This window comes from Lagenorhynchus albirostris, chromosome 3 (assembly GCF_949774975.1).
Source record: "Lagenorhynchus albirostris chromosome 3, mLagAlb1.1, whole genome shotgun sequence".
Classification (NCBI taxonomy): Eukaryota; Metazoa; Chordata; class Mammalia; order Artiodactyla; family Delphinidae; genus Lagenorhynchus; species Lagenorhynchus albirostris.
Genome location: NC_083097.1, coordinates 163,300,169 through 163,434,754, shown reverse-complemented (window position 1 = coordinate 163,434,754; position 134,586 = coordinate 163,300,169). Strand labels below are relative to the sequence as shown.

At 54.0% G+C, this 134,586-nt stretch overlaps 9 protein-coding genes, 1 non-coding gene and 1 pseudogene across 35 annotated transcripts in view; 2 read left to right on the top strand and 9 right to left on the bottom strand.

Moving 5' to 3' along the window:
* RGL3 (ral guanine nucleotide dissociation stimulator like 3) overlaps positions 1-4,969 on the bottom strand; it is a 13,301-nt gene extending 8,332 nt beyond the window's left edge. For all 8 annotated transcript variants that reach the window (XM_060145076.1, XM_060145078.1, XM_060145081.1 and 5 more), the window contains exons 1-5: positions 4,897-4,969; positions 4,302-4,415; positions 3,467-3,690; positions 3,240-3,293; positions 2,907-3,121 (exon numbers count right to left, since the gene is read on the bottom strand). In XM_060145076.1, coding sequence (XP_060001059.1) covers positions 2,907-3,121; positions 3,240-3,293; positions 3,467-3,690; positions 4,302-4,415; positions 4,897-4,929 — 640 coding nt within the window. In that variant the 5' untranslated portion in view covers positions 4,930-4,969. The remainder of the gene's footprint in view (positions 1-2,906; positions 3,122-3,239; positions 3,294-3,466; positions 3,691-4,301; positions 4,416-4,896) is intronic.
* Positions 4,970-5,478: 509 nt separating this feature from the next.
* On the bottom strand, positions 5,479-13,588 carry ODAD3 (outer dynein arm docking complex subunit 3). Of its 4 annotated transcripts, none has more exons than XM_060145066.1 (13): positions 13,239-13,588; positions 12,134-12,255; positions 11,946-12,023; positions 10,101-10,271; positions 9,912-10,013; positions 9,688-9,813; positions 9,336-9,458; positions 8,668-8,820; positions 7,601-7,761; positions 7,305-7,518; positions 6,550-6,705; positions 6,002-6,086; positions 5,479-5,838 (listed from the first exon to the last, which is right to left on the bottom strand). In XM_060145066.1, the coding sequence occupies exons 1-13, from the start codon at positions 13,477-13,479 to the stop codon at positions 5,720-5,722; spliced, it is 1,851 nt and encodes a 616-aa protein (XP_060001049.1). In that variant the 5' UTR covers positions 13,480-13,588; the 3' UTR covers positions 5,479-5,719. The 4 variants fall into 4 exon arrangements, with proteins under 4 accessions (XP_060001049.1, XP_060001048.1, XP_060001051.1 ...); XM_060145065.1 differs by having other exon boundaries at positions 8,668-8,823; positions 13,239-13,587; XM_060145068.1 differs by having other exon boundaries at positions 8,668-8,823; positions 12,134-12,308; positions 13,239-13,367.
* A 436-nt stretch (positions 13,589-14,024) lies between these two features.
* PRKCSH (protein kinase C substrate 80K-H) lies at positions 14,025-28,313 on the top strand. 5 transcript variants are annotated; one of them, XM_060145073.1, is made up of 18 exons: positions 14,026-14,151; positions 14,472-14,627; positions 14,832-14,948; positions 15,371-15,466; positions 15,563-15,620; positions 16,533-16,650; positions 18,156-18,285; positions 23,299-23,383; positions 24,283-24,361; positions 25,079-25,165; positions 25,442-25,624; positions 25,701-25,797; positions 26,275-26,344; positions 26,613-26,702; positions 26,895-26,969; positions 27,058-27,157; positions 27,243-27,421; positions 27,544-28,313. In XM_060145073.1, exons 2-17 carry the CDS (start codon positions 14,549-14,551, stop codon positions 27,387-27,389), a joined length of 1,611 nt encoding a protein of 536 aa, XP_060001056.1. In that variant the 5' UTR covers positions 14,026-14,151; positions 14,472-14,548; the 3' UTR covers positions 27,390-27,421; positions 27,544-28,313. The 5 variants fall into 5 exon arrangements, with proteins under 5 accessions (XP_060001058.1, XP_060001056.1, XP_060001054.1 ...); XM_060145071.1 differs by having other exon boundaries at positions 27,243-27,433; XM_060145074.1 differs by having other exon boundaries at positions 25,442-25,603; positions 27,243-28,311.
* Positions 28,314-29,504: 1,191 nt separating this feature from the next.
* On the bottom strand, positions 29,505-30,893 carry LOC132518686 (uncharacterized; annotated as a pseudogene).
* Positions 30,894-31,480: 587 nt separating this feature from the next.
* ELAVL3 (ELAV like RNA binding protein 3) lies at positions 31,481-39,173 on the bottom strand. 3 transcript variants are annotated; one of them, XM_060146673.1, is made up of 6 exons: positions 38,960-39,173; positions 38,568-38,671; positions 34,856-35,009; positions 34,433-34,658; positions 33,640-33,678; positions 31,481-31,926 (listed from the first exon to the last, which is right to left on the bottom strand). In XM_060146673.1, the coding sequence occupies exons 1-6, from the start codon at positions 39,162-39,164 to the stop codon at positions 31,575-31,577; spliced, it is 1,080 nt and encodes a 359-aa protein (XP_060002656.1). In that variant the 5' UTR covers positions 39,165-39,173; the 3' UTR covers positions 31,481-31,574. The 3 variants fall into 3 exon arrangements, with proteins under 3 accessions (XP_060002656.1, XP_060002657.1, XP_060002659.1); XM_060146674.1 differs by having other exon boundaries at positions 31,481-31,905; XM_060146676.1 differs by lacking the exon at positions 33,640-33,678 and having other exon boundaries at positions 31,481-31,905.
* A 10,050-nt stretch (positions 39,174-49,223) lies between these two features.
* Positions 49,224-63,988, bottom strand: ZNF653 (zinc finger protein 653). Of its 3 annotated transcripts, none has more exons than XM_060145057.1 (9): positions 63,690-63,988; positions 60,350-60,393; positions 58,315-58,530; positions 52,675-53,280; positions 52,358-52,535; positions 52,142-52,253; positions 50,894-51,008; positions 49,921-50,037; positions 49,224-49,649 (listed from the first exon to the last, which is right to left on the bottom strand). In XM_060145057.1, the coding sequence occupies exons 1-9, from the start codon at positions 63,986-63,988 to the stop codon at positions 49,594-49,596; spliced, it is 1,743 nt and encodes a 580-aa protein (XP_060001040.1). In that variant the 3' UTR covers positions 49,224-49,593. The 3 variants fall into 3 exon arrangements, with proteins under 3 accessions (XP_060001040.1, XP_060001039.1, XP_060001041.1); XM_060145056.1 differs by having other exon boundaries at positions 49,921-50,020; XM_060145058.1 differs by lacking the exons at positions 49,224-49,649; positions 49,921-50,037 and having other exon boundaries at positions 50,918-51,928.
* A 110-nt stretch (positions 63,989-64,098) lies between these two features.
* Positions 64,099-80,502, bottom strand: ECSIT (ECSIT signaling integrator). Of its 5 annotated transcripts, none has more exons than XM_060145059.1 (9): positions 80,403-80,493; positions 80,055-80,197; positions 75,016-75,134; positions 70,435-70,869; positions 69,989-70,212; positions 66,033-66,090; positions 65,752-65,900; positions 65,477-65,582; positions 64,099-64,821 (listed from the first exon to the last, which is right to left on the bottom strand). In XM_060145059.1, the coding sequence occupies exons 2-9, from the start codon at positions 80,195-80,197 to the stop codon at positions 64,571-64,573; spliced, it is 1,485 nt and encodes a 494-aa protein (XP_060001042.1). In that variant the 5' UTR covers positions 80,403-80,493; the 3' UTR covers positions 64,099-64,570. The 5 variants fall into 5 exon arrangements, with proteins under 5 accessions (XP_060001042.1, XP_060001045.1, XP_060001043.1 ...); XM_060145062.1 differs by having other exon boundaries at positions 65,477-65,534; XM_060145060.1 differs by having other exon boundaries at positions 70,435-70,852; positions 80,059-80,197.
* TRNAG-CCC (transfer RNA glycine (anticodon CCC)) lies at positions 73,466-73,538 on the bottom strand. The gene has a single exon. It is a non-coding gene; the product is annotated as a tRNA-Gly (tRNA).
* A 12,761-nt stretch (positions 80,503-93,263) lies between the features above and the next one.
* CNN1 (calponin 1) lies at positions 93,264-100,006 on the top strand. Its single transcript, XM_060145054.1, has 7 exons — positions 93,264-93,425; positions 95,449-95,570; positions 97,946-98,012; positions 98,122-98,259; positions 98,453-98,563; positions 99,047-99,193; positions 99,274-100,006. Exons 1-7 carry the CDS (start codon positions 93,363-93,365, stop codon positions 99,517-99,519), a joined length of 894 nt encoding a protein of 297 aa, XP_060001037.1. The 5' UTR covers positions 93,264-93,362; the 3' UTR covers positions 99,520-100,006.
* On the bottom strand, positions 96,631-107,082 carry ELOF1 (elongation factor 1). 3 transcript variants are annotated; one of them, XR_009539775.1, is made up of 11 exons: positions 106,944-107,082; positions 104,345-104,478; positions 104,094-104,164; positions 103,727-103,832; positions 102,358-102,767; positions 101,344-101,650; positions 100,927-101,043; positions 100,383-100,430; positions 98,818-98,931; positions 97,726-97,817; positions 96,631-97,163 (listed from the first exon to the last, which is right to left on the bottom strand). XR_009539775.1 is itself a non-coding variant. In XM_060145055.1 (4 exons), the coding sequence occupies exons 2-4, from the start codon at positions 104,458-104,460 to the stop codon at positions 103,768-103,770; spliced, it is 252 nt and encodes an 83-aa protein (XP_060001038.1). In that variant the 5' UTR covers positions 104,461-104,478; positions 106,944-107,082; the 3' UTR covers positions 103,169-103,767. The 3 variants fall into 3 exon arrangements, 1 of the variants encoding a protein (XP_060001038.1); XR_009539774.1 differs by lacking the exons at positions 96,631-97,163; positions 97,726-97,817; positions 98,818-98,931; ... (1 more) ...; positions 100,927-101,043; positions 101,344-101,650 and having other exon boundaries at positions 102,043-102,767; positions 103,321-103,832; XM_060145055.1 differs by lacking the exons at positions 96,631-97,163; positions 97,726-97,817; positions 98,818-98,931; ... (2 more) ...; positions 101,344-101,650; positions 102,358-102,767 and having other exon boundaries at positions 103,169-103,832.
* Positions 107,083-113,399: 6,317 nt separating this feature from the next.
* ACP5 (acid phosphatase 5, tartrate resistant) lies at positions 113,400-115,890 on the bottom strand. 2 transcript variants are annotated; one of them, XM_060146671.1, is made up of 5 exons: positions 115,736-115,890; positions 115,218-115,514; positions 114,880-115,007; positions 114,402-114,747; positions 113,400-114,009 (listed from the first exon to the last, which is right to left on the bottom strand). In XM_060146671.1, exons 2-5 carry the CDS (start codon positions 115,512-115,514, stop codon positions 113,731-113,733), a joined length of 1,050 nt encoding a protein of 349 aa, XP_060002654.1. In that variant the 5' UTR covers positions 115,736-115,890; the 3' UTR covers positions 113,400-113,730. The 2 variants fall into 2 exon arrangements, with proteins under 2 accessions (XP_060002654.1, XP_060002655.1); XM_060146672.1 differs by having other exon boundaries at positions 115,218-115,345; positions 115,736-115,823.
* Between the last annotated feature and the right edge of the window lie 18,696 nt (positions 115,891-134,586).

Genomic DNA, 134,586 nt, shown 5'->3' with positions numbered 1-134,586 from the left:
GAAATTGGGTCATTTGTAGAGATGTGGATGGACCTAGAGACTGTCACACAGAGTGAAGTAAATCAGAAAGAGAAAAATAAGTATTGTATATTAACGCATATATGTGGAATCTAGAAAAATGGTACAGATGAACCTGTTTGCAAGGCAGAAATGGAGACACAGATGTAGAGAACAAACACCAAGGAGGGCAAGTATGGACACCAAGGAGGGAAAGAGTGGGGTGGGATGAATTGGGATTGACATATATATACTAATATGTATAAAATAGACAACTAATAAGAACCTGCTGTATAAAAATTAAATAAAATAAAAATTTTAAAAAATCCCATAACTTGAGCACCAAAAAAAAAAAAAAGTGAGCATAGGGGAAAAAAATTGCACGTAAATCTAATCAAACCTTTAGCTCTTACAGCAAGTATGGTGAATAGAGGAACGTGCTTCATGTCACCATGAGAAAGCTAACAGGTAAATGGAGAAGAATGTGAGACATTCCTCAGGACAAATGACCCATTATTTTCTCCTAATGCCATTAATCAAAAGGCAAAGAGGAACAGTCATAGAAAAAAAGAGATCTAAGAAATGAACACTTGGGACTTCCCTGGTGGCATAGTGGTAAAGAATCCGCCTGCCAATGCAGGGGACACGGGTTTCAGCCCTGGTCCAAGAAGATCTCACATGCCGCGGAGCAACTAAGCCCGTGCGCCACAACTACTGAGCCTGTGCTCTAGAGCCACAACTACTGAGCCCGTGTGCCACAACTACTGAAGCCCGCACACCTAGAGCCCGTGCTCTGCAACAAGAGAAGCCACCGCAATGAGAAGCCCGAGCATCGCAACGAAGAGTAGGCCCCGCTCGCCGCAATTAGAGAAAGCCTGCGTGCAGCAACGAAGACCCAACACAGCCAAAAGTAAATAAATAAAATATATAAATTTATTTTTTAAAAAAAGAACACTTTAAATGGATCTTTGGTTTTGGAAGAAACAACTATAAAGAAGACAACTTAGGAACAATAGGGGAATTTGAATATGAGTATTTTTTGATATTGAGTAATTATTGCTGATTTTGTTGGAAAAGATTGTGGGCATGAAGGTTATATATATTTTAAAGTCCTTGTCAATTACCAGTGAGAACCAAAGTATTTGTGTGTGAAGGGACGTAAGTCTGGGATTTGCCTTCAAATCATCCTGAAAAGAAATTTTTTTTTTTGGTCAAATTGATAATTGTTGAAGATGAGTGATGGGTGTTTCAGTGTTCTTTACATTACTTCTCTCTACTTTTCTATATGTCTGAAATTTTCCATGGTAAAAAGTAACCCCCAAACAAGGATACTAAGGTTCCCAGATCCTGGCATAAAGTCAGTGTTCAATAAATGTTCATTTTCTCCTCTTACCTCAAGAACTCATAGCTTAGGGCAGCACTTTCAATAGAATTTTCTGCAGTGGTGGAAATATTTTCTACCTGTGCTGCCCGATGTGGTTACTGAGCACTAGAAATGTGGCCATTGTGACCAAAGAACTGATTTTAATTTTTATTTAATGTTAATTAAGTTCAATTTTAATAGCCACATGGGGCTAGTGGCTACCCCACTGCCCTGTGCAGCTCTGATGACTTGGAATCAGCTGGTGAAATCTTGAAGGCAGAGGAAGAAAGATACTTGGCAACCAGCAGGGAAGATGAAGGGATAAAATGTATATAAATAACTCTCACCAGGGGAGAGAAGTGGTTGCTACTTTGTAAAGCAGAGAGGAATGTGGCCAGTTTAAGGATTAAAGAATGGATTAGGGATATAAAGCTCTTGTGACAGGGATCAGATCAAACACAGATGGGTGAAAGATGATACTTTATAAGCAGGATGCAATTACTCAGTAGACAAATCCGTGTTGTAACTGACCCTGGGGATAGCGTTGGGGACAAGACCAATAGGTTCTATGCAGAAAAATAAGGCAGGTAATAGGACTCAGAGTGGGAGGCTGTATTTGTTGGGAGGGGATCTGAGAAGGCATGTCTGAGGAGATGACAACTGAAAAAAGATCTGCGTGAAGTATGTGGCTATACTTCCTTCCCCCCAAAGCTCTCTACAGCAGAGGTTGTAGACCTCTGCTGTAGAGAGCAACAAACGTGGCATGTGGGATCTTAGTTCTCTGACCAGGGATTGAACCCATGCCCTCTGCAATGGAAACGCAGAGTCTTAACCACTGGACCACCACGCAAGTCCCAGCAAACTTTTCCATAAAAGGCTAGATAGTTTGCTGACACCCACTTCACTAGAAAACATCAGTATGATTTATTGTATCGATTTCATTATAAGTGGTAGATTCTAATAAGTAAGAATCTGTGATAACAACAGTAATGAAAATAATGCTATTTGCCAAGCTCTCATTACTTGTTTATTTACTTGTCCACTAATTGTCTTCCCCAGGGAACAGGGAGCTCCTGTCCACTGTTACGTGCCCAGAGCCAGTGGCTAAATATCTGTTGAATGAATGAAGAAGCCAATGAGGTAAGTACTGTCATTGCCCCCATTTTGCAGATAAGGAAACTGAGGCTCAGAGAGGTGATTTATCCAAGGTCGCACAGTCAGCAAATGGCAGAACTAGGATTTGAACCCAGGTCTCTGTAGCTCCTAAGGCAAGTAGTAATAGATGATTGGTAGCCAAAAACACAGGGTATCCTGACCCAATGATGGACTATCTTTGTAGTTGGGATGTGTTGTGTGGGGGAGGTGATAGACAAATGCCAATACTTTAAACAAAGGGCTATTATCCCCATTTTACAGGTGGTGAAACTGAGGCTCAGACAGGGTTAAGAACCTTGCCCAAGATCTGTAGCTCCTCCGTGAGGGGAGAAGACCCCTGGGGGAGGGAGAATGCCTGTTCCGGACACTATCGGTTCCCCAACCCGCTCACCTGCCCATGTCTGGGACCGCTCCTCTTCTTCCTGCTGTGGCTCAGCATTCTTCAGGAAATCTCCCAGCAGCTTTTCTGCCTCCCGGGCCTCAGCCCCTGATGGGGCTGCCCAGCCCAGAAAGGTGCAAACACTGCCTAGGTCCGAGTGGGCAGGGGGATCCCAGAAATCCTGAGGGTAGTCCCGCAGCCAGGAGCCCAGCACTGACACCACAGCCCTGGCCAGAGGGGTGGGGCCTCAGAGCCCAGCCCAGAGCTCTGGACCTCTGGAGCCCCTACACTTCAGATCCTTTTGACCTCTATGCCCCCCTGCCCACACCCGACGGGAGGACAAACCTCAGGTTGTTGTTGAAGGTCAGATCTCTTCCCTCTGTCTTCTTGATCTCTACCCTGGAAAGACATCCCCCCTCCGCCATCAGGTGAGGAAGAGGGCGGCTGGAGGGGACTCAGGAGGAAGATTCTGGGGTTGGAGGGGGGGGTCCTGGTTCTAAACCGGAGGGAGCAGAGGAGTATCCAGGTGAAGGTCTGGGGAGGGAACATGAGAGTCCCCCGTTGGTACTGACCCCGGCGGCAGGGGCGGCGGCGGCGGTGGCAGGAGAAGGTCCAGCACGCGGGCAGTGGGCACAAAGGCCCGGTGGGTGGCCAGGAAGGCAGGCACGAAGCCTGGGTCCTGCTCGCGGTCTCCAGACACCAACTCCCGCACCAGCCGCTCCAGCCGCGCTGCCCTCAGCGCCCGCACCTTGCTGGTGCGGTAATGGAGGAAGGTGTCGGCACCGGGGCTGGGGGCCTGCGGGGCAGGGTGACCGCAGTGAGACACAGAGGAGTGGGCCCCAGCATCCCATTCCAATCGTGTCTTTGGGAAGCACCGATCTTGCATCTGATCCTGTCCATTCTTCTGAATCCTGCTCCCTGAGTTCATCATTCTTCCCCATTGCACAATCGACCCCCGAAACCCGCCTGGAACCTCCTCATCCGCCCAGGCCCCGCCCTGCCCTCTGCCCCATTTACAAGCCACCCCTACCTCACCCCCACCTCCGCCCCCAGGCTGCTCCCAGCTCTCCTGCCGCGCTTCACTGGCCCGTTCCCAGGCTCTCTGCCCCACCTCGCTCTCGCCTGGTCTCTTCTAAAGACCACTCCTTCAGTTCCGCCCCACTAAACCTGGCTTACCTAGGCCCTGCCGTCCAGTTCCGTCCCCAAGTCCTGCAAGTCACCTCGGCCTCACCTGGCCCCGCCTCCTCATCTACCCCACTCACCTGGCCGCCCCCGGGCCCCACTCCATCCTTACCTGGTCGCCTCTAAGCCCCGCCCCTCCTTCGGGCCCTAGTTCCTCCCCTCCACTCAGCCCCACCCTCACCTGGTCACCTTCCGCTCGGCCCCAGCCTCCTACCCGTTCCTCACCTGGGTGGCCCGAGGCCCTGCTCCCGGACTCAAGCGCTGACTGCGCTGCCGCCGCAGGGAGACACTGTACACCGCGCCGTCCTCGGTCTCCTCGCCCCAGTCCTGCAGCGGCGCCTGGACGCGGAGGCGAGCTCAGGACGCCGCAGGGGGAAGGCTCCCGGGACCACGGCCCCGCCTCTTCCGCGGACTCAAGCCTGATCCCTCCAGTTTTATCCCCCTTTGCCGGCCAGAGTCAGTGAGACTCGGGGCAGGGGTCCAGGCTCGGGAAGTCCCCTCGGCGCCGCGGGTACCCTCCTACCTAGCCCTTGGGAGGATCGGGTGGCATTTGGGGACGTCCCAGGGTCCAGTCTTAGCAAGTCTGTCTCTAGTCCCTCCCGCAGATGCGTTCAGAGACACTCCCGCCACCAACCATCCCTAAAAGGAGCCAGCCACTTCACTGGGTCAGGGGCCGGGAGGCCAGAGGTAGGGACTCCCAGGCTGTTCCGAAGGGTCCGATTTGAGGGGAGAGAGGATCCAAGGGGCGGTCGGGGACCTGGAGTTTCTGGACTTGAGGGTCGCCAGGGATGTGGGGTCCTGGGACCCCAGGTCCCCTTACCAGGGCGAGCTCCTTGCTCGTCGTCCGCTCCATGGTCCGCTCCCGTCCCGCTCTGCCGCGCGGCTGAGTGAGGCGGAAGGGCCGGTCGGGGAGCAGTGGCCGGGAGTCGGGCCGGCGGGGCGGGGCGGCCGGGCAGCGCGGGGGCGGGGCGGGGTGGACCCACTGCTCGCGGTTGCCCCTGCCAGACCCCAGCGCCCAGCCCAGGGCCCTGGGGAAGAGGTCCGAGCTCTCCGGATAAATGTGTATCAATCTGAGCCCGGGAGACAGGACGCCCCTCTCTCTCTCCCAGGGGAGGGCTCTTTTTTGTGTCCCCAGGTGTGGAGGAGCTAATGTGTATAGCTAAGTGGGGTACAGGTCTGCGTCCTCAGAAGGAGTCCGCTTGCTCAGACGGGGAGGGCTGGTCCGCCCCAGGTGTGGAGGTATTTCTCATTTCTCTGGAGGGACGGAGGGAGCTCAATCTGCGTCCCTAGCTTATGGGAGTCATCACTCCCCAGGTCGGAGGGGGCTGAATCTGTGGCCCTGGTTTGAGGGGCAGCCATCTATGGGGTGGTGCAGGATCAAGGAGAGGCGAATACTCAGGGAGCTGGTGGTTGACCTTTAATGCGCGATTCCGAGGCCGGCGCGGACCAGCCTGGGGAGATTTACTGTGGGAACGTCCGGCAGCCCAGCCCCCTTCTCTACTTCGGGCATCGCCCGCCCGCTCCGCTCCCTCGTCCGGGCCGCGTTCAGCCCTTGAAGGGGCCCCGTGGGCCCGCCGCTGGGCCCAGAGGGGTTTGGGGGCTCCGCAGGGGCCCGCAAACGCCAGATGGGCGCGAGGGCGAGTCTAGGACCTCCGCGAACGACCGCGCCTCTTGCTGCGGGATTCGATTAATTTCTGGGAACGCATCTTGAGCTCCGCGCGGGTCACCACGTTGTTGTCTTCGTCCTCACTCTCCTCTTCGTCTGCAAAGGGCGATGAGGGGATCAAGTTCCCATTCCCGGCTCAGATGTTCCTTCCCAGCCTTTACCATCCCACCACCACCTTGGCCCTAGGTCTGGCCCCTGACCACCTCCCGATGCTCTGCTTGGGCCCCCGGCCCCGCCCCCTTTCCTTGCCCGTACTGACCGAAGAACCTGTCCTTGAGACCGGCAACAGGCAGGGCGATGCGGGTGTTGTACATCGGCAGCTTTCCCTCTAGGGTGGAGTAGAACTGGGGGAGGGGGGAGCGGGAAAGAAGAGTGTGAGTGGGCAGAGGCTGCAGCGAAGTCCGTTCCCCCTCCTCCCCAGCCCACTCTGAGACATAACCTGATTCCATTCAGCACCTCTGCCCACTGCTGTAAAGTTTTCTTTGGTCGCTGCCGCGTCATTTGTTCTCAGCGTGCATCCTGATACCCCTCCCCCTCCCCCTCCCAGGCCCGCCCGTGGTCTCTAGGTCCCACCTCTGGTCCTCTCGAGGCCCCACCCTTGATCCCCCCAGCCTTGACCTCTGGCCCGCCAGGGCCCTCTGGACACTCTCGTGGTGCATCCCTAGTTCCTTAAACCTCACGCCTTGTCCCTAAGGCCCATTCCCGGCCCATGGGCCTCCTCTCAGGTCTCCTGGGGGATGCCCCGACCTCCTGGTATTCCGCCCCAGCCCCGGCACCCTCAGCCCCACCGCCCGGCTGAAGGGGTACCTCGCGGTCGGCGATGTGGCGCAGCAACTCTGGCACGTTTTGGTTCTGGAGTTGCGCCTGTAGCTTCAACAGTTTTTCCTCCACGAGGCCCAGTAGGTTGGGCAGATAGTCACCTGCCTTGGGATCCAGCTCCTTTCTGGCGAAGTGGCCGGCCTCCTGCGGCCGGGGGCGGAACCAGGTGAGTTGGAAGGGGGCGGGGTCTCTGGGGCAGGTTCCACCCAGGGGCGGGGCTTTTCCTCAGGGACCAGGCCTTTGAAGTTAGGGGCCACCAACCCGAGTGGTGCTATCCTCTGTGGGGTGGGGATTCTGTGGTCAAGGGCCACGCGTATAGGGCAATTGCCTCTGAATTCCAGACACCCAAGCCAAGGGATGGGGGCAGGGGGAGTCTTTTAGTGGGAGGGCAGGGATACTAACTGGAGAGAGGCCATTGCCGGATGACCTTAAGAAATGGGATTCTGCTGCGGGCAGGGTGGGGCTTCTCTCATCTGTGGTCGCTCCAGGATTGGAGCGGGGTCTCTGAAGTTTTGGGTGTGTGTGTGTGTGGGGGGGCTAAGTGGGACTTTCCCATGGGGGCGGTTGAAATGGGACAGGGTCTCTAAAGTCCTGGGCCTCTTGAGGAGTAAGGGGGTGCCCCCTGAGACGTGGGGTGGAGACTCAGAAGTGGGTTGAGGTTTCCCCTGTGTCTAGGCCTCTCATGTCCTGGACAGGGCCTGCGGTGGGATCTCTCGAGTCGGCTACGGGGCAGAACCCCACACCTGCGCGCCGGCACCGCCTCTCACGTCTTGCGGGGATTCCTCGTGGGCGGGGCCTGCCACTAGGATGTGGTTCAGTTTGCCAGCCAGGTGTTCCAGGCCCTCTTTGGTCATTTGCATTGCCCACATGGCGAGCTGCAGCTGATCCTGTGTGTCAGCGCGCCGCTGCTCCTCCGCCTTGATGCGCCCCTGCAACTCGACTTGCAGCTTCTGCTCGCTGCGGGGAGCAGGGAGGCCACCACTGGAGCTCCACCGACCCCGCAGGCCCCACTCTCGCCCTCGGGCACCCGGGACCTCACCTCACGAGCGTGGTCTCCCCTGAGTACTTGAGGTCTTCGAGCTCCCGCTGCAGCCGCTGCTTCTCTTGATTCAGCCTCATCAGCGTCTGCTCGTTCTGGCTTTTGAGCGTCTCCAACTGCGTGAAGGTGTCGCCCTGTGCCAGGAACCGCTGCACCACCGCCTGGGGGCCGCCCAGCCCGAGTCAGAGCCAGGGCTGGGGCAGGCAGGGGTGCACTCCTCCTTCTTTCCCCCGCTTCTTTCCCCCGGGGCACGCAGGACAAGTGGCTGAGCTGATGGCTTCTGCATAATGGTGTTTAGACACTCTGTGAGTCCGACCCAGGGCTGCCTCGAGGGTGTGCAGCCCCGAAGAAATGATTTTTGCGGGCCCTTCCTTGTCTATATAGGGAAATTGAATCAGCCACAATCGGCTTGCGGGGCAGTGATAGCAGTGAGCACAGCTGCTTTCCAAACTCAACATGCCAGCAACGTTCTGGCAGTGAATCTTGCCCACTTCCATGAGGAAATATGGCTGGGAAAGGCGCCTGGCCACAGTGCTCCAGATGACCCCATATGTCCAAGTCCTGGAACTCCTTGGAGGCTACCCCATAGGAGTAGTGGGTTGGAGAGCGCCGTAAGTGGAGAAACCCAACAGGGATCCAGGGGAATTAGTGTTCGCCAGCTGGGGGCATAAATAAAGTCTTAGGAAATTTCAAGGAAGACGCTGCCTCGCGTGGGCCCCAGCTTCTCTGGGGCTGAGGCTGGCACTGGGCATTTTACTGCGCCCAGACCCTGCTACAGGTGCTGGAGGCACAGCAGAGAGAAAACACTCATAGTTCTCCTAGAGCTGATATGTCAAAGACGTCAGCACCAGTGTAAGCCGGAACATTAGAGGATGATGGCCAGTGTAGATAACTCGTGTGGGTTTTGCTGAGAGAGGTAGCGGATTAATGAGGCAGTAGCTGGAGGAAGAAGGGGTGTCTTTTGTGTGCTGAAGAATTGACCCGGCAAAAAGGGGAGGCTGGGTGTGTTGGCTTCCCAGGCTCAGCTCGGGCGTCTGGGAGCTGGGAGGGCCGAGGGCAGCACTCACGTGCGTTTCTGCCACGCCGGTGGCGTCCTTGACCTTGCCGAAGAGCACCTCCATCTGGTACATGTTCCAGCGCCGCCGCAGATCCTCCTCTTTGGAGTGCATGCTGTCCTGGAGCCTGTCGTTGGACTGCAGCAGCACCTGCTCGCGCTGGGTCTGCTGGTGGGTTGAGGTCAGGGCCGGGGTCAGCTCGCAGACAAGGGCTTAGGGCAGAGGCCGCGGGGGTTGGGGAAGTATCCGCACTGGGGTAAGGGAGGGGGTGGGGCCCAGGCGTGGGTAAGGGCACCCAGAAGGGGTCAGGAGTGCTTGGCAGGGCCTCAGAAGCAGCGCAGAGGGACGGGGTCCAGGGGGCGGGGCCTGTCGGGTAAGGGGTGGGCCCTGTCGGGTAAGGGGCGGGTTAGAGGCAGGATCAAATTTCCGACACAGGCAAGTCTTGTGGGGAAGGATGAGGATAGACCTGAGAGTAAGGGGAGGGCTGGAGGGCGGGGTCAGGGATGTGAGAGGAGCCCTGGCATCTAGTGGAGATGGGGGCGGAGTCAGGAGAAATGTCAGAACTGCCGAAGGGTCTAGGGCCTGGGCCAAGGTAGTGGCGCGGCCCCGGACGCAGCAGGGCCGCATCTAAGCAGGAGCAGGCTGGGGTCGTCGCAGCCCCGTACCCCTGGTGCGCCCACCTTGCGCTCCATGCGTTCGTTCTGCAGTTTCCTCTCCTCCGCGCGCTTCTTGCACTCTGTTAGGTAGCGTTCACGCTTTTTGCGCTCTCGGAACACTGTCTCTTCCAGATGCTGCAGCTGGTTCTAGAGGGCGGGAAAGGGGGACAGCAGGACCTGCGGGCTCTGGGCCAGAGCTGCAGGCCCAACTCTACACAGCTGGGTCAGGCTGTGGGGTCCTGGGAGAGAGATGGGACGGGTTCCGGGACAGCTGAGGTTCAGATGCTGGGGCCAGAACAGAAGACCATGGCGGCATCGGGGGTCGGGGGGCAGGACCCCCACCCCCCACCCCGCCCAGGACCTGACGGGCTGGCACCTTGGCGATGTCCCTCGCATTAAGCGCCTCCTGATTCACTAGGTTCAGTTCCTCCAGCTCCTGTTTTGTTCTCAGCACCTCAGCCTCCATGAAGTCCAGCCGGTTCTCCAAGCGAAGGCTCTCCTCCTGGGGCGTGAGGGATGAGGCAGGCCTGTGACCGCTGTCCCTAACAAGGCTGGCTCTCCCACTTGCCGCCTCCCACCCCCAGTCGCCCTGGTCCCTACCTGTAGATAGGCCTTGAGCTGCAGGTACACATTGGTGATGTGTTCGGCCTCCTCCACCTTCATCTGGGCCTTCTCCAGGCGGTTCTCCAGGTTCCGCATAGTCTAGAGAGAAGCAAGCCTGGGCTGGGTCCCTTCCCCCCTCAATTCCTCCCCCAGGATCAAGGCCTCTGCAGACCTCACTGGCCCCACCTTGGCCACCTCTGTGTTGCTATCTTTCGCCTCTGCCATCTCCAGCTCACGCAGACTGTGCTGCAGCTGGAGCTCCTCCAGCCACTTCTGTCGCAGCCCCAGCTGGTACCGAAGAGCATTCAGCTGCTTCACCTTCTCACTCAGCCGGTGGTCCAGGTGCTCCAGGGCCTGCTGAGGGAGGGGGGCAAGAGCAGGGGCCTGAACCCCTCACCTAGTCCTTCCTTCCTTCTCCCATATCTTTTTTTTTTGTTTTAATTTTATTTATTTTTTGGCTGTGTTGGGTCTTTGTTGCGATGCGCGGCCTTCTCATTGCAGTGGCTTCTCTTGCTGTGGAGCATGTGCTCTAGGCACACGGGCTTCAGTAGTTGTGGTGCGCGGGCTCAGTAGTTGTGGCCCGCGGGCTTAGGTGCTCCGTGGCATGTGCGATCTTCCTGGAGTAGGGATCGAACCCGTGTCCCCTGCATTGGCAGGCGGATTCTTAACCACTGCGCCACCAGGGAAGTCCCCCTTCTCCTATATCTTGGTTCTCACCTCCCCTGACCCTTAGTAGTGTCTGACCTGGTTGATCCCCCTCCTCCTGCAGATTCTCTTTTTTGGGGGCTTCCAGGACCCCCATTTCTTGGTTTTCCACCCACCTCCCTGGCTGCCCCTTCTCCATCTCCTTTGCCTTTGAAGAGGTTCTTCTCTCCTCTGACCAACCTTACCCCCTTGGTGATCCTATCCAGTCTCAGGGTTTCAAAACTCACATATACACTGAAGACACCCCAATTTTGCCTCCCTCCTGAACTGCAGGCTTGTATATGCATATCTACACTGCCTTCCAGATGTTTCCACAGGCAGCTGAAAACCATCGTGTCCAAAACTATGTCCTTGATCTTTCCCCAAACCTGCCCTTCTCGAATCTTCCCCATCTCAGCTCATGGCAGCTCCACCCTTCCAGGTGCTCAAGTCCCAAACCTTGATGTCATCCTCACCTTCTCTTTTTCTCTCTCACCTGCATCCAGTTTGTTAGCAATTCTCTGTTCTATTTCAGAGGTTCCTCCAGAGAGAGCTCTTTCTTCCTATTTCTACCCCTTTTGTCCTAGTGCAGCCAACACCATCTTTCACCCGGTTGACCTCCTCCTGGCTTCTATTCCTGCCTCCTCACAGCCCATCTTCCGTTTCTCTGATTCTTAGTATAAAATCTGCACTCTTGCAGTGAAGGCTGCTGCAAAGTTCTGCCCCTGCTGACCTCCCTGACCTCACCTCCTGCAGAACCCCCCCGTCACTCACTACCATCCCGCCACACTTACCTCCTTTGTGTCTCCAACACTCTACTTTTGTTCCTACCCTAGGCACTTTGCACTTCCTATTCCATCTGCCTGGAATGCTTTTCCCCAGATCATTACCTGCCTGTCCCATTCTCAGCTCAAATATCACCTTCTTAGAGAAAGCAAAGACCCCCATCCTGCAGTCTAAAAGGCAAACCCCTGCCCCCATCCATCTCGAGTAAGTCAGTCTGTTTTATTTTATTTGTTTCTCTTCTCACCACTGGGAATTACTTTGTTTCTATATTTGTTGTTCTTGTTTTTTTTGGGTGTGTGTGTGGGGGGGTCTGTTCTCTCCACCAAGATATGAGATTTTGGGGAGTGGGGACATGGTCTGTTTCTTTCACCTCACGGTGACCAACACCTAAAACCATGCCAGGCACATGGTAGGTGCGTGATAAAGGTTTAGAAATAAATGAGTGGCGCCAGGTGTGGAGAAGGGATTGGAGAGGCGAGATAGTGGGCAGGGAGGCCAGTTGGGTGGGGACCCAGGCTGGAAATGAAGGGAGATGGTCAGTGGAACGGGAGTGGGGCAAACCTGGCCTGTCCTGTTCTTCAGGTATGGCTTCTCTGATTTCCATTCCCGAATCACTGCCTGGATCACTTTCTCATCTCCCTGCAGAGAGAAGAGCCCAGTCACACTACTGATTCAGGCCACTTCTACTTGAGGTGGTGCTCTGCCCCTGGGGATGCTGCTCCCGCCCCCTGGCACCTCTTCAACCTCACCTGGAGCAGGTCTGTCAACTGTAATTGCAGCGCCCTGGTCTCCTCATGGAGCTGGTTGATGGTCTCCTGATTCTTTTTGATGTTCCACTGGCTGGTCTCATAAAAGGCCTTCCGGTCACCCTCTGGGGTCATGTGAGGTGGGCAGGCAGAAGCAGAGGATCATGGGAAGGGGGGACTTCCCAGAGGGAAGACCTTTCAGTAATTGTCAACCTAACACTGTAACGATATTTCACTTTGAGCATTTGTTATGTGTTGGATGCTGGACTAATAATTTTCTAGGTATCAAATAGCGTGTGCCAATAGGTACATGTCCATATACATATTATACCCATTTTACACATGTGAAGACTCAGGCTTATTATATTGTTCCAAGTCACAAGCAGTTGGACTCCCCAGCCCATACCTTCAACCACTATGCAAAATTATCTCCTAATAATAAAACAATAATGGTTTATACCAGGATTTCCCAATCTTGGCACAACTGCCATTTGGGATGGATAATTATTTGCTGTGGCGAGCTGTCCTGTGCACTGTCAGATGTTGAGCAGCATCCCTGGCCTCTACCCACTAGATGCCAGTAACCACCCCACCCCCCCCAGCAATGTGACAAACCAAAATGTCTCCAGACATTGCAGAATAGCCCTATTCCATTGAGAACTACCGGTTCACACTTTATAATGTTACTATGTGCTAGGCACTGTCCTAAGCACCTTACGCATTTCAACCACCTATGAGGTTGTACTGTTACTATCCCCATTTCATGGCTGGACAGACTGAGAGCAATGAGGTTACTCTTGGTCCCTGAAAGTCAAACAATTAGTATATGTAGAGCCAGGATTTGAACCCAGAAAATCCAGCTCTAGAAATCTATATTCTTTACCACTCCATGCATGATAGAAGAGTTGAAATTACATAAAAGTATGAAATGCAGTCCAGTCAGTTCTGAGCTCAGGAAAAGTTTTACAAGAAAGATGAGGAAAAACATGAACCAGTATGAGTTTTTGCCTTCAGAAACTGGCCACTGGATGAACGCCAGTGAAACGCTCCTGCCAGCTCAGAGGACTGTTGACTCTTGACCCTTCTGTGCCCTGTGGAGCCATCTTACCTAACAGTTGTAGCTTCCTTTGTAACTCAGCCACCTGCGTGTGCACAGCGGACTTCCCCTCGCTGGCGTGGAAAGGTGCTGCCTTGGAATGGAGTGAGTGCCAGGCCTGCACTGACCCCTTGCCTCGAGGGTGGTAGGGCCTGATCTGAGCCTGACCGCCCTTGACTTTGGAAGGAGCTGAAATCTGGACCTGAAAAGGCATGGCGTTGGCGGAGGCCGCCCAACTCAGGGGAGACGTCATAATTGGGTTGAGGCCAAGGATCCCTGGTGGTTAGGGGATCCGCTAGGAATTGCCTCTGTCCGGCATCCGTCAGCTCCTGTTCCTCGGGCTCTGGGAATGCACTTGTCTACAGCTTGGCGGGGCCTCGCAGCATCTACGGTTGCTAGGTAACCTTCCCCGCCTCCCTCCAGCGCTCCCAAGGAAATCGCCTGCATTCCAATCTACGGCTCTCATTGGCTGACGCTGAACTGAGGGGCGGTCCCAATAGGGGACAGACCGGACCAGCTCCGCAGAAAGATGGGGGAGGGTACTTTGGAGTCACGTGCTCATCCCTTTTCCTCCCCACCCCTCCACCCTAACCCCGCCGAGGCGGTTCGCGGGCGTTTTTCAGGAACTTTCTGTTCCGGCTGCAGAACCCGACACTCCCAAGATGGAGGCACCTTGCGCCGCCATTAAGCGCTAACCTTCAGAACTATTCCCTTTAAGGCGTCACAGTCCTATCCAAGATGGCCGTCTCGGTTCCGGCCCCGCCACTTGCCACTCGCAACATGGCGGCCACGAACCGCCGTTCAGGGAGCGCAGCGTGATACCGGAAGTGATGCTTCCACACATTTCCGCTTTCTTTCTGCGGGAGGAACAGTTGGCTGCTGGGACGGGGGGCGCGGTGGATATTGACCTTTGCCCCAACCTCGTGTAGGTGGTGAACTAGTGGGCGGGAGGGCACCCCAATTTCCTCTTGGGGGCAGTCGAAGGTGGGAATTGGATAGCTAACCACCCCCTACTCATGGGGAGCGGAGGTTTTGAGATCTCCCCACCGTTGATTTGGGCCAAGTGAGATTCCCCTCCACTGGGCAGGATTGGGGAGACCCCCCCCCCGCCCCCAGTATGGGAAGCAAAGTGAGCCCTCATTGCCCGGAAGCGATGGAGGAATCCAGTTGGCTGGAGGGAGAGGTGCCTTCCTTCGGCTGGAAGTAGCCCTCTCCCGCTGACCTGCCACCCCTTTCTTGCTGCAGCGCGAGGGCACAGCGCATCTCCCAGCAGCCTCCTTCCTCTGACAGAACCCGTTTCCGGCTTCCGAGGCTCCAGCGAGATGTTACTAGTGCTGCTGCTGCTGCTGCCCATGTGTTGGGCCGTGGAGGTCAAGCGACCCCGGGGCGTCTCCCTCACCAGTGAGTCGGCCACTGGAGGTGGTCAGAGGTGGGGGTGGGGTGTGGGAGGCTCCTGGGAGAGGCACTTAACAGCCTTCGGTCTCAGTGTTCTGGTCTCTGGGCAGGAAAGGTGGCAATGCTCAACTGGTGGGTGGGGGGAGAGGAGCCATTGGGTGGAAAGGGCCTCTTCCTGCCCTGGGCTGAGCCCCTTGCCCCCCTCCCCAGACCATCACTTCTACGACGAGTCCAAGCCTTTCACTTGCCTGGATGGCTCTGCCAGTGTCCCTTTTGATCAGGTCAATGACGACTACTGTGACTGCAAAGATGGCTCAGATGAACCAGGTGAGCTCTTTCGTCATTCGTTCATTCATCATGCATTTATTGAGCAGCTGGTGGGTGCCAGGTCCTGTGCTGTGAGCAAAACAGACCCAGTCCTGTCCTCAGAGAGCTCGCTGTTGAGTGGGGGGAAGTGGGCACAGAAGCGAGTGGTCAGTGGTTTGGTGAGGAGAGTGGGAGGTGCTGTGGGAGCCCAGAGGGGGAGGGGGAGGGGGTTTGGCAGGGTCCTGTTCTGAGGGCCTCAGGGAGGAGAGGCAGGAGGGAGCACTGAAGAGTTTTGTTTCAGGCCCCGAGCGTGCAGCTGTCTTTCCTCCTCTTACTTGGGATCAGTTACTCTCACATTCCTTGTTCGTTCTGTGTACGCGGTGGGTGTGACACACTGGATTCTGAGCACACTCCACAAACCCTCCCTCCCTTCGTCCCCCCAGGCACAGCCGCCTGTCCCAACGGCAGCTTCCACTGCACCAACACTGGCTACAAGCCCCTGTACATCTCCTCCAGATGGGTCAACGATGGAGTTTGTGGTGAATGAGATCTCCCTGGGGTTGGGAACAGCGTGCTGGGTGGAGGGAGGGAAGAGGCGCTGCCGGGTCCGATGGTGCCCACACCTCTTCCCTCAGACTGCTGCGACGGGACGGACGAATACAACAGCGGGATCGTCTGTGAGAACACCTGCAAGTACGTAGGTGACACCCCCCCATCCCCCCCCACCCCTCCAGACCTTGCCTTGCCCCACTGGGTGAATCAGGGTTCCCTCTCTTTTCTGTTTTTGTGTACTGAGTGCTCACCCCGTGCCAGGTGCCTTGGGAATGCTCCATCAGCAATTTCCTCTCTGGCCTGGAAGCAGGTGCAGTTTGCCTAAGAACAGATGAGAAAGCTCAAGGTTAGAAAGGAGAATGACTTCCTCAGGGTCACATAGCTAGGAGATAGCAGAGCCGAGACTCGAACCCAGGTCGGTCTAACTTGAGACTGCATGCTTTTAACTGCTGTGCTCTGCAGCAGGACCTGAAAACTGAAATGCCCACAGGTAGGTAATCTAAACAGCACAAGCAGGCTGAGTATAAGGCAGTAGGGAGTGGTGGGCTTGTGACATCTAAAGGCACAGCTGTTCTCCACTCCTGTGAGTTGAGGGCAGGTGGCAGGGCTGGATTTGTTTTTCAAAGAAGCTGAGAGTCCCAATACTTCTGTAAACTCTTTTGATGGAAGGTCTTTGAAACAGAGAGTGGATTAAGCAGAACAGTGCTTACCGGCCAGATTGCCCTTTGTGTCTGGGGGGTCTGTGACTTCTGTGCTTTTCTCTCCTCCCTCTCTTGGGAGCCACCTCCCAGCCCCACATCCCAGCACCCCCCAGTCCCTCCCCTGACCCTGAGGGTGGACGAACCCTGCCCATTGTCCTTCCCCTCAAGGACAGGGATGAGGGACTCTGAGGCCAAGAGAGCCTGGGGAGGTGGGGAGAGGAGGGTTTGTTCTCCTGTCTTTGCCCACATAGAGGGTGTGAAGGCATGGGTGTTGAACGCTTTTGGAAGGAGCAGACCTGGTGGATGCTAAGTGCCCCCGACCCCATCGTGCCTATGTGTCCCCTCTCCCCAGAGAGAAGGGCCGTAAGGAGAGAGAGACTCTACAGCAGATGGCGGAGGTGACCCGCGAGGGGTTCCGCCTGAAAAAGATCCTAATTGAGGACTGGAAGAGGGCCCGAGAGGAGAAGCAGGTGAGGGGCCCGGTGGGGCTGACCCAGGACAACCTGGAGGTATAGGCTGAGGAGTTCGGCTGGGGTTGATGTCTGCTCCTGACTCGTGGTGTCCTGGGGCCAGTTACTGTCTCTCTGCGCCTTGATTCACTCGTTTGTCCACTTGGCGCTTAGTCGTCGCTTAAGCGGGTACCAAGTGGGTGGCAGCCAGTACAGGCATCGACCTGGGCCTTGGGTGCAGACTGAAGTGGGCTCAGAGGAGCTCTGCCGCCCCTAGGACAGGAGGGACACGTCTGCATCCCGGTCCCAGGGTTCTCTCATCTGTAAGTTAGGGTTAATGGCTATGTGACTTCCCAGTCTGGGGGAGGACTCGAGACGGGGGTCAGTCAGTCGCAGTCACGTTAGTTCAATAGGGTGGGTGCTTGGGGGGGCAGAAGAGGGTGTACCCCCAGGGGTGTGTCTCTCCCTCCCGTCTACCACCCCCTTGGCTGTTAGATGGGTCAGAGTCCTCAACACTCCTCCTGGGCTCTTGCCCGACCCACTGAGTAAGGGCTCCAGCTCTGTTTCTCTGCCCTGGGCATCTTCCAGGTTTTTCTCTCCCACCCCCATGGCCTGGCTAGAGTGGTACCTCCCGAATTTATGGGGCAGTGAATTCAGAGCCAGTGTGATACCTCCCGAGTTTAGAGGATGCTGGGGAGCCACATGGTGAGGTTGGCTCCGGGTGATCTTTGCCCTCCTGGGCAGGTGGGAGGATCCTGGCAGCAGACCAGGCTGAGGTCTTGGGAGGAAAGTGATCCCGTGTGGGCTTGGGCTAAGACCCTACAGCTTGGGACCCCCATCCCTAGGCTGGAGTCCACCCAGCACACACATTCGTTTTTGAAATAGCCACAGAAGCCCAGGATGCACTGGGCTCATGCATCATGGCTAGAAGCAAACGTGGAACTAGATGTGGAACTGCCTCAAGAGTGCATCAACTAGTGGGAGGGACACACAGACAAAGTGATAGCCAGGTCTGAGGGGAGAAGGGATGTTCGGGGCTGTAAGGCATAGAGAAGACTCTTGCCCGGTCCCTCTGTTCCCCGAACTCGTCTTGGGGGTAGGAAGTAGGGAAGACTTCCTGGAGGAGGAGGCTTCCATCTAAACTGAAATCTGTTGGGTAATTCAGAGTTAGCCAGGCAGAGTGTTCCAGACAGAAGGAAAGCATGTGTGAAGAACTGGAGGCAGAGAGTGGGGCTCTGAATGTTGTCAGGGCAGTTGGATCTTAGAGTTTAAGATAGCAGTGGGGTGGATGGGGCTGGAGAGGTGGGCAGGGGCCTGGTCATGCAGGGCCTCGGGGGCTACATTGACGTCTTTGGGTTTCTCTCCAGTGGGCTGCAGGGAACCATAGCAAGGGGGAGACCCAGAGAGGGGTGTGTATTTTGAAAAGATCCTGTGGCCACCCTGTGAAATAGAGTCAGGGAGATGGCAGTCTGTGAGGAAGAGGGTGGAACAGGAAGAGAGCTGGCCCCTGTCTTCTGCCTACCCAGAAAAAGCTCACTGAGCTGCAGGCTGGAAAGAAGTCACTGGAGGACCAGGTGGAGTTGCTGCGGACACTGAAGGAAGAAGCTGAGAAGCCAGAGAAGGAGGCCAAGGACCAGCACCGGAAGCTGTGGGAAGGTACATCACTACGTCCCAGGGTGGCCGTGACTTGCCCTTGGCTCCTGGCTGGGAAGAGTCTGGGCCCAGGAGCCTCTTGCTGGTTATCTCTCATCTGTGGTTTTGCTGATTTTTTAAATCATGGCACTTTAGTTCCCTGCGTGCCCAGTTATCTTTGACTGTGTGTTGGTCGCTGTGTTTAAAAGTCATTAGTAGGAGTAACTTGCAGTCTAGGCTGAGAGGTTCCTCTCCAGAGAGGAGGGGCTTTGCTTCCTGCCGTCTCTGAGCACTACCATTCAGGGATCCCTTGAATCCAAATTCAAGGCTGGAGATTGTTCCGGCCTCACAGGCCGTGTGAGCCGAGGTCTAAGCATAGGCTGGGTAATTCCTGGCCCAGCTTATCCCTGAGGGGAGCCCCGTGGGGTCACAGTTATGCTGCGGGGGGCAGTTCACCTTGGACTTTGATTTTCATTTCTCTTCCCTCACAAGTTATCAAAATGGACATCCACATTTGCCAGGATTGGCAACATCCCTTAGGGTGAAAGCGGCTTCCATATTCTCTTACCTTCTTGATTTCTTCTTGGTCCTGGAAACTCCTACTGTCTTGGTTGGTTTTAAGATGATTTTCTTAGGCTTTGTCCAGCATTTCGTTGCTGTTGGTAGATTGTGTTGCCATTATGGGAAATCTGAAGCCTTGGCATTTGTTCTCAGTCTGCTCTGTGCAGGGGCACCTGGTGGAAGGAGGATAGAAGGGAGAGGGGGGACAGAAACCCATTCCAGGCTAGTTAAAAGACCAAGCATCGCTGGGAGGATTTGGAGGTGCGGCTCCAGCTGGCCACCGGGCTGGTGACCGGGAACCGGCAGTCTTCTCTCGGAGGCCATTCTGTGATCTCATCCATCTCTTTGAGCATCTGCTGCGTTCTCCCTTCCTTTCCTATCTCTGCTCTGATTTCTCGTAATCGGTAATTCAGTCATTCATCTAACAAGCATTTGCTGTGTACCTGTCATGTGCCAGGTGCACCCCAGGTGCCAGCAATACAGGCTTGAACAAGACAGAGAAAGCCCTCTGACCACGGAGGGAGGGAGGGAGTGCCGGCAGAGGGAACAGGTGCAAAGGTTCCAAGGCAGCATCTTGTCTAGTTTTTAAGGAGCAGTGAGGAGGCCACGTGGGCGAGTGAGAGGAGACTCTCCCCTTTATTTACGTAACATCAGCTGCTTTTGTGATACAGCTACAGAGCCGAGTGGTTGCCAACAGAGACCTTATGGGTTGCCAAACCTAAAATAGTTTAGCATCAGGCTCTTTACAGTAAAGTTTTCCGACCCCTGACAAAGACACTGATATTCTCTCCCACACTGATGATAGCTGGACCAGAGCACCCAGTGCTTGTTTCATAAGGATCATCGTGTCGCTCCTGCCTCCCTGCCCTATGAACTGCACCCACACGTAGCCCTGTTTCACAGATGAGGAAGCTGAGGCCTTGCCCAGCTAGGTTGATGCCCAAATCTCTCTGATTGCAGGCCCTGTCCCTTAACTGGAGGCTTGAGTCATCTGCCTGTTCTGCCTGGCTCAGGGCCCAGCATTGCCCTGGCCTCCTGATGGCCCCCCTCCATCAGGCCAAGCCATTCTTCTGCCCAGCAGTCTTCCCGGCTCCCCAGTGCCTCGGGTGGGACAGCGTTTGGGCCACCACTGCCTGGTTATGGTGCCCCCTGCCTCGAGGAGTCGAGCACTTTTCCCTGCACTGCGCCCTGTGCACTCACCACATTGGTCTGATTGCCTCTCCCCTGAAACTGCTGCCCTTTATTGCTCCCAGGCCTCTGCTCCAGCCACTCCCACTGCAAATACAGAGGTGTCTAGTGGGCTCTAGGCCCCGTGCTCAGCAGCGACACATGAGGCCCCATCCTGCAGCCCTGCTCACCTTGAAATGGGAGCAGCAGATCAGTGAGTCTGTCCCACTGTGCCCCAAGCCCTCAGATGGCGCTGCCTCCACAGAGACTTTCCAGCTTCCTTCCTGAGATCAGCCCTTCTGACCACATGTGACAGAAACCCAACTTGAACCCACTTCATAAAAAGTGGAAGCTTTAGGCCCAGTGGGACCCTAGGCTCCCTGGATGGCGGGAGTCCTCCCTCCACCTCTGGGCTCTGCCGCCTCCTCTGTGGGCTTCCTTCCCAGGCAGGCTCTGCCCTCCCGTGCCAGCACAACCACAGGCAGCACTAGGTTTATTTCCTTCTGGCTCAGCAGCCCCAGCCAGTAGAGAATACCACTTTCCCACGAGTCCCAACACAGATCCCAGGGCAAGCTCCTATTGGCTTGTCCCAGGTCCCGTGGCTGCCCATGAGCCGATCCCTGGAGCCAGGAGGTGCAGCACAGGTTCTGATTGGTCAGGCCTGAGTGTCGGGTGGGTAGTTGCCCACAGGGAAATGGAGGAGGGGTAGTGTAAGCAGGTGGGGTTGTTTGCTGGAAAGGTAAAGCTGAGGGTTGGAATTACCCTCCTTTGCTGGGGTCTTATTGCTTCTACTGTTCTCTGCCGTCTTGGGTTTTGGAGTGAGTAGGTGGTGACCAAGTCAGACCTGTCAAGGGCCAGCACAACATGGGGTCACCCAGCTTGGACTTTTAAGGGTGGTATGAGTTCCAAGGCCAGATCATTGGAGGTGGGGTGTGTGAGTGTGTGTGAGAGACGTGGGATGTGACTGGGGCCTTGAAAGAAGGCTGGGAGTTCCCTGCTCTATTTCTTCCTAGTTTCCATGTGATTTAAAATATCCCATCTGACTTCCATATTCTCTGTTAAAAAGATTTTTGGGGGTAACAATCCTGAAAGTAGTAAAGTAGAAAGGGAGAGAGTTTTCCTCCAGGTTAATCTCTACCAGGAGGCGTGAAACCTTCCAGACCTTTTTTTTTTTTTTTTTTTTTGTGGTATGAGGGCCTCTCACTGTTGTGGCCTCTCCCGTTGCGGAGCACAGGCTCCGGATGCACAGGCTCAGCGGCCATGGCTCACGGGCCCAGCCGCTCCACAGCATGTGGGATCCTCCCGGACCAGGGCACGAACCCGTGTCCCCTGCATCGGCAGGCGGACTCTCAACCACTGCGCCACCAGGGAAGCCCTTTCCAGACCTTTCTTGTCCATCCCAGGCAGAGATGCAATTCTTCAGAGGGTAGTAACTCTGGGTGTCGACCCCAAAGCCACACTTCAAGTGCCCAGTGGCCACGTGTAGCTGGTGGCTGTCATTTTGGCCAGCAGATGTAGACCATGTCCATCTTTGTAGAAAGTTCTGTTGGACAGCACTGGTCTACATGGTGTATGGGTGTTGTGCTATGTCTATGTGTACCTCATTTCCTTTTTTTTCACTCAGACCCTTCACTTTTTTTTTTATTGTGGTAAAATCCACAAAATGTATAATTTACCATTTCAACCAATTTGAAGAGTACAGTTCAGTGGCATCAAGTACATGCACCACGTGCACCCATCTCCGCTATCTAGTTCCAGAGCATTCCCGTCTCCCCAAAAGGGGACTTCCATGTCCATCAAGCAGTCCCTCCCCATCCCCCCGCCCCCCAGCCCCTGGCAACTACTCATCTGCTCTCTGTTTCTATGGGTTTGCCAGTTCTGGACGTTTCATATCAACAAAACCAGGCAGTGTGTGGCCTTTGTGACCGACTTCTTTTCCCGAACATCGTGTTGTCACGGGTCATCCACACTGTAGCCTTGTGTCTGGACCCTACTTCCTTTTAACAGTTGTGTCTATTCCGGTGTATGACCCTGGCAGGATTTATTTAATCCAGGTGCCGTTTTTTTCTATCAGGTTCGCAGTGCTGGTTTTCATCATTTGTAGACGCCTGTTGTGTATTAGGGTGTTGGCCCTTTGTGACCGAAGTTGCCGGTGTTTTCTTATCATTCATCTTTGGTGCCAGGTTCCTGGTGTTTTCTTGCTGGGCCATGTGTTAGAAAGTGAATTCAGGGACTTCCCTGGTGGTCCAGTGGTTAAAACTGCGCTTCCACTGTAGGGGGTCGTGGGTTCGATCCCTGGTTGGGGAACTAAGATCCCACATGCCGCAGAGTGGCCAAAAAAAAAAAAGAAAAGAAAGTGAATTCACTCTTGTCTTCTCTTTGCTTCTGTTTCCACTGTTTTGCACCACGGCGAGCGTCCTTTTACACAAGGCTGGGCGTACTCGTGCCCCGTTTCCCTTAGCCCGAGTTCTCAGCATGGAGTTGCCAACTCAGGTTCAGGGGTAGTAACATGCCAGGGCTTGACCCAGATTCGCAGAGGGTGGTGGGGATGAGCACGGGCTCTGGAGGCAGACGGCCCGGCTTGGGCCCCCGGCTCTGCCCCTCGCCAACTGGGTGACCATGGGCGGGTCCCTTCATCCACCTGAGCGTCAGGCCCTCGTCTGTGAGGACGGTGTCGGCTGAGCCTGCTGGGGTCTCGTGGGGTCTCCTGGGACACAGGCCGCTTGTCCTGCTGCAGAGGGCTGAGCTTCCTAATGGAGCTGCCCCTGTGGCTGCTTTCCGGAACCCCACCTGAGCCGGCTAGTGATGAGACAGACAGGCAGAGGAGGGACCATCAGAGCAGATATGGGGCTAAGGCCCTGTGTCCACTGGCCACTCCCAGTTCCCTTTTTCCGTGCAGGTGGCCTCTCCCCTCTCTCCTGGGCCCCCAGGACATCTCCCTCGCCTGGCTGCCCCCCAACCCCAGTCTCCGTCCCCTGATCTTTTTCCTGCTTGGCCTCTTCCCGCGGGGGCCTCCCGGACATGGCAAACCTAGTGCGTGGTCCCCCGCCTGCCTCTCACAGCCACCGATTGTTCAGACCATCTGCAGAGCCCTCAGGATCTCCCCCCAATCTGGCGCTTCCTGCCTCCTTGGCCCCCTTGCCCCTGCACCGGCCAGCCCTTGTCATCTCCTTGCTCCCACCCCCATAGCGGCCTGACTCAGGGCCCCAGCACTCAGTGGAGGGCCCCCCTGGGGCGTTGGGGAGGGCAGATTTTGGGGTGGCGGGAGCTGTAGACGGTGCAGAGGATGATGGGCTGGTCCCTCCACAGAGCAGCTGGCCGCCTCCAAGGCCCAGCGAGAGCAGGAGCTGGCGACCAGTGCCTTCCAGGAGCTGGACGATGACATGGACGGGGCGTGAGTGTGTGGCATTGCCTGCCCTGGGCTCCCTCCTCCCATCCCCGCCTTCAGAAACCAGCCAGAGCCCACCTCCTCGCCCTGGGGCCCCCAGGGCCCGAGCCAGTCCCAAGCCCTCTCTAAAGGAGCCTCTGCTTGCTCATGTATAAGATGGGTTTAGAGCAACCCCGGAGGAGGAGATGAGGGAAACCACCCCCTCAAGGAGCTGGGCCCCCGAGGGGACTAGGGATCCCATTACTTTTCACAAGCCTACTCTGTGGCCTGGGACACTTTGGTGAAAGTCAGAATCCCCCCTGCGCCCCTGAACTTGCTGGCTGACCCCAGGCAAAGGGCTCGGTGGAGGGTGGGCTGTCGGGAACGAGGAGGCTGGGCAGCCCCCGGTGGGAGGCTTCGGAGGGACCAAGGGGGCAGAATGGGCAGGGGCAGTCCACGCCCTGGTTGGCGATGGTGCGGGTGGAGGGACAGAATGTGGTGCTGGGGCCGTTGTGGGTATTGGGGCTTGGCTGCGGGGAGGGCGCCAGGCCAAGGGCAGTTTCGATGTGCTGGGCTCTAAGGGTGGAAGGACGTGGAAGCTGGGTCTTGGGGGACACAGGGTTGTCCAGGTATCTCCTCCTCCCACCCCTGTGTCCTTCCCTCCCTTGAGCCCCTCAGGGTTGTGGAGCCTCAGGAGAGGGTAGGAGGGTGGGGACTGGGTGGCTGCTTCTCCTGGGGGGTGGGGGCCAGAGGGGTCCGAACCCCAGACTTCATCTTTTCTCAGCTTCCTGCTGCTCTCCCCTCCCTGCCCCAAGGTTCTGAAGCAAGTTCTCGGGGCGGGGGGGGGGCCTGGCAGGGGGAGGCAGGCAGCTGGCCAGCAGCCAGTGGGCTCACCCCTCCATTGGCTTCTGCCTGTGCCCCTGCAGGGTCTCTGTGGCTGAGCTGCAGACCCATCCGGAGCTGGACACAGATGGGGACGGGGCATTATCAGAAGGGGAAGCCCAGGTACCCAACCGGCCCCTTCACTTGGGACTCCTGGAGGGGATTGCCCCAGGGGGACCTCAGGGCCAGGGGGCCCAAGACAGGCTGGCCGTGGGCTCCTCCCGTGGATGGTTCCCGGCTGGCTCCAGGCCAGGGCTGCTGGGGTGCCCACCGTGGCCGACGCGGCCAGGCCAGGGCCGCCACCCAGGGCCGCTTCTCCCTGCCCTTTGGGACCTGGTGGGGTCGCGCAGGTGCCCAGGGTGTCTGATCGGGACGGAGCCAGGTTCCGCACACGCGTGCCCCACCTGCTTCGCCTACCCCGCCAAGTGCACGTACCTGATTCACCTTCCTCACGGCTGGGCCTGTAGCTCTTTGTCTTTGCTGGTTTGGTCCCCCGTCCGTCGCTGTCCTGCTGGTCCCCACTGCGCCCCCCTGCCCCTCTGCCTCTGTCTCCGGGGGCCTGGGCACCTCTGGTGCCCCTGCCTCTCAGTTTCCGTCCCTGGTCTCTCCAGTCCCCACCCGACACCTCTCTGGCCCCGCTCCTTTCCCACAGGCCTGTGCTGCCCCCTTCTGGCTGCCGCGCCTCACCCAGCCTGGCCCCGGCCTGGCTACGGGAGGTCAGAGCGTGCTGTGCCTGGCACCACGGCCTGAGGGGCCCCCCACCCCCTCCGAGAGTGCCTGGGGTGCAGGGAGGCACATGGAGGTCCTGCTCCTGACACCACCCCAACATAACGCACACAGACCCTTCTCGGGGGAGACACGCAGACAGATGCCGCTTCCTTCTCTGACCGCATCTGGGCTGCCATCCGGGACAAGTACCGGTCCGAGGTCAGTGGGGGGAGGGAAAGGGATGTGGTCCTGCCCCCCCCCGCCCCGCCCCTCAATGCCTCACGAAGGAACGGCCTCCGTTTTCTGGCGCCGGGCCACCCTGGCCAGCTGGGCAACCCCACCCCCTCCACAGAGGCCTCCCCGCTCCCAGCTGACTGTCCCTCCCTCCCGCCAGGCTCCTGGGACGGGCTAGAGACGCGAGGCCTGGACCCAAGCCCTGGGGGTGGGAGGTGGAGTCCCGAGTCCACAGCACCGACTGCTCCGCACGTCTGCCAGGTGCTGCCCACCGACCTGCCGTCGCCTCCTGCACCCGCCTTGACGGAGCCCAGGGAGGAGCAGCCCCCGGTGCCCTCACAGCCCGCAGAGGAGGAGGACGAGGAAGAAGAGGAGACGGAGGAGGAGGAGGGCGGGGAGGAGGGGGAGGAGGAGGATTCCCAGGTGCCAGGGGAGCAGCCCAAGGTGTGTGTTCAGGGGAGAGGCGGGTGATGGGGGCAGGGTGGGGTCACTCGCTGACTCTGTCCCCCCCACCCCCCAGGAGACCCCACCCCCAGTCGTGCCCCCCCAGACAGCCAGCCCCACAGAGGAGGACAAAATGCCGCCCTACGATGAGCAGACACAGGCCTTCATCAATGGTGAGGGTGGAGCCTGGGAGGGGTGAGTGCCTCCTCATCGCCTGCACCTGCAGGGGCCCAAGAAAGAGGCCTTACCTGCTCCCAGAGGCGGGCTGAGGCTGGCCCCGAGCAAGCCCAGGGGACTTCGGGTGGCCTGGAGGGGGCTTCTGGGGCCTGGGGAGGGCTAGCACCGCCTCCACCGGCCCCAGGGGCCCTCCTGCCTCCTCATGGGCTGTTGCTTGTTTGTTTCACCTCTGGCAGGTGAGGAGCTGGCTGGGCCCCGGGAGCCCTGGCCCTGCTCCTGCGGGAGCTGAGAGCCCAGGCAGTGGGGTGGGGTCTGCCCTGGGGCTGGCGAGGCCCACAGAATCTTCGTGGGCCCAGTCCTCGTCCAGAGCAGGCCCGGGGGCTGGGGGAAGCCGGCGTGGCTGCGGCATCCCCTTCCCTCTCTTCCCGGCTGGGAGTCGGGGCACCTCTGACCTCCTTCCCTACCCCCACCAGCTGCCCAGGAGGCCCGCAACAAGTTTGAAGAGGCCGAGCGGTCCCTGAAGGACGTGGAGGAGTCCATCAGGTATGGGTGGCTGTGTGGCCGCGGTGCCGTCTGCACCGGCCCCACAGCTGCCTGCTGCTGGGCTCCCCAGGGGAGGTGGTGATGGGGAGTCGCCCGGGCGACCTCGGGCAAGGTGGCAGTGGCTCCTGCAGGGAGGGTCCCCAGGTGATGGGGAGCAGAGCCCAGCCCCCAAGAGGCCCTCTGCCACCGGAGCGGGCCTTCCTGTGCTGTCCTGAGTCGGCCTGCGGCGGCCCCAGCTGCCGCTTAAGCTCCCGGCCTCCCCTTTTAGGAACCTGGAGCAGGAGATTTCCTTTGATTTTGGTCCCAACGGCGAGTTTGCCTACCTGTACAGCCAGTGCTACGAGCTCACCACCAATGAGTGCGTCCCCCACGGACAGGCGGGGTGGGTGGGCTGGGAGGTCCTGGGCCTGAGCAAGGATGGGGGGAGTGAGGAGCGGGGCTTAGGAGCAGTCACTGGAGTTTGAGGTACTTGTGTGCCCCCTGCAGGGGGGGGATGTCATGTAGGTTGGGGCCCGGGTCTCCCCTACCCACGCACCCCATCCCGTGATAGGTACGTCTACCGGCTCTGCCCCTTCAAGCTCGTCTCGCAGAAACCCAAACTCGGTGGTTCCCCCACCAGCCTCGGGTGAGTGGGCTCAGGCTGGGCCCCCCTCTCAGCCCCTGGTCCCCCCGGCCACGCGGCCGGCCCCACTCAGCACCCCACTCTCCCGCAGCACCTGGGGCTCGTGGGCTGGCCCCGACCACGACAAGTTCAGCGCCATGAAGTATGAGCAGGGCACAGGCTGCTGGCAGGGTCCCAACCGCGCCACTACTGTGAGTGCCCGGTGGGTTGGGCCGGTACGGGGGACCCAGGCCCACCGAGCCTGCCTGAGCCCCGCCTGCCTGCCACCCGCCCCAGGTGCGCCTGCTGTGTGGGAAGGAGACAGTGGTGACTAGCACCACGGAGCCCAGCCGCTGCGAGTACCTCATGGAGCTGATGACACCGGCCGCCTGCCCAGAACCACCACCGGAACCGCCTGCCTCAGGCAACCACGATGAGCTCTAGCCCTGCCCTGCCCCACCCGGCCCGGCCCAGAGGTGGGTGGGGAGGTGAGACCCCTACCGCCTCGGCTGGGGGATGCAGGGGGTGGTCTAGGTCGCATTGATGCTCCCCCCACCCATCTCCATCTGTGTCTCATTTGGTTTCTCTGCGGCCCCAGAACCTCAAGATGTGGAACCAGCCCCCAGCGGTGCTGCCCACCTGCCCCTCAGTCTGTAGACCAAGGCTTGCCCCTCTGGGTCTCCTTGCCCTCCCCAGCGGGCAGGAACCGGGTGGGGCTCCATGCCCTGCTCTGGGGGCAGGCGGGGCAGAGCCACGGTCCCGGCCCCAGGTGCCTCTACAGGTGGAATAAAGGAGGCTGCCCTCCCTGGACCCCCGCCCTGGTGCCCCCCCCCACCCAACCCTGTCCCCCACCCAGGGCATCTGCCTCCCCTCCTGGCGCGGAAGAGTGACTTGACCTGTGACCTCCAAACAATAAACGTGATCTCCCCAACTCATCTGTCTGTCTTTGCTCGGGTGTGGAATCAGCCAGGGGTGCGAGAGGGCTAAGTGCAAGGGGAAGCAGCTCTGCAGATTCTGTGCGGGCCTCCTTCCCCGTCAGGCTGGCACCACAGTTGGGGGTCTCACCTGAGATGCCCCGTGGACAGCACAGCCTGGCGCCACTGGACAGACGGCCCCTGGGCCACTTCTGTCTGGGCTTCCACCTGGACTTGTCTCCCACCTGCTAATCACAAGAGTGCTGTGGGAAGGCCGAGAGGCTCCAGATGAGATTCAGGCCCAGAGAGGGACAGCAGCTTGCACTCAGCCACACAGCGGGGCTGTTGACACGTGTTCCAACACTCCCCGCACGCCGTTGTACATATATCTGAGGCCATAAGATTCTGAACTTTTATTTTCTGGCATGAAAAGTACAAATAATTAAACAATTCCATGTAAAAGTCTGTTACCGCGGCCAGGCCTGTAATCCCGGTAATAAATAGTGTCTAAACTCAACGCAAAGTGTTCTTGTTGTTGGGTTTTGGGTTTGGTTTTTTTTTTTTTTGTCTTTTTTTTTTTTTAAACAGTTCTTTATCACCTCCAACATGGACTCTGTCTTGATTTGAAACCATCCAAATAAATAACAGGATGAAGGGAGGGCTGGAGGGGCTGAGCCCCTTCCCCATGGGCCCCGCCCCTGCCTCCCAGGGATGTGGAAGACCCCAGGCCCCCTCCCCTGGGGTGAGGGGCTGGCCTCTAGGAAGGGGGCCTGGCTGGCTGGGCTGAGTTCTGTGTTTTAGAAAAAGGAGTCCCCTCCCAGTCTTGGGGGTGGCAGGGGCTCAGGCCTCTGTGAGGGGGTATGGGGAGGTGCCCCCTCTCCAGAGCCCGGCCCCCCCCAGGGTGAGGGACAAACCCAGCCCTTATTGCTCACAGATGCCTCCGCCACGCTGCCCACGTGTGGACACGTGTCACCGCACGGAGTGCAGAGGGGAGAAAGCCCCAAGAAAACAGAGGGAGAGGGATGGACCCGCTGCGGGGCCTGCCCTGCTGGAGGGGAGCGGGGAGGTTGGGGAGGACTTAAAAACCACAAGAATAAATAGGTTTGTGTATCAAGAACAAGCTAGGGTTTCACCAGCTAAATAGGACTGAAAAAATTCTCAAGACGAGCAAAAATAATCCCATTAAGACCCCGGACGTCGCTGGCCGTGGGGACCGCCCTGCAGAGCACAGGTCCCCCAGGGCGCCGCTCGGCTACCATTACTGTTATTAATAATTATTATTACTTTAATGATTCCACTTCCCCTTTTATAAATAAATTAGGCATAACCACGTCTCGGCAAAACTTAAAGAAACAAAGAGAACATCGTGGTTCCTTTAAACTTGCAAACTGGATGAAGGAACAGAAATATACACAAATGTCCTTACAGGGCAACAAGGAGGATAAATAGTTAACATAGCAATAAGTTAAAACTACAAGAAGCTCAATTCGGCAAAAAAGTACAAGAAAGTTAACTGGTGCCAGTTTATGTCTGTTTTGTTTTTTTTTTTTTCTTTTTTTTTTTTTTTAAATCTCTTCTGTGTGTGTGGTTTTGTTTTGTTTTGTTTTCTCTTCCTTTTTTTGTCGCTTTTTTCTCTTCTGTTTGTGTTTTTTTGTCGCTTTTTTGATTTTTTTTTTTCTTTTTGTTCCTTGCAGCAGAAGCTCCACAGACGTTTAATAACAACACCGGGAGGGGTGGGGGAGAGAGAGCTGGGCAGTCAGATGGGGCCATGGCCAGACACCAAATGCAGGGACACCACAGAAAGGGCACTGAGGCTAAAATCGGGGTTTGCCATTCTCAGTTCTGACTGGGCCCTCTGCGGGGGTTGGGGGCTTCAAGGGCTCCCAGGGGGCTCCGGCTTTTGGCTTCTATTGGATTTTTGTTTGTTTGTTTTTTACAAAGAGTGAAAACTAGGGGGATGGAAAGTCCAGACAGAAGCCAAGGCCGGGGCTTGGGATAGGGGCTGCGTCCACTGCCCTCACTGATCTGGAAAGACGGAAAAACCCAACAAACTGAAAGGGGGTGACAAGTGGACGGAAAGGGAATGCGGGGCTGGGCCCCTGGGCCCATCCACCCTGGGCCTGGAGGGGAGTGTCGGGGCACTTGCTGCTGAGGAGGCTCTGGAGTGGAGAGGCTCAGGGCCTGGCCTCCCCCTCGGCCTCGTGGGCCAGGGCCTCAGCCCAGGGAGGCTCAGCCCCAGGGATGGGGGTCCTTTGGCCTCAAGCGTTGGGTGGGCTGCCTCCAGCCCACCATGATGCCAAAAGGACAACGAGGTATCGTGTGTCTGGATGCATGGACGCTGTGTGTTCACGCCTGTGTTCGTGGGCGGCAGGGACCATTGAGGAGCCAGGAGAGAGCTCTGCAGAGAACCTGGGGCAGGGGCGAGTGGGGCTGAGTGCCAGGAGGAGGGGTGGGCCGGCCTCGCTGGAGGAAGTGGGCTATGGACTGGGCTGGGGTCTGGGCTGTGATCTCTCGCCTGGGCCTGAGGGATGCTGTGGGCATGTCTGTGTGTCTCTGGGTATTGTGACTATGTTTCTCCATGACTGGGTGTCTAGATTTGTGTGTCCAAATGTAACTGTCTCCACTTCCATGTGGCCACAGGCACGTGTGGAAATGTTCCCATGTCCACGTGTGCACGTGTCCACATTTGTCCCCGGCCACATTCACCAGTGTCCACATCTGCCCGTGGCCGCATCTGCCCACGTCCACCATGGCCACATTTACACAGCCCCATACTTCAGTCTTCTGTTGTTTATACGTGTGTTTGTCTACGTGTCTGAATTGGGCCAGGGAGTTCCTGAGGCGTGTCTCTGGGTCCGTCTGTGCTGCTGTGTATCCCTGTGGGGTGTGTGTGTGTGTGTCCCTGTGTGTCTTCGCGTGGCTGTGTTTCTCTGTGTGGCCCCATGGACCCTCAGCTCCTAAGCCCTGCTCCCTGTGTCCCTGCCCCAGTTGGTAAACATAACCTGCCAAAATATTTTCTTTTTTTTTTTTGTCTTTTTTTGTGTTTTTTTTTTTCAAGTTCAAGAATCCCCAGTAAAAATTCTCCACGAGGTCTTTTTTCCCTTTTTACAAAAATAGAGTTTTTCTTCCCCTCCCACCCCCCCTTTTTTTCATTGTGTTTCTGTTTCCAGTCCCTCCCCCTGCCCCTCACATTCCACCAAGGGGCTCTGGGCCAGGGATGCCCACACCCCTCTCACGTTTCACTTTTTTGGGGATTTTTAAACCTGCTCCCCCCTCTCAGGCTCACCTAGGTGTTGGGGAGGCCTGGGCAAGGGGGCCTGGGAGGGCACCCCCAGCACCCCTCCCCCAAGCCATCCACGGAGGGTGGTTGAGGGTGTGCTGGGGGCACGTCTCTGCTTTCACTTTAGCCGAAAAAGGAAACAAAAACCTTCACCATGAACAAAACCAAGACGAGAGAGTGAACAGCCCAGCCTGGGGGGGAGGGGCAGGAGGACGGGGTGGGGGACCCCCAGGAGCCCTCCCATTCCCTGCAGACCCTCCCACCGAGTGCTCACCCTGTGGCTTCTGCAGGGACACGGGGCCCTCGTGCCGTCCGTGGTCTGCCTGCGCTGTCTCTCTCGGGCCCCTGTCTCTCTCTCTCTCTCAATCTCTCTCTCTTTCTCTCTCTCTCTCTCTGTCTCTGCTGCCCGGGAAGGGTGGGGAGGGCGGCGGTGGCTCAGGCCTTGTGCTGTTTGCTGGTCTTGAAGGACACCTGCAGCACGCGCTCGCCCAGGCGGTAGCCGTTGAGGCTGGCGATGGCCATGGCCGCCTCGTCATAGTTGGTCATGGTGACGAAGCCGAAGCCCTTGCACTTGTTGGTGGTAAAGTCGCGGATGACCTTGACATTGGTGACTGCCCCGAAGGGCCCGAACAGCTGCCACAGCACACTCTCATCCGCCTCCGGAGACAGGTTGTACACGAAGATGCACCAGCCAGCGCCCGCCGCGCCCCCCGACAGGCCCACGCCCGCGAGGCCGCTCATGCCGTCGATGGCGATGGGTGAGAACCTGGCGATGAGCGACAGGGGACTACTTTGGGGGTCACGCGGGCTCTGCCCTTACCCCCGGCATGCCCCCTGACCCTGTCATGACCCCTGACCGTGCGGAGACCTCGGGACTATGTGACCCCTGCCTTGGCCCCGTGACCTCCATCTGTGACCCCGCCTTAAGCCCCAGACTCTGAGCCACTCTGATACACCAGCCCCCGATCTCCATCCTACCTGGAGCCCTGTCCTGACCTCTGACCCTCCCTAAACGTTAGGTCCTCACCTGCGATCTTGCCCTGAGCCCCTATCCACCCCGACACTCCCTGACCTTGGACCCTACCTGGTCCTCAGCCCTCTTGACACTGACCCCCTCCCCACAACTGGCCACCACCCTTCCCTTGACGTTTCTTCCCACCCAACTCCTGCCCTCACCCCTACTCGGACACCACCCTGATCCCGCCCTTGGCGATGCTGCCCCTTTTGCCCCACTGGCCATCCTGCCAGGTGGAGGCCCACCCGGCAGGGCAGCGCTGGAACCAGGGTGCGAGCGAGGCCTTTAAGCGCCCCCTCTCGTTATTCAGGTCTCAGCTCAGCTGTCACTTCCCCGGGGTGGCCTCCTTTGACTCATATAGTGGCCACCTCCTCCCTCTGGCCCTCTCTGGCCTTTTCCTATGTATGTATGTATGTATTTTTTGGCCTCACCACGCGGCATGTGGGATCTTAATTCCCTGACCAGGGATCGAACCCGTGCCCCCTGTAGTGGAAGCTCAGAGCCCTAACCATTGGACCACCCGGGAAGTCCCCAGGCCTTTTTCTATTTAAATCATGTATTTATCCTTAGCTCCATCTTCCCTGCAAGGTTCTATTCCCTCGGTGTCCCGGCCCAGAACAGCTCCCAGCACCAGCAGGCCCTCGGGGGGTGGGGGTGGGGTCTGTGGAGTGAACGAATGAGTGAAGGCTCCCTGCCTTCCTGAGCCATTCCTCTGGTCACTGGGCTCACTCCCTCCTCCTGGCCTTTGCACAAGCCGTTCTTGCTGCCAGGAACTCCAGTTCTGCTCTGGCCCTGTCTCCTGAGCGATGTCTCCACTGGATCCTTATCACCCCGTCTCCTGCCCCCTTCACAGCCCAGATCACGGTTCATCTGTCTCCTTCCCCAGTGGACTGAAATAAGTAATAACAGTAACCATAATCATAAGAGACACTGCCTTTTAAACTGAGTGAGCCTGCACTCCGTGCCAAGCACCGTGCTCAGTACCATTCCAGCTCCACCAGGGGCCAAGTCTGGCCAGGCCACGCTGGGTCCCCAGCTCAGAGCCAAGCTCCTGGCCCTCAGCATGTGCTCAATAGCTCTTGATGCTATAAACATGGGGACCTTCAGAGGATCAGGGATGTGGACAATGGAGTGGGTGGGGGGCCTCAAGGTCCACCCCCAGCTATGAGGCAGAAGGGGGCATTCTGTGACCCTCAGCATAGATGATCAACAGTGGCCAGTGGGGACACAGCTGTGACCCGGGCAACACTGCCTGCCTTTCAATGGGGTGGAGGAGGCCACAGACAGGCCCCCCAGATCCAGATTCTGTAGTAGCAATTTCTAGGCATTTAGTAGGCTCAAGGACCCCCAGATCTCTTAATGGCCACACTATGCCCAGACAGGGGTGGTCCTGGGGGATGAGGTGGGGGATGGGGGCCATAAGGGCAAAAGGGTCCAAGGAGGGACGGCGAGGGGCTGGGGGCAGTGGGGCGGGGGCACTGTTACCTCTTGACTCCGTAGGCCATGTTGAGCAAATTGTCCAGCCTGTGGAGGCAGAAGGGGTGGTCACTGGTGGCTTCTGGGCACACCCCCGGCTGTGACACCGGGCAGCCAGCCTGCCCTCCCCGCCCCCACCCAGCCATCCAGCAGTGCCAGCCCTGCCCCCGCCTGCCTGCTCCCCGCCAGGCTGGACACCGCCTGGCACGGAACCGTGGTCACTCGGGCACCGCCTCTTGCCTGCCCTGCTGCTGCCCAGCCTGCACTGGCGTCCTCGTCCTCCCCCTCCCGGCCGCCCAGCCCTGCTCGCCTGCCCCCCACCCCCCAATCCGTCCGGGGCTTGGGTCCCGAGAAGGGAAGTCTCTTCTCCAAAGTGCCTGGGCCAGGCAAGTGACAACGCCTCTCTGAGCCTCAGGGTCCCCGTCCGTAAAATGAGGACAAGTTCTGTCCTCACGGGGTCGCTACGCAGAAAAAGTAAGGGTGCCTGGCCAGCAGGGAGCTGAAGCCACGTGCCCTTGGCGGGGTGGGGGAGGGGGTGGGTTGGCAGTCAGAGCTGGGCCTGGTCAGGTGATTCTAAAACTACTGACGCCAATAATGCCACCCTTAGTGGCCTGCACACATTGAGCGCCTGCTGTATACAAGGGTCTGGCCTCAGCACCTGACAGACCCCCACGTTTCCCCTTTTGTCCTGGTTTCTCTCCGCCCTGCAGGAATGGGGTTCGGCGAGGGCACCTGCAAGCCTAGGGCATCCGGCCCTGGGGGTCTGGGACGTCTGGGGGGCAGGGAGCGGCAGGGGGCTCACCGGAAGCGCTGTGTCTGATGGTGCAGGGGGCCTGCGTAGCGCCTGGCGGAGGACTGGTAGAGGTGAGTGAGCAGGGCCTGCCCGGTCTTCTGACTCGGGTTGTTGGCAAACTTGACCGTGATGGGCTCGGCCGCACCTAGCGGCTTCTGCCCGTTCAGTCCTTTGATAGCCTCCTCGGCCTCAATCCTCTTGTCAAAGCGGATGAATCCCACACCCCGAGAGACACCTGCCGGGGCGCGAGGGCGTCATGGGTCCCGCCCCCTCCTGGGGACCCGCCCCCTCCTGCGTGACCCCGCCCCCCTCCTCGCTGCTATTTCCGGTTTCTCCACTCTGGTCCCACCTGGGTGCCTTAGCCCAGTGCCCCCCACCCTCCCACCCCCCCTCCCACCCCCCCGCCAGGTGCACTCTCCCCGGCAGCCTGACCTGTGACCTGGTCCACCAGGATGCGAGAAGTGATGATGCGGCCGTACTGGGAGAAGAGCTGCTCCATCTCTTTCTGGCTCATGGTCTTAGGGAGCCCGCTGACGTACAGGTTCGCATCCCGGATGGAGGCGGAGCTGGGTCTGGCATAGGACACCTGGGGGAGGGTGTCAGGCGGACAGGGGTGAGGGCAAGACCCATTTCAAATGGGGAGGGAGAGGCCACATTCAAACCGCCACTGAGCAACAGAAATCCCTCATCCGTTTATTCAACAAATACCGCAAGTAGTCACCATGGGTGGTGGGTGGGGTCAACCAGGGCTTGGGGGAGGGGATGTGGCTGTGACCAAGACAGCGTGGCCCTGCCCGCGTAGAGCGGTGAGAGGGACCTGTCATCCGAGGAGGTCAAAGGAGCTGCGCCCTTGGGGTCACATGTCTCCCTGGGGGCCTCAGGGACCCTCACATCTCTAGCTCATGTTCTCAGGCTGGATATTCCATCAACATTGACACTTCCCACTCCCTTGGAAAGTGAACCTGGGATGCTGGCTGGCCCCTTCTCTTCCCGACTACAGTGGGCCCCTCAGATCTTTAGCGCCCAGCTCAACCCCGACGACTCCCAAATGTCCGAGCCCAGCATGCGCCTGGCCCCTGAGCTGCACACCTGCGTGACACCTGCCTTCAGGTACCCCACGAGGAGGCCTCATGGGGGATCACACTCAGCACCCCTGACTTGCCCTAACTCAGTAATGACAGTTCTGTCCTGGCTGCTCAGGTCCCGAGCCTCGGGTTGTCCTCAATGCCTGTCTGTCACACACGCATCCAACCACCATCCATCCTGTCAGCTCCACCTTCCTCATTATCTGGATAGAATTCACACACTTCTCCCCATTTCCACTGCCCTACCATTGCTCACCCTGACCAGTGCAGCAGTCTCTGCCCTGGTTCCCTGCTCCACTCTCGCCCCCACACAGGCTGTTCCCCCCACAGCAGCCAGGGGGCACCTGTGAGCATCTCAGCCAGGTCACATCCCTCCTCTGTTTAGAACCCTCCGTGGCTCCCACCTTCCTGAGTTAAAGTGCTTCTCAGGGCCACCAGGCCCTTCACGACCTGCCCCATCACCCCCCTACCCTCATCTTTGCCCACTGTCCCCCTCCACATCTCTATTCCAGGCACATGGGCCTCTTCCACATTCCCCAAACACAATAGGTGTGCTTCACCCTCAGGGCCTTTGCACTTGCTGTCCGCTGTGCTTGCAACTCTCTTCCTTATTTTTCTTCTCCAGGTCTCAGTTGAAATATCCTTCCCGTCCTTTCCCATCTGAATTCGGTCCTCCACCCTTATCCCTGTTACTCTCTGTCAAAGCCCTTCTCTCAGCTGTGAAGTAGACACGTTTTAGTATGATCCTTCGATTCATGTCATTAATTATGGTCCAGCCCAACAATGAAACTCTCTGCAGCTGTTTAAAAAATGGTGGACGTGTATATTTATTTCCCCGAAACAGTGGCGAGTATTGTAAAGTGGGGGAAAGAAAAGTCCATTTACAGAGCAGCGAGTATTGTGTGACCCCATCTCATTGTGTGTTTATCAATGTCCTGGAAACATGGTCTGGAGGGCCCACCCCTAAACGCTAGCAGGGTGACCTAGAGCTGGTGGGGGAGGCGAGGTGGGATAAGCTCCGTTCCCCCTTATTTCTGCTGATGTCTATTTTCTGTTTCTTCTAAATTAACCTCTGGGTAGATGGGGGTCATTGTAAAGGGTCTGGCTTTTGTTTGGGGTGGTGAGTTGTGAGGGCATATTACTTCATTAGAAATAGCTAATTAAAAAACGAACAAAATGAATAAATTAGGCCAAGGGCGGATGGGGGTGAGGGTGTTCATGGGGTGGGGGCAGGGGGATGCTAACTGATGCAATTGTGCACACCTGGGATCCTCCAGAAAAAAGACAAACACCACAGCTGCTATTATTTCTGTAATAATAATTAAAACTCATGGCCATGTATTGGATGGTTTCCACTCTCCCCTACCCCGTGGGGCTGTGAGTTTTGAGGGGTGAGGACTTGTTGATGGATTGGAGCTGGGGGAGAGGGGAGGGGAGTCTCAGCTCCTGGGTGGGTTTTGGGCTCAGGGGTCATCTGAGGCACAGAGTAAGTGTTCAGGGGCCTTTCCCATCCTTTCATGACATGGGCTGACCCAGGTCCCTCACGTGGTATGGGCTCCTCCCACACCCCCTCACTAGGACGGGGCCTGGCACACGATGAATGGCTGGAACTATCGTGGGCAGAATCTGCTGGAACACCTAGTCAGGACCAACCACACACTACAGCCACCCAGGCAGATGCACATGCATGCACATACACCCACACAGAGGGCCACGCTCTGGTATTCACTGCACAGCTATGGTGACTACACCAGCAGGAGGGTGACACAAGGCCACCGCCACATTCACGGTGACTCTGGGGGTCTGGGATAATTGCAGTAAGAGTCGCAGAACCACACACCTGTCACACCACCACACAAGCCCTCAATGTCACACACGTTCCATCCTGAATGGGGCACAAGTAGACACACCCACACAACTTCACTGTAACACACAAACACCCTGTCACAGCCAGACACACCTACGCAGCCCCACCAGGTCACAGCTGGAGTTGCAGTGCATCACAAAGCACCTGTCAAATAAACACCACGTCTCACAGACACAAGGTGACACACCCTCGTCTATAGCAGCCAGACCCACATGATAACAGCCACTCACATAGCCAGGGGGTCCCATAGCCACGGGGTCCCACAAACACCATGTCTTATAGCTCAGGGCCCCCCCCCAACATATGCACCACATCACACGCACACAGTGGCCCTCTGGGTCATACAGTTCATCACTAGGGTCCACTCTCACAACCTGGGGGCTTCTGGGTCTACTTGGCCATGGAGGGACCCATCAGGCCCTCGTCAGCCTCCACACCAGGGAGAGGAAGAGATTCCGGCACCTCTGTTCCCATGGCGAACTGGGGGCCAGATGGGCATCCTCCCCAGCCCAGCCTCCCCCAGGGTTCAGGAGCAGATTTGTGGGGCGGAGCCCAGACACCCACAGGCAAACCTAGAGAGGGGGTTTCCATGGTGATTCCCTGCAACCCCCACGGCCTCCCGGGAACCTGGGCTTGCAGGGTCCCAGCTGCAGCTGCTGAGAGGGGAGGTCATGGGGCGAGGGGCATTGTACAAAGGTGGGGGAAGGGCCCACCCCTAATCCCACCCTCCCAGACCCTAGTTAGGCTCCAGATGGCAGATGGGCCCCCACCTCTCCCCCATTTCCATGACAAAGGCAAGGAGAGGGCTGCCCACCAGACCCTGGTCACTCTCTCCTACTGCTGAGGGGGTGGGTACCTCCAGGGCCTGGCTGACTCCTTGAGTTGCCGGAGAATGTGGGGCTGATCATCTCCCCATTGACAAGAGAGGAAACTGAGGTTCAGAGAGGCAGAGCCATTGGCCCCGGGGCCCCAGCCAGAAAGCCTTTGGGGATTGATTTGAACCCCTTAGGGGATGAGCCATGGGGGAGGATGGGCAGCAGTGGGGGGAATGGATGTATGGGGAGGGTATGGTCGTGGGGGGCTGGGTGGCCATGAAAGGGTCAGTCCAGGTGGGCGGTAATAAAGAGGAAACGGGCAGAGCCAAGATGGGAAGTCACAGGAATGGGTGGCAGTGGGGAACGAGGGTGCTGACCTTGATGGTCTTCGTCTGCAGTTTGAGGCCGTTGAGGGTGTTGATGGCTTTGTCTGCATCGTTGGGGTCAGAGTAGTTCACAAACCCGTAGCCGAGGCTCTGCCCTGCAGGCAGGACCAGGACAATGACCTCCCTGGACCTGCCAGTGTCCTCCCAGACCCCGGCCTGAGAGACTGACCACCCCCCTCAAGGTTATGAGAACCAGGATTCCACCCTTATTTGTTACCCCCAGAGTACTACCATATCCTGAGGACAGCTCAGACCCCCCAGGGTCCCACCTGCTCCCATCACCTCCCACCTGGGGTCACACCTGTCTCTACACCACACCTGTACTCCTGTACTCCTACCACTTCTGTCCCCTATCCCCACCCCCCACCTGCCAGCAGCCACACCTGTGATCTTGTCCCGAACCAACTTGCAGGACTCAATGTCACCAATGCTGCCGAAGAGACTCTTGAACTCATCCTGGGTCATGTTCTGGGGCAGGTAGTTGACGATGAGGTTGGTCTTGCTGTCATCACTGGCTCCGTTTGTACCAAGGAGTGGCCCGTTGGGCAGGGCCGGGCCAGCCGGGCCCCCCGCCACCTGAGACTCCATGGCCCCGAGTATCTGCTGGAGACAACAGGCCGCACCCACTCACGGCCCAGTTCCCACACCAGGGACCAGTGGGAGTGAGGAGGGGCTTGGTGGTGACAGATCAATCAGGTCTGCATAGGCTTGAACATACAGAGGGGATAAGGTATTATTCTTATAGTCCCTTCCACTTCTTGAGCACTGGGCAAAATACTTTACAGGTGATTTTATTCTGAAAAAGTCCATATATTAATGCCATGTATGCCCATTTGCACGTATGCTTGCCTGTTTGTCCACAGCCAGTCTGCATTTTTAGAATAATGAAATGAATACTTTGTATTCAGAATAAGAATTACATTTTTATTAGCTTTGAAGCCCTCATAATCCCAAACCTGACCATGTACTTTGCTCTTCCCACCAAATGTAATTCCTATCCCAAATGTGTTAATATTTCTTTTGCTTCATGCATAATTTACCCCCACAGGTTTTCCACTGAGCCATTTTGGGTTTTTTATGTATATCATAATAACACCTGCAAATATAATGACAGTTTTGTTTCTTTATCTCCAATCTATACCTGTTATTTATTTTTCTTGTCTTGTTGCAGGGGCTACATTGGCTTCTTTATTCTTGACATTAAAGGAAATGTTTTAAACATTTCACAGCTAAATATGATCTTTACTATAGGTTTTTTGGCAGATGGCCTTTATCAAGTTAAGAATGTTTAATTTTATTCCTAGTATCTTAACAAGATTTTTTTTAAGGAATGGATATTGAATTTTATTGAATATCTTTTTCTGCATCTATTGAGATGATTTTTTGCTTCAATATTTTTTTTAACAGATAGGGAAGAGGGCTTTTTATTTTTATTTTTTAAAATTAATTAATTTATTTATGGCTGCATTGGGTCTTCGTTGCTGTGTGCGGCTTCCTCTAGTTGTGGCGAGCAGGGGCTACTCTTCATTGTGGTGCACGGGCTTCTTATTGTGGTGGCTTCTCTTGTTGTGGAGCACAGGCTCTAGGCACGCGGCTTCAGTAGTTGCAGCATGCCGGCTCAGTAGTTGTGGCTTGAGGACTCTAGAGCGCAGGCTCAGTAGTTGTGGTGCATGGGCTTAGTTGCTCCGCAGCATGTGGGATCTTCCCGGATCAGGGATCAAACCTGTGTCCCTTGCACTGACAGGCGGATTCTTAACCACTGCACCACCGGAGAAGCCTGCTTTAATATGTTCATGTAATAAATTACATTAATTGATTTTCCAATATTAGGTCAACTTTTCTAAGCTACACTAAACTTGGTCATGTTGCAGTTTTGTTTATATACATTGTTTGATTTGCCAACTTTTTTATGGTTCTTTGTTTAGGATTTTTAACCTCTATATTCAGGAAGATATGCTTTTTAAAAATTTAATTCACACAGAGGCTCAGGTAGAAGTTTATTATGCTATGACAAATAAGGAATTTGAGGCTCCGAGATGTTAAGGAACTTGTTGAAGTCACACAGCATATCAGTGGTGGCACTGGAATGCAAATGCAGACCTGTCTAGACCTGAAGACCACTCTACCATTCTCTATGACAGTCAACCAGGCAGGTACCAGCTCTGATAACTCTTCGCTGTGTGTCCTTGGATATGCTCCTTATCCTCCTGGGGCCTCTGGTTCACTTTGCTGAAAATTCGAAACAATTAGTAATGGCTATCTTAAGCGCCACGTAGAGAAGACTTATAAAGCCGTGTCTGGGCTCAGAACGAAAGAGGGCTGGGATTGATTGGTATTGTCTGTCATGGGCCTGGGAAGGGAAAGTAGCTAGCATTTCCTTAGGTCTTCTCCTATGTCACAGTTGGTGAATAGGTTGCCCTTACCTAGAAACCCAAATAGATTGGTAGAGTCTTCCTAGACGGATGAATTAAGAAGGATATAAAGCTATATTCAGTTTCAGCAGTAAAGATGACTGTGATTGATGAGCAATATCTGTTGTGGCCACAGAATTAGAAAGAGCCAGCAGGTACACATCATCTCAGCCATCCCTGCCCCAAAATTCAATACCATAATTGTTCCCAAATATTGCGCATACTATGTGCCAGGCACAGTGCAAGGCCCTCTGCAGGGAATGTTTCTTTTCTTTTTCACCACTCTGAAAGGAGGAGGGTTTTATTACCCCTGCTTAGGAGATGCTATGGACTGAATGCTTGTGCCCCTCCAAATTCATATCTTGAAACCCTGCTCTCCAGCGCAGTGGTATTTGGAGGTGGGGCCTTTGGAAGGTTATTAGGTCATGAGGGTGGAGCCTTATAAAGAGGGACGGGAGAGAGATGATCTCTCTCTCTCCACCCTATGAAGACAGTGATAACACAGCTGTCTACAAACCAGGAAGCCGGCCCTCACCAGGAGCCGAATCAGCCCACACCTTGATCTTGGACTTCTCAGCCTCCAGAGCTATGAGAAATACGTGTCTGTTGTTTAAGCTACCCAGTTTATGGTATTTTAGTCAGCCTGAGCTGAGTAAGACAACAGATGAAGAAAGTGAGGTTCAGAGATGTTTGAAAAATTACCAAAGATCATGCCGCCCATAAACGGTGAAACAGGGATTTGCGCATGAGCTTTTCTGATTGGGCATCTGTATTTCCAACTTCCACGGCCAACCGAGACTAGTGCTGGCTCTAACACTTCCCAGCTGCGTGTCCTCAGGTATGCTACTTAACAGTCTTTATGCTACGACCTCTGCTCCACTTTGTTGAAAACTCCAAATCACCAGCATAGTGACCAGAGAGACCCATCTAAAGCCAATTGTGGGTGCAGCTGGAAGGCATTCTGGGATCAGTTAGCTATGTCTGACACAGGCAGTCATGAGAAGTGGAAGTGGGCTTGTCTTGTCCACAAGACAAGCCCTGCCTCATAATGCTGCTATGAATAATCATCCTGCTCCATTGACACCTACCGTGTCAGGTACCAGGGAAATAACTCAGAGACGTTGGGTGATATAAATGGGGAAACTGATTTCAAACCTGGATATGTTGAACTTCAGAGCCGTTTTTAATGACTGGCCAATACACTGGGGGCAGCTCTGCCACCACATAGCTGTATGTCTTCAGCGACAATCTTAGCTCTTCCTTGGGCTTCTGTTTCCTTGTCATTTATTCTTATTTAAAGGATAGTACAGAGGGTCAACTCCCCTGCAGCTCCATTTGGCTGGGAGTGGCTGTCTGGGGGAGCTGCCTGGAGGATTCTTCTTCTTCTTCTTCTTTTTTTCTTCCATTTTTGGCCACGCCATGTGGCTTATGGGATCTTAGTTCCCAGACCAGGGATTGAACGCAGGCCCTCAGCAGTGAGAGTGCAGAATCCTAACCTCTGGACCTTCGGGGCGGGGGGGGGGGAATTCCCTGGAGGATTATTCTGAAGCCACATCCAGGCTCACCAGGAACACAAACTGGGTTGATTAGCAATGTCTGCCACAGGCGCCTGAAATATAGCAGTAATGTACCTTCCACACATCTGCATCCTGGTCTTGTAACATTAATACTTTACGAACAACATGGCCATGTATTGAGGGCCTGCTATGGGCCAGCCAAAATTCTTTATGTGAAAATTTCCAGGCAATTCTCCCCAAATTGAATGTTATGGGACTCTATTCTTATTTAACAGATGAGAAAACTGAGTCTCATTGAAGGAGGAGGGATTTGCACAAGTTTGGGTAGCATGTAAAAAGTGGACCAAGAATTCCAATTCAGGGTTTAGACTCTAGAGCCCACTCTCAATGAAAAGGCCGATTTAAAAAAAAAAAAAAAAAACAAAGCAAAGCAAAGCTGAGCACCCACTCTTTGCCAAGCCCCAGGCAACACTACATTTAAACCCACTTTGGGGGCTTCCCTGGTGGCGCCGTGATTAAGAATCCGCCTGCCAGTGCAGGGGACATGGGTTCGAGCCCTGGTCCAGGAAGATCCCTCATGCCGCGGAGCAACGAAGCCCGTGCGCCACACTACTGAAGCCCGTGCACCTAGAGCCCGTGCTCTGCAACAAGAGAAGCCACCGCAATGAGAAACCCGCGCAGCGCAACGAAGAGCAGCCCCTGCTCGCTGCAGCTAGAGAAAGCCCGCGCACAGCAATGGAGACCCAGCGCAGTCAAAAATAAATAAATTTTAAAATAAACAAACCAAAAAGAATAAACAAACAAACAAAAATAAACCCACTTTGTTGGCCGAGTCTGCTCATTCAACTCAACAAATATTTACTAGGTGCCACCATATGCCAGCTGCTGGCTCCACCCTCCTGTATATCCTCTGACGCTCATGTTGCCTCTCTAGGTCTCTGTCCCACTACTAAAGATATGGCACAGAGGTCCCCCGTGTATGGGGAGATGGAGTCTGAATTCCCGTCTGGGCTCAGCGAGCTAGAATTCTGTGATTTGTTGATAATGTCTATTATGGGAGCCCCCAAAGCAATCAGCAGTACATAAACCACTGTTTCAGGACACATCAGATCCCAGCTTTGGAAGCCCTACTATGTGCCAGGCCCTGAGCCTGTGCTGTTTTCATTGCCTTTCCACAACCACCCTGAAAGCTGGAGATCATCTCCATTTCTCAGATGGAGAAATTGAGGGTAAATGGGACCTGTGACTTGCCCAGGATGACAGAGGGAAGTAGTAGCGATGGTGTTAGGGTTTGACCCCTTGATCTGATGACCCTAGAGACTACATACAGGGTTACTGGTCCTCCACCCCCGGAAATGACCCCTTGATCTGATGACCCTAGAGACTACATACAGGGTTACTGGTCCTCCACCCCCGGAAATGCTGTCCTCAACTCGGGTGGGGTTAAGAGGTGACTGGGGGGTTCCCACTCAGGATCTTGAGGCCCAGCCCACTAATCTCACCACCACCCCATCTCCCTCCCATCTGTGCCAGAGCTTAGAGGGATCAGTGTCGCATTTCCTCCGAGGCTGAGCCGGCTGAGCTGCTAATGGGGATCGGATTGGTGGAGGCCACACCCGCCCTGCCTCAGCCCACAGTAAATGCGTGGCCTGGGATGACACAGGGATCACAGGGACCTTCGAGGGCTGTCCCAGAACAGGGGTAGAGAGGTGAAGTCAGAGGGGAGGAAGGCAGATCAAAGATGGAGCAAGGGAACCTCCCCTCCCACTCTCTCCAGCTCTTCCTCTGGGTCTCTCCCTCTTTCTGTTTCTCTTTCCCTCTTTTCCCCTCAGTTTCTCTCTCTTCTGCTCTGTCCCCATCTCTCCTCTCTGTCCATCTCTCCCCTCTGAACGCTTCTCTTTCTCCCCCTCCCTCTCTCTCTCACCCTTTCTCCAACTCTTTTGCACCATTATACAAACATCTGACATATGGATTTTGCAATGAACACACCTGAGGTTACTTGCTGTGTCAGACCCCCTTGGCCCCCAGCTGTGCCCCCTGGCCCTAGTCACAGTGACAGATGCCTGGGTACTGGCAACAATAGGGCATTGAGTGGCTATGCATGGTAAGGCTGGGCCACCACGTGGTGCTAAGTGAGCCTCCTACTTCTGAGCCCTTCTCCCTCCATGCAGGGAGAGCCCTCACTGTCTCAACTCATCCCCTCACTTCCTCCCAGCCTGTCCCCATGATGGGTCTCTGCCTGAGTACTCTCCATTGGAGTGACCAGGACTCCAAGGGCTTCAAGGCCCTTGTGTGACCTCTGACCACACCCTCTCCCCTTTGTGCATCAGCTTCCCTTTCTCAAATGAGGGCACAGATCGGAGCAATGTATGCTGGACTGCTGTGGGGGTGCTGAGGGTCCTCAGAAGGCCTCGCTCACGTTCCTAGATCAGGGTGAGCAGCGTGAGGCACAGAGAGGGGAAGGAGCTGCCTCGAGGTCACACAGCAGAAAAGGGTGGTCTCTCTCAGGCCTTTCTCAGAGCCAGGTGGGTGGGTCCCAGGGTCTAGTATGGGAGAGGCCCAGGCGTGGAGGGAGTGCTGAGCATCCCCCCACCCACTGTGCTCGTTACTACTCGAAAAAGAGATCCAGGAAGAGACACAGTGTACAGAGACACACACACAGAGACCCGAGAGACAGAAAGAGCGGAAGAAGGAGGCCCCGGCGCCAGGACCAGACAAAGGACGCTCGGCAGCGCGGGGAGCAGAGTCGCGCGGCGGGGGCGGGGGTGGAGCTGGGGTGGGTCTAGAATTGGCCAGCCCCGCCCCCGGGATACGCCCGGGCTGCCAGTGGAAATCCGAGGGCTCGGAAGAGGCAGGGCCCCTGGGGCCCCTGGGGCGGGGCTTAGATGGGCGGGGCAGGGGCGTGGTTAGTAAGGGCGTGGCCGGGCGTGGCCGGGCGCTCGGGAGCTGACCAGCTCTGTGGCTGCTGAAAGCCCCGAGCGCGGGGCGAGTGGTGCGGGCGGGCGGGCGCGCTCAAGGTCATCCCGCGGCCCAGAGCTCTGGCGGGGTGGGACGCCTGAACCTGGCCTAGGGGGCCTGTCTGAGCCCCTTACCCCATCCCCCGGGGGCGGGGGCCCAGGAGCGGCGGAGCACCCCCTACGAGCCCTCCTCTCCCCTCCCCCTCCCCGCAGCCTGAGGCGCCCGCGCGAGGCTACGGCCCGCGAAGAAGCGCCGAGAAACAAAGGGACGCGGCGGCGGTGGCGGCGGGCCCGCGGGGCCGCCGGGCGCGCCCCCTCCTCTCCCCTCCCCGCTTGCCGCAAGGTCGACGGGCTTGAGGACGAGACGCCCGGCTCCAGGGCGCGGTCGAGGCCCAGGGCGCGCGATCCGACGCCACCCCTTCCCTGGGGCTCTCGGGGACTCCTTGCCGCCTTGTCCTGGCCCAGCACCAGTGACTGGGGCCCTGCGTTTGCCTGGGAGGCCTGCTGGGTCCGGGCCTGGATGGAGGAGGCATCCTACGCCGCGGCGTCCCCTCCCCCATCAGGCCTGCTGAAGGGGGGGCAATCCCGCCCCCAGGGCGCCGTAGGATGCCCCCCGAATCGCAGCTCGATTCCCTAAGGCCTCTCAAGCCAGACTCTAAGAGCCCCCAGCACTCTGGGCGCGGCTCTGTCCACTCTCAGGCCCCGAGGCTCGGTCCTACCCCCCCCCCACCCGGGCCTAGCTAGGCCTGGTCCTACCCCCCCTCCCATCTCTTCGGAGCCTGTGCCTAACCCCTCTCCGACTAGGTTCCCTCTCAGCGACAGGGGAATACCTACAGTGACCATTCTTGTGTGCCCGGCGGGCGCGGTCCGTGTTGAGGGTGGCTCCGGGGGTCGTGCACTCCTTGGGGGGCGCTCGATGCTCACGCCGGGGTCCTGCCCGGGCGGCCTCTGGTGCGGCCGCTGCAGAGGTCTCGGTGAGGGCAGCGACTCCCTCGAGGGCCGGGGACGGGCCCGAGCCCGGGTACGCGCGCGCGGATAACCGGGCCCCGGGGTGGCCTGCGGGCGGCAGGGGATGGAAAGAGGGAGCGGGCGCGGGATTGAGAACGCCCCCTGCGCGGCCCCGCGGGGCCCGAGGAGGTTGCGCTTCCCGACAGAGATCGCTGCGCTCTGCCTTTCGCCGCCGCCCCTCGGCCCGGCCCGTCTGGTCCCCGGTGTTCAGTCCTCTCCCCTCGCCCGCCCTCCCTCCCTCCCTCCGGCCCGCGCTGCGCGCTCCGCGCTCTGGGCCGCGCCGCCGCCGCCCCCAGCCCTTTATAGCAGCAGCTGCCAGCGCCGGCGTCGCTTATTGGCTACGGCAACGGAGCCCCGCCTCCTCGCGGCGCCCGACGGCGCGGCAGGTGGAAGAGAGGGCGCGCTGGCCAGGACTTCGCACGCCCAGAAGGCACATCCTGGGGCCTCGGGTTGCCAGATTCGGGCCCTTTTGCCCTCACGGATCCTACTTCCTGCGTTGGCGCCCTTTCTTGGGCGGGCTTTCTGCCCGGAAGACAGGAAGGGTTCCCCTCTGTCCAGCACCCAGAGCTGGAGGAGCAAAGAGGGCGAGGAGATATTGATGGCTCGATTGTACTACCTTCAGGAGGTGCTGTCCACCAAGAGCACTGCAGAGGAACGAGGAACCTAGACTTCAATGAGCAGAGGCCTGGGTCCCCACGTTTGGGAGGACCATATGTAGTCCCAAGACCAAGGGAGGAAGGTGGGGGTGGCTGGGGACCTAGTCAGCCTGAAGAAGGAATTGGGACCCTGTGGATTTTGAGCAGGCTAGGCGTCTCTAAGGTTTAAAGGGGGTGGGGAATGGGCATCCCACAGTGCAGGGGCACTGCTCCAAAGGGAGTGAAGAAGTTTGGGGCTCAGGGTTCCAGGCAAACCCCTTCGGTGCCCTGAAGACCCAGTAAACCATCGGGCCGTCTCGGACCCCATAAACTTCGGGTGGACGGTTTTGCCATGTAAATGTCCTGGCTTCCCGGGCTCGTGATTGGTCCGCCTGTGAGTCCCACTCCCTCTCTGCTAAGCGGGACCTGGCCTTTCTGTCAGGCGATAGGGGGTGGCGCAGTCTCTTGTGGTGTGCGGGCGCGAGTGCACGTTTTTGTCAGGGCGGCCACCAGGCGCGAGGAGGTGTTCTCACTAGAACACTAGGGGAGCCTTTGAGTGAGGCTTCAGCACCACAGACAGCGGTCCGACGGCCCTGTCCAGGGCGCTGCGGGCTGCGTAGCCCGGGTCCCCGAACCCGAGAGTCGCTATCCAAACTCTATCCTCGTCCGTGCACGCCCTTTTAAGCTCCAGACTGTCCGAGAGTGCCATCAAACCCAGCGAGGAGAGCCTAATTTGACCAATCAGGGATGGCCCCCGAGAGGACCAATTGAGGGAAGATGCCTTCGAGATTGAGCCAATGGGAGCGCGAGCAGCAGACAGCGCTGCCACGACGATGAAAAGGGAAGGCCAATCATAATGGCCCGCGCAATCTGGGCGGTGGCGATGCGGATCCCCGGTTGGCCCTTCTTGGATTTGCCAGGGCGACCTGGCTGCCGACCCCGGGGACCCCGAGCGATGGCTTGTTCCCCATCCCGTGTTCATCCTCGCTCCTGTCGGATCGGAAACTGTGCTTGTGCCGGGAAGGAAGCTACTCCTGGGCGCGCAGACCAGGCTGCAGTTCCCATGGAAACTGCTGGCTCCCGGTTGTGCGGGGATAGCGAAAGGGGACTGAGCCTTGCGGGGAGGCTCGCGGGGGCGGCCCCAGTAGCCGGACTCGCTCATCCTCTCCAACTCATCCGTCCCCAGCTGGGGTAGCTCCCAGTCCGAAAAATAAAATGAGGCCTAGCTGCTGCCCCGCCCCCACAAGCTGGTGAGGGGCCGGCGGGGCCATTCTGCGCGTGGCGCCATAGAGCTTCCCCGGGCACGTGCCCTGGCTCGCGGCTGCGGTCCCCGGAGTCACGTGGCTGCGGCCACCAGGGCCCACGAGGTTTGCGCGCCATCTGGCGGCCGCGTGGCCTGGAATCGCTCCCCGTCCCTCTCCCAGAAGGCCCGCATAAGGAGGAGGAGGAGGCGGCCTCAGCATCATCCTCCGGGAAATGGGGCCAGTGCAGTCGCCCCGCCGCTGCCAAATCCCCTCCTCCGGCTTTCTTCTTGTTCCAGGAACACGCCGAGCCCGTCCACCTCGGGGCTTTGGCACTGGCTGTTCCTTCGACCTGGGATTTGCCTCCCCCGTCTTTCTTCAGGGATGGAACCTCTTTGTCATTCCGGTCTATGCTCAAAGGCCTCCCCAGAGAGGCCCTCCCTGACCACCAACCTGAACAGCACTCCCAGGAACTAGCGTATCACTCTATTTTCTGCACGGCGCTTGTCACAGCTGTAGATGTTTTACTGAGGGGTTTACTGGACATCTCCCCAACTGCTCCCTGAGCTCTCTGAGAACCAGGAATGAGTGTTCTATGAGGGATTAGGAGAGAGAGTCAGGATCCTGAGACCTGGGACATGTTCAGTAGCCTCCAGGGCCCCCAACCTTCCACACCTGACCCTGTCAAAGGAGGGGGTGTTTAGGATTGCCAGGCCCAGGTAGCCGAGGCAGAGCGGAGGTTGACAGGAAAGGGCAGGAGCGCTGTCTGGTGTGTAGGGGCATCTGCCCCTGCCCCCGTCTTGCTCGGGAAGGAACCAGGTTGGAGACAGAGAGGGGCCCACCTTCCCCCAATCATCCAGGCCTAGGGGAAGAGCAGCTCCTTTCTCGCTCTTTAATCTCGTTCTGCTCTCTTGACACAGTCCCAGCAGTGCAGCCCCAGGTGCCAGCTCCAAAACTCGGGCGGGGTCGGGGGGACCTGCCCTGAGGGCCCAGCCCTGGAGCGGGGCAGAGGCGCCTCCTTCTGGCCCGAGGTCCTGGCGGCTGGCCGCGGCTGTCCCGGCCCCGGCAGACTCGGGCATGGTGTCCGATGGGATGAATAAATAGGGGCGTTTAGTGGTTGGGTGGATCAGGCGGGCTTGTGGTCCGGGTGGCTTTTGAGCGTGTGGAACTTGACGCTGTCCAGCTTCTCGAAGCGCTTCCCGCAGCGCTCGCACGTGAAGTTGTACTGCACCTCGGCCGTGTGCTTCTTCATGTGCCAGTTGAGCGACGCACGCTGTCGGCACTGGTAGCCACAGATCTCGCACCTGCAGGGGAGCACGCGGGAGGCACCGGGGGGGCGGGGTCAGAGAGGGCGGGGCAAAAGGGAGCAGCACCGGGGAGGGGCCGCCTCGGGGGCGGGACACAACCACTAAGGCTGGGCAGACCACTGGAAGGGGCGGGGCACCATCTGGGGTGGGAGCACTCTGAAAACCCCACAGATGCAACACTGGGGACGTCGCCCGCCCTTGGGAGCTGCCCTGTGAGAGTCCAGGCCCGGATGCCCTCCCAGCCCCTCGCGGGAAGCCCGTCACTCACTGCAGAGGCGTCTCGCCTGTGTGCGTGCGCCGGTGCACCTCCAGGTGGTTTTTCCTCTTAAAGGACTTGCCGCAGGTTTCACAGGTGAATTCACGGACACCTGGGGGAGACGCGGGGCTGAGCAGGCCGCCGTCGAGAGAGGGGTTTGTGGGGTCACTGCGGCATTGCCGAGACCCAGTAGTGCGCAAGGCCTCTGGGCGCAGGCAGACGAAAGCCCACATCCTCTGGGCGCGAATACCGACTATAATAGCTAAGGCAGCTAGAACAAAGGACAGCTACGGCCCCGCATGAGGCTCGCAGGCTGCCCAGGAACGCGACTGGGCAGAGCAGGAATGCGTACTCGGATTCCTGAGGTACACAGGGTGCAAACTGCCAAGTTAAAGTGGGGCTCAATTTGACTCTAATGTTTCACATATTGGGGCGATCTCACATAAAAATCCAAAGTTCCAGCCTCTCGAAAAACCTGAAGCCGTGCCCTCCTACTGGGTATAGGCACCAGTGATCCCCGTGAGGCCCCCGTGTCCTGGGTTAAGGAGGCGCCTGGAGCAGACGGAACAGAAATCCTGGCCCAAGTTCACTTCCCCACCCTGCCCACCTGGGGTGGTTCACTGTCCCCCCTCAGTCCTGGAACTGAGTCCCACGTGAGAATTGCTCATGGAAGTGGGGAGGCCAAGGGCCAAGTTGGGGAAGAGATAGCCAACCCCTGCCCAGCTCCACATGCCTTAGAATAGCAGATGTCCCTGTGACCCGTGTAGTGACAGCTTACTGACTACTTGGGAGGTGCCCAGCGGGCCCTAAGTCAAGCACTTTACTTCCACCGTCTCACACCAGCCCTTGTGGTGGACACAGAGGAGGCTCAGAGAGGGGCAGTCCGTGTCTGGGTTTCAGCTCGCCTGCCCCAGCCCCGGCCCCAGCTCCCAGGCCCAGGCCCCCGTGCCTTTGGCTCAAGCTGCCAGCCCCTCCCTGGCCTGACCTGAGTGGATGATCATGTGCCGCCGAAGGTGGTTGGATAAATAGAACTTCTTGCCGCAGCCGGGGTGAGGGCACACCTTGGTCTTCCCTTTCCGATGCACAAGGTTGACGTGGTTCTGGGGGCAAGAGGGGCAGGAGTGGGGCTGCGGGTGCCATGGGCCCGCCTCTGGAGCTCTCCAGGGTGGGGACAGATGAGGGCCAGCTAGGGCTGGCCTCCCTGGAAGAGGAAGAGGAAGAGGGGTGCCCTTGCCCTTGAGCAGGGACTCCCAGATCCGAGCCGGGGTCCAGGGGCACAACTGGGATCAAAGAGCAGCTTACTGAGCACCTACTCCAGCCAGGCTCTGGGCTGGGGCATCAGTCAGCCTTGTCAGAACCATGGGAAGGGGATCAGCCATGAGCCCAGTTTGTGGATGGGGAAACTAAGGCTCTGGAGGCTTAGTGGTTTGGCCCGTGTCTCACAGGTGGGCAGTGGCAGGGCTAGGACCGGAGTCCAGGGCTGTCAGCCCCACAGCGGCACTTTGCATAGTGCTAAGCTGCCCCTAGCGCCTGGAGCAGGCAGCCCCCGAGTCATTCATTCTTTTGTTCTTTCATTCTTTAACTCACTAGCACAACTGCTCCAGCGCCCAGCACCAGGCCTGGCACCCGGTAGGTGCTCAACACGTGCTTAATGAAAACATGACTTGGCAAATCCAAAGTTCTCCTGGTGCCACATCCTGCGCCAGGAGTGGGCATGTGACGGGATCCTGTCTCTGCTCTCAGGGCACCCTGTCCAGACCTCAGAGGGCAAATGGCAGGTATGTCCTGGTAGTGCGGTGACCCGGGGCTGGGGGGACTAGGGTGGGCTTCCTGGCGGAGGGGCGTCCTCAGTTGAGCTTGGAGAGGAAGCATCGTGAGCTGACAGGGTGGCCTGGGCAAAGGCAGGAAGAGTTCAGGCGGCTGGAAGAGGGGTAGTCTGTGGGGAGCCACCAGGACCAGGCAGGCCCCCGGGGTGTGCAGAGAGAGGCTGTGGCTGGTTGAGGAGGCAGGATGGCTGGGGCTGGAGAGCAGGAGGGGAGGGCACAGAGGTGACGGCTGCCTCTCTGTGGCTGAGGCTGAGATCAGCTGGGGCTGGGTGGGTGCACGGCAGGCAGGCCAGTGGCACCTGGAGGGGCCGGGTGGGGCCCTCCACGAGCCGCACTGCCCAGACCCAGCGCGCAGGCAGCCCGACACAGAAGCAGTCCCACCCAGCCCACTTGGATGGCGGCCTCACCTGGAAGCTGCTGAGGGCTACGTAGACCTGGCTGCAGCCCTCGTAAGGGCAGTGGAACATCTCAAGCAGGCCATCGGCGTCCATCACCCGCGATCGCTTGCTTCGCCGCCTCCTGGAGGGGAAGGGCCCTTGGCGTCGGGGCTCTGACACCAGGAGGGCTGCGGGCCCGAGGGCCGCTCCTCGTCCCTCCTCTCCCCCGCCCGCCCCAGCACCCACTTCTCGGGCTCCTTGGGGATCTCATAGATGATGGCTGGCATGTCGCTGCCGTCCAGCTCCTCCCCGTCCGCCTCTGCCTCGGGCTCTGCGCTCTCAGGCACCGTCGCGGCCAGCTCTGCCAGTTCTGGGGCCACCGGCTCCTCCTCTTCCTTCTTGAGCACGTGCAGGTCCTCCTTCTCTACGGGGGTGGGCACAGGGTGAGTGTCCGTGGGGACTAAGGCTGCTGAGGAGCTTCCTCTGGGGCCATTACTCGCCCTCCCCTTCCCAGGTCCCATCACGGCCCCCCCAACCTCCCAGACTGGCACGGCCCCCCAGACCTTTCTTGGTCTCAATGCCTGTCATGGCGTCAGGGTCCACGGTGCTGGGCTGGCTGCCCTCTGGCTCCGTCTGGGTGTAGGCGGCCACACCCTCCATCATTGCGCAGGGCACCTCATCACCCAGGCCCCCTCCGGGGGCACCGTTGCCTGCTGCCACGTTGAGGTGGATGCCCTCGGCTGTGAGGGCATCGTAGCCAGGGCCGGCAATGATGATCACCTGCGAACCGGGCACCATGCCTGGCATGGGACAGCTGGCCACCACCTCACCCAGTGCCTCCTGGGGCATGTTCTCAAAGAGGGTGCTAGGGCCCGGGCCCACTTGCACGGGCACCGGCACGCACACCACTGTCTCCAGGGCTTCGGGCCCGCTGCTGGCCGGGTTGGGGCACAGTGGGGTGCCCTGCTCAGCCAGGCTCTCCACGTGGTGGACATCGAAGGGGATGTGCATGCCCTCCTGTGTGATGAGCCCGCTGCTGCCCGCTGGGCTGGTGGGGGTAACTGCCGCCATCGCCACTGTCGCCTTGGCCTGCTGGACCTCAGGGGGCTCCTCGGAGCCGGAGCTGGAGCTGGACGAGTCAGAGCTGCCGGCCACCAGGCCATTGCCCACTGTGGTGACAGAGGAGAGGGGACAGTTACGACAGTGGCGGCAGCAGCTGGTATTGCTTGAAGGCTCCCCGGGGGCTGAGCACTGTGACTCCCCTACCCCCATAAGAGCGGTCAGCTCGGTCCATATCCTCCACAGCCGGCCCTACTCCTTGAGATGCTCTCCTGACTCAGCCTCCAGACCCACACTCAGGTTCCTGGCTCCTCCCTGGTGGCCCCTGCTCAGCCTCTTCTGTTCTTATGGGCCTGGGAGGCTCTCACTGGGGCCTCTCCTCAGCGCTCCACTCATCCCAGGGTATCCACCAGGCTCATACCACCCTCATCCTTGACACCAGCTGGGTGTCCAACAATTCGATTCAGTTCTGACACTATTTGTCTGGAGACAGTGTCAGACCCTGAGGGTTAAAGAGCTCAGTCCCACAAGGCTGCCCCCACTTCAGATTTCAGTCACAAGTCCCGGGTCACCCATACTTCCGGCTATAAAGCAGAGGTTCCCACAGCGCCCTCCTCAGCTTTGGTAATTTGCTAGAACAACTCACAGAACTCAAGAAAGTGCTCTACTTCTGATCACAGTTTTATTATAAAGGATACAACTCAGCAATGGCCGGATGAACAGATATACAAGGGAAGGTAATCGGTAGGGGGGCGGGGGGAGGTTGGGGGTTGCCACGGAGCTGCCATGCTCTCTACAGACACGTAAATCTCCCAGCGCCTCAACGTGTCCACCGACCTGGAAGCTCTCGGATCACTGTTTAAGAGTTTTTATAGGGACTTCCCTGGCGGTCCAGTGGTTAAGACTCCATGCTCCCAAAACAGGGGGCACGGGTTCGATCCCTGGTCGGGGAACTAAGATCCCGCATGCCACACGGCGTGGCCAAAAAAATAAAAATAAAAAATAAATAAAAGAGTTTTTATAACCCAGTTTCTAGCCCCCATCTGCTCCTGGGGGCCGGGGGTGGGGCTGAGAGCTGCCACCCTCTAACCCTGGGTTTGGCCTTTCTGGGGACCAGCCCCCATCGTAAAGCTATCTAGGGGCCCCTCCCTGAGTCACTTCATTAGACTCAGGTGTGTTCCCAAGGGGCCTCTTGCGAAAGGGGCTCGCTCATTACAAACACTGTTTACAAACTGAAGGTCTGTGGCAACCCTGCCTCGGGCAAGTCTATTGGCGCCATTCTTCCAACAGCATTTGATCACTCTGGGTCATGTTTTGGTAACCGTTGAAACTTTTTCATTATTATTATATTTGTTATGGTGACCTGTGATCAATGATCTTTGATGTTACTATTGCAAAAGGATTGCCACTCACTGAAGGCTCAGATGATGGTGGAATTTTTTTAGCAATAAAGTATTTTTAAAAATTTTATTATCTATCTATCTATCTATCTATCTATCTATCTATCTATCTATCTATCTATCTATCATTGGCCGAGCAGCATACTCAGCAGGCAGGATCTTAGTTCCCTGACCAGGGATTGAACCCGTGCCCCCTGCAGTGGGAATGCAGAGTCCTAACCACTGGACAGCCAGGGAAGTCCCCAGCAACAAAGTATTTTTAAATTAAGGAATGTACCTTTTTTTTCCCCACAATGCTATTGCACACTTAATAGACCACAGTATAGTGTAAACATAACTTTTATATGCACTGGGAAACCAAAAAGTTCGTGAGACTCCTTTTATTTCGATATTCACTTTATTGTGGTGGTCTGGAATCAAACCTGCAATATCGCCTAGGTCTGCCTGCATCTATTTTTATTATACCGTCACCACCCATACCCCAGTGTCTCCAGTGGACAGTTCTCGCCTGGACCTCCCGCGGAGCTGCAGCCCATCACGCCCCACTGCTCCCTCTGAGGGGTCTTACAGGCATCTCAGACTCTAGGCTCCGAATCTTCCCTCAGAGAAAGGCTGCATGGCTCACAGACACCCCCGTCTCAGCGGGCGGCAGCTCTGCCCTTCCAGTTGCTCAGGCCAAAGTCCTGGGGCTCTCCTTGACTTCTCCCTTTCTCTCACACCCACTTCCAATCTGTCAGCAAAACCTGTTGGCGCTGCTTCCAAAATACATCCCCAGGCTGACGGCTTCTCCTACCTCCCCCGCACACCCTGGTCACGGCCCCGCCAGCCCTCTGCCAGGACCATGCAGCTCCTTCTTCTGGGTGCCCCCGCTCCCATCCTTGCCCACCCCCAAGTCTGTCCTCCCCTCACTGGCCAGGGGGAGCCTGTGAACACCTGCTCAGGTCACGTCCCTCTTTGACTGAGAATCTGCTCATCACTTCCTGTGGAAGAGATAGGCCAGCTGCTCACCAAACCCGTCTCTTCCTCCTGACACCTGGTGGACTACATGTCCCAGCATCCTTTGCCATTAGGTGTGCAATACAGCTGACTCTCACCGGAATGCGGGGGGAAGTGAGCTGTGTTGGGTCACAGGAGCTGGGGTGCGTCTATCTCGGCAGCTGGTCTTACCTCAGTTAACGCCCTTCCCAACTCACTTGGCATAGCAGCCAAAGCCCTCACCATGGCCACACAGCCTGAACATGTGCCCCTGTCACCTCCTCTCCAGCCCCACTGACCTCCCTTCTGTGCCCAGGGACACTAGGCAGGTTTCTGGTGTCCTCCGGCTCTCTCTCAGGCTCTGCACTGTCTCTCTGGGCCTCTGCACTCGCCACTCTCTCTGCCTGAACCCTCTTTTCTCAGACACCTGCGTGGGCTCCCTCCTTCACCTCCATCAGACCCTTCCTCAAATGGTATTTTTTCAGGGAGGCCTCTGACCACTTGGTCTCAAATAGCACCCTTTTCTCTCCTTTATTTTCCCCCCAATACTTACCGCCTTCCACTGCACTCTAGATTTTACTTGTTTATCTTGTTTACTGTCTGCTTCCCCTTTATACCGTAAACTCCACAAGGATGGGGGTCCCTGTGCACAGGCCCCAGTGCCCAGGTACACAGTGCTGCTTGGTACACATTGAGTGCACGTTTATAAAAATGAATGAACCCATGACCAAGGCTGTGATGAAGGCCAAGAGGGCTGGCATCTTACCCAGGTGTTTGGTGCTAATGTCTGCAAGCAGGGAGAAACTGGGGACAGGAAAAATGAATGCCTGCCCCTTAAGTTACACACACTCGTGACACAGTTTGGGTGTGCTGTCTGGGTACTATGTGTTCTACACTCCCAGAAGGTCACATGGAGAGTGCAGGCTGACTGCCGGGGCGGGATCCTGGTGCCCACTCCTCCAGCTGTGTGAAGGGGGGGTGCCTTATAACCTCTCTGGGCCTGGGGATAACTTGGTACCTACTCAGGGGCTGTTTGGGGTATTTAATGAGTAAATAGGACAGCAGAACTTACAGTAAGCACCCTATCAGTGTTTCCCATTATCGTTATTATCCTAACACCCCATCCCTGACTCAGCCCTGGGGCAGCAGCAGGGGCAGGGTAGGGGGATCGCCCCTCCTTCTAACACCCTGTAATCTGCAGGGTGGATTGAGCCCCGTGGCTCCGCTATGAAGGAGGGGCAGTTGCCTAGTGAGTTGGGGGCACGGCCAGGGCCTGTGCCTGGATCCCCAATTACAATGTCCGGCTGTTAAGCCGACGCTGGACTTCTTGCCAGTTGATAACGACATTAATGACAGAATTGGCAGGGCACCCACCGGCCTCCCACAGTCCTGGTGCGAGGTCTTCTTACTGAGTGCGAGGTGGCAGGGCCGCCCTCGGCAGAGAACTGATAAGGGTGCTGCGGAGGGACCAGGCTGGGACAGGGACACAGCCACTCCCTCACAGAAGATCTGGCTAATCGATTCCAGCATTCATTCCTGAGAGCCCAGATCCAGAGGGCACTGGTATCAGAGTTGGGTTGGGCTGTCAGGGGACTCCTCTGGGTGCCACCCCCATCCCAGCCAGACCCAGTGCCAGATGGGCCAGTCACATTACTCCCAGGGCCTCGGTTTCCTCGACTGCTAATGACAGGGCTGTCATTAGGCTGCGGAGGATTCAGGGTGGTTTGGGGCAGGGCCTGGAGTCGGGAGGACAAGACGGCTGAGGGGCTGGCTGCACACTGGGAGCCTGGCTGACACACAACGGGACAGCCGTTGGCTGGGGTGCCCACCTGGAACACCTCTCGCCCACGGCTTCCCCTCGGCCAGCTGGGATGCCACCTGCTCAGAGATGCCTGCCAGCGCGGGCTCAGCCCTGGTAACTGACCCCACCCTCAGCTCCGGCAGGGTGCCTGGCAGAGGGCCCCATGCTCCCCCCGATGCCAAGCCCCCGAGGCAGGCGGGCAGCCCCTCACCACCCATGGCATCTCCTCTGCTCCCCTACCAGGGCCAATTGGACCTTCATAAATGAGTCCCTCCCAGTCCTGAGAAGGACTCCAGCTCACATGTGTGTGTGACCAATGTGGGATGGCAGGGGAGGGGCTGGGCAGTGAGAGATGGGGAGGGTGGGGCCGTGGTGTGGAGGAGAGAGAAAGGGATGAAAATGGGAGTGAGAGAGTGAGATGGAGGAGAGACAGTGGGAAGAAGAGAGAAAACGAAAGGAGATGCGAGAGAGAGAGAGAGAGAGAGAGAGAGAGGATGAAACACAGAAAGGTGAAAGGGGAGGATCAGGAACAAGAGAAAGCTCAAGAGCAGAGAACGGGGTGTAGGGAGGAGAACAGGCTGGAGGGCGGGAAATAGGGTGAGGCTGCGAGAGACAGTGCAGAGCCTGAGAGAAAGCCGGAGGATGTAAAGGAGAACAAAGAGGCCAGGAGAGGCCCAGCACCTGCCTGTCCCTCCAGCCGCTGAGCCAGGTTCCTGGACCTCAGCCCTGCCTGCGACTGACCTCAGGCCCAGATGAGCAAACTGCGCCGCACCTTGGCTGTCCCTCCGCAAAATGGGGACCAGCTCTTGGGCTCTGCAAGGACTCAAAGACTGCAAGGCCATCCAGAGCCAGGGCCATGTCAGCTGCTGTGAGGTCCGCGACGCTGGCCTGAGGCTGGCAGGGCCCATGAGGGGCTGTAGAGCCCCAAACACTGGAGGCCACCGTGAGCCCTCCCCTCGCAGACCCACCTTTGTCACTCTCAGGGTCTGAGTCGCTGAGCGGCTTCAGGGGCGAGTGCAGGTCTTGGAAGTAGCGGTGCCCAGCCTCGCACTGCCACACAGCCGTGGTGTACAGGCCAAAGGTGGGGTCCAGCTCGGCGAGGTGTGGCTCGTAGGGGCAGCGGTGCTTGTGGTCCTCGTACCAGATCACCACGTTCTTCAGGCAGTTTACGTTGCGTCGCCGCCCTGCGCACGTGGGGCACGGGCAGGCATGAGGGGCACGGCTCACCCCTACCACCCTCTCTGGGCAGCACGGCCCCCAGAACCACATGGGTCTTATAGCTCTGGGGGTTGAGACACCCTCCTGAGTATTATCCAGGCCTGTCCCCAGTTTACAGATGAGGAAACTGAGGCTCAGAGATGTGAGACCTGCCCCGGAGACAACAGAGACTGGCAGGGAATGTCCTCATTGTTTGAGTCAAGTCATATACATAATAAAGCCTGGTGTATGGCAGGTGCTCACGCAACGACTGTCAGCTGTTAGTTACAGTTATAATCGTCCTCATCAACTCAGCGTCTCCCGCCTGCACCAGCTCAGTCCCTCGGCCCTAGTCTCCCAGCTCTCACCCTTGCCCCCGGCAGCTGACAGAGGGCGTCTCTGAACACTTGAGTCAGGGCCACATCCCTTCTCTACTCAAAATCCACCAGGGCAGACTTCCCTGGTGGCGCAGTGGTTAAGACTCTGCCTGCCAATGCGGGGGACACGGGTTCGAGCCCTGGTCCGGGAAGATCCCACGTGCCGTGGAGCAACTAAGCCCACGAGCCACAAATACTGAGCCTGTGCACCACAACTACTGAAGCCGTGCGCCTAGAGCCCGTTGCTCTGCAACAAGAGAAGACACTGCAATGAGAAGCCCGTGCACCGCAAGGAAGAGTAGCTCCCGCCCGCCGCAACTAGAGAAAGCCCGCACGCAGCAATGAAGACCCAATGCAGCCAAAAGAAAAAATCCACCAGGGCTCCCACCTCAATGGGGGTAAGAGCCAAAGTCCTCCCTGAGGTTCACCAGGCCCTGTGTGTTCTGCCCTGTCACCTCCTGCTGCTGCTGTCCTGGATCACTCCACTCGAGCCTCAGGGTCTCCTCCCTGTTCCTAAACTAGGCAAGTATGGCCCTGCCTCAGGACCTCTGCAAGGGCTGTGCCCTCTTCCTCTAGACACCTGCCTTGCCCCTCGCCCTTCACTCAGCTCTGAAGGTGTGCCCCTGACCTTCCGGGCTGGGAGATGACGGGGCCGGGGGGACCAAGGACACACCTCTCAGCCTGGGGGTCTCAGTCTTAGCTCGGCTTCTGCCTCTGAGCACCGTGATAAGTAGAGGGGCTCACTGCCATCAGACGGCCGTCCCTGGACCACTGGCCCTCACCCTGCTGGACATGGCCTGGGACCCACAGCCCAGGGCTCAGGGGCCGTGCTCAGGGGGTGGGAGTACGCACTCCAGCCTCTGCTCCGACTGCCCTCGCCCGGCTCCCCTTGAGCCTGGCACAGCACACGCCCTTTAGGCCTGGGCACAAGCTGCTCCCTCTGCTCTGCCTGGCTCTTCCCCGGCTGACTCCCACGCACCGGGCAGGAGAGCAGAGGAGCAAAGGGGACCCCTCGGGAGACACGTGGTCCTGGGTTTGCAGTTTGGCCCGGCCACTTTCTGGCTGTGCAGCCTGGGGCAGTGACTCAGCCTTTCTGTGTCAGATGGGGATGATGAGAGCATGGGCACAGCACAGGTTCGGGGCCCCTCCAGCCCTTCCTATCCCATCCCCACCCCCGACCCAGGCTGGGCCAGACCCCTCCTCTGGGCCCCCCCGTGCCTCTACTTCCCCACCACAGCCCTGCTCAGCCTGTCCCCTGTCTTTCCTATGAGACTGCGGGCTCTGGGAGGGCAGGGCTGGGTCTGTCCCGGACTGCATGGCTCCTGGCACACGCGGACCCTCCACAAGCGGTCCCTGAGGGAGGGAGGGAACCAACCACAAAGCAACTTACTCCCAATGCCACCTCCACCCTGGTTGCAGCGCCACTTACTTTTCTTCCGCTTTGGCTTTTTGGGGACTTGCTCCCAAGGCTTCCTGTAACAGAGAGAGGGGGCAGTGGGGAGTAAGCTTGGGGCCTGATGGATGATGACATGCCAATCCTGCTGGGGTAGAATGTGGGCTTCCGCTTCCCGGGCCAGGTCTACTTCCCCTGCCCCTTCACTTGGGCTCTCCTGCACCAACAGCAGCCCTGGCAGGGGTCTACTGTCATCAACCACCTCACGGAATGGGAAACTGAGGCCCTGAGGGTAAAGCCGCCTGCCCAGGATCCCGTGGCTGGGGAGTGGATTATCAAGAGAGAGCTTATTCGGGGAGCCTGACCTAATCAGGGGAGCCTTTAAAAGGGCCCTGCTGAAGTCAGAGACTGGGGGCTGAGAGCATGAGGGGGCCTGTGAGGGACCAGGACCTGAGAACGGCCTTGTGGAGCTGAGAGCAGTCCCAGCTGATGGTCAACAAGACCGCAGGGACCCCAGCCGTACAGCCCGGAGGAAATGGATTCTGCCAATGCTCTGAACAAGTCTAGAAGCAGATCTTTCCCTGGGCGAGCTTCTAGGTGACGTTGTGGCGTGCTGATAACTTGATTTCAGCCTCCTGGGACCCTGACTTGAGGAGCCAGCTAAAATGTGCCAGATTCCTGACCTGCAGAAATGTGAGATGATGAATCTGTGGGGTTTTAAAGCCACTAAGTCTGTGGTCATTTGTTACCCAGTAGAGCAGTCATGGAGTTGACTTTGGACTACCCCCTCCAAGGACCTGCAGATCCTGGTCCTGAGGCTGGCCCAGAGCCCTGGGGAGATGGTTGGGCCCTAACTGCCTGCTCTATGAGGGTCCTGACCCTGCAGCCAGCTCAGGCCCAAAGGCCACGCCATCATGTCCGCCTACCTCTAGGGCCTTCCCCGCTCTGCCTGGGTCCCAATACCCTGACTGTGTGTCCCAGTGAGCCATGGCCTTGGGGAGCCCAGGGCAGGGCCAGACCCTAAGGCCAGGGGCCCCCATGGCCTCCCACACCAGGATGGCCACCAGATCTGCCAAGCAGGTTCCTGACCCTACATGGCACACTCAGCTGTGACCCAGCACAGGCTCCAGGCAGGTGCTTTGGAGCCATCTCTCCTGGACCTGCTAGGGCCTCCCTTTGCCTTCCTGCCACCATGCTTCAGGGCCTGCCCACCTGACTCAGACTGCTTCCCTGCTCTTCCTCTTCTAAACCACAGCAGCAGGCTCTGTGACCCTGGGTGAGTAACCCTGCCTCCCTGTGCCTCAGTTTCCCCATGTGTAGTGTGGGCTCAAAACAGTACCTTCCTCATGGGGTTGGCGTGGGGTCACGCATTGTAAAGAGCCTGGTAATTAAGAATCACTCAGCAAATGGTAACGATGACCATTATGATTCTCAGTATTATCACAGAGCCAGGCACTGGAACACGGGTCTCCTCGCTGTGGTTGGGGCCACGCTCTTGCGCCAACGTCCTGACAACCAGTCCAGGGTCTCTCCTCAGCTCCACCTCCCACCCTAAGTGACTCTTGTCCAGCCTGATAGCAATCCTCAGCCCCAACACCCCATGTCTAGCCCAGGACAGCTCCTTGGGGCTCCTGCCCAGGCTCTGCCCTCTGCCCAGGAATCCATGTCCCCTTGTACCATCCCGGGAGCCTCTATCCCCTCCCAAGGCTCCACCTCCCCTCCAAGGGGCCAGGCTGGCTGCCTAGATCCTCACCCAAACCCAAATCCAAACACCCATGACCACCTCCACCCATTCATAGCCTCGCCACGGCTGGGGTGCGGGGAATGCCACATCGTGGTGGAGACAGACTTGGCGTCAGTCAGATCCGAGTTCAAGTCTTATCTCTGCTACTGACTGGCTGTGTGACCTCAAGCAGGATTGGTCCCCTCTGGGCCTCAGTTTTCCCATCTGTGAAGTGGGGGTAACCACAGTGCCTCCCACACAGAACTGCCATGCAGTTTGAAGGAATAAATATCCCTTAGTGTATTTTCCTGACTACTCATGTGCCCCGGGGTCAGGTTTTGCCACACACTGCCTGGGTTGTCTCAGTGCCCCTGCCCCGGTCCTGCACAGCTCCCACACACCTCCAGCTCAGCCAGACAAGCTTCTGTAAATACCACTTTCAGCTTCGGAACCTCCAGGGGCTCCCTCTGGTCAGTGGTTCTCAACTCCAGCTGTACATCAAGTCTCCCTGGAAGCTCTTCAGAAAAAAATACAGGGTCTGCAACTCCACCCAGACTAACTGAATCAGAAACTCCAATAGCTGGGACTCTGGCTTGAAGTTTTATAAGCTCCCAGCATTTCCTGCCCTGCTCTTGGGCATATAAACCAGCCTGCCACCCTGGGGAGTGGGTGGGTACAATTCAACAGGTTCTGGTTGATTCTTGGCCCTCAGAATCTCCCCTGAGAGAAACATGTGAATGTATACAAGTGAAAACCAGGGCAGAACAAGGGTTTTGTTGCAGCACTGTTTGTGACAGGAAACAAACATCATCATGACAGCTAATATCCGGACTGCTCACTATGTGCCTGGCACCGTTTGAGGCCCTCTGCTGTATTTTAACTCATTTAATCATCACATCAACCTATAAGGCAAGAAGAGAAATATTCCTTCCATTACTGCTCATTCTCGAGATTCAGATTATGCAAAGGCCTCTGCCCTCCACCTGAGCAGCTAACTCGGGGTTTCCTCTTCACCTGAGTCTCCCTGGGCAGAGGTGTTCCCCAAGAGCCAAGAGATTTAGGGGAGTGAGATCTGGATTGTGAGGGGTGCTCTGGGAGTGTGGGGCCTCCCCAGTGGCCCCATTCCAGTGTGGGAATGGGGCCACACGCAGTCCCAGGTGGGTCACCGGAACCTCATGAGGGGTAGGGCTGGGTGGCCCGGGGTGTCCAGTCACAGCCCCAGGCTACATTGTGGGAGTTTTAGGGAATGAGGCATGTGACATGCCGGGGACCAGCAGGGACCTCGGGCCCCTCAGGGCTCAGGAGGCGGGGCCGCCCTTCCAGGGACTGGGCCGTTAGAATGCTTGGAGGTGGGGCCCGTACCAGGATTGGGCAGCCAGAGCTCTAGGGGGCAGGGCCAAGCGCCCAGGAGGCGGGTCGAGAGGTTGGGCGTATCCTAGGATTGGGCAGTCGGAGCGAAGGAAGGCGGGGCCGCGAGCCAGGCGCGTCCCAGGACCAGCAGTCAGAGACCCAGGCCGGCAGTCGGGGCGCTGGGCGGGGTTCACAGGTGCCAGGGGCGGGGCCCTGAGGGCGGAGGGGGCGGGACCAGGCTCAGCGGGGGATGGGGGCGTCTCCTCCCTCGCTCCCTCCCTCCGTTGGGCCGGGCCCCCTCACCCGTGGCGGCTGCTACGTTGGCCGCGCTCCAGCGAGATGAGGTAGGCGGCGAGCTTGGCGTCGCTCCAGCCGCTGCGGCGCCGCAGGTCCACCCAGGGCCCGTGCGCCTCGCCCAGGTACACGCGCCGCACGTCGTACTTCTTCCGGGACTCGAGCCGCCGCCGGGCCCGGTCCGACTCCGTGAGCCGCGGGCGGCCCCGCGCCTTGCGGCCCGCCGCGCCCTCCTCGGCGGCCACCTCCCCGCCCGCGCCCGCCTCCGCCTCCGCCTCCGCCTCGGGCTCCGGCGCCCGCTCCGCCATCCCCCCCTCCCTGGTTACTAGCCTCCCCCGTTGTTAGGAGCCCGGCCGGAAGTGGCGCGCATGTTCCGCGCCGACGAGAAATTTCTCATGGACTCTCACTGGCTCGCGGCGCCAAAAGAAGATCGAGAGTGGAAGCTGCGCATGCGCGCAATAAGCGCCAGCAACAACCCACTCTCCCTTTACTCCCTTCTCTGTTAAACTTTCTGACAAGGCAGAGACGGAAGGGGTAGCGGAAGGTTTGAGGCTGATCCGGGAAGAGCCAGGAGAGCCCGTAGACCCTGGGGTGATGGGGGCTTCTTCCTCCGCACCTTTATCCTGAATGAATTGTGGGGATGACAAAGGAAGGGTGGGAGCTGTCCAGAAAAGGCGGACGGAAGGCCAGCGGCTCGACCCGTCAGTTCTGGATGATGTTTCCATCACTTGAAAAGACGTAACACCAGGCATTAAAGGGGCAGGGACGCTACACTGCCAGAGAGGAGGCAAGGCAGCCCCAAGCCGGAAAACTTTTATTTGCTGTACACTAAGAGGTCATCTCATGCTTTCACACCAGTCCACCGCCTGTGCTCCTGTGACTGCTTAGGCTCAGCTCTGGCTCTGCTGCTGTCGCTGCTGATTGTTTTCCTCTTCTTCCCGGCCCTCGGGTGGGGTCAGGGGTGTCTCCTCCAGCCCTGAGGAGGATGCCAGGAGCTCCCCGGAGGACGCTGACAAGCGGAAGACCACCGGGATGCGGGCCAGGGTTGGGTTGGTCTCCTGCAGGCCCTGGATCCACTTGGCCAGCGTGGCCTGGTCATGAGCACCCGCCATGCATATGGCGAAGACAGGGCCTTCCTCCACTGTCAGGAGAGACAGGCCCTCAGTTTGTGCAGTAGGGACTGGAGCAGCCCCCTCAAGCCCACATCCCTTCCAGGCCAAGGATGGGGGCTTTAAGCTCCCTTTTTCCTTTTCTGTGTTTCCAAGCCTTTGCACATGCTCTGCCTAGCCTGCCTGTCCCATGCTTCACCTAGGTGACACCTCCTGGCTCAAGTTTCCACCAGGAAATCCTCCTGACTCCCACCTGAGGCTGAGTTGTGTGCTCCTCCCCAAGAATGTAACTTGTCTGATCCACCGCTGGCCTGAGGGAAGGGACTGGGCCTGTCCTGGTCACGCCCAGTAGCCAGCACAGAGGTGCTCCATAAACGTTTGAAGGAGGATGTTTGAGGGCTGACAGGTCTGGAGCCCCTGAGTGGTGAGTTTTGTGCTTTCGTGGGGCGAGGTGGTGGGGTGGTGTGTGTGTGTGTGTGTGTGTGTGTGTGTGTGTGTGTGTGTGTGTGTGTGTGTGTGTGTGTGTGTGTGTGTGTGTGTGTGTGTGTGTGTGTGTGTGTGTGTGTGTGTGTGTGTGTGTGTGTAAGTGTAACTGGACTAGGTCTCGGCCTGGGCCCCATCCCTCGACTCCAGAGGTGGCACCCCATCCCGTGCAGTGTTCAGAATCCTACCCATCCCAGTTTTTACCTTCATCGATGTTAAACTCGTAGTCATCCCAGCTGCTCCTCCCGTAGGCCAGGTCTAGCTGCATCGGGTAGTAGAGGTTCCACTCCTCTGGAATCTCCTCTACTTCCTAACCCGGGGGTGGGGGTGGGGGCCCGCGGAGGTGCAGGCAGAGGCCCAGGATGTTGCAGCCACCTGCCGCCTCTCCCCGGGCCCCTGCCCTCCCATACCCCCACCCCCCTCCCCACCTTTGAGCCAACTCACTCTTACCACCCCCGACTCCCACTTTGGGCCCTCACCCTCTCCTCGGGGGGTAGCAAGTCAGCTCTGAGGATGTGGTAATAGACGCATTTGTCTCGAAGCCACAGGGAGAAGGGACCCTCAACGAAGATCGGGCGGGCTGGGTCGTGGTGGGCCAGCGCGGCCTGCTGATCAGGACTCTGGATTCCTGATGTGGAGACACACATTCCCGGGGCGTCCTGGCTGAGGGGCTATGCCCAGAGGCCCAGGGAGCCCACCCAGCAGGCCTGCTGAGAACCCGGCGCTCGCTCCCTCCCTCCTTCCCTCCGCAGGACCTTACCTACGATGTGGGGCTCCGTGGGATCCGTGGCATCTGTGGAGTCTTTGGACAAAGGCATCTGCAAGGAAAGTCGGAGTGGAAGCTTGCAGCCCCCACAGCCCCTACGGAGGAGCCCGGGAGAGAGAAATGGGGATTCCAGTGAATTCAGGACTCCTCTTGGGTCTGTCTACTGGGCCTCCAACAATCACTCGAGCCCACCGCCTTCTTGCTTCTATCTAATTGGGTAAGAGCCACTGACCCTGGATATACTCACATGGAGGGAACCCTGGAGCTGGCCCACCTGCGTTAAAATCCCGGCTCTGCCACTGTCTGCATGACCTTGGCTAAGTCACCGTGTGCCTCAGTTTCCCCAGTTCAAAATGGGGGCAATAACAGCACTTAGTTGAGATGGTTCTAAAATGCTGAGAACGATGCCTGGTACATGCTAAGTGCTCAGTGCATGTGAAATTTAAAAAAGGAAAAGAATTTCATGCAAACAGAATATGCCAGGAAGGAGACACAAGAAGCAAGTCACAGCATTTGCCTCTGTGGAGGGCAGGGAGGGAAAGAATAGCCTTTTGTAGCTTTCTAATTTTACACTCTGAAATGTGATTTTAAAAACTAAATGAGGGACTTCCTTGGCGGTCCAGTGGTTAAGACTTCACCTTCCAGTGCAGGGGGTGTGGGTCGATACCTGGTTGGGGAGCTAAGATCCCACATGCCTTGCGGCCAAAGAATCAAAACATAAAACAGAAGCAATATTGTAACAAATTTAATAAAGATTAAAAAAAATAATGTTACACATCAAAAAAAAAGCCTTTTAAAACAAAAAACAAAAAACTAAAGGAGGGAATTCCCTGGTGGTCCAGTGGTTAGGACTCGACACTTTCACTGCTGTGGCCCAGATTCAATCCCTGATTGGGGAACCAAGATCCTGCAAGTCAAGCAGCGTGGCTAAAAAACAAAAACCAAAACTAAATGAAGTGCATTTTTGAAAAAATGCACATACTCTGACCGAAATACCTGTGAGTGGACAACTGTTGGCACACATATCCTCCACCCTTTCAGGTTAAAAAGAATGGACTCCTTTGGGACTTCCCTGGCGGTCCAGTGGTTCAGACTTTGCCTTCCAATGCAGGGGGTGTGGGTTTGATCCCTGGTCAGGGAACTAAAATCCCACATGCCTTGCGGCCAAAACACCAAAACATAAAACAGAAGCGATACTATAAGAAATTCAATAAAGACTTTAAAAATGGTCCACATCAAGAAAAAAAAGTCCAATACTTAATTTTTCTTTTTTTTTTTGCGGTAAGTGGGCCTCTCTCGTTATTTTTAATATTAAAATAACATTTTTCCTAACATTGTATATCTTTTTCTCTCACAGTCAAAATCTTGGCTCCTATTACAAGTAATACACATGCTTATTTGACTTATCCATCAATATACATAAATGATTATGATATTACAGCTGACCATAACACTAGGGGATTAAGTTCAGGATTCTCAGAATGCAGGCCACTAAGGATGTCAGACAACAGTGACTCAGAATTTTCTTCTCTCACTGGTTATGTTGTCAATTGGATATTTAGCCACATATGTTTGTTTTCAACTTTGATGGGTTCTTTCCCCTCTTTTTTGATTTTATATATATATATATATATTTTTTTTTTTTTTTTTTTTTTTTTTTTGCGGTACGCAGGCCTCTCACTGTTGTGGCCTCTCCCGTTGCGGAGCATAGGCTCCGGACGCGCAGGCTCAGCGGCCATGGCTCACGGGCCCAGCCGCTCCATGGCACGTGGGATCTTCCCAGACCAGGGCACGAACCCGTGTCCCCTGCGTTGGCAGGCGGACTCTCAACCACTGCGCCCTATATATATTTTTGATAGACTAAACATTTCCATAGTTTAGAAGCCAACCCATATTAAATAGATGTCTCTCTCCCATTCTTTTCTCTCTATCCCTATCTCCTCTGCCCACCCAGAGATGACCATTTTTATCCATATCTGACTTATCTTTGCATTACTTATTTTTTAAATTTTTTTATTTTTTGGGCATGCCGCCTGGCTTGCGTGATCTTAGTTCCCTGACCAGGGATTGAACCTGGGCCCTTGTCAGTGAGAGCTCTAAGTCCTAACCACTGGACCGCCAGGGAATTCCCTGCATTATTTATTCTTGTGAAAATAAACAAATAGCTATATGCCTTTTTATTTCTCCTCCCTTCTCACACTTTAGGTGGCTTACTACACCACTGTGCATGCCTCACCCTTTCACTTTTTTCACCAGGCTGATTGAGGTGCCACAGTGGACATGGACAAGTCCCTCTTGATAGATACTTGGATTGTTCCCATTCTAAATCTAGGTGGTGTCAAACAACAGGGTCCTACTGTATAGCACAGGGAACTATATTCAAGATCTCGTAATAAAGTATAATGGAAAAGAATCTGAAAAAATATATATGTAAACATATATATATAACTGAATCACTTTGCTGTACACCAGAAACTAACACAACATAGTAAATCAACTATACTTCAATAAAGTTTTTTAAAAAATCTAGGTGGTGTAGGTGATCATTTTACCATGTTTTCAACCCTTCTGTATGCACTTTTAATAATGAAACAGGGGAAAAAAGGGATATTTAAGTACAAAGGATATATATGCAAAAAAAAAGTATACATCTGCATGCAAATGCATAGATCTCTTGGGAAGAAGACATGGAAGTGGTCACCTCTGGGGAAGTAGCCTGGGGGCTAAAGGGTCAGGGTAGGAGAGGGGAACTCTTCACTGTGTGTTCTTGTGTACCATTTGGCTTTTTTTTTTCCCCCGCTGTGCCGTGTGGGCTTGCAGTATCTTAGTTCCCTGACCAGGGATTGAACCCGTGCAGTTCCCTGTTTGGCTTTTTAATGCATTACTTTTTTTAGGGGGGGTGTGTGTGGTGGCATGCCGCCCGGCTTGTGGAATCTTAGTTCCCTGACCAGCAATGAAACCCAGGCCCTCAGTAGTGAAAGCGCAGAGTCCTAACCACTGGACCACCAGGGAATTCCTTTTAATGCATTACTTTAAAAAACGAAGAAATGAGTTAAAAACTGCACTTCCTCTGCAATATGTTCTCTCACTGGGACACCGCATCACCACTCTCCTAGCCCCTCTGTCCTCTTCGCCTTGCCCCCAATCCAACACCATCCACACGGCCGCCAGGGGGCGCTTTCAAAGGCGCAAATCCTTCCAGAAACTTGAGTTGCACCCCAACCCTCCTCTTCTTAAAACCTCCCCGTGGCCCTCTCATTACTAACCCGGTGTCCTACATGCCTCTTCTCTCTCACCCCAACTCCCTGCTCCGGCCAAAGGAAGCCCTTTCAGCATCTCCAGCCACTCCCAGCCACCCTCGAGCCCTGGCCCATGCTGCTCCCTCTGCCTGGAATGCTCTCCTCCCCTCTTCTGTTCTGCCTGCGCCCAGCTCACCCTCACCTCCTCCAGGAAGCCCTCCCTGCTCCCTTTTGGGCTCCCACAGCCCCCAGGATATGGGGAATATTTCATTTAGTCATTCGACAAACAGCTGTGGAACGTCCGCTTTGTGCCAGAACCTGTGCTGGGCCTTGGGAGACACAGGTGAAACTGAGTCACGGGGAACCAGGCTCAGCCAGGGTGGTCAGGAAAGAGGTCCTGACGAAAGGTCGGTGGAACTCAGACCTGAAGGAAGTGCAGTCCCGGAGGAAGGGTGTTCCTGGCAGAGGGAACAGCAAGCACAAAGGCCTCAGGGGGGAGCTGCCACAGACTGCTCAAGGAACAGAAAGCCATGCCCGGAATACAGTGAATGTGGGGAGAGGGGCCGAGGTCAGAGGTCAAGCTGTGCCAAGGGCCCTGGACTCTAGCGGAGGTTCTGCCAGCGAATCACGGCCTGTCTCACCACAATCACTTGGGCTTACTGAAGGGGGCCCTGCCCCAGAGGCGGCCGAGGATGTGGACAGGGTGGATACCTGATAGACGGTGACCCTGGCACTGAGGTCGGGCTCCATGTGCCGCAGGGCCAATCTGGCCAGGTCCACTGGGTCCTGGGGCAGGTCCCGGGGCACGGGGAAGGGGTTGATATTCTTGAAGCGGGTGAACCACAGCTTCATGCGCACAAACTTGAGCATGGGGTAGCTTTTGCGCCCAAATATCTGAGTGAGCAGGAACTCCGTCTCCTTGTTGGGCATCACCCCTGTGCCAGGCAGATGGAGGCTGAGCCTCAGGGAGGGGGCAGAAGAGGGAAGGGATGTTGGGAGAGAGAGATGAGCAAGAGATGGGGGTGGGCGCGCAGAGGAGGAAGCCAGACAGAGAGACAGAGAGGAGACGAGTCAGAGCCAAGGAGCCATGGAGGGCCCCGAGACCCTGGAGAGGGAGGTGGCCCCCGCCCCTGCCTGAGCTGGCCTGCTGGCCTCACCGTGGTTCTCCATCTGCTCCAGGACAGCAATCCCGCACTCCTGCTGCCGTGGGTAGTGGAGGAAGATGCTGTGGAAGATGTTGCGAGGCCGGAAGACCTCCTTGGGGAAGATGTCAAGCAGCAGGTTGTAGATAGCCAGGTCCCGCTCGACGCCGTACTCCCGCATCTTGCGTAGGGCCAGGTAGATGAAGTCGACGTGGCCCCGCTTGTGCACGTTGTACTGCGTAAAGTTCTGCACCGCCTGCACGAAGCTCGCCTTGTCCTGCACCCCATCTGGCGCCTGCCTAAACAGCTCCTCATGGGGTGCCAGGGCCTTGACCAGCCCCCTCTGGGGTTCGGGTGGGCGTGGGACCAGCGGCGAGTCAGGGTTGTGGGCGGCTGTGCTGCAGTGGAGGCCCCGCGGGGCCTGGGGCATCACCTGCGGATAGAGAACCACTGCTGGAATGTGGGTCTCCCAGTGCCCCTGGGGGACTGCCGCACTGGCTCTTTGCTGAGAAAGGTGCCAGCAGGCCTCCCTAAGGGCCTCTGAAGAAGTGTGCTGCGCGGGTTACAGACCCATGATCAGGCACCATCACAAAGTGTGAGAGAGCAATGGTAACGCCCCGACGGAGGCAATGTTCACCACGATGACAGACACACACCCTCTGACGCAGCAATCCTGCATCTGGTATTTAAATCGGATAGCTCTAAAAGCACCTGCACCAAATGACTTTTGTTCGTCTGCTGCGTCAGTGGAAATGGCCCAAATGTGCATCGGCAAGGAAATAATTTAGCAAATGGCCAAGCACCTGGACAAGGAGCACCTACCGCTGTAAGGCGCACTGAGGAGGTCTTGTGTGACCTGGAGTGAGCTCCAGGGTATACCATTAAATGAAAAAAAAACAAGGTGTGAAACGGTGTGTACAGTAGCTTCCCATTTGTGTAAAAAAAAGAAAACAACAACAGCTTATATATAGTTGGTCCTCATTATTTGCGAATTCCATGTTTGCAAATTTGCCTACTTGCTAAAATTCATTTATACTCCCAAAGCCAACACTCTTGGCACTTTCTGGCCATTTGCAGACACGTGCAGGGGGGTGGAAAGTTGAGTTGCCCAGCGCCTATATTCCCAGCTGAGATGGAACAAGGCAATGCTTGGCCTTCTTGTATCAGCCCCCATGCTGTCAACAAGTGTCCTTTTATTTTATATTATTTTGTTTTATTTTTTTGTCTGTGCTGCATGTCTTGCAGGAACTAGTTCCCCAACGAGGGATCGAACTTGGGTTCCCGGCAGTGAAAGCACTGAGTCCTAACCGCTCGACCGCCAGGGAATTCCCAACGAGTGTCCTTTTAGAGGTTTATTTATTATTATTTTAAAATTTTTATTTATTTATTTTTGGCTGTGTTGGGTCTTCATTGCTGTGTGCGGGCTTTCTCTAGTTGTGGTGAGCGGGTGCTACTCTTCGTTGAGGTGCGCGGGCTTCTCATTGCGGTGGCTTCTCTTGTTGCAGAGCACAGGCGCTAGGCATGTGGGCTTCAGTAGTTGTGGCTCACAGGCTCTAGAGCGCAGGCTCAGTAGTTGTGGCTCACAGGCTCTAGAATGCAGGCTCAGTAGTTGTGGCACATGGGCTTAGTTGCTCCGCAGCATGTGGGATCTTCCCAGACCAGGGCTTGAACCCGTCTCCCCTGCGTTGGCAGGTGGATTCTCAACCACTGTGCCACCAGGAAAGTCCCTAGAGGTTTATTTAGTGTATGTTTTCTGCATCTTTTTTGTTGATTTGTGGTTGAAAAGGACCCCTAAGCCTGCCTAGTGCTCCTACGTGCAAGAAGGCCCTGCTGTTCCTTAGAGAAGACACATGTGGTAGGTAAGCTCAGGCATGAGTTATAGTGCTGTTGGCCGTGGGTTCAATGTTAATGAATCAAAAAGCTATATTAAATAGGATGTCTTTAAACAGAAACACACATACAACAATGTATGATTGATTGGTTGATGAAAATGTTATGACCTGAGGCTCACAGGAACCTTATCCCGTATCTCCCCTGGCAGCAATGGTTTGGTATTCGCTAATTCAGCGTATGCAGTGACTTTCTAGAATGTTACTGTGAATAATGAGAATCGACTGTATGGATACATATTTTTTGCTTTTGTGAAAAACATCTCTGGAAGGAAATACAATAAGCAGGCAACATCTTGCCTCTAGAGAAGGGAGCTAAGCGGTGGCCAGGCAAGAGAGAGAGAGACCCTTGTCACGGTACAGCCTCAGAACTTTTTGAATTTTGAACTATATTGTCTGTTGTAATTACCTATTTAAAAGATAGATTTCAAGAACTGAGTTGAGGTAATTCCCTTGTAATTCAGTGGTTAGGACTCCATGCTTTCAATGCTGAGGGCCTGGGTTCAATCCCAGGTCAGGGAACTAAGATCCCACAAGCCACGTGGCATGGCCAAAAAAAACCAAAAAAAAATTGAGTTGAAAAAAGAAAATGCAGATTCTGGAGTCAGCAGGAGCCTCAGCGTGACTGTCCTCCACCTGGTGATACCCACAACCCACTCTAATGCTCGGGCCTCTCTCCCCATCTATTATGATGGTACCTCCCTTGGGTCAAGGAGATCTTGTTCCCCAGAGTGGGGAGTGTATGCTGCTGGGAGCAGGTCAGATCCCTCTAGAACAGAAGTTGGCAAACTACAGTCTGTGGGGCAAATCCAGTCAGCTGCCTGCTTTTGTCAATAAAGTTTTATTGGAACACAGCCATATGCTTTCATTATGTCTGGTCTGGGGCTGCTTTGTGCTGCAGTGGCAGAGTTGAGTAGTTGTGACAGAGACCACATGGCCTACAAAGCCAAAAGCATTCACTGTCTTACCCTTTACGAAAAAGTTTGCCAACCCCTGCTCTAGATGGTACCCTAATAGATTTACTTTCATTTAAATTGAATGTTTAAATTAGAATGGTTATACATAAGGCATCTTTTCAAATATATGGCTAATAAGAGCTAACATTTACAGAATTTTTTTTTTTTTTTGGCCGGGCTGTGTGGCTTGAGGGATCTCAGTTCCCCGACCAGGGATCGAACCTGGGCCCCCTGCAGTGGGAGCACAGAGTCCTAACCACTGGACCACCAGGGAAGTCCCTTATGGAATATTCTTATGTTCCAGGCATTGTTGAGCACTTTCTGAGAGTGAGGCTCATTTACTCTTCTCAACTGTCCATTGAAGGAGTGCCTCTTCGTGTACCCATTTTACAGATGAGGAAACTGAGGCCCTGGGAGATGAAACAAGATGCCTGGTGCCACACAGCAGCAAAGCAGCACAGCTGAGATTGAAGCCCTCTGTTCTGCTGCACCCAATAGCCATCCCAATATCCTGCTTAGGTAAGAAGATGTTTTTTTTTAAAAAAGGCATTCATTTAAAGTGGCACAGTGGTAAAGAATCCGCCTCCCAGGGCTTCCCTGGTGGCGCAGTGGTTGAGAATCTGCCTGTTAATGCAGGGGACACGGGTTCGAGGCCGGGTCTGGGAAGATCCCACATGCCGCGGATCAACTAGGCCTGTGAGCCACAACTACTGAGCCTGCGCGTCTGGAGCTTGTGCTCCGCAACAAGAGAGACCGCGATAGTGAGAGGCCCGCACACCGCGATGAAGAGTGGCCCCCGCTTGCCACAACTAGAGAAAGCCCTTGCGCAGAAAGGAAGACCCAACACAGCCAAAAATAAAAATAAATAAATTTATAAATAAATAAATAAATAAATACTCCTGTTCTCTATTAAAAAAAAAAAAAAGAATCCGCCTGCCAATGCAGGGGACACGGGTTCGAGCCCTGGTCCGGGAAGATCCCACATGCCGCAGAGCAACTAAGCCCATGTGACACAACTACTGAGCCTGTGTGCCACAACTACTGAAGCCCACGCACCTAGAGCTAGTGCTCCGCAACAGAGAAGCCACCGCAATGAGAAGCTTGCGCACCGCAATGAAGAGTAGCCCCCACTTGCTGCAACTAGAGAAAGCCTGTGCGCAGCAACGAAGACCCAACGCAGCCAAAAATAAATAAATAAATTTATATTTTAAAAAAATAAATAAAGTGAAAGTGTAGGAAACTAATACTACAGGTGGTATGTGCCTAGGGCAGAAAGCAGAAAAGAAGCTCTAGAATGCTCCAAAGAAGGGGAGACACCACAAATGAGATAATGCAAATGAAATGCATAGCACAGGGCCTGGCCCAGAGGAAGTGCTCAATAAGGGAGCTATTAATATTGTCACCATCATCACCATCCTTGTTATAATTTATGGCCGTTGATCAGCCTGGTCACTTAGGGTAAGGGAACGAAATTCAATTCACATCTTTACAAGTGAATACAGGAGTCACCCAGAGTCACCACCCAAATCTACTTAGCTCAGACCTTCTTGATTTCAAATTCAAGCCCCTCACTCGTGGGCGCACCAACACTTCTTAAAATGAGAAGAGACATTCAACTGGCCCTCAGAGCAGACAGGCCAGCCCAGACCCCCCCACCCCCACCCCCGCCACCCCGAGCTGGCTTCACTGGGAGGGCTTGTGAGCGAATCCCAGGCCTGCCTGCCTCTCTCCACCCCATGACTGGCAGTCACCTGAGAGAAGGGGGCTCCGGTGAGGGCAGTGCTGCAGATACCTCCCCAGCCCCGAGAGAGGCCCCGGGCCAGCAGGATGGCTTGGGCCCAGCTCATGCCTTTGCCTGTCGGACAACCACCTAGAAAGAGAGAAGAAAGAGCATCAGCCTGGTACCCCACCCGCTAAAGGCAATGAGACCCCTCTCTTGGGCAGAGGTCATGTCCCAGACTGCATGCACAAGATGGAGCAGAAGTGACTGTTACAATCAAAGGTCCCTGTTCTTCTGGGCCAAACCCTTCACTATCTTGAGGAATTTGCTCCTGCATTCGTCCCCCTCCCTACCAGATCATTCTGTTTTGTTTAACAGCTTTATTTGTGTACCATACAGTTGAACCTCAGTATAAAATCCAATGTGTTTTCAGTAGTTGACCCTTGAACAACACTGCTTTGAACTGCATGGGTCCACTTACACGCTGATTTTTTTTTCAGTAAATACGTACTACAGTACTACACGACCTGTGGTTGGTTGAATCTTAGGATGTGGAACCGTGGATATGAAGGGCGGAGTATTAAGTTATATTTGGATTTTTAACTGTGAGGAGGGTCGGCACCCCTAACCCCTACATTGTTCAAGGGTCAACTGTATATTCAGAGAATTGTGCAACCATCACTAAATCTAATTTTAGAACACTTTTGTCACCCCCCAAAAAAAAACCCACCTATACCCATTAGCAGTCCCTCTATTTCCCCTCACCCTCAACCCTAGGCAACCCCTAATCTAGTGTCTATAAATTTGCCTACTCTGGGAATTTCATATAAATGGAATCATATAATATGGGCTCTTTTGTGACTGCCTTCTTTCACTTAACATGTTTTCAAGGTTTATCCATGTTGTAATATGTATCAGACTTCATTCCTTTTAATTGCCCAAATTTTTTCATTATATGGATTTAACCATATTTTATTTACCCATTCCATTGATGAACACTTGCAGTTCTTCCCACTTTTTGACTATATGACTATTGCTGCTATGAACACTTGTGTAGCTTTTGTATGAACACATGTTTACACTTCCCTTGGGTATATACTTAGAAATCAAATTGCTGGGACATATAGTAACTCTATGTCTAATCATTTGAGAAACTGCCAAAGTGTTTTCCAAAGTGGCTGCACAACTTTACATCCCCACCAGCAATGTATAAGAGTTCCAATTTCTCTGCATTCTTGCCAATACTTGCCGTTGTCTTTCTTTTTGATTACAGACATCCTAATGGGTGTGAAGTGGTATCTCATTGTGGTTCCGATTTGCATTTCCCTAAAAGGTAATGATGATGAGCATCTTTTCATGGGTTTATTGGCCATTGTGTATCTTCTTCAGAGAAATGTCTATTTAGATCCTTTGTCCATTTAAAAATTAGGTTATCTTTTTATTATTGAGTTGTTTATATATTCTGGATACTTCAAGCTTATGATTTACAAATACTTTCTCCCATTCTTTGAATTGTCTTTCACTTTCCTGATGTTATTGTTTGCAGCACAAATGTTTAATTCCAATGAAATCCAATTTCTGTTTTACTTTTGTAGCTTTGCTTTCGATTTTTTTTTTTATGTTTTATCTAAAAAACCATTGCCTGGCCCAAGGTCATGAAGATTTACTCCTATGTTTTCTTCTAGAAGTTTTGTTTGTTTTGGCCACACCTTGTGGCTTGTGGGGATCTTAGTTGCCCCACCAGGGATGGAATCCATGCCCCCTGCAGTGGAAGCTCAGAGTCCTAACCACTGGACCACCAGGGAATTCCCCTCTGATCCATTTTGAATTAATCTTTGTGAATGGTGTGAGGAAGGGGTTCATTTCATGTAGATATCCAGTTGTCCTAGTACTATTTGTTGAAGAGACTATTTTTTCTCATTGTCACTCTTGTTGAAAATCAATTGACCATAAATGTAAGAGTTTACTTTTGGGCTCTCAATTTAATTCTGTTGATCTATATGTTGAGCCTTATGCCAATACCACACTGTTGTGATTATTGTAGCTTGTAGGTTCTGAAATTGGGAAGTGTTAAGTCCTCCTATTTTGTTCTTCTTTTACAATAATATTTGGCTATTCTAGATCCCTCACTATTACATATAAATTTTAGAATCAGCTGTCAATTTCTGGAAAAAATCCAGCTGGGATTCTGGTAGGGATTGTGTTGAATCTGTAGAACAGTTTGGGAAATACTGGTATCTTAATAATATTATCTTCTGATCCATGAACATGGGATACCTCTCCATTAATTTAGATCTTCTTTAATTTCTCTCAACGATGTTTTACAATTTACCGTGTAGAAGTCCTTTACTTCTTTTGTTAAATTTATTTGTATCTTATTCTTTATGAAGCTACTGTATAATTTCATTTTCACATTGTTCATTGCTAGCGTACAGAAACACAATTTATTTTTATGTGTTGATCTTGTATCTTGCAACCCTGCTGAACTTGCATTAGTCCTAATAGTTTTTTTTTAAAAATTGGATTCCCTGAGATTTTCTACATACAAGATCATGTCATCTGCAAACATAGACAGTTTTACCTCTTCCTGACTAATCTGGATGCCTTTTATTTCTTTTTTTTGCCCAAGTGTCCTTGCTGGACCTCCAGTACAGTGTTGAATAGAAGTGGCCAGGGTGCACATCCTTGTCTTGTTCCTGATCTTAGAGGGGAAAGCATCCAGTCTTTCATCATTAAATATGATGTCAGCTGTGGGTTTTTCACTGATGACCTATCAGGTTGAGGAAATTCCTTTCCATTGCTAGATGCTGAGTATTTTTATAAGAAAGGGCATCAGATTTTGTCAAATGCTTTTTTTTTTGCTTCTACCAAACTAATCATGTGTTTTTTGTCCTTTAGTCTATTAATATGGTGTATTACATTAACTGATTTTCAAATGTTAAACTCATATTGCATTCCTCGGGCAAATTCCACTTGGTCATGGTGTATAATTCTTTTTATATGTTGCTAAAATTGGTTTGCTAACATTTTGTTGAGGATTTTTGTATCCATGTTCATAAGAGATATTGGTCTGTAGTTTTCGTTTCTTGTCGTGTCTGTTTGGTTTAGTTTCAGGGTAATGCTGGCCTCATAAAATGAGTTGGGAAGTATTTGGATCACTTTTATCACTGTTTAAACTTTCTCTAGCATCTTCTTCCGCCTCTGCTCCACATCTCTGCTCCATTTATAGCACAGCTTCTCCCAAGAGATGTCTGCACGCTGTGTTCCCTCCTCACTCTCTCCAACTTGGCTGCTGCCCCAACCACTCCACTGACACCACTCCTGTAAAGACCCCTTGTGTCTTCTACATTTAACAAAGCCAGTGAGCCATTTCTTTGGCTCATTTTGCTCAATTTCTCAGAAGGATTTGGCATAGGTGAGGTCCTCCTCCCACCTTGACACTCTTGATTTTCTTCCTAGTAGCCAGGTCTATTTCTCAACCATTCAGTAAGACCTGCTTCCTTCTCTAAAGTTTGCAATGTTTACAAACTTGAATTTGCAGATGAATCACCAAAGATCTTGTTAAAATGCAGATTCTGATTCAGTGGGTCTGGGGTGGAGCCAAAGACCATACCTCTAACAAACTTCCAAGTGATGCTGATGCTGCTAGTCTGGAGACCACATTTTGAGTAATAAGGCTGCAAAGAGTCCCACGTTCTGAATTTATCTGTCTGCTACTCTAAGGCATCATTCAGCTTCCAAGAGAGGTTCCTCTCCTCTCTGTATTCCTGTAGGCAGCTCTAATGGTTCTTAAACTTTGTTCATATTAGAATAATCTAGGGAGCTTTAAAAATCCCCTTGTCCAGGCCATACCCCAGATATACTGAATCCAAATATCTAGAGGCATGGCCCAGGTATCAGCATTTTAAAGCACTCCAATGACTGTAACATGCAGCTGAGATTAAGACTTTAATCTAAACCTTTGCTATTCAAAGTGTGTCCCAGGGACCAGCTACATTGGTTATTATCATCTGGGAGCTTATTAGAAATGCAAAATCTCAGCCCTAACCCAGACCTGCTGAATCAGAATCTGCATTTTAACAAAAGTCCAGGTTTCTCCTCTGTGTGCTAAAGTCTGAGAAATGATGATATATGCCATGAGCTCCAGCCTCCATACCTAACTGCCACTTTGGTGTATTCCCCAGCCATCTCAAACTTATGTTGTTCCAAATTATATCCCTGCTGAAACTTGTTCTTCCTCATTCTAGCCAATGACATCACCATTCCCAGTCATTCAGACCACAAACCTGGGAATTCTGAGTCCACTGTGTCCCTCACTCCCCCATCCAATCCATCAGCTACTCCTGTTGACTGCTTCCAAATCCACCTCAGATGCATCTATTTCTCTCCATCTGCAGGCCACCACTCCAGTCCATGACCTCTTTCCACCTACCCAGCCTCACACTTCTTTCCTTACCTGCCTCCACTCAGTTCTCCCCCCAGTGGTCAGAGGGAGCTTTTTAAATGTAAAGTAAATTCAGTGTTCTCTGCTTAAAATCACTAACGTTATATCACACAAGATAAAATCAGGCAGGGTCCGCCCCTCCAAACTCAACTCTTAGTACTGGCAGCTCCAGCTACACCGTTTCTTAAACAAGCTGACTTTATTCTAGCCTCAGAGCCTTTGAACTTGCTTCTCTTTCTGTAAATTTCTCGCACCCCCCCCCCCCCGCCACACCCGCTCCCATCAGTCCAGAGCTGTCTCTGGTCATTCAGGTCTATAGTCAAATAAGAAGCCTTCCCTGACCAACGCCCCACTCCCAATCTAAAGTCCCGTCACCCTGATGAATGTATTTTTAGCAATTATTAGCATCTGAAATCACATGTTTCATTTACTTCTGATTTGTTCAATGTCTGGCTTCCCGGGGAGATTTCCCGGGGAGCTCGGGGATTTTTGTGTGCCTTATTGCTGCGTCTCCAGGACCTGGGACAGTGCCTGGTATATGGTGGGTACCCAGCAAATATCAGTTAATGGGAAGAGCTAAATTTCTACAAAACTTCTAAAAATCTTAATCCCTAGGCAGGGTGTACCTACAACAGCTGAGGCTGGCTGCCAGGATTTTGAGTCCCTTCGGAGAAAGGGACAGACGCGGGATCCAATTCCAGCCTAGCTGATGACTTGCGGCGTGACCTTGGAAGAAGGCTTTAACCTCTCTGAGCCTCAGCAGTCTCATCTGCAAAATTAGAGATTAGGGATGTGGGGAGGCGGGTACAGAGAGGGCGGCTTTTTCCAGCACATCCCCGCCCCGTACCCGGAAAGGTCACGGTGCCCTGGCCCTGCAGCCGCGGCCCTCCGGGGCCACCCTTCCGCAGTGCCAGCACAGAACTGGCCGCCCCGGGGCCCAGATATTCGCGCTTGCCTCCCCATGCGCGACCTACCTACTCACGCGGCCGGCCGCGGAATCCCTGCCGGTTCTACCTTACCGCTGGGCGCCGCCATGTTGCACTATCCGGGTCACGGGCCGCCAAGGCTACAGCAAATCAGGAACACCGGTTTCGAGAGGTCCCTCCCCCAAGAGAGGAGCACCAATAGGAAGGTAGAAAGGCCTTGGTCCCGCCTCGTAATGTGCCAGGCCCCGCCCTCAATGAGGCAAGCGGCGTCTCATACCTAGGAATTAAGGAGTTTTGGTTCGGGAAGGAGTGACTGCCCCATTTCCGGGCTGGGAGGCTGGACTTGGGGTGGGGGTGGGGGTGGGGCCTGTGAATCCTACTGGCAGCCCCAGTTTTCCCACCTGAAATGTGGGAATGAAATATTAAAGGTGGAAGTGATGTGGATTCCTTCATTTGTTCAACAAACATTTGAGCCAGGCACTGAGGATTGGACACTAACACTAGGGAAGGTGGCAGGCTCTGCTAATCTAGCTTCATGGGTCTGGGCTAGTGCTTAACCCATCTGTGCATCGATTGTCTCAACCCTGAAATGGGCCAATTATAATAACCTCATGGGTTTTTTTGTTTTTTGTTTTTGAGATTTAATTGAGTTTATGCAGAACAGCCATATAAGTGTATGCTGGGGATTTTTTGTTTGTTTTGTTTGTTTTTGTTTGTTTGTTTTGTGGTACGCGGGCCTCTCACTGCTGTGGCCTCTCCCGTTGCGGAGCACAGGCTCCGGACGCGCAGGCTCAGCGGCCATGGCTCACGGGCCCAGCTGCTCCGCGGCATGTGGAATCCTCCCGGACCGGGGCACGAACCCGTGTCCCCTGCATCAGCAGGCGGACTCTCAACCACTGTGCCACCAGGGAAGCCCTGTTTGTTTTTTGTTTTGGCCTCACCACACGACTTGTGCTATCTTAGTTCCACACGCCCCTCCCCACCCCAACCCGGGATGGAACCTGTGTACCCTGCAGTGGAAGTGAGGAATCCTAACCACTGGACCACCAGGGAATTCCCTATGCTATTGTTATTATGGGGGACTCACCCTAACACCTCCCTCCACCTCCCTCACTGGAAGGGCATGGAGGCTGGTTTGACACCTTGGGCCACCCTCATGGAGAGCTGAGGGTCCTGTAGTGTTGTCATGATTTTGTGTGTGTGTGTGTGTGTGACTGTGGTGTTGGGGTGATAGAGTGTGGAGGTTTTCATGTGTCTTTGTAATGTCTTAGAACTCAAGCAAAGGTGTGTAGGTTTGTGTGTGGCTGTGTGAGCGTAGGTCAGGTGTGGCCCCCATGTGTGTGTCAGTGTGAGCCAGGCCAGTTGGGACGTTGGTGTGTGGGTGTCTTTGTGTGTTCACGTGCTATTAGCTGCATGTGCATCTGTGATCGTGCCAGCTTCTGGGCGTTTGTGTGTGTGTAAGGCTGTGGAATTTGTCCCACAATTCTGAGGGTTGGGAGTAGGTGTGTCAACATTTCTTTGATGTTCCATGCAATAATGCAAGTGTGATTGCATGTCTGAACACCAGTGGATTGATGACTGTGTTTGTGACACCTCATGTGTTCCCATCTTGTGGATAAATGATTGTGTCCCACTGTGAAAACGCATGTGACTGTTACACCCCATATCGGTCTGTGTGTGATTGTGTCTACCAGTGTGTGTCTGTGACCGTATGAATCTCTGATTTCATGTGTGCATGGCTGTGCTCATGGCACCCTGTGTGTCTCTGACTGTGTGTGACTCTGTGTTCCAGCAATGGTATAAAGGTCTGACCATGCCAGGGATGGTCTCTGACGTTGTGGGACTCCATTGTGTAGTTGTGTCCAACCATTGGTATGTGTTTGTAACACTGTGTGTCTCTGACTTGTATAGGTGTGACTTGTATAGGTGCCCCCCACCATCGATGTGTGACAGTATATGGCACTGTGTGTCTATGACCGTGCCTCAATATTGGTCGATTATGACTGTGTTGATCTGTCTGTGTGTGTTACAATGGTGTGTCCCTATGCCTCTGTGTATGACTGTCCACCCAACCATAGTGGGGGCTGTCGCTGTATTTGTAGCTCCCCGAGTGTATCTGTGTGTGGCTGTGTGTCTGATTCCCAGGGTCTACTCACGCTGGTTGTACCCAGGAGTGTGTGTGAGAGACGCAGCGTCTGGGTCCCCAGATTTTACTTCTTCTCCCCTGTGTGCGTCAGACCTGTGATCCCCGGATAATTCCCTTGCCTCAGGGTATGGCAACACTGGAGGTGGTGCAGCAGGCACCTGCCCCGCTGGTTGTAGGAGCTGGGCCTCCGGGCAGAGGAGGTGCCCCAGGCGTGGACGTGGCCACAGCCACAGCTCAATAACCACCCCTACCCGTCTCTATGGCGGCCCTCCCCCTCCACCCACCGTGGTTCAGCCTCCTGGCTTCGTCTTGCACCAAAGGAGCTCCTAGGCGCTCAGCCAGCGCTCGTTCAGCAGCCTCCCGCCAGCCTGGGAGCAAGTTTGGACTCACGCAAACTCCTCCAGTGGGACTCCAGGTGGTGAGGGGGCGGGGCCACGCGGAAGAGAGGGGCGGGGCCTAATTTGCCTTGCCCCCTCCCCAGGTGTGTCGCCATCCTCCTCTCCCTGGCCATCAGTACCCTTTGCTGGTACAACCTGCTCTCTGTGGAGACAATCAACATCAACCTCACTCTGTAAGGGTCAGCTGGGCCCAAGTGGACATTCTCCACTTCACCCCTATTCTATGCTCCTGTAGGGGTGGGGAGTCGGCAGCATGGGGAAAGGGGTTGGACACTGCTGAGGATGTCCAGAGGAGGGAGATATCCCTCCGGGAAGGTTCTCTGAGTGAGGCTGGCCCAGCTAAGGAGCCTCATGGGCCAGCCCACTGTCTGTCTCTACCTCAGCCCAGGCAGAGCCGAGACCTGGGCCTTGACCCCTCCATACCAGACCCCCAGCTGTCCTGTCCAGAGATGTCCAGGGTGGGGGTCCAGTGGTGCCCCCACTCCTCCCGTCCCATGCACTGTGGCTGATGACTCTGTTGACCTGCTCTGTGGTAGATGGGATCCAGCTGCGTGCGACTGGGGGTCACATTCCCTCAATCCCCTGTCCACTTCTGAACCCTGCTCCCTTCAGACCTGGTGGTGATTCTCCACAACAGGGATCAGTTGTTCCCGTGTTACCATGCAGTTTCTCTCTTCGGCTTCTCCTGCTTCTATAAAGACCCTTGGAGACACCACCTCTCCCACCACCCTGCCCGCATGCTTTGAACATCTCCTGTGGGCTTGGTTACCATGAGCTCCAAGAGGACAGGGAGATTTTGGTTGTTTGTTTGGTGTGGTGTCCCCAGCATTAGAGATGGAGCCTGGAACATGGGAAGTGCTTAATAGATGTTAGCTACAAAAATGAGTAAACGAATGGGTGAATGTTCCTGAAACTCACCCGAACCTTTAAAGCCTGCAAACGGTCCCTTGTGACAGACCCATGTGACTGCCTTCGGCATGCCCGACGAATTACCCTGCCACTGCCTTCGCCCCTCTTTCTCCAGCCCCGGGACAGGCTGCATTACCTTGTAGAATTCTATGCCCATCTGTGTCTGTCACAGCCTTTTGTCAATTTTGGGCACTTGGGTCTGGGGGGCATGTGAGGGCCTTCCTGCTGCTCTCTTGCATTCACCTTCCTCTCCTTCACTCCTGATCGCCACCCTCCTGTCCACAGTTGGTTCCTGAGTATGGTGAGCTGCCCCCAAAGCTCACCAGTGGCCTTGCTGGTGTGGCCATGGCTGGAGTCTATATAGCTGGCAGCACTGTGATACGGTTCTAAAATTCGAGGGGTGATGACCTTGTCTATTGCTGGTCCTGGACATCCTTAACATTCTATGGATATACCGCATCCTGTCCAGGGCCTGAGGCTGGGGAGCCATCTCAGAGTACGCCAGAGCAGAGTGTGGGCAGGGATTGAAGCAATCGGGAAGAGCTTCCCTCAATCCTGCTGCAGCCCAGGGCCAAAAACCCAGGGCCAAAAAAAGGGAAGCTGTGCATAGGATCTTGAGGCTGTGCCCACCCCTTCACGAGAAGGCTCAGAGTCACTCAACAAGCACCTATTGAGGGAATTCCCTGGCGGTCCAGTGGTTAGGACTCCACGCTTTCACTGCCAAGGGCCCAGGCTCAATCCTTGGTCGGGGAACTTAGATTCCGCAAGCTGGGTGGTGCGGCAAAAAACAAAACAAAACAAGCAAACAAACAAAAAAACCACACACACACACAAAACAGAAGCATTTATTGAGAGCCTCCTTTGTAACAGGCACCGTTCTAAGTGTTGAGGAAAAGCAGTGAGCAAAAAAAAAAAAGATTCCTGACCTGGGGGAGCTGGCATGCTCGTGGAGGAGACGGAAAAAAGACCCATGTTCTTTTCTTTTCTTTTTTTAAAATAAATATTTATTTGTTTGTTTTTATTTTTGGCTGTGTTGGGTCTTTGTTGCTGCACGTGGGCTTTTGGCGAGCGGCGGCTACTCTTCGTTGCAGTGCGCAGGCTTCTCATTGTGGTGGCTTCTCTTGTTGCAGAGCACGGGCTCTAGGCGCGTGGGCTTCAGTAGTTGCAGCACATAGTCGCGGGCTTTAGAGCGCAGGCTCAGTAGTTGTGGCTGATGGGCTGTAGAGTGCAGGTTCAGTAGTTGTGCGTGGCGCACGGGCTTCGTTGCTCCGTGGCGTGTGGGATCTTCCTGGACCAGGGCTCGAACCCTTGTCCCCTGCATTGGCAGGCGGATTGTTAACCACTGCGCCACCAGGGAAGTCCGAAAGACCCATGTTCTATAGAAATATTTTCATAACTATATGCAGCTTGAAAAAATATTAAGTGCAACTTCAGAACTGTTTAGGATATGATTTTGTCTATCATCTTGTGAATCTTCAGTGATTTTGAACATAGAACATGTACCCTTTTGTAATTAACAGCAATTTTTAGCCCCTGTTTTGCTTGTGTGTAGAGCTTGATTCTTTGTGTTCTGTGTATTAATTTAGGTATTTAGATTTATGCCTTCTGTCATTCTGCCATCTCAAACAAAGCATCAGAATACTTTCATTAATTCAACAAATTAATTACTTAAAACAAATACGTGTTTTGTGCTAGATCCAGAAGGAAATATGAAATTAATTTGAAAAAGGAAAAGAAATGTAAGTTCTCCAAGTACTTAGAATCTGTTTCCAAGAAAGGGTATATTTTCATGAAGTAAAAATGTAAAATGCTACATGTAATTAACAAAAGGGCTGATATTAATAAACAGATTAAGAATTGTTCAAAAAGAAATATTTTATAGCTTGAGGTGTGCATGGTGATTACATGGGTGTGTATGAGAATTCACTGAGCTCTCGATTAAGATGTGTGCATTTTACTTTAAGTAATATCTCAATTAAAAATATTTTTAAAGTGATAATTGATTCATTGAGCTATAATTGTACACTTTTCTATATGTGTGATATACTTGTAAAGTCTATGTAAACACTTCACAACCATTAGGTGGCCATTATCAAAAAAATAGAATCTAACAAGTGAAGAAAGTGAAACTCTTGTACACTCCTGGTGGGAATGTAAACTGGTTCAACCACCATGGAAAACAGTATGGCAGTGCCTTAAAAAAATTAAAAATGGAATTACCATATGATTCAGTAATTCCACTTCTGGGTATATACCCCAAAGGACTGAAAGCAGGGACTTGAACAGATGGTCACACACCCATGTTCATAGCAGCATGATTCACAATAGCCAAAGCAACTCAAGTGTCCATCAGCAGATGAATGGATAAACAAAATGTAGTATGTACATACAATGGAATATTATTCAGCCTTAAGAAGGAAAGAAATTCTGACACATACTACAAATAGCTAAACCTTAAGGACTTTATGCTAAATGAAATAAACCAATCACAAAGGGACAAATACTGTATGATTCCACTTATGTGAGGTACCTAGAGAGTAATCAAATTATCACAGAGACAGAAAGTAGAATGATGGTTGCCAGGAGGTGGGGGAGGGGGAGAGTGGGGAATTACTGTTTAATGGGGGCAGAGTTTCAGTCTTGGAAGATGAAAAAAGTTCTGGAGATGGATGGTGGTGATGGCTGCACAAAACCATCAATGTACTTAATATCACAGAACTGTACACTTAAAAATAGGACATTTTATGTTCTATATTTTACCACAATTTTGAAAAAGTCTACTTAAAAATGATAAGTGACACAGAGAACAGTGAAACAGAAAAAGGAAGGAGGTGCAAGAGGGGTTTGCAGTTTGAAACTGGCTGGTTAGGAGAAGGTGTCACTGAGCAGGTGATCTTTGAGTAAAGACCTGAAGGAGGTGAGTGAACCATCTGGAGATTTGGGGAACACTTTGGGCATAAGGAGCAACTGCAAAGGCCTTTGGAGTGGAGTGAACTGAGGGAAATACGAGGAGGTCAGAGTGGAGTGGTGGGGGGGGGCTCCTGGGCTCCCCCAGAAAGCTCTGGTTTTAGGCTATTAATTACCCCAACAGATTAGCACATAAAATAGGGGGTTGGCAGTGGCAGAGTCTCCAGGCGATGATGTTTCTCCGCTCCCATAAAACCACTTCTGCAATCCCTTGGCCTCCATGACACAGGGTGCTGGCAGGGGGACAGAAAGATGCTCACAGCCACCCTTAGGATGCCTCCACGACTCTGCGCAGCCGCAGCACATCTGCCATCGAGATTCCTGTGATTGGCAGATCTAAGAGGCGCTACAGCCAATCAACTGCCGGTCCAGGAGGGCTTGCGCACCCTCCCCAGCACGTTGACAGCCACGTGGGCAGCTGCTGGGAGTGCTACTGCCCTCTGCTGGACGTGCCCAGCTATAAGTAGGCGCAGTTCGATCTGCTCAGCTGGGTCTGGGTGAAGGCACGCGTGGGTAGTGGTGGGCTCACCAACCTGGCCGCAGCCTTTAGAGCTCCCGTTGTTCCTCTTCCTAGTGAGGCATTTGCAGCTCTCATTTTCTAATTTATCCTTCCAGAAGTAGTTGATTCAAACACAGACATGTACTTTTTTTGGGGGGGGTATTTTTTTTTTTAAACACAGAGCACAATAGTATGTGTGAAGCCCTCATGTAAACCCTTTAACACGCAGTCCTCAAAACAACTCAAAGAAAATAGCAGCTTCACAGTGGAGGGTCCTGGCAGACATCACTTTATCCAAGGGACCAAGATTAACATCACCAGCAATAAGTCATAGTGACATCATAAGCCCTTGGTATGGGAAGGGAACATCACCTTTCCGGGATCCTTCTCACTAACGCAAAATCCCCACTCTAATCAAGACAAACCAAATTGAGAGACAGGCTATAAAATTACTAACCAGTACTCTTCAAAAGTGTCAAGGTCGTGAAAGACTAAGGGACTGTCACAGACCAAGGAGTCTAAGAAAACATGACAACTAAATGCCATGAGGGATCTTGGATTGGGTCCTGGAACAGAAAAAGAACATGAGTTAAAAAACTGGAGTCTGTAGTTTATTAATAGTATTGTGCCAAAGTTAATTTCTTAGTTTTGATAAGCGTACTATGGTTATGTAAGATGTCAACAGTAGGGGCAGCAGGGTGAAGGGTATTTGGGAACTCTCTGTGCTATTTTTTTTGCAACTTTTCTGTAAGCTTAAAATTATCTCCAAACAAAAAGTTAAAAAGAAACAAGCCTACTGAAGCAGACACTATTAATGTGCCCATTTTCCAGAGGAGGAAACTCAACCACAGAGACGTTAAGACACCTGCCTGAGATCACACAGCCAGGAAGCACCAGGGTATGCCCCAAACCCATGGAATATGGATCCAGAGCCCCCCCCCCAGTCTTAACCACAGCACCACAGTGCCTTTATTTAATTGAAACAAAGTGCTGCATATTCTGCTGTCATCTTTGTCTATCTCACGTGTTCCCTGTGGATAGATCTACAGGGTGACTTGTTATTAAAAGGCCACTGCAATAAATGTGATTCTTCATACCTACACTTGTACTTCTTAGGAATATTCTAAAAAAGAGATTTGCTGGTTCAGAAGGTGTATTACATAGGTAGGGTTCTCCAGAAAAACAAAAAAAAATGTATGTACACATACATATATATATTGATATATATGAGAGACATGATTTATTATAAGGAATTGACTTATGTGATTATGGAGGCTGAGAAGTCCAAGTCCAAGATCTGCAGTTGGCAAGCTGGGGACCCAGGAGCGTAGATGATGTAGTTACAGTCCAAGAACAAAGGTGTGAGAACCAGGTGCATCAATGGTATAAGTTCCAGTCCAAGAGCTGGCAGGCTTGAGACCAGAGAAAAGCTGGTGTTTCAGTTCCAGTCTGAAGGCAGGAAACGACCCATGTCCCAGCTCAAGGCAGTCAGGCAGGAGGAGTTCCTTCTTAGGGGACGGGGGAACCAGCCTTTTTGTTCTATTCAAGCCTCCAACTGATCTGATGAAGCCCATCCATAGTGGGGAGGGCAATCTGTTTTACTCAGCCTGCAAATTCAAATATTAATCTCATCCAAAAACACCCTTGAAGACATACCCAGAATAATGTTTGACCAAGTATCTGGGCACTCCCTGGCCCAGTTGACTTGACACGTAAAAGTAACCACCAGAAAAAGTAAGGACACCTATCATTTTGAAAGCTATCAACAAACTGCCCATGTCCATCAAAGATATCCCCTAAGCCTCCCCAGCATTTGTTGTTATGAGTTATTCTGATTTTTGCCCATCCGGGCCATTCTTTTATTTTTATTTTTTTCATCTTTTTTGGCCACACCATGCGGCATGCAGGATCTTAGTTCCCCGACCAGGGATCAAACCCGCGCCCCCTGCAGTGGAAGCGCGGACTTTTAACCACTGGACCACCAGGGAAGTCCTGTGGAGGGGGCTTTTTATTTTTTAAATTTTATTATTATTTTTAAAATTTTATTTATTTTTGGCCGCGTTGGGTCTTCCTTGCAGCATGTGGGCTTTCTCTGGTTGCAGCGAGCAGGGGCTACTCTTCGTTGTGGTGCACGGGCTTCTCATTGCAGTCGCTTCTCTTGTTGCAGAGCACGGGCTCTAGAGCACGCAGGCTTCAGTAGTTGTGGCACGCGGGCTCAGTAGTTGTGGCTCGCAGGCTCTAGAGCACAGGCTCAGTTGTTGTGGTGCGCGGGCTTAAGTTGCTCCGCGGCATGTGGGATCTTCCCGGACCGGGGCACGAACTCATGTCCCCTGCATCGGCAGGCAGACTCTCAACCACTGCACCACCAGGGAAGCCCCGAGGGGGCTTTTTAAAATCACTTATTCAAATGGAAGTTTTTATGGAGGCAGACGTACGTATCCACTGTCAGGTGCAAACACTTAAGTGAATAGCTCCCTCCTGCCCATCCTCTCACAGTCTGGGGGTATGGGATACATTATTTTCGGGCAGGTGGTCAGGGAGGGCCTCTCTGAAGAGGGGACATCTGAGCAGAGGAAATGAGGGAGAGGGCTCACAGGCATCTCGTGGAAATGTGTCGAGGCAGAAGGGACCACAAAGATGAGAGCGTGCTTGGGCACTCAAGAAATACATGTGGAAGGCTGTGGGAGCAGCAGAAGCAGCGTGACCCTGGGAGAGTGACTTGGTTTCTCTGAACCTTTTCTTTATCTATAAAAGGGTCTAAGGGACTTCCCTGGCAGTCCAGTGGTTAAGACTCTGTGCTTCCAAAGCAAGGGGCTCCGGTTGATCCCTGGGGAGGCAACTAAGATCCCACATGCCCCACCGTCCCGCCCCCCCAAAATAAAAAGGGGTCTAAGACTTCCCCTCTCAAGAGGGTGGTGGTGAGGATTAAGTGAGATTGTGCCTGGCACAGTGTCTGGCATGGAGTGAGCCCTCCAGAAACAGAAGCCATCTGGGGAAAGGAGAGCTAGGTAGGGGGTGGGTTTGGGGGTGCTGGCAGACACGGTCTGCCAAGATAGGCAAGTGAAGGGGGTGAGACTCTCCCAGACACAGGCACAGAGGTGTGTGTGTGTGTGTGTGTGTGTGTGTGTGTGTGTGTGTGTGTGTGTGTGTGTGTGTGTGTGTGTGTGTGTGTGTTAGTTCTGAGAGTCAGAAAGTTTCTGGGGGATCTCCTAAGATTGAGGAAAGGCAGAGCTTTTCTTTCATGACTGTCCTGGACTCTTAGAGAAAAGAAACTCTGTTTCTTACTAAAGCCCATCCTTCTCATTTAGATGGCAAACTGAGGCACAGAGGGGCTGCGGCCTGGGAAGCGCCAAACAGGAGCTGAGTGGGGGGTCTGCACACCGAGCAGCCAGTGATGGGGGAGTCCCCTGGGGCTGGGGCCTCGGGATGGGATCAGTCCCCTCTCTCCGCCTCTACCCCCATCCATCAGACAGAAACAGAGACGATACAGAGACACAGTGAAAAACGGTGACCAAGAGGCGCGGAACAGAAACTGAGACGCAGAGACGGCGAGATAAAGAGAGAGGAGACACGGGGACAGAGAGAGAGACAGAGGCAGTGAGACGGGCAGATTCATAGAGACGCAGAGAGAGACAAAGGCTGAGACAGAAAAAGGCTAGGCGACGCTGAGAGACGGGCACAGAACGACCAAAAGACATTGCAAGAGATACAGAGACACCGACCCAGAACTGGAGGGACAAATGGACCCAAAAAGGGCTGCTCCCTAGGGAGACCCCGGGTTGCCCCGTCTGGGGGCAAGCCAAGTGCTCCCCCACCCCGCCCCCGTCGTGCCTGGGCAGTGACTTCAGAGCCGGCGCGGATTCTATAAATGGCCAAGCGACCGCGGGCCGGGGGGCGGGGCCGAATGAGTCAGCGCGTTGCGTCATCGCCGCCTGGATGCCGCCAGGCCCCGCCCCCGCCCTCCTGGGCCGCCAGGGGGCGCCGGCCGAGAGCTAGCGGAGGCGCGGGTCCTCTCATGCGCAGTAGCGACCTGTGGCCCGCTGCGGGACGCTCAGTGTGGGCAGGATCCAGCAACCTACGCGTTTGAATCCTGGCTCCGCCACCCTGGAGCTGTGTGACTGCGGGCAGTCGGCTTCACCTCTCTGTACAACATTTAGACCCCACATCATAAGGCTGCTGTGAGGAATGAGTTGACAGATCCAAAGCACTCAGTACGTAGTAGGAGCTAGTTGTTTGCTCATTTTATGTATTTTAGCGTATCTTCAATATACCATTACACGCTATCAACTTGTCGGTAGTTGCCTTAGCCCAGTCGTTCTCAAATGGGAGCGATCTGCTGCCGACCCCTCACCCCCATAGCTTTCCCAGGGACTTTTTGCAACCTCTGGAGACATTCCTGTTTGTCAAGGCTAAGGTGGGGTGGGGGGAGGGGAGGAACGACTTCCCTGGCGGTCCAGTGGTTAAGACCCCCCATGGGGAACTAAGATCCCGCATGCCATGCAGTGCGGCCAAAACAAAACAAAAAAGACTAAAGTGAGGGGGGGTGTTGCTTCTGGCACTGAGTAGGTAGAGGCTGGGGATGCTGCTTCAAGTTCTGCAATGCCCAGGACAGACCCCCGCCCCCACGATGAATTATCCAGCCGGGGTGTCAACAGTAGCAAGATTGAGAAACCCTGCCTTAGCCTCATAGCATTAGGGGCAGAGGCCCGGGTTCAAATTCTGCTCTGTCACTAGTGAGCTGTGTGACACTGGGACGGGGATTCCACACCCTGGTGCCTCAGTTTCCGCATCTGTAAAGTGCATAGAATAGCAGCACCCACTTCTGAGGGTGTTGTGAGGTATGTATGAGTGGACACATGTACAGCATTTGGACCAGGGCCTAACATAAGGGCTGTTGTCATTATTAGTACATCACGGCTGTGCCCTTAGCATGTGGCCAGCAAATTGCATGTCCTTGATGTATCATTAGTGTGTGATATGGTTGCTGACATGGTATCCAAGTGTCACTAACATGGCCTAAACATACATGGCATGACGTGGGCATGTCATCCACCCCTATGGTACAGGGGTGAGATCTGGACAGGCAGGGCTGCTTGCAGGTGTTCCCTCCAGGCCAGCCTGGCTGGGACAGGAATATATGGGGATGTCCATGGCCTGGAACCCACTAACACAGCCACTCCGCGGTTCAGGCAACCCACAGGTGGATGGGGAGGGTGAGATCCAGGATCTCTGCTCCCCCAGGTCCTTATGAGGGGATGGAGGGGACAGAAGTGGGGTGCCAGATTCTCAGCAGAAATACTGCTATTCCCTGTCCTTCCCTGTGCCAGGCACTGCCCTGGGCATATTGGAGGCATTATTTTTTGGCTGCGCCACTCGGCTTGTGGAATCTTAGTTCCCTGACCAGGGACCAAACCCGTGCCTCCTGCAGTGGAAGCACAGAGTCTTAACCATTGGACCACCAGGGAGGTCCCAGGCATTATTTCTTCTGATCCTCACAACACCCTCATGAGCAGGCACTATCATTCGTCTATTTTACAGGTGAGGCAACAGAGGCTCAGAGAGGGGAAGGGGCTGGCCTACACTTATAGACTATTGGTGTCTGGACTTAAAACCAAGGTGGTGCTCCATAAACTACCAGAGGTGGTAGTCCTGCCTCAAGACAGGAGAGAAATGAAGAAAGATGACCTCAGAGATGTGGGGAGATGGCCTCAGAGACAGACACAAAGAGACTAGGAGACCCAGCCAGAGGCCTAATGAACAGTGGGGAGTGGGGAAAGGTTGGTGGTCTCTGTCTGGCCAAGCTGCCAGCTGCCCCAAAAATGAATAACCCAGGCCGCCCCCCTAGGTGGAAACAATGACACAATCAGCTCCCAATACCAAGGCCCTGACATCACGAAGGGGGGCTGGCCAAGGTGGGGGGCGCCCCGCCCCTTGGCAGGCCTCTATGGCCAATGGGACGGGCCTTGGAAGAGGCCCGGGCCGCCTCCCGAGCTTCAAAAACATGTGAGGAGGGAAGAGGGTGCAGACGGATCTTCAGCTGCTGCCGCCTTCTTCAGCGCTGCTGCCGCCGCTGTCCACCATCAGCCGGCATGTCCTCTGCTCACTTCAACCGAGGCCCCGCCTACGGGCTGTCAGCTGAGGTCAAGAACAAGGTAGGGCTGGAGGGCCTCCCCGCGACCTGGCCCACTTGCCCTGCCAGGCCAGAGGCCCCACACTTGGGGTTCCCTGGACCCCCTTCCTGCCTATCCCATATGACTTGGAACCTGAGAGAGAAAAAGGACGAGTATATGGGGAAGGGGCTGCCTTCCTCCCTGGCCTGAGCATCCCAGAGCCCTCAGCTCCTGTTGGGGTGTGAAATGGGGGGGGGGCATGCAGGCAGTCACAGGTAAACTGAGGCGGTTGGCCCATTGTGAAACCCCACTTGATTAGAGTCCCCCGTTAACCCTTTTTGTTTCTGGGGGTCTGGGGAAGGACTTGATTTTGCCCACACCCCCTAGCCCGACAAAGAATTTGCGGAGTGCTCCAGAGCTGGGGTTCCTAGGGGGTGAGGCCCCAAGGTGTTGGAGATTGTGAAGGAAACGGAGACAGCTGGGGATAGGCAGAGAGTGGGCATTCGGGACAAAGCAGGGGTCTCCTAATTCTGGGGGTGGGAGGACATGGGGACATCGCCTTCATGCTATGGATGGGTAAACTGAGGTTCAGAAAGAAGAGACAAGTAGCTGAGGTCCTATATAAGAGAGATTCAGAACTGGGCCCCTGAACTTGCGGCCCGCGTCCCCCATGGGATCAGCTTCTCCAGGGCAGCGAGCTTGAAGTCCCCAACCCACCGGAACAATCCCTTGAGCACTGCCCAGGGAGGAGTCCCAGCCCCATTTGACAGAGGGCAACACTGAGGCTCAGGGTGGCTTTTCCCAGGGTTCCACAGGCAGGAAATGGGGAGCTGGAATTGGGAACCTGGGTCGGGGGAATCCTCGGGGCTGGAGGAGGGGGCGGGTAGGGGACGGGTGCTCGGGCAGGAGACAGATCCCAGCGTCGCCCCCCCTCCCCCCAGCGCCGGCCCAGGAGCCGAGCGGAGCCGCCGCGCCATATAAGGCGGCCTCGGGAGCCCGGCCCGCGGGGCCGCGCTATATAAGGGCCGGTTTGCTTTATAAAGCCGGGCTGATGGGGAGGAGGGCGGCAAGGCCGGGGCCAGGTGAGGGGGCCTTCCCCTCCTCTTTCCCCTCCCCCAGAAGAAGGGGCGACCGGGTCTCCCAGGGGCCCGGAGCCTGTCTGGGCTGGGGTAGAGAGTTCTGGGGAAACGGAGCGGGGGCAAAGCGGGAGAGGAGAGGTGGGGGAGAGACGCAGAGATACTGGAAGCCTGAGACTTGAGAGGGACGGATGGGGGAGGGCGAGCCTGGAGCAAGATAAGACTGAGACAGGGATGGAGAGGTGGAGAGACCGCTGAGCCCCATCCTCGCCCGAGGCAGGGAACCTGGAGTCGGAGAGATGGAGAGAGACCTATGAAAGCAGAGATGGACGATCTATGAGGCCCACCCCCAGCCGGACACGAAGAGATGGGGACAGGATGACAGTGCCTAGGAAAGACAGACAGAGCCGGGAGAGAGACTGAGGACATCGTGCCATGGGGAGAGAGACAGAGAAATACAGACATGCACGGGGCCAGGAGTAAGGCAAAGACAGGCCCTCGCCCCGAGCCAGAGAGGGGGCCCCAGGGATGAGGACCTAGAGAGACACTGAGACAGAGATATAAGACAGAGCTGTCCCCTGCAAGGCGGCATCCGGGGGACACCTCCTTAGGGCTCCTCCTCCCCTGCCTGAAGCTCCCAGGAGGGGGGCAGGGCCAGGGGAAGTTAAACCCCAAGTTTGGTCTGCAGGGGGAACCAAGAGGCCAGGCGCCGCCCCCCAGCTCTGAGTATCTCGTTCTCCACCCCTTAATCCACATTCGGTGGTGCCAAACCTCAGAATGCCTGGAATGGCCCCTGGGCAGGTGCCGCCTCAACACTGGCCCTCAGCACATCCCCCCCCACCCCCCTCAACTGGACGTTGGGACAGAATTGCCTTAGTTGGGAAGGGACGAGGGAAGAGAACAGACCTAGGGAAGCTTGGATTGGGCCTGGGAGCCAACCCTGCTCCCCACTGCGTCCTCACCACCTTCTCTGTGTCCCCCACCGCCAGCTGGCCCAGAAGTACGACCACCAGCGGGAACAGGAGCTGCGAGAGTGGATCGAGGGGGTGACAGGGCGCCGCATTGGCAACAACTTCATGGACGGCCTCAAAGACGGCATCATTCTTTGCGAGTGAGTGCGGCACTCATGGCTCAGACTCTGCCTTGGGCTGCCCCCAACCCCTCATCTCTACTACCTGAGCCCCTCAAATGACCAAGAGCTCAGAGCTGGATTGGGCACGTTATATCTGATACCTTTGTTGTGAGGTATCAGATATAAAGATAACCACTGTGCCCATTTAACAGGAAAGAAAACTGAGCCCAGTTTTGGGGACGTAAAACACGTCGCCCAAAGTCCCACGCTGTTCCAACAGAAATGACTTCCGAATCTAGAGTCTGAACCGCCAACGCATACGGGGCAGCCACATGTATGGTCTCTAGAGTCCCAAGAAAGGGAGGTCACAGCGAAAAGGCACTGGGCCACATCAGCTGTCCACTGCTGGCTTGGTGACCTGAGTGATGTGCCACAGTAATTTAAGCGGGCCCTGATTTTCTCCCCCTCTCAGAACCTAATCACTGAGGGAGAGGAAAACCCTCAACAGCTCCCAAGCCCCGATTCCAGATTCCACCTCCTAGATTTCACTGCAACCCTATTTCTGGGTGGGGCCCTGAGCCCAGCTGGGGTCCTGTCTTTTTCTCTGAGTCTGACCCAGGGCAGGGTGACCCTAAGAGCCAGAGCTTGTGCTAGGGAAGCTTCCCAAAGGCACAGCGTTACCAAGCCCTAGCTGCTGGAAAGAGAGGGGCTGGGGGATGATGTTCTACCATATCCAAGGAATCGGGGGATGGTCTGGTGTCCCAGGCCTTAAAGAGTGCAGGGCCACCCACCCATTTCTGGAGGAGGTGCATTTATGGGGCACCTGCTGTGTGCCAGCCAGGTCTAGGCGCTGGGGATAGTGAACAAAACAGACTTGACTTGGGGCGCTTACAGAGCTTTAGTCCTGGTGGGGGTGATTGAACAAATAATTGATGAAATAATCACATACTTGCCTGTGGTGGGAAATGCCATGAGGAAGAGTCAAGCTGGGAAGGATGGGGGGCGGGGGGCATGGGGTGAAGGGTTGCTGCTTTGTACAGAATGGTCTGGGAGGTCTTTCTGAAGAGGTAATGTTGAAGCAGAATCTTGGATGAAGTGAGGGAAGTTGCCGGCAGGACATCTTAGGGAAGAGTGGGCCAGGCAGCGGGAACAGCCAGTGCAAAGGCCCTGGGGTGGGAGCGTGCCTCAGTGATCAGGGAAAGTGGAGGGAGTTAGCTGGGGGCCAGATGGTACAGGGCCTCTTCATCCTTCATACTATGGAGTTAGGCTTTTATTCTCAAGGCAATAGGAAACCATGGGAGTGCTCTGAACTGGGGAGTAACTGGAAGTTTTTTTTTTTAATTGAAGTATAGTTGATTTACAGCTGTGTTAACTTCTGCTGTACAGCAAAGTTATACAAGGTCCTACTGTATAGCACAGAGAACTATATTTAATATCCTATGATAAACCATACGGAATTGCTTTAAGAAGGCCATTTTAGCCATGGGATGACAAGCATCTGGAGGGGATGAGGTGGAAGCTGGGAGCCCAAGGGGAGGTCAAGGCAAGAGCCCAGGAAAGAGACACTGGTGGCTCAGAGCAGGGCGGAGGTGGGCTTCTGGAAGTCTTCAGGAGGCAGAGTAAAAGGAATTGCTGAGGGATGGAATGTGGGGGTGAGAGAGAGGGAGAGGAGAGTCAAGGGCGGCGGAGGGCTTTGTCTGAGACCTGGAGGGCTGGGTTTACTGAGCCGGGGAGGATGGAGGGAGTTCTGTGGGGGAAAGTCGGTGTCAGGAGTCCAGGTAGGGTGAATTTGATTTGAGACACCCATGTGGGGTGCTGGAATGGAGAGTAAGAGGTGGGCTGCAGGAAGATGTTGGGGAGTTGTTGGCATGTGAATGGCATTTAAAGTCAAGAGAGGACTTCCCTGGCTGTCCAGTGGTTCAGACTCTGCGCTTCCACTGCAGGGGGCACGGGTTCGATCCCTGGTCGGGGAACTAAGATCCCACATGTCGCACAGCGTGGCCAAAAAAAAAATAGAATGCCAAGAGACTGGATGAGATCAAGGGGGTGAGTGTAGCCAGAGAAAAGGCCCCAGTTCTGAGCTGCGGGCTCTCCGAGGTGTAGCGGTTTGCAAGAGGAGATTGAAACATGGTCACGAGCGAGGCAGGTGCACCCAGGTGACTCCCCTACACCCTCCATCGGGAGACTTTCTGACCTGAACGAGTCTAGCTCCCCGGGGTTGGTTTCCCATCTGGGTCCTGCCTGTGTGTGTGGACGGTCTGTGGTGGGGCTGCAGCTGGGGGCTGACTGCAGTGGGAAACAGAAAAAAGGAAAGCTCCCACTGACCGTCATCCTGACCCCTTGTCCCGCTGGGCTGGGCTTGGGTGGGGGCAGTAGGGGTCCCCTTCCTCAGTGCCCTCCCCTGCGCCTTGCAGGTTCATCAACAAGCTCCAGCCAGGCTCTGTGAAGAAGGTCAATGAGTCCACCCAGAATTGGCACCAGGTGAGCCCAGACTCTCTTAACTCTTTCGACCCCTGGCCCATAGCCCCTCAGAGCTCCACCCAGACCCCCACTCCCCTCCCACCCCTGACCGCCACCGGCTCCCCTCCAGCTGGAGAACATCGGCAACTTCATCAAGGCCATCACCAAGTACGGGGTGAGGCCCCATGACATCTTCGAGGCCAACGACCTGTTCGAGAACACCAACCACACCCAAGTGCAGTCCACCCTCCTGGCCCTGGCCAGCATGGTGAGTGTGGCTGAAGGGTGGGCATGGGGCCGGGAGGCTGCGGGCGCTCGGGGCTGGGATGCGGGTGGGGCCGCTTGTGCCCTCTGAGCCCCGCGTGGGTGGGAGGGGGAAAGCAGGTGCTGCTTAGGGTCTCCGAGGGGACAGTGTGGCCCAGGGCTTCCTTGTCAGTCCCTGCCTCCCTCACCCTCCCCAGGCCAAGACGAAAGGGAACAAGGTGAACGTGGGAGTGAAATATGCAGAGAAGCAGGAACGGAAATTTGAGCCAGGGAAGCTAAGAGAAGGGCGGAACATCATCGGGCTGCAGGTACCGCCCCTTCTACATCCGGGTCTCACTGCTGAGCTGAGCAGAGGGTCAGGGAGTGGAGGAGGCTGGGAGGGCGCCCTGGTCCCTGCAGGCTTTGGCAGGGGGGTGGCAGGATATTTGGCCTTTACTAGACTATACGCTTGGCATTTTTCCATACCCTAACTCACTCCTCCGACAGCTCTAGGGGGTGGGTACTGTTACCAGCATACCCTTTATACAGACGGGAAAACTGAGGCCTGGAGAAGATAGCTTACTTGCCAGGATTGCCCATGTGATGAGTGGCCGGGCTGGAACTTGAACCCTGGAAGTCAGGCCACCTATCAGTCATGTGACCCACCTTCTCTGGGCCTCAGTTTCCAGTCTGTAGCCTGAGCGTGGAAACAGTGCCTCCTTAGAGGACCATGTAAGTGTCTGCTGACATGAGTTACATCTTGTGGCCCACCGTGAGATTTGTAAGGGGTGATTCTCCTTCTGGCTCCCTAGATGGGCACCAACAAGTTTGCCAGCCAGCAGGGCATGACAGCCTACGGCACCCGGCGCCACCTCTACGACCCCAAGCTGGGCACAGACCAGCCCCTGGATCAGGCCACCATCAGCCTGCAGATGGGCACCAACAAGGGAGCCAGCCAGGTGTGTGGGGGGCCATGGGGCGGGCTGGTGGGGCTGTGCCCCTCGCCGTCCCCTCGGCCTGACTGCACTGCCCTCCGCAGGCCGGCATGACTGCTCCCGGGACCAAGCGGCAGATCTTCGAGCCAGGGCTGGGCATGGAGCACTGCGACACGCTCAATGTCAGCCTGCAGATGGGCAGCAACAAGGGGGCCTCGCAGCGGGGCATGACAGTGTATGGGCTGCCCCGCCAGGTCTACGACCCCAAGTACTGCCTGACGCCCGAGTACCCGGAGCTGGGCGAGCCTGCCCACGACCACCACCCGCACAACTATTACAACTCCGCCTAGGGCCCTGGGCCTCCCGCCTTCCCCCGGGGAGGCCGGTGCTGCTCTTGGCAGGGCCCAGCCTGGCCCGCCGACCCCCTCCCCCTGCATGGCTCCTCCAGCCCCCTGGCACCTGCCTACAGGGTTAGCGTTTGGGGGGAGCAGACTGGGGGGGGCCTGGGGGGGGAAAGGGGGCTCCTCCCTGGGTCCAGCATAGAGCCGGGTGTTCCCAACAGCACCCAAAGGACGCACTGAGCAAAGCTACCCCGCTGTCCCCCACTCCCCACAGGTGGGTCCCCCAGGACAAGAAGCCCCCCCAAGCGAAGCCCCCAGAGCCCAGGCTCGCCCCCCTCCCCCATTCCCACAGTGGGAGCAAACTGCATGCCCAGACCCCCAGCGGACACACGCGGTTTGGTTTGCAGCTGGCGTTAAGGGATGTGACAGAGGTGTTTGTAACGCGAGCACTTTCTTTTTCTACTTCACTGGAGCACAATAAATGGCTGTAAAGTCATCTGAGGACTCAGGGCTGCTGTCACAGAGGCTGGGTGGCTCTAGCACACGCATAAGTGGCCTCGCTCAGATATACCCCATCTCCCACACACACATCTGCACACGCACCCTAAGATACACACACGGAGCTCACAGAGCTCGCTGGACCCAAGATGGGCTCCCCCCCCGACTCACACACAAAATCCACATGCACGCACACTTCGTGTGTATGGTGTACACACGCTCCGTACAGCCTTACTGCACATACCCTTTCACGCACAGATACACATGCAGTACACACTCCTACGTCAAGGCACATAAAAACATAAACCCTCACACAGGTACACAACACACACACACACACACACACACACACACACACACACACACACACGTACCTTCCCTGGGGGCCTGTGGGTTGCGTTGAGGCCAAGCGCCGGAACGGGCTAGATGGGATGTAAATCACAGTTCTGCAGCTTGCCAGCTAGGTGACCTTGGGCAAGTCACTTCCCTTCCCTAGGCCTGTTTTCGCATTAGGAAAATGAGGACATGGAACCTTGTGGGGTCACAGGGAGCTTAAATGAAATGACGCCTCCAGACAGGGGATGACATTTGGTACTGACCATGAGAATGGACAACCAGCCAGGTCCTGGAGGCCCCTGTGGGCAGGGAGAACCCTTTAGCCCTGAAGTAGACTGTGGGAAGGTGGGAGGGGACAGGGCAGTGGGGAAAGATGTGCCCACTTTGGATGGGCACAGTGGAGGCACTTTGGCAATAGCCCTTTACCAACTGGCACTGAGCAGTTAGGTGGCCGACTGCAGGGTGCAGCTGGCCCAGGCGCCTGGCCTGCCAGCCCAGGATCCCGGAAGTCTGGACAAGGTCCCAACCTCCCCACATTTCAGAGGGGACCCTGCTCTCCCGGTGATGTGGGCCCCAGCTAACCTGCCCAGAAGCTATCAAATGCCAGGGTTCCAACGAGAGGATGCGGCCATGCTGGGGGCACAGCGGTCTTCTCCCCTTCCCTCCCCAGGGCAGGGGGCGAGGCTGGAATGTGGGGACCTGCAGAGACAGACATCAGAAGACCCGCTCGCACAGACGCACACGGCCCCTGGGGCCTCGTAAACTGGATTCCAGGCGCTCTTGGCCTGGCTACCCTAAGTCCTGCTACCCAAAGTCCTGCTACCATGGGGCCAGCTCGGGGAAGCTATGCTGAGGATCCCTGCCTGGCCTAGGGCCCTGCCTTCTTGGGAAAACAGCACCATATTAGCACTTGGTCTGTAAGACTGGGGTGGGCGGGCCCTGGTTGGCAGGAGCCCCCTTTCCCTGGACCCCAGAGGGCATCCCCCACCCCCCTGGCACCTGTCCACCACTCTGCCTGTGTCCGCTGGGTCCTGCCTCGGCCAGGGAACCCCACCTGGGGCCTTGGAGGGGGAGGTGGGAGCACCAAGGAGGGGTATGTCAGGGTAGAGAGGGCCCTGGGGGACACATGCCGGACCCAGTGGCTGGGCCTGGTGGCCAGGGCTTCTGGCCTGGTCAGCATCTTCTCGGCCGTTCACATCCCCCGCTGCCCTGGTGGGTCCGAGTCTGTTGGAACTGTGCCAGGAATCATGACAGGTGCCTCCATCCTCAGCGTGGCCCTGGGAGGAAGGTTCCATCATCCTTCCCACTGTACCAACGAGGAAGCCAAAGCACAAGTCACTTGCTGCCCAGGCTCACGAGGCCAGGTGGAGGAGATGGACCTGCCCCACACTGCCGAAGCGTCAGGCCCTCCGCACCACGAGACCATCTGGGGTCTCACCATCAGCCTTGTTAAGGTGTGTTTTTTCCAATACCACCAAGCAATTAACTCAGTTCTGACCCTCTCTACCTGGAGAAAGCCTCACATCCCACGGGATAAGCGTTCTGTCCAAGACTGCCCCTCCCCCACTTAAGCTGCCAATCACAAGTGCATGTTGTTTACCTGTGCTTTTGAGCAATGAGCTGGAGATCGGGGCCCCCCCCACCCCCTCCTCAGATTTGGTTAATTTACTAGAGTGGCTCACAGAACTCGGAGAAACATTTTACTTATTACATCACTGGTTTATTATAAAAGGATATAACTCGGGAGGAGCCAGATGGAAGAAAGGCCTAGGGCAAGGTATGAGGAAGGAGGGTGGAGCTTCCATGCCCTCTCCAAGTGTCCCAGCACCTCCCTGTGTTCACCAAGGGCGGAAGCTCACCAAATCTTGTCCTCATATCGTGCTTCATCTGTAGGTCCCTTCCCCTTCCCGAAGGTTGGTGGGTGTCGCTGACTGAGTTCCTCCTCTGCGTCCTGCCCCTTCCTGAGACTATCTAGGGCCCCCACTCTAAGTCACTTCATTAGCATAATCTCACCTGTGATCAAAAGGGGCTCTTTATGGATGACAAAAAGTACTCCAGTTGCTCAGGAAATTCCAAGGGTTTTAGAAGCTTCCTGCCAGGAGCCAGGGACAAAGCCCAGGCATTTCTTCTTACACCCTACACGTGCATCTGGCTCCACCTCCGGCTCCTCGCGACCCTAGGACAAGGGTCCCTTACTCTTCTCCAGTGCTCCCCACTGCCCCCCACCCCCCAGGAAGCCAGGAGCTGTTCCCTTAGCCTGGACCCTGGACTCAGGAAGAAGTAAGATGCTGGGCTGTGAAGCCAGGCCTCCTGGATTCAAGGCCCGGCAGCCGTGCAGTCTTCTGGCTGTGGGACCTTTGGCCGGTGACCTCCTGTCTCGGGCCTGTTTCCTCATCTGTGAGCATCTTCCTTCCTCAGGGCGGCTGTCGCGACATGGGGGCAAGGCAGGCAAACCTGACATTGGCCTCTGGCCCAGTGTGGCCCCTGAGCCTTAGCTCCTTCAGGCTGTCCCCCAGGAAGCCTTCTCTGACCCCCCCCAATCCCCACCCTGGGCTCTGCTGGCCCCGGTTTCTGCTGTGACTGTAAACATCAGACATAAACCTGTAAACGCCTGGCCAGGTGTCTGTGGGTTCATCCCTGTCCCCTGAGCCCAGCACTGCCCTGGTTTCACCTTGAATGCTTGTAGAGTGGATAAAACGTTGTACGGTTTGAAGGGCTGACCCCTTCCAATGGCCCGCCAGGCCACCTCTGAATGCCTCAGTCTCCCCCGTTCCCTCGTTGAGCCCCTGGGTCTGACCCAGAGCCCAGGAAACCAGAGAGCTGGGAGTTTCGCGTTGGCTGCTTTATTTAAGGGCTGGTGATCGACAGCTATCCCCAACCCAGCCCCTCCCTCCTCTACAAAAGTGGCCAACCGTGAAAACAGGCCGCCCTGCCAGGGGGCCTGTGGGGCTGTGGCTTGAGTCCCAGGCCACACACCTTGGAAGGCAGGGAAGGAGGATGAGCAGTTGGTCCAGTTCAAATGGACAAGTGCTGGTGAGGTGGGGTAAGACGCTGGAGAGTCCCGAGGCAGCCTCTGCTGGGCTTGCCCTCACCTACGATGTCAGGACACAGGTCCCTGGAGGAGCCAGGGCCCCAAAGCCAGGTGGCCAGGTGCCAGAGGAGGGAGTAAGTCAAAGGCTTTCGGAGCCAAGGGAGGCAGTTCAGGCCCCTGGGGCCCAGCAACCCTTCAACTCTACCCCATGCCCACGAGGACACCCCCACAGTCACACCTGCAGCCACACCCACTCACACCCATGCCCACACTCACTCCACACACACACACACAGGGCTGCAGAGGCCCTGGACCCACACCCTGGACCCTGGAATGTCTCTGGATTGGTACCCAGCGGGTGAGGCTGCCAAGGGAGTGGGTCCTCTGCGTTGCTACTGATTGGCCGCCTCGCAGGCATCTATCCAATCACTGTACACGTCCACTGGTTCCGACAGATCTGAGCCGCTGAGGTCAAGGGCAACTGGTAGCACTGGACCCCTTTCCTATACATACTTCTGTTGTTCACGCTACTGTTAGCCAGACCCCCGCCCTGAAGCCTGTCACCCCATGTAAGTCAGCACGTGGCACTGGTTCCTCTCGGTGGCCACACCACCAGGGCACGCAGCAGGGCTGGGTGCCCTTGAGCAGCCCACTCTGGGCAGAGCAGCCCTGACGCCCCGCCCCCATCCCCTGGGGAAAGCCGGGTTCCCAAGGATACAAGTGATGGGCGTCTGGAATTCTTCCAGGCACACGGTACAAGAGATGACTCCGGTGTTGCGGGCCCGGTCCCTGGAACGGGAGGAGATGCGGGGACTTAGTGAACGAAAGGGCCTGTGTCTGTGGGTGACGATCCCCCTAACCAGGAGGGCTGGGGACAGAATGGAAGACAGTGGGGGTGGGGGGAAGCCACCCCCCGACCGAGGAAGGAGAGGGCCGGCCCCGTGAGGCAGGATCCTGGGCCCCGCTCACATTTTCACGTCACAAGACTTCTCGTGGTTGCAGAAGGGGCAGGTGAACTGGGTCTCTAGGGTGCCTGTCATCTTCTTCTTGGGGGGTGGCTTCCGTTTTGACTTTCTGCGCCCCATGTCTGCAGGAGGGCAAACCTGTGGGAGGATGGGGGCAGAAGTCAGCGACTCGTGGGACCCACGCGTCCCTCTGGCTCGACGCTGTAGGAAGCGGTCATCCCCACCCCCCCCCCCGCCTCCCCGATTCTGGCATTGTTCTTCCGTGACAGCGGAGGTCAGCAGCCTGCCAGATAAAGACCAGAGTTTCACTTATACTTAAGACCACTCTCTATGCAATATTCTTGTTCTTAACTAAGGGTGCTTCCAATTCACTGAGTAGACAGAAGCAGTCAGACCACATCCACAATCCACAAGTCCCCAGGACCACCCACTCGACCTTCTCTCCTTTGCTATGGAAGAACGTCCACGCGCCCCACGAAAACAATTTGCTACCTTGTGCCTTGGATCCCAACGTCACATTTTCTCTCTCTACTGGATCATTAACAAACACACTTGTTATGACCTCTTCCATCATTAAAAACCACCCCTTCGTTCTCTGTGAGCTTTTCTAGCAGAGCTGTCTGCGTTCCCTCCTACCCTCTCTCCACAGCCCCTTCCATGCTGTCCACCCCAAGGGGCAGCCCTCACTCCTCAGGGTACTGGACACACCGGTTCCTCCTCCCACCATTCTCACAGGGCTCTCCCACCCTCCTCAGTGGCAGCTTCTTGCAGTCTCTGCTGCTGCTGCAACCCCATCCTCACCCCGTCAATTCGCTAATGATGGTGAGTCCACAAGCTCAGTCTTTGGACCCCTCCCCTCTCCATCTCCATTCATTTCCATGGAGATCTCACCCAGCGTCAGGGCTTCAAATGCCTTCTCTACATCGATGTCTTCTCTGAACTGCAGGCTCCCCTGGCCACCTGCCTCAGCCACACTCCTACCCGGTGCTACCAAACGTTTAAACAGAATCTGTCTAAAACCGAGCTCCGAACACCTCAATGTGTTGTCCCACAGGCAGCAAGTCCATCTTTCCAAAAACCTTAGACTCATCCTCAATTCCTTTCGCCCTCTCTCACACCCCTTATCCCATCCTGACCCTACTGTTCTACCTTTAAAAGACATCCAGCATCTGACCACTTCTCACCACTCCCAGGGCCAGCTCCGTGGTCTGAGTCTTGAGTCCCAGTCATCTCTGGCCTGTATTATCACAACAGCATCCTCACTGGTCTCCCTGCATCTCTAACTCTGCCCAGCACCCTCCAAATGTGAATTCCTCGAAGGCAGGGATTTCTGTCTTTTCTTTGTATCCCCAGCGCCTAGAACAGCTCGTGGCACACAGCTGGCTCCCAACAGAGATTTACTGAATGAATGAATGACCAATGCCAAGCCTACAGTAAACCACAGCACTGTTGCAATCCAGGCAGGCAAGGTATCTGCTCTTGTGCAACTGATATTCTAGCGGAGGAAGACAGACCCTTCAGCTAACTAATAAGGGAGATAATTTCCAATATTGCTAAGTGCTATGAGGTTAATGAAACAGGGCTGAGTGAACGCTTCTGGGACAGGGCTACCTAAGGGTGTAGCTGGAAGAACCCTTGGGTAAGAGTCATTTAAGCTGAGGCCTGAATAAGAGAAGGCGACCATGCATGGTAGTCCAGGCAGAGGGAATAACAACTGCAAAGGCTCCAAGGCAGAAGAAGCTTTTCTTGAGAAAGAGAAGGACGACTGGTACAGCTGAAGCCCAGCGAGTAACGGGGAGATGGGTGTGAGATGCAACAGGAGAGCAGCGGCCAGACCCTACAAGACCCAGTAGGCTTTAGTAAGCCGGAGCCAGTTCTGCAGCCCAGGCTCTCACCTTCGGGGGTACAGGGGTAGTGTTCTGTTGAATTTTTCCCCCCAAAGCCTGGCCCTGGTTACCACCCGCACCAGAATCACCTGGGGGTGCTCAAAAAATGCAGATTTCTGAACCTAACCCCCAGATCTCCCGGCACTAGAATGTCAGTTTTTCGGGTTCGGGTGGGAGCATGATTTGCCCACTGCTGAATCCCCAGCACGCACAGTTCCTGGTATGCATTAAGAGCTCAATAACTGTTGAATATAAACAAGTCTCCTGAATCAGAAGCTACAGGTGGGCCCCAGAAACTCATTTTCCCTGGTGACTACAGCACCCGCCAACCACACTCCAGAAAAGGGAGTCTGGCCTGCACATAAAACTCCAGGGGCCTCGGACTGTACTTCTGTGGCGATCTAAGTCCAAAGCGCGCCAAGGTGGGGGCTGGAAAAGGGCTCAGCCACCGACCCTACCGGGACGCAAGAGGAGGCCGGTGGGCCGTCCTTCCAGGCTCACCGAGGCTTCGGCATCGCCTCCCGCCGGCCGCCGGTAGAAGCCAGGCCTCCGAACAGCGGGCTGGGACCCGCTGGGACCCGGGGGAGTCAAGTTCCCCGATGGGCCGCCCCCCAAGCCCTGGGCCCTGGGCCCCTCCTCCAGGACCCCGTCAGCGCCCCAGAGTCGCAGAGCGCCCTGTCCCACCCGGCCCCAAAGCCCGCCCGCGCGATCCCTCACCTGCACTCGCCAACGATCTTTGCGACAGCCTCGTTCACCCGGGAGACAGTGACTTCCAGCTCCCGGCGGAAGCGGAAATCCCTCCTCTCCCCTTCTGTCTCACCCACCCGAGGCCGGGACCTCCCAGCGAGTAAGCCCCGCCTCCTCCAGTGTCTGTGTGCGCACGCCCAGAGAGTAAGTCTTCTCTGTACTCTCATTCCGGGCCCGGAGGCGGGATTGCAGTGCGCGTGCGCGAGGGCTGGACTGCATTTCACAGTTGGTGCGCAAGTGGCCGCTACTTCTAGTGAGCTTCCGCGGTGGCAGTTCCCGCGTTTCAGGAGCGGTGGACCGGGCCATAGCAGCACTGGAAAGGCAGCCTCTCCCATGGCTGCAGCATCTTCACGTGCCTTCTCTCCCACTTCAAGCCCCAGCTCCTCGCAGCTCACCTGGGTCTCCCCGATGTCGGGCACATTCAGATATCTCAGTGCTAAGAAACGACAGATACCAGTATGGCTGAATCAGAGTTAACGGGGGAAGCTTGTAAGAAGCTCTTCTCAAACTTTAACAAGAACCTGTGGATCTTACTATAATTCAGGTTCTGGTTCATTAGGTCAGAAGTGGGGCCTGGAAGTCTGACTTTCTAACTAGGTCCCCAGTGCCATATGTGCTGTTGGTCTGCGGGACCACACTCTGAGTGCCGAAGTTATCATACATGAGTTTGGACAGGCAGGTAGGGGCTGGGGGAGGGGAAGACAAAGCTCCACAATTCCCACGATGTAGTGAAGAGGCTGGACAGAAATATAAAGGGTCAGTTGCTACACTGTTCAGCGCAGCAGAGAGGAGTGTGTGGATCTCAGAGCATGTGATGGTGGAGGGGGCTGCCAAACTAGTACGAGAGGTTAGAGAAGGCTTCCCTGGGAGGCCGATGCTCAGGATGGAATCCAAAGCCTGAGTGGAAGTCACACAGACAGAAGTAACACCTATAGAACTTAAGAGGGAGTGAAGGAGAGAGGAGTGTCAAGGGTGGAGACCCTGGGCGCTGCCTCTTACTCAGATGAGGCAGGCTCAACAGAGATAATTCGGAGGAGCGGTCAAGGGTTGTGTTTGGCTGTGATTAGTCTGAGACAAGCAAGAGGGGCTCTGGAAGGGGTCTTTGGAAGAGAAGCCAGGAGCTCAGCAGAAGGATCTGGATGTGATTTTGAGAGTCATCTGCATATGGAGGTTATTTAAAGTCTTGGGGCCAGAGGAGGTCACATGGTTTCAGGGGTAAGGGCAAAGTGTAGCAAAAGAAGAGGGCTAAGAAGGACACCAGGGCTCCCCAGCCTTAGAGGTTAGGAGGAGGAGCCAGCAAGAGACTGGGCAGAACAGTGAGGTAGGAGGAGGAAGACGTGGGTTGCCCTCTCCCCGAAGCCTCCAGAGGCAGGTATTTCAAGACGAGGAGAGTGATCAGCTGTGTCACATGTGGCTGTGAGTTTGAGTAAGATGAGGAAAGAGAATTGACTGTTGACTTTGGCAAGTGTTTGGTCCCTGGCAATCTTGATAAGAGCTCTTTCATTGGAGCGATTAGGAAAATAACTTGTCAAGAGATCTATCGATGTATTTCCAATAGACCTATCTCCAAGAAGTCCTCTAGAGGGCAGTGTTACTCTCAGAACTGCCAAGCTTAACCCTTGGCAGTGCCTCTCTGGAGGACCCCTTCTCCGTGCTTGTACGAACCTGGATACACACAGGATGGGATCATACCATACATGTTACGTTGCAACTTGCTATTTCCACTTAGTGGTCAATACACATACAGATAATTATTGTGTGGCTGCCGTAGTCATGATTGCCAGGTTCACAGGTTTTGTGTCTTTTCTTTCCTTTTTCCTTTCTTCTCTCTCTCTCCCTTTCCTTCCTTCCCTCCTTCCTTCCTTCCTTCCTTCCTTCCTTCCTTCCTTCCTTCCTTCCTTCCTTCTCTCTCCTCTCTTTCTTTCTCTGTCTCTCCTTCCCTCCCTCCCTTTCTTCCTCCCTCCCTTCCTTCACATCTTGATTGAGATATAATTGACAGACAATAAACGGCACGTTTTGACATATACATACACCTGTGAAGCCATCACCACAATCATGATAGTGACTGTTTCCATCCCCCCAAGAAGTTTCCTTATGTCTCTTTGTAGTCAATCCCTACCCCACCCTCAGCCCTTGACACCAACTAATCTGTTTTCAGTTCCTATAGCTTTGTGTTTTTGAGGAAGTCCCATAAACAGAATCATACAAAACGTAGCCTTTTGAATTTGGCTTCTTCTACTCAGCTCAGTACGTTTGCAACGTGTCCATTTTTTTTTTGGCCACACTGCTTGTGGGATCTTAGTTCCCCAACAGGGATTGAACCCATGTCCTCAGAAAGCGTGGAGTCCTAACCACTGGACCGCCAAGGAATTCCCTATGTCCATGTTGTGTTTATCAGTAGTTGTTCCTTTTTATCATTGAGTTGTATTCCGTTGTAGGGATGGACACAGTTTGTTTATCCTTTCACCTACTGATGGACATTTGGGTTGTTTCCTTTTTGGAACGATTATGAATAAAGCTACTATGTACTGTCTCATTCAGATCTTTGTGTAGATGTTCATTTTCTACTGTATTTTTTAAATTTAATTTTTATTTTATTTTGGAGGGTAGTTGATTTACTCTACTGTATTTTATTTCTACACTAAAACATGTGATTCCTCTGGAATTCATTTTTGTATACGGTCTGAAGTAGGGTTCAGGTCGTGTTTTGTTCTGGGCTAACCGACAAGGCAGATAACATCTTTCCTGGGAAGTTGTAATGTCACCTTAACTTACATCATGTTCTCATGTGTTCTTGAATTTGTTTCCGGATTCCCTCTGGACGTTTTCCCGGAGCCAGGGTCATGCTGTTTTGATGACAGTGCGTTTTGCTGTTTGGCAAGGCGGCTTTCTCACCTTGCTATTCATGAGTCTTGGCCTTGGAGGCTGTTGAGAGGGTGGATGTGGCCTGACTCTCCATTGACAACCTCCTGGCTGAGTGAGGGTGCCGGTGCCAGGCCCAGCACCTGGTGTGAGGAGGGGAGTGGGGAGATGATAATATCCGTGATGGTTGAATCAGATGCAGTTGCTCAGGAAAAGCGGGAAGAGATGAGACTCTGTGACTGGTCTCCAGGAATTCTGCCATCTTATTTCCTGTAATTTACAAGGCATCTTTTTTTTTTTAAACATCTTTATTGGAGTGTAATTGCTTTACAGTGTTGTGTTAGTTTCTGCAGTATAACAAAGTGAATCAGCTATATGCATACGTATATCCAAATATCCCCTCCCTCTTGTGACTCCCTCCCACCCTCCTTATCCCACCCCTCTAGGTGGTCGCAAAGCACCGAGCTGATCTCCCTGTGCTATGAAGCTGCTTCCCACTAGCTATCTATTTTACACTTGGTAGTGTATATATGTCAATGCTACTCTCTCACTTCGTCCCAGCTTACCCTTCCCCCTCCCCGTGTCCTCAAGTCCATTCTCTACGTTCTCTTTCTGACTTCACTCTGTATGACAGACTCTAGGTCCATCCACCTCACTACAATTAACTCAATTTCATTTCTTTTTGTGGCTGAGTAATATTCCATTGTATATATGTGCCACATCTTCTTTATCCACTCATCTGTCGATGGACACTTAGGTTGCTTCCTACAAGGATTCTTTCTACCTGTGGCCGTGTGCTGGCTGACATTGTCCCTTGAGCTGGAAGGAAGCCCTCAAGAGGGTATGTGTCTATCCTGCCTTATTCCTTTGGGTGCTCCTTGAGTTGGCACAGGACTTGGTCGTTGGTGCTTGGTAGACATGCTTGGCCATTGTGGAGGAGGGGGGCCAATCCCCCTCTCTGCCACTAGTTCCCTGTGTCAGCTTGGATGTGTCACTTCTCCTTTCCACCCTCTGGGCCCTGTGAACTGGGATGTTGGGCTAATTCCACACTCTGGGCCCTGCAAACAGGGACACTGGGCTGACTTCTGATTCAGACTCCTGCCGGCTTGGAGCCTCTGAGTCAGTGGGAAGAGGCAGGGCGGCCGTGAGCTGCCTTGACTGTCGTGGTTAAGATTGAGGGTCTGACGCTTCCTGGATATGACCTTGGGCACCTGACTTAATCTGTTGAGCTTCTGTCCTCTGAGGAGCCAGGATGACGCCGGCCCTTTCCTCCTGGGTCAGGATTAGAAGGGATGGCGGGTTAATTTGGCATAGAGCTTGGTGGGTGGTAATGTCAGCTGGAAAGAACTCAGGGCTGGCATTCTGGTAAGACAGCTTTGCTTAATTTTTTTTTTTTTGCGGTACGCGGGCCTCTCACTGTTGTGGCCTCTCCCGTTGTGGAGCGCAGGCTCCGGACGCACAGGCTCAGCGGCCATGGCTCACAGGCCCAGCCGCTCCGCGGCATGTGGGATCTTCCCGGCCCGGGGCACGAACCCGTGTCCTCTGCATCGGCAGGCGGACTCTCAACCACTGCGCCACCAGGGAAGCCCCAGCTTTGCTTAATTTTAATAGTAACACATGTTACCTTGTAACAAATTCAGCAATGTTGACTGCTACAAAGTAGTAAGCAGAAGGTGCCACTTCCATCAAGTCCCTTTCCCCAGAGAGGTGAGGCAAGGGATGCTCATGACACACGTTCAGGCTTTGCAGGTATTCTTTTTTTTTTTTAATATTTATTTATTTATTTATTTGGTTGCGCCAGGTCTCAGTTGCAGCAGGCAGGCTCCTTAGTTGTGGCTCACAGGCTCCTTTAGTTGTGGCATGCGAACTCTTGGTTGCGGCATGCATGTGGGATCTAGTTCCCTGACCAGGGATCGAACCTGGGCCTCCGGCATTGGGAGTGCAGAGTCTTAACCACAGCGCCACCAGGGAAGTCCCTGCAGGTATTCTTTTATTGACTATTTGGCAGTGACCAAAGGATGCTTGATTCAGGAGACAGCTGCACCCCCATTGCCCAGAACTCAGTAACCTCACTTATTTTACCCAGGGTGCTATTTCGTTCTATTTAGATGGGCTGGCAGCTGGACCCAAACAGTTGGGTCCCTGGCCCCGTAGCAGCTGAAGTGGCCGTTGAGGGCAGGCCAAGAGAGCAGTTCCTGGGACGGGCTGGCTCAGGCCGTTTGTGGTGGGTGTTAGTCAACTCAGAAGCCCAGAAGGGAACTGGGTTTCTCTGCAGCTTTCAGTTCAGGGTGAGCATTCTGCTTTCAGCATTCCTCGGCAGCAACAGGCCCCGAAATAGTTCTGCTTCTGGAAGTTTTCCTCCGTGCGTACTTGCACAGATGTGCAAAAGCATGGGTCCAGGTGTGTCCACTGCAGCTATGTTGGTAAGAGGGAGAGATTGGGAAAGATTGGTTTATCCTACAAGCATATCTGCATATGTAGGAAATGAATGTGGGGGTCATTTATGGCAGCATTGTTTGAGGATGGCAATCCAGGCGACCCTCAGTAGATGGCTGTTTAGATAGACAGCTGGGGACTGGCACACAGTGGGGCCTCTGTAGCTGCAGAAAGAAGCTCCCCCAGAGGGCTGATGGGCAGATCTCCAGGTACAACAGGCAGAAACAGCAAATTGAAGACGAGAACCTTTGGGGGTGCAGGAAATGCTTTTATCTTGATTGTGGTGGTGGGTTTGTGGGTGTATGCCTTTGTCAAAACTTACTGAACTGCAGACTTTCAAAAGGTGTCAATTAGACCACAATGAAGTTAGTTTGAAAAAGAAAACAAAACCAAAACCAAAAAAGCAAGGTGCAGATCAGTGGGAAAGGGGAGGAAAAAACCCGTTCAGGTTTGCTTTCATTTGCGCACTGAAATCCTGCAAGGAAGCCCAAGGCATTTACAAAAAGCTATTTCCTTTCTGGAAAGGTGGAGGGACAGATGGGAAGGGGGTGAGAGATATTTTACCTTTCTACAGTTTAGATTTTCGAACCATATGAATAGCACCGATTCCACAGTGAAATGAACAAAAATGAATGTTCTGATATGAACAGTCCACTTGTGGTTAAATAGACCACCCCCCCCACAACCCCAGAAGAAAAAAAAGAACCTCCCTGTCAGTCCAGTGGTTAAGACTCCGTGCTTCCACCGTGAGGGGCATGGGTTCGATCCCTGGGAACTAAGATCCCACCAAAAAAAAAAAAAAAAAAAAAAAAAAGGAAAAAAGAACTCCGTATACGTTGTGATGCTTTGTGTGAAAAAAGGAGGATGTTTTTATTATGGAAGGAAAGAACATGATGATGGCTGTCCCTAGGAAGGTGAGCATGGGGGAGGAAGGCTTGCTTCACGTTGGACCCTTCTTTGTGTTTGGTCTTTACTTAAAATCGCATCCATGTATGAGGCCAGTTGGTTATGGATGAGGCTTAGAGATGGAGATGCAGGCCAGCAAGTGGGGGAGCCCAGACCCTTTCAAACCCAGGTGATGCGTCTCGCCAGTGAGGTGAGGAAAGGGATGCTCATGATACACGTTCAGCCTCTGCAACTATTTTTTTTTATTGACTATTTGGCAGTGACAGAAGGATGCCTGATCCAGGGGAGGGCTTTCCCTCCCTGTCCCCCAATGCCCGGAACTCAGGCTGGGCGAGCCCGGCCAAGGGGCCTGGCACTCTGGCCGGAACACGTGTCCATGCTTCTTTCACGTATATGGGCATCCTTGTCACAAAGGCCACGTGGCACCACAGTTTCTCATCTGTCCTTCTCCTTCCTGCTCTGCCGTAGCACCACCGGCCCTTGAGAAAGCCTGCCCATGGGCAGGGGGTCCCAGCGGGACCCACTCACCCACCAGCTGGGAGGCGCCCCTAACTCAGGCCCCAGCGTGGAGCCCCCGTCGGTGCTGGTGCTCAGACTTGGCTTGCCTTGGCAACTTGGTCTTGAAGAGGGACTTGCCCGAGGCCTCGATGTAAGTGATGCTCATCTCTTTGGGGCTGATCTCAACGTAGGCGAAGCCACCCAGCGAGTTCTCGGCCCCGTAGTGGAAGCGCAGGTAGCCGTTGGGGACCTTGCGCAGGTGCTTCTTCGAGGGGTCCATGAAGTTCCCGGCCCCGCTCAGCACGAAGCCCACGCCGTTCTCATCCTGAAGGTACTGCGGACAGAGGAAGCAGGGTCAGTGGAGTCCCCAGCCCCTCGGTGAGGTTTACCACTGGCTTGGTGTCTACCTGTCTTGAGTCCGGGGTCAGGCCTGTGATGGACCACAGAGTCACCTTGAGCAAGGGACATACCCTACCCCTTCCTGTCCTGGGCCTCAGTTTTCCCACGTGTGAGAGTGTATTGCTCTGAGCAACGAATAGTCAACTGGGACCCGTGAGATGGCTTTTAGGGAACTTTGGGCTGTTTTCTGGTTAGCGAGCATAGAGTTTGAGAGAGAGTGACATTCCGGGGGCTTCCAAACAGAAGGAGGACCCCAATATTCCACGTGGCACAGTGGCTGGGCTGGGGACCCCTTACCAGGCTCTCGCCCACCCTCAGTTCCCTCACCTGCAGGTTGTGATCATGGCCGCACAGGTAGGCGGTGACCTTGTGTGTGGTCAACAGCGGCAGCAGCTGCTTGACCAGGCAGTGGGTGGGCCCGTGCTCGGCGATGGACCACACGGGGTAGTGGCCGGCCACCAGCACGTAGTCCTCCTTGGCCGCCGCCAGCTGCTTCTTGATCCAGGCCAGCTGCGTGCGGGCCATCGCCAGGTTGCGGGGCCTCTCGGGCTGCTGGCTGGCAAAGTCGTCCGAGTTGCCACACAGTGTCACCGTGTCCAGCATGAAGATGGCCACGGACACGTTGGACCGTGGGATCTTGAAGCGCAGGCGGTAGTAAGGGCTGGGGAAGTTCCTGTGGATGGGATGGAGGTGGTGGGCGCCCGTCTTGGGCAGAGAAGCCCCAGGCTCAGCTCTGGCTGATGGATCTCTTTGCCCACCTGAGCGAGGCTGGCGGAGGGATGGATAGAAGGAGGGGCAGGCTCACCAGCGCTTGGAGATCCTGGAGTAGGCTATCTGTGCCGAGACGTTCCCCAGATGGTCGTGGTTGCCAGCCAGCACGTACCAGGGCACGTTGCGGAGTGAGGAGGCAGAGAACACATCCTCAAAGGTTTCCTGCAGCAGACAGAGAAGGGAGCCCCGCCCCCCCGCAGGTTCAAGCAGCCATCGGATGCTCCCACCGAGTCAGGCGCTATGTACAAGGGAGACGCCGAGTGTGCTAGGCGTCTACAAGTGTCATCTTCCCTCTGCCCTCTCCAGAGTCAAAAGGTCGAGTGGCTTCTCCACGCATCCCCCCGCCTCCACACCTACTCCAGTGGCGCACACCTGGAACCTCTTGTCTTTGGCATCCTGCACGCCAGTGAAGTAGAAATTGTCCCCCAGGGACAGGATGAAGTCTGCGCCCAGGATCTGCACGGTCCTGGCAATCTCCTTGGCATTGGCCATTTCCCGGGCTGTGTAGAACGGGGCATTGGGGACCCCGCCCCAGTCACCCACGGCAACAAAGCGCAGGACAGGGGCGGGGGCGGTGCGGGTGTTGGTACTGATGCCGGCAGCCCAGGGGAGCACCAGGGGGAGCACCAGCGAGGCTTGCAGGACGAGCAGCACCGTCCACGTGTCCATCTGGGAGGGGAGAGACAAACGTCTGGGGCATGGGCAGCATGCGCCCCCCAGAGATCCCCACTTGCCCTGTTCTGAGAAAGGAGGAGACGGCTCCCTGCAGGGGTGGCCTGGCTCCCGACCTCCCGGGACTTGAGTGCAAGAGCTGGCTGGGAGGGTCAGGGGGCGGGCAGGGTCCAGCCAGCGGGGCGGGGAAGCAGGGGTATGCCGGGCCCAGTACTCACCCTGGGGGAGGCACAAGCCAGTCGGCTGGGGGCTCAGAGAGGCAGGTGAGCTCCAGAGCAGAACTGGCCGTCACTGAGCCTTTATTCCCTGGGGGCGGAAATGGATCATTAGAGGGGATGATGCAGTTTCTCCGCCAACTGTTCCAGAAGCCCTCCCCTCGGGTCATGTGAGCCTTGGAGTTAGTTCCCCGGCGGCCGGACACGGGATTCGAGGCGGGAGCGGGAGTGGGGGGTGGGGGTGGTCTGGCCTATGAGTGCAGCCGCGCCTGCCCCACAAGCTCTGCGTCTGCCCACAGGAGCGCGTTTGTGTCGTGGGCCTCGTGTGTGCTGTGTGCGCAGCTCTATCTGTGCGCCCCGGCCCTGCACCTCCCGTATGTGTGTCCGTGTCTTCCGCGGACGTGTTTGTCTGCCAGTGCCTGGGTGTGTCTGAGCTGTTTTCTGTGTGTAGCCAAGCGTGCCTGCCTCGGTCACATGTCTGCTGTGTGCCTGGGAGTCCCATGTCCCCGTGGCTGTGGACACTGCGCTGGCAGGGCCTGTGTGGCAAGCCTGTGACGCGCGCCTGCGTCCTCAAGTGGAACTGTGTGTGTGCGACGGGGAGCTGTGTGTCCTTGTCATGTGGCCGAGCCGAGTTGTGTGTCTCTGTGTTGTGTTTCTCAGCTGAGTTGTAGGTCCGGTGTGTGAGGTGTGTTTGACAACATCTGAGCCCGAGTCCCAGGGTCACCCCCCTCCCCCAAACAGCAGGGGCTCCCTTTTCCAGGAAGTCCTGCCCACACCTTCCTCTCTGCCCCACCCCCCATTCCTGCAGGAGGAACCCAGGCAGGAGGCAGCTGGTGACAAGCCGTGTGACCACAGACTTTCGACCCTCAGACCCCGAGGGCAGGGGGGCAGGCTATGGGGCAGCGGGGCCCCTGCACTTGAGGCCGCTCTGACCTGCCCCTCCCCTCCCTGCCTCCCTCCTCCCAGCCCTGACTGCCCCCTGCACACTCACGCTGGTTCCCTACAGCCTCTTGCGAGAGTGGATGGGGGCCCCTCATTCACAGCCCCGCAGCCCCTACAAACAGGAAGTGGGTCACGAGGGCAGGCGGAGACAGCTCCTCCGGGTGGAGACCTCCCGCCGCCGGGCGGTCTCACCTGGCAAAGGCTGGGCCAGGGGTCAAGGCCAGGCGCGGCCTTGCGAGCCGAGCTGCAGGAGTGCGGGGTGCTAGCCGTCGGGGCTGCCCCGGCTTTAAGGAGGCGGCAGTTAGCCCGCCCTGCCGGCGGGCAGCGGGCGGCCCAGGCGATCCCCGGCTGCAAACGCGGGCGCCTGGGCCTCCTGGCCAGGCCGGCGCGCCCGGGGATGCTGCTGGGCCCCTGCGCGCCACCACGCCTGCGGGGCGCACTTCTGTAACAGGAGGTAACGCTCCCTGGAGGGCGGCGCAGACCTGCCGATTGGGCTGCAGCTCGGCCGGGCAGGGTGGCTCGGGGACCCGATTTCCTCCCTCTGTCCCCACGCAGGCAGAGTCTCCACCTGCCTGCACACTTGGGGCGCCCACGGCCCCCACGATCGCAGCGCTGGGTGGGGCCTCAGCCCCGGGCTGCGCCACCTTCTAGTGAGGAAGTCTCATCTTCAACCTCAATTTCCTGGTCTTTAGGTGTGAGGGCAGAAGAGTCCAATCTTACTTAGAATCGCAAATAATTTATGTTGAAACACCCCTCCAGGAGCTGGGGCTGCAACCCTTCCCGCCTCCTTTTGAAGGTGGGTGGGAGGCAAAAGAGTCTCATCTGAAGAGTAAACATGGGAAAGCAAAAGACGGGAACTTTCTGGTGGAGACACCTGGCAGACACCGCCCTAACAGATGGTCCAGGTGGACAGCATAGTGATGTCTTATTGATATCACGTGGCCCTGACATAATGTCATGAGAAGGGCCCCTCACCTCCTGGGTTTCTCCTGTCACCTGTAACCACAGGCTTATGATGAGAAAAATACCAGATACACCCAAATCCAGGGATATTCTACAGAATACCTGCCTAGAACTCTGCAAGAATGGCCCAGTCATGAAAAAGCAACCTTTGAGGGGCTGTCACAGACTGGAGGAGACCCAGGAGCCGGGAGGACAAAGTGAATGTGGGATCTTGGGCCAGAAAAGGGGCACTTGTGGAAAAACTGGTGACATCCAAAGAAAGCCTGGAGTTTTGTGAATAGTAACACAACTAAGAAACAGAATCGCGTACATGTTCCAGGTATATCGTGGTTCCAGATGATGCTGGCCATAGAGGCAACAGTGAGGTGTATGTTGGAACTCTTTGCTTTTTTTTTTTGCAATTTTCCTGTAAATCTATAATTACTCCAAAATAAAACAGTTTACTTTGAAAATAGGCATGATCCAAGAAACTTAAACATGGATTCGACATGAACTGAGCACCTGCTGTATGCCCAGTACTGGCAGACCCAGCAGGGAACAAGACAGATAGGAAACACCTGCTCTGCTGGGCCCCATGTGCTGGTGAAATTTATATTCTAGCTGTTAATTACTTTCCATTCTTTGGGGGTGGGGTGGGGCATTCTCTTTCCATTTTATACATTATGTATTGTTTGGATTTTTGCTTGAAAATCACTGTTATTTTGCCAGCAGAATAAATGCAAACTTCCTCCTAAGGTATCTGTGGTCTGAATGTAAACATGGGAAGCAAAGACCTCATCACAGATCCAGGGCAGGGATTGTTTTCTGGGGAGACAGGAAGAGGAATGGAATTGGGGCTCAGGGACAAGGGAGTGTCAGGCAGGGGGCTTCAACTTTATCCCTACTGTTTTCCTTTCACAGAAAAGGAAAAAAAAATGATCTGAAGCAATTAGGACCAAATGTTAACATTTGCTTCTTCATGTGGCAGGTCTGGGGGTGTTTGAGGGATTATCTTCTATGCTTTCTGTATTTTTTTGAGATCACACAAAATTATAATATTTATTATCATATCGTATTACCTGGTCTTTAAAGAAAAGTTGGAAAATACTGAAAACTACAAGGAAAATGATTACACTCATCTGCGTAGAGAGTGACTATTCAGTAATTTTTTTCCATTAATTTTTCTATGCCTACATGTGTCTTCTGAAAAATGGTATGCTATTGACACCATTTTTTTTTTTTTTTTTTGGCCATGCTGTGCATCACGCAGGAATCTTAGTTCCCTGACCAGGGATCAAACCCATGCCCGCTGCAGTGGAAGCGTGCAGTCTTAACCACTAGACTGCCAGGGAATTCCCTACTGATACAATTTTTTAAGTTTGTCAAATGTTAACATCTTCTATATCTTTTAAATTAAAAAGTACAAAAGCACACGCACATGAAAAGAAATCAGACTTCTTGCGGAGTGTGTGATGAAACTTGTGAACCCTTGGCTATATCTCTCTGGTCACCTCTGGGGTTCCGAGTAAACTCTTTTCCCTCCATTCACTCAGGGGAGCCCGCTTCTGCTGATTTTCTGTGGAGGTGGATCAGGATTTGGCTCTGAGCCTCCCTCCCCCTCCACTCCTGCCTTGCTTCCCAACAACAACGTCAATCCCATGGCTGAGTTCCTCCCAGTCCTCCCCTCCCCTCTCTGCCCCAGCTCTCACCACTCCTCTGGCCTTCTCACCCTTCCCGGAATAGGAGCCCTCGCTCTGACTTCAGGGCTTTGGTACTTGCAGTTCCATTTTCCTAGAAGGCTGCTCCTTCTCCAGCTACCACCGTGGCTCCCTCCCACTGTATTTAAGTTCCTTTAACTTATCTAAAAAGCATCCCTCCCACCCCCATCCTGACTCCCTCTTAACTTGCTGTAGTTTTCTCAGTAGCCCTTATCAAGGCCTGATGAACCAAACTCTGCTTATCCTGTTTTCAGTCTGTCTCCCCACCCGAATGAAGTCTGAGGCAACAAGAGCTGTCTGCAGCCGGTGGTGTTTGCTGTTGCTTCTCTGGCTTTTAGAATCTGGGGCCCACAAAGGCAGCTGCTCAGGAATTATCTGGGGAAGGATGAAATGAAGGGACTTGCTTGCATGACACAACCTTCCCTCCAGTCTGAATGTGCGGCTTCCCCCCACCCTCCTGGCTTCATCCCTTGAGTGGATACCACTAACTCCTTTACAGCTTGCTTCAGATCTAAACTTTGTTGTTATTTTCTTTGTTTTTTTGCCAGGCTGCGTGGCATGTGGGATCTTAGTGCCCCCACCAGGGATGGAACCTGTGCCCCCTGCATTGGAAGCAGGGAGTCTTAACCACTGGACCGCCAGGGAAGTCCCAAACGTTGTGGTTGTTTTTGATAATCTGTCCAGGACTCTTGGAGATATGCCAATGTGTGCATCTCCTTCGTGTTGGGGCCACTGCGCACAAGTCACACTAAGGACAGTGTGTTCTGACCTCAGGGCCTTTGCACTTGCTGTGCCCTCCACTGGCCCACTCTCCCCCACCTTCTTGTCCTTGAGCACTTGGCTTCAATGCCACTTCCTCAGACGACCCTGACACCCTGACTCAGCACACACACCCAACACCTAGTCCCCTGTCTCTACTGTTGTCAAGTCCCCCGCCCCCCAAGGAATTCCCACGACAGCAGGTCTGGGTGGACAACGAATGTCCACTCGATGGGGTCAGAAGGGGGGCAGGCGGTTAGCATTACTTCTGACAAGCACGGTCAGTGAAGGGAGGTGTGCAGCAGATTGGTACATGTCGTGAGGAGAGCCTGAGGTGGGAGGTATCAGGAGCTAATGGCCTGGAGCTACGGAGTGTGGACTCGATCTGGAGGGTGATAGGTTTGCAGGATAGGGTCCAAGCTGTGTTTTTAAAAGGTCAGTCTGGAAAAAAGCACGTCACAGACAGATCTATATCGCCTGTCTCTCTATATCTATTATTATTATTATTATTTTGGCTGCACGGCATGTGGGGATCTTAGTTTCCAGACCAGGGATGGACCCCACGCCACCAGCAGTGGAAGTGCAGAGTCTTAACCACTGGACTGGCAGGGAAGTCTCATTTCTATATCTATTTATATCTATCTATCTGTATATCCGTGTAACTACATCTATCCATCTATTTATCTGTATCTCTATCTATCCATTTATTTTTATCTATCTGTCTATCTACCTATCTATCTGTCTATCTATCCATTTATCTATATCCATCTATCTGTATCTCTGTCTATCCATCCCTTAATTTTTATCTATCAATCTGTCTATCACACTATATCTTGATACAAAACTACAAGTGCTTGCTTGCTACTCACCAAGAAGAAATAATTCTGGCGCCCACAGGAAAAAAATTAAGAGTGGTTTCTTCCAGGGATGGTTGCCCTGGGAAATTATCAATTTCTACTTTACTGAATTCATCTTTAAAAATTAAAAGCTAGTAAAGATTTTGTAATCAGGAAAACAGTATTTACCTAAATAACCATTCTGATGGAGGTACAGACGATTGTTGATGGAGGGTGAGCCTACAATGAGGGGGACACCGCCCCCCCCCAAGTGGCTGGTATAGTTGGGTCAGCCCTCCAGGATGGCTGTTTAAAGGTGGTTGAGTCAGGGGGCTCTGCAGCCATCTGCCTGAGTTCAAATTCCAGCTCCTCTGCTGTTATTTAGCTGTGTGACTGTGGGCTAGGGGCTTTACCTCTCTGTGCCTTATTTCTTCTTTTTTTGCGGTACGCGGGCCTCTCACTGTTGTGGCCTCTCCCGTTGCGGAGCACAGGCTCCGGACGCGCAGGCTCAGCGGCCACGGCTCACGGGCCCAGCCGCTCCGCGGCATGTGGGATCTTCCCGGACCGGGGCACGAACCCGTGTCTCCTGCATCAGCAGGCGGGCCCTCAACCACTGCGCCACCGGGGAAGCCCTATTTCTTCCTCTTTAACACGGGTGATGTTACAGTTATTCAGTACAGAGTGTCGTGTACTGGCACCAAAAGTCCTGTCACAGATGGAACATGCAGCAGAGGACCTTGTTCATAGCCAGCACCCCCTATAAGCTAGCTGCCACTGCTTGTTATTATTATCATTACTATTATGTGTATTATTATTATAGACTAGGGCAGTGGCAATTTGGAGAAACTGAACAAGTTTAAGAGGCAGAAATAAGAAGTTGGGGGACCTACTCATCCCAGTTTGCCGGAGACTTTCCTGATTTTAGCATAGAAAGTCCCACATCCCGGGAACCCTCTCGGTCCTGGGTAAATCAGAAGGATAGTTGGTCACCCTAAGGTAAATCTTGGGACCCAGTGGTTAGAGGGAGGAATCTCTGGCAACTTCCAGCTTTCAGGTCTGGAGAATGAGAACCCAGACCCAAGGAAGAAACTCAGGGAGAGGAACCATTTTTGGGGAAGTGGACAAACCTGAGCGTGTGTACATTGAATTTGAGGGGCGCCTTGCTTGTCTGGGTGGGAGAAGACAGGTTTCCCTGTGGGGATCACGGGACAGAGGTCCCAGTATCTTATTCTGAAGTATTTCGAACACACAGCAAAGTTGGAAGACTTGTCCAGCGAACAGCCACACAGTTGCTCCTAGATACTGCAATTAAGATTTGCATATATTTGCTTTAGTATCTATCCATCCGTTCACTCATCTATCTTACTCTTTACCTATTTTAATATGTTGCGGACATCTGCACACTTCCCTGCCAAGGCTTCAGTGCTCATACCATTAACTAGAATTCGATATTTGTTTACAGTTCTTTTCTCTGATGTGAAATTTACATACAATGATATGTACAAGCCTTAAGTGTACACTGGGCAAGTTCTGATAAACCTCAGCTACAGTCATGAAAGAAAGAACTTACTCAACCCCCGTGAGATTCAAAACAAAAAATAGAAGTAAATGGAGGCAGCTCTGGTTCTGCTACTTGCAAAGCTCTGTGACCTGGAGGGAGTGTCTTAACCTTTCTGGGCTTCAGCTTCTCATCTCTAAAATGGGAAGAGTAAGGGTGCCTGTCTGAGATCTGATTGTGGTTGTCGTGGGTATTGAACACGTGAATTCGTGTAGAAATACTGAGGAGTGCCTGGCATGTAAGGAGTGCCTTGAGGGACTTCCCTGGTGGCCCAGTGGGTAAGACTCCCATGCTCCCAATGCAGGGGCCCCGGGTTCGATCCCTGGTCGGGGAATTAGATCCCGCATGCGTGCCACAAGTAAGAAGTCTGCATGCTGCAACTAAGAGTATACATGCTGCAACTAAAGATCCTGCATGCCTCAGCGAAGATCCCGTGTGCCGCAACTAAGACCCGACACAGCCAAAATAAATGAATAAATATTAAAAAAAATTTTTTAAATGCCTTGAAAACACTTACTTATAATATTACCCAGTTGGAACAGTGAACAGAATTACTCTTGGTGGAAGAAGAAATAAAGAGGTAAGTATATTGCTGAAAAATTTCAAAGATGGCCATCAGAGGAACCTAAGCATGGGATCTACACTGGTGTGGAAGGCAGGTGGAAGGAAAGGGTGGCTGTGAGCTAAATCCTGATCCACTGCTGCAGAAAATCAGCAGATGAGAGCTCCATTCACCTGTGCGTGATTAGAGGGAGAGGAGCGTATTCAGTATTCAGAATCGTGGAGATGCCCAGAGAGAAAGCTAAGACTTCATGCCCTGCAAAAGGTCTCGTTTGTTTTAATCATGTGCATGTGCTTTTGTATTTTTTTAACGTGCTTTTGTATTTTAATTTAACTGTAATTTGAAAAACATAGTCAAGATTCTGACCCCTGCTCCAAATGGATGAACCTTGAAGACATTATTATCCTCAGTGAAATAAGACAGTCAGCAAAGGTCTGTATGATTCCACTTCTACAAGGTCCCTAGGGTGGTCAGATTCATAGGGACAGAAAGTAGGATGGTGGGTGCCAGGGGCTGGGGGAGGGGGAATGGGGTAATGTTTAATGAAGACAGTTTCAGTTTTGCAAGATGCAAAGAGTTCTGGAGATGGATGGTGGTGATGGTTACATAACAATGTGAATGTATTTAATGCCACTGAACTGTACACTGAAAAATGGTGACGATGGTAAATTTTATGGTATTTGCATTTTACCAAAGTTGAAAAAAAAGAAAAACCAGAAAAGCACAGAAGATAATCCTAAAACACCCCTCTACCATCACATGAAGAGGCAAATGTTGTAATTGCTTCAGATATACGTTTTCCTTTTTATGAAAGAAAAAAAAAACTAGTAGAGATAAAGTTGAAGTCCTCTCCCCCTTGTAATTTCAATTAAAAAAGTCCTAAATAGTTTACAGTGAGAAGTCTCCTTCCCATTCTGGTCCTCCGCTTTGGAGGGAACAAAAGTTACCAGATTTTTGTGTCTCCTTCCAGCGCTGGTTAATTGATTTCAGGATGGTAACCTTTTTTTTCTTTCTTAATTTATTTATTTTTAATTTTTGCCTGCGTTGGGTCTTTGTTGCTGCGCGCAGGCTTTCTCTAGTTGCCGTGAGCGGGGGCTACTCTTCATTGAGGTATGCGGGCTTCTCATTGCGGTGGCTTCTCTTGTTGCGGAGCACTGTCTCTAGGCGTGCGGGCTTCAGTAGTTGTGGCACGGGGGCTCAGTAATGCGGCTCGCGGGCTCTAGAGCGCAGGCCCAGTAGTTGTGGCGTAGGGGCTTAGTTGCTCCGTGGCATGTGGGATCTCCTGGGACCAGGGCTCGAACCTGTGTCCCCTGCATTGGCAGGCAGATTCTAAACCACTGTGCCACCAGGGAAGCCCTGGGCTGCTAAACTTAAGTTGAAAAGTCATATGATAATTTGGTTGAATTAAGAAGCAGTATTGGAATGTTTAAAAGAACATATTTCAAACTCCTATTTATATGTTTAATTTTTAGATTTGTAACAACGCTAAGGACTTCAGAAGCATCTGCTTGGTGGAGGGATTTAAGATTAAAGAATCAAATATAACACTTTTATAAATGCCATCTGCAATATTTAAGAGATTTCAACCCACTACATTTCTAAATGGACCCAAATATGTATCCAATGACCTCTCTGAAAGTGATGGTCCACTTTGCCAGGTGTATAAGTAACATAATAGCTGTAATTGGAACCGAAGACTTAAGAGAAACTCTGTTTTTAAAGGTATAATTTAAACTGACTGTATACTTGCAAAGTAACCACAAAGATGGATTTTTCTAGGCACCAAAGCTGCCCCAAATCCAGACACCATCGTGAGTTTGTTTGATTTGAGGAACGCAAAGACCAGTGTGGTTCGAGCAGAGGGAGCCAGGGGAAAAGTGGGAGGAAACGAAGGCAGGGAGGTAAGGGGTGCGTGCGAGTGCTTTGGGGGCTGCAGGGAAGAGGGTTTTTATCCCCAGGGAGGAGGGCGCCGCGGAGAATTCTGAGCAGAGGTGGGACTAATCAACAGGTTTTGCATAATTTCCACCAGCTGTTGGGCTGTGGACCATAGCTACGTGGTGGGTGCTACCGGTGGGAAAAACCGGATCCTGTTGGTTTCCCCCAAACCCGGTAAACAAAATCTGAGAATCTTGACCTCGGAAGCTCCCCGGGACCCCCAGCAGAATGCCGGGCGCCCTCCTCAGACTCTTGACCTGTCCACTGCTGCTTCCGCGTGGGCAAATCCTGAACTGCAGCAACGTCCTGCAAACCGTGTTTCCTTTTTGGTGCGCAAAGGCCCCCTTGTGTGGGGTGTGGAGGGTCGGGCAATGGAGCCAGCCAAGGTCTGCCTCACCCCCCCCACCCCAGAAGCTCCCGGGGGGAGGGATGAGTGAGCTACACGGGGATTCAGATGTTTGCAGGATAATCTGATGAGCAGCCCGCGTCTCAGAAAATTGCAAACCAGATTCTCAGAGGAGGGGTCTTTGGGCAGTCTCCAAGGACCAGTAGGAGTTTTTTAGGAAGGCACAGTAAGAAAAGACATCCTAGGCAGAGGGAAGGGTATGTACAGAGCAAGGTCAAAACTAAAATCCTGATCTAACTTACCCTCCCTCGCTTAACTGCTCCTCTCAACCTGGATCATGGGGTCACCATGTGAGCCCCACACCTAGTACTTATCCTGAATGTGTCTCTTCCTCTCACTCCCCCCATCCCCATGGCCATCACCCAGGGCCAGACAGCCATCACCTGGGCCATAGTTGTCTGTCCTAATTGCCTTCAATTCCTAGTCATCCATCCCAGTCCCAAAAGAATCTCTCTCGCTCTCCCCTGCTCACACACCTCCCATTGCTCCCTAGTGCTCTGGAGGTCAAGTCCAAGCCATTCAGCCTGGCATCTGAAGTCGTGGAAGACCTGGCCCTGCCTGCTCCACCATATAGTTAGCATGAACCACACATGAACAATAATAACAAAAATAATAATAACAGCAAATACCCACTTTACATGCTGCCAGGCTGTGGGTCATGCAGTATAAAGGCAGTTTCAGGGAGTTCCCTGGTGGTCTAGTGGTTAGGATTCTGGGCTCTCACTGCCATGGCCTGGGTTCAATCCCTGGTTGGGGAACTGAGATCCTACAAGCCATGCGGCACAGCCAAAAGAAAAAAAAAAGGCTCTTTCACAACAGCCTTGTTATCCCCATTTTGCAGAAGGACATTCTGAGGTTCAGAGAAGTCAAGGGACTTGTCCAAGGTCACTAGCGTGCCTGTGAACTCAGTTTTTTCCAACTCCGAAGCAGAGGCTTAACTCCAACTCTGTCCGCTCCATGGCACATCTCTGGTGTGATAGGTTTAATTTCTTTGCTATTCCTCTGTCTTAGCTCACGCTGCTATAACAATACCACAGACAGGGAGGCTTGAAACAGACATTTATTTCTCAAAATTCTGGAGGCTGGGAAGTTATGGAAGATCTTGACGCTAAGATCAAGGTGTCAGCCTATTCAGTTTTTGGTGAGGGCTCTCTTCCTGTGTTGCAGACGGCTACCTCCTCTTTTTTTTTGGCTGTGGCTTGCAGCATGTGGGATCTTATTTACCCAACCAGGGATTGAACCTGTGGCCCCCTCAGTGCAAGCATGAAGTCTTAAGCACTGGACTGCCAGGGAAGTCCCCCATAAGGGCTTTATTCTACCTTGAGGGCCCCACCCGCATGACCTTATCTAACCCTAATTACCTCCCAATGGCCTCAACTCTAAGTACCATCATATTGGGGGTTAGGGCTTCAACATAAAAATTTCTGAGGGATGCAAATATTCTGTCCATAGCATCCTCCCTTCAGATAGTGGGGCCTCATTCCCCTTGCCTTGAGTGTGGGTCATACTTTAGTGAAGCACTTAAAAAAAAAGACAAACTTTTTATTTCGATACTCTTGTAGATTCCCATGCAGTTTTAAGAAATAATACAGAGATTCAGTATGACTTTCACCCATTTCCTCCCAATGGTAACATCTTGCATAACTCCAGTGCAATATCCCAACCAGGAAATACATACAATCACTGACCTTATTCAGATTTTACCAGATTTACATGCACTGGTGTGTGTATGCACATGAGTGTGTGTGTTTAACTCTTTGCAGTTTGTCACATGACTAGATTTGTGTGACTACTACCACAGCCAGGATACATAACAGTTCCATCACAAGGGTCCCTGGCGCTACCCTTTTGTAGTCCCTGTCACCTCCCCCTGCCAACCCCTGGAAACCACTCATCTATTCTCCACGTCTACAGTTTTGACATTTCAAGACTGTTATAAAGTATATCCATTCAATGAAATATTATTCAGCAATAAAAAGAAATGAAGCACAGATACATGCTACAACACAGATGAATCTTTTTTTCTTTTTTTTTGCGGTACAAGGGCCTCTCCCTGCTGTGGCCTCTCCCGTTGCGGAGCACAGGCTCCGGACGCGCAGGCTCAGCGGCCATGGCTCACGGGCCCAGCTGCTCCGCGACACGTGGGATCCTCCCGGACCGGGGCACGAACCCGTGTCCCCTGCATCGGCAGGCGGACTCTCAACCACTGCGCCACCCGGGAAGCCCAGCACAGATGAATCTTGAAAACATTATGCTAAGTGAAAGAAGCCAGTCACAAAGGACCACGTATTGTAGGATTCCATTTATGTGCGATATCCAGAATAGGCAAATTTATTGAGACAGAAGGTATATTAGCGATGCCTGGGGCTGTTGGATTGAGGGTAGGGGGTGGGGTGCCAGGGATAAAAGGGACTGACAGCTAACAGTGCAGGGTTTTTATGTAAGAGTAATGAAAATGTACTGAAACTGATCGTAGTGATGGTGCACAATTCTGTGAATATACTAAAAGCCATTGAATTGTACACTCTACATGGGTGAATTGTATGGTATGTGAATTCTATCTCAAGTGGTTTAAAAAGAGAGCATTGTATAACTGGAATCATACAGTATGTAATCTTTGACATTGGCTTCTTTTTTTTTCACCCAAAACAAATCTCTTGAGATATGTCCAAGTTGTTGCTTGTATCAATAGTTTCTTTTTATTTTGACTAGTATTTCATGGTTTGTACCAGTTTGTCTAACCATTCACCCGTTGAAGAACATTGGGGTTGTTTCCAGTTTGTGGCTATTACAAATAAAGCTGTTACGAACATTTATGTACAAGTTTTTGTGTGAATTTAAGTTTTCATTTCTCTAATATAAATGCCTAAGAGTGTAATTGTTGGGTTATATGGAAAGCACATATTTAGTTTTTTAAGAAATCACCATACTCTTTTCCAGAGGGGCTGTACCATTTTACATTCCCACCACCAAAGCACGAGTGATCTGGTTTCTCTGCATCCTCACCAGCATTTGGTGATATTGCCTTTTATTATTTTAGCCCTTTGAAAGGGGCACAGTGATGTCTCGTTGTGGTTTGAATTTGCATTTTCATAATGGCTTATCATGTTGACATTTTTTTTTAAATGTGCTTACTTACCAACTTTATGTCCTTTCACATAAAATGTCTGTTCATGTCTTTTGCCCATTTTCTAATTGGGGTCTTCTTCTTCTTCTTTTTTTATTTTTCAATAGTTGAGTTTTGAGGGACTTCCTGGTGGCACAGTGGTTAAGAATCTGCCTGCCAATGCAGGGGACACAGGTTCGAGCCCTGGTTCAAGAAGATCCCACGTGCCGCGGAGCAACTAAACCCGTACGCCACAACTACTGAGCCTGCACTCTAGAGCCCACAAACCACAACTACTGAGCCTGCATGTCACAACTACTGAAGCCCGCACGCCTAGAGCCCGTGCTCTGCAACAGGAGAAACCACTGCAATGAGAAGCCGGCGCACCACAAAGAAGAGTAGCCCCTGCTCGCAGCAAGTAGAGAAAGCCCGTGAGCAGCAACGAAGACCCAAGGCAGCCAAAAAATAAATAAATAAAATTTATAAAAAAATAAAAATAGTTGAGTTTTGAGAGTTCTTTATATATTCTAGATAAGAGTCCTTTGCAATATGTGTTTTGCAAACAGTTCCTCCCAGTCTGCAGCTTGTCTTTTCATCTTCTTGCCAGGGTGTCTTGCAGAGCAAACAATTTTATACTTTTGATGAAGTCCAATTTATTGGTTTTTCCTTTTTTTTTTTTGCGGTACGCGGGCCCCTCACTGTTGTGGCCTCTCCCGTTGTGGAGCACAGGCTCCGGACGCGCAGGCCCAGCGGCCATGGCTCAGGGGCCCAGCCGCTCCGCGGCATGCGGGATCCTCCCAGACCGGGGCATGAACCCGTGTCCCCTGCATCGGCAGGCGGACTCTCAACCACTGCGCCACCAGGGAAGCCCGGTTTTTCCTTTTATGGATCTTATTTTTGGTATCAAGTTTAAGAACTCTTCACTAGTCCTAAGTCCCAAAGATTAGATTTTCTCCTTTTTTCCCTAAAAGTGTTATGGTTTTATGCATTACATTTTCATTTCATCCATAATTTGAGTTAATTTTGGTACAAAGTGAAAGATTTAGATAGTGCTTCTTCCTTCTTTCTCCCATAAATGTCCAGTTGCTCCAGCATTATATGTTGAAAAGTCTATCCTTTCTCCATTGACTGTTTCTGTGTCTTAAAAAAAAATCAGTTGGACATATTTTTGTGGGTCTATTTCTGGGTGCCCTATTCTACTCCATTGTTTTAGGTATCTATCCTTTTACCAGTACCACCATATCTTGATTTCTGTAGCTGTACAGTAAGCCTCAACATTGGGCAGAGTGATCCCTTCTATTTTATATTTTTTCCAAAATTGTTTTCAGCTATTCTGTGACCTGTGCAATTCCATATAAATCTTAGAACAAGTTTGTCTATGTCTATGCAAAATCTTGCTGGAATTTTGACAGAAATTACTTTAAACTTATCTATCAAGGGGAGAATTGTCATGTTTACTATGTTGAGTCTTCTAATCCATGGACATGGTATGTCTCTTCATTTATTTAGATCTTTGATTCCATCAGTATTTTGTAATTTTCAGGATACATATCCTGTACATGTTTTGTTAGATTTACACCTAAGTATTTAATCTTCTTTGTTGCAATTGTTAATGATATTCTGTTTTAAATTTTGGATTCTATTGGCTCACTTAAATTAAAAAAAATATTTTAAAATTGAAGTATAGTTGATGTACAACATTATGTAAGTTACAGGTGTACAGTATAGTGATTCACATTTTTTAAAGGTTATATTCCATTTATAGTTATTATAAAATATTGGCTATGTCCCCTCTGTTGTACAATGTGTCTTTGTAGTATATTTTATTTTATTTATTATTATTTTTTGGCTGTGCTGCGTGGCTTGCGGGATCTCAGTTCCCCAACCAGATATTGAACCTGGGCCATAGCAGTGAAAGCCCGGAATCCTAACCACTAGGTCACCAGGAAACTCCCACCTTATAGTATATTTTATACATAATAGTTTGTACCTCTTAATTTTTTCCTTGGGCATCTGCAGTCACTTTCTAAATTCTGCCATATATCTGGTTGCCTGTGAGTATTGTAATCCTTAAATCAAAAAGGTGAAAAAGGGAAAAAGAAAGAAACAAGAAACACAGATACTGTTCCTTAAAATCTCCTGGAAGCCACTTCGGCTGGTAGGGGTTGAAACAATGCTAGCCAGCCTCAGTGTCTGCACCTCAGTGATCAAAAGCAGTAATCAGCCATCAGAACATAGAATCCAGATAATTGGAGGACAAGGTCTTTTTGTCCCACCCTGGGTCTAGCAAGCCACACCTGGCATAGGTGCCACTGTCTCCAAAGCTGTCTGCCATGGGCTGAGTGGTGGGGGATGGGTAGTCACTCTTGCACTAAAGGCTGAAATTGACTGAAATTGCTGCAGTGGAGTAGCCAAGATTTCCCATGGAAGCCACTAATTCAAATAAGACTCCATCGTTTCAAAAGAGTTAACTTCAGAGAGTTTGTGGCAGTATAATTGTTGTCTACATGGAGAATCAGGTACCTGGTGCTTCCTTCTCCACCATCATCCCTGACATCATTTTCTACCCAGCTGCTTTCCTCTTTTCCTTTGGGCTGCCACTCGGCTTGCGGGATCTTAGTTCCCTGACCAGGACCAGGGATCGAACCCGGGCCCCCTGCCGTGGAAGCGCGGGAGTCCTAACTACTGGACGGCCAAGGAATTCCCTACACAGCTGCTTTGAATGTCCCAATATCTCAAAGAATCTCACTCCAGCGTCTCCTCCAGAATTTGGGCAGTCTATGGTATGTCTAAACTCCATAATCTCTTGCCCCAGATATTTGTGGGTCTCTAGTCTGCTGTGCAGCTTTACGAGCAGTGCCTGCTGCTTTTCCTACCTGAGAGCTGAGTTAGACTCAAGAGAGACCAGTGCCTTGCACCTGTCCTCCAAGCATCTCCCAAACAGGTTAGAACAGACTTACACAACAATTAGTGGGTAAGGTCTGCTTTGCTCCCTACAGTTCAAGGGCCAGGTTCCTAAAATTGGGCAATGGGCTACTGTCACAGCCCAAAGGGAAGAAAGGCAGAGGCCACAGTAGAAAGGGAAGATGTCTCTCAGAGACAGAACTGGCCAACGCAAGGGATCAAAGACCCCATCAAGAGACTGGTCCAGCAGAGGTGAGGTCTGTCTGAATTCAAACTCCTTTGGCACCTAAGGCTGGCAAAAAATGTCTAGACTTAAGGGAGTTGGAGGATGGGCTTTGTAAAAAAAAATTATTTTATTCAAATATAATTGATTTACAATGTTGTGTTAATTTCTGGTGTACAGCAAAGTGATTCAGCTATATATATATATATATATATATATATACATATATACATATACACACACACATTCTTTTTCATATTCTCTTCCATTGTGGTTTATCACAGGATATTGAATATAATTCCCTGTGCTATATAGTAGGACCTTGTTGTTCATCTGAGGATGGTGTTATAGCATCTACAGTCCAGTCAGAAGAGACAAGCCACCTTTGTTATATTAATAAGGAGGATTTAGACTTCTCTGGTGGCGCAGTGGTTAAGAATCTTCCCGCCAATGCAGGGGACACGGGCTTGATCCCTGGTCTGGGAAGATCCCATATACCACGGAGCAACTAAGCCCGTGCACCACAACTACTGAGCCCGAGTGCTGCAACTACTGAAGCCCGTGTGCCTAGAGCCTATGCTCTGCAACAAGAGAAGCAACTGCAATGAGAAACCCATGCACTGCAACGAAGACCCAATGCAGCCAAAAAAAAAACCAAAAATTTTAGTTTTATTGGAGTATAGTTGATTTACAATGTTGTGTTAGTTTCAAGTGTACAGCAAAGTTATTCAGTTATACATATACATATATCCATTCTTTTTTAGATTCTTTTCTCATATAGGCTATCACAAAATATTGAGTAGAGTTCCCTGCGCTATACAGTAGGTCTTTGATGGTTACCAATCTTAAGTATAGTATAGTAGTAGTATCTTATATCTGTCTATCTATATACAGTTTCAATTTTAGAAACATGGAAGATGGGTCTTGTGGGGTTGGAACACAGAGTCCTGAGAGAGGGAAAGAGGGGTGCATCTTGACTTGTGCTTGTTTCTCTGAGGAGCCTCAAGGAGGCTGGTTCTGCAAGTGATGAGAAACCTACCAGCTGGAGTTAGAAGCTGATGCTAGGACGACGTGCCTCTCCCAGGGTGAGGAAGCTGGTTTGACCAGAAACTGGAAGAATCAAGTCCCTTCTCCCGCCTACAGCCTTTCAGGCTCTCTGTCACCCTCTATTGGTAGCCTTTAAGAGGGAGCCTGCACCAAGGCAGAAACATGGTTTGCTGAGACCCAGTTCCAGCAACACACACACAAATCTGTAGGGATGAGATTGAAGCTGAGAGACAGTAGCTTAATAAGTGATTCCTACTCTGCTTGAAGGATACAACCCCCTGAGGAGGTGGTAAATCACATATTTTCAGGTGCTGCTGAAAATTTGTGTTACAAATGACCTGCTCAATTCAGTAAAAACTCGTATGTGTACTGTCTTTTGTAAGAAGAGCATCCATCTGATCTTTTTAGCCCCTTTCCTTGCCCTGGTAAAAGGTCCCCTCTCCTAAACTCTCATGGCTATCCCTGAGTTAGCCCCAGGATACCAGGTGACAGGTAAGAGAAAGGAAGTAGGAGTTGAGGCAAAGGCCTCCCCAGAGATGTTTGTGAGCCATTCACACCTGGGGCCAGTGCTTGTCATGCCCATCCCAGTGAAGGCTCTGTGAAAATAAGGACCACTGCAAGGAGATGAACCTAGGGTAGAGTTCTGCCCACAGAAGAGGAATCGGTTCAGGAAGAGGAGACCAAGCATCCTGGGGGTAAAGGAGATCCTGGAAATAAGAGTGAGGAGGAAGAATGTTGAAGCAGAGAGTAGGTTTCCAAAGAGACAAAGGCTAGGGCTCCAGAAGGAGGAATAGCAGGGTCCTGTGGTGTGGGGGATGGAAGACCAGAGTGGGAGGAGTTATGTAGGATGGAAGAGCAGGGTCCCAATTGGATAGAGTAGTAGGGAAGAGGAGAGCCACTGGGTTTCAGAGAAGATGAATGGGATCTAGAACAGGAACAAGTTAACTGTAGTACGTTTTAAAAAGTACTACAAAGCTACAATAACCAGGACAGTGTGGTACTGGCATAAGTTTAGACATATGGATCAATGGGACAGAATTGAGAGTCTAGAAATAATCCCCTACATTTATGGTCAATCGATTTTCAACAAATGGCCCAAGAAAACTCCATGGGGAGGGACTTCCCTGGTGGCCCAGTGGTTGAGAATCCGCCTTCCAATGCAGGGGACGTGGGTTTGATCCCTGGTCAGGGAACTAAGATCCCACATGCCAACTAAGCCCATGTACCACAACTAGAGAGAAGCCTGTGAATGGCAATGAAGAGCCTACAGGCTGCAATGAAAGATCCTGTGTGCTGCAACTAAGACCTGATGCAGCCAAAAATAAATAAATATTAAAAAAAAAAGGAAGTCTGTTCCACATGGTGCTGGGGACAGTTGTATATGGACAGGTAAAAAAAATGAACTGAGACTCCCTACCTCACACCATACATTAAAATTAACTCATGCTGAAATGTTGAAAAGTAAAAATATAAATTTAGTAGCAGACGTAGGAGAATATCTTTGTGATTGAGGGGTGAAGGAATTTGTGTGTGTGTGTGTGTGTGTGTGTGTGTGTGTGTGCTTAAAGACAAAAAAGAAACATTCTAATGCAAAAACCCCTGATGCTGTCATACAGCCACTGTGAAGAACCCAACCCATATGTTCTCTACCTTGTGTTTGAACTGCTACACACAAATTTTGGTGCATGTACCTTTTGCAGTCCCCAAATTCCCCACCAAAATGTGGTTTCTCAGAGCTTACCTCCAGCTCTATACCTACAGGTTTCTTACCTCTTCCCTGGATTTTTTTGATAATTTCTTACAGGAATGATCATTCCTAACTTTTTTTCCCGTCATGGTAATGTGAACGCTTATTTTTGTCTGAAATCTTTTATAAACATTTAAATCAACACAATAGTCAACTATTTAATTGCTGC

Excerpts from the sequence above, each read along its gene's own strand:
- CNN1 (XM_060145054.1), top strand. The coding sequence starts at position 93,363 with ATGTCCTCTGCTCACTTCAACCGAGGCCCCGCCTACGGGCTGTCAGCT. Across the intron at positions 95,571-97,945 it reads GACGGCATCATTCTTTGCGA|GTTCATCAACAAGCTCCAGC; the intron begins GTGAGTGCGGCA and ends TGCGCCTTGCAG. Across the intron at positions 98,564-99,046 it reads GGAACATCATCGGGCTGCAG|ATGGGCACCAACAAGTTTGC; the intron begins GTACCGCCCCTT and ends CTGGCTCCCTAG.
- ECSIT (XM_060145059.1), bottom strand. The coding sequence starts at position 80,197 with ATGAGACTGCTGAGGCTCAGAGAGGTTAAAGCCTTCTTCCAAGGTCAC. Across the intron at positions 70,870-75,015 it reads CCGGAGCCCCCTTCTCTCAG|TGGTTCTCTATCCGCAGGTG; the intron begins GTGACTGCCAGT and ends ACATTCCAGCAG. Across the intron at positions 70,213-70,434 it reads GGAGCAGATGGAGAACCACG|GGGTGATGCCCAACAAGGAG; the intron begins GTGAGGCCAGCA and ends TGCCTGGCACAG.
- ELAVL3 (XM_060146673.1), bottom strand. The coding sequence starts at position 39,164 with ATGGAGTCTCAGGTGGCGGGGGGCCCGGCTGGCCCGGCCCTGCCCAAC. Across the intron at positions 33,679-34,432 it reads CATCAGACACAGCGCTTCCG|GCTGGACAATTTGCTCAACA; the intron begins GTGAGCCCCCTG and ends CTGCCTCCACAG. Across the intron at positions 31,927-33,639 it reads ATGGCCTACGGAGTCAAGAG|TCCCCTGTCGCTCATCGCCA; the intron begins GTAACAGTGCCC and ends CCCCCAAAGTAG.
- PRKCSH (XM_060145073.1), top strand. The coding sequence starts at position 14,549 with ATGTTACTAGTGCTGCTGCTGCTGCTGCCCATGTGTTGGGCCGTGGAG. Across the intron at positions 26,970-27,057 it reads GGTTCCCCCACCAGCCTCGG|CACCTGGGGCTCGTGGGCTG; the intron begins GTGAGTGGGCTC and ends ACTCTCCCGCAG. Across the intron at positions 27,158-27,242 it reads GTCCCAACCGCGCCACTACT|GTGCGCCTGCTGTGTGGGAA; the intron begins GTGAGTGCCCGG and ends CACCCGCCCCAG.
- ZNF653 (XM_060145056.1), bottom strand. The coding sequence starts at position 63,988 with ATGGCGGAGCGGGCGCCGGAGCCCGAGGCGGAGGCGGAGGCGGAGGCG. Across the intron at positions 58,531-60,349 it reads AAAGCCAAAGCGGAAGAAAA|GGCGGCGACGCAACGTAAAC; the intron begins GTAAGTGGCGCT and ends CCACGTGCGCAG. Across the intron at positions 53,281-58,314 it reads AGACCCTGAGAGTGACAAAG|TGGGCAATGGCCTGGTGGCC; the intron begins GTGGGTCTGCGA and ends CTGTCACCACAG.
- ACP5 (XM_060146671.1), bottom strand. The coding sequence starts at position 115,514 with ATGGACACGTGGACGGTGCTGCTCGTCCTGCAAGCCTCGCTGGTGCTC. Across the intron at positions 115,008-115,217 it reads CCAAAGACAAGAGGTTCCAG|GAAACCTTTGAGGATGTGTT; the intron begins GTGTGCGCCACT and ends TGTCTGCTGCAG. Across the intron at positions 114,748-114,879 it reads TCCAGGATCTCCAAGCGCTG|GAACTTCCCCAGCCCTTACT; the intron begins GTGAGCCTGCCC and ends TCCCATCCACAG.
- ELOF1 (XM_060145055.1), bottom strand. The coding sequence starts at position 104,460 with ATGGGGCGCAGAAAGTCAAAACGGAAGCCACCCCCCAAGAAGAAGATG. Across the intron at positions 104,165-104,344 it reads AAGTCTTGTGACGTGAAAAT|GGACCGGGCCCGCAACACCG; the intron begins GTGAGCGGGGCC and ends CTCCCGTTCCAG. Across the intron at positions 103,833-104,093 it reads ATTCCAGACGCCCATCACTT|ATCTGTCGGAACCAGTGGAC; the intron begins GTATCCTTGGGA and ends TCAGCGGCTCAG.
- ODAD3 (XM_060145065.1), bottom strand. The coding sequence starts at position 13,479 with ATGACGTCTCCCCTGAGTTGGGCGGCCTCCGCCAACGCCATGCCTTTT. Across the intron at positions 10,014-10,100 it reads GCAACACAGAGGTGGCCAAG|ACTATGCGGAACCTGGAGAA; the intron begins GTGGGGCCAGTG and ends GCTTCTCTCTAG. Across the intron at positions 8,824-9,335 it reads ACGAACGCATGGAGCGCAAG|CAGACCCAGCGCGAGCAGGT; the intron begins GTGGGCGCACCA and ends TCAACCCACCAG.